Source organism: Eubalaena glacialis, chromosome 6 (assembly GCF_028564815.1).
Source record: "Eubalaena glacialis isolate mEubGla1 chromosome 6, mEubGla1.1.hap2.+ XY, whole genome shotgun sequence".
In the NCBI taxonomy this organism is placed as follows: Eukaryota; Metazoa; Chordata; class Mammalia; order Artiodactyla; family Balaenidae; genus Eubalaena; species Eubalaena glacialis.
In genome coordinates this window covers 67,314,871-67,453,510 of record NC_083721.1, presented here as the reverse complement: position 1 = coordinate 67,453,510, position 138,640 = coordinate 67,314,871, and the positions used below count along the sequence as shown (strand labels likewise).

The following is a 138,640-nucleotide window of genomic DNA, read 5'->3' as shown; positions in this document are numbered from 1 at the left end:
CCTGGGGGAGTCTCTTACTCTAAAATTCTTGATATTTGGAACTTTAAGTTAACAAATTTAAAAGTAACGACTTGTATTATAAACTGTACCTCAAACTTGAGAAATTTTTGTACTAATTTAAAGTTAAAAGCAGTCCACACTAGTGCAGGGTAATACTGCAGATCAGTTCTACCAAACATTGTAAATACCAATTTAAACAAAAGAAGGCAAGGGAAAGGCTGATTGCTGGAGTGTTAAATGAAAGAAATCTTTAAAAACCACAAAAGGCAGGGAAAGAGAAGTCACCAGACACCCAAGGAGATCCCTGAGCCAAGAAAGTTTTTTAAAGTAATACTGAATTGTTTTGAAATTAAGTGGCCCACTAACTACCATCTGAAAGCCTGTTTATCACTAAATTTCTTCAGTTTCTGCTAGTGGGAGATTGTCCACATCCCTCCATAATGAAGGGCCAGCAAATAATAGGATTTTCTTACACCCAACCTTGCTCTTTCCAAAGGGAGAAAGTAATACCTCATTAACCTGGAATTTGTGGTACACCTTTGGTTAATGTTTACCTTTTCACTATGTAAAAGAGAAAAAATACTAAGCAAATGATTACTGCAAATTAAGTTTGATCTTATAAAGCATTTTAGCAGTAGCTGTTTATAAAAAAGTTGTTCTAAAGACCCTCTGTGGGCAGAACTTTTTATCAGTTATAATATGTATATATAGTATATAAAATTAGTTAAGCTGCATTTATTTAGAAATACCTAATTTTTACCTAAATGACTCCCTTTCTTCTCATCCAAAGTAGAGATTTTATGACAGTATAACTATCACTCCCCATTTAGTCCAAAATAGTCAGTTTTGAAGTTGTGTTGAGCATTTAACAACAGTAAAGGCTGCTGTATAGGTTTTAGGCAACGTGACCTGGAATTCATAGTTCTGATCCCCACTGTACAGAAAAGAAGTATTTGACCTTCACTGTTCCTGTATTAAGCACTATACTCTATAACATTAATCTGATGAATAGCATCCAATTTTGTATTTTTATTATAGTCATGATCTTTTTAAAGGTAGCAGTGCCTTCAGTTGTGCTTTGAAAGTATGTGCCTTAAATCTTCCTCGCTGGAGCCAAAGTTTGGGGAACTATGTCATTTAATAAGTTGTGTGTGACAGCCTCATGACCCTTTGCTTTGAGTTGAAGGAGAATGACTGTGATCCTGAAGGACTCCTACTAAAAGTAGACCTAATGTCTCTGAGTCTAGGGCTTTTGGAGAAGGAATCCCAATCATGCATACTGTCATAGAAGGATTAGAGTCCCTGAAATAAAATCAGTGAAAAAGTATATTCTCTTTCATATAAAGAAAATATATCTGCTACCACTAAGGGAGGACAAGTTCCTAACGAATTCATATTAATAGCATCTTATAAAGATATTATTGCCATGAGGCCTAGCATGTTTTGTGCTTTCTTTGTAATACCAGGTTAAAAAGGGGGTATGGTTTAATATTTTTGCATGTAAATATCCCCATTCTTTTTATGTCTCTACTTGGTTCATATTTGCTAAGAATTGATGTAGAAAATAACAGTTCACTAACAACAAACATGACATTATTGAACACTCACAGGGTAATATTGATTTGGGTGCTACTAGACTTTTACCTAGCACTTGCTTGTCAGTCTCAGTTTATCGTAAGGGACAGTATTCAATCTAGTTAATATTAAAATTTGTTAGTATAAAGAAGGTTATTTATATACCATTATACTAGAAAGCCATGGTTGGAGAGACTATCTGCATTCAACAGAAGTTACTTTCTTCCTTTTGCTCTGAATAAATTGGATAAAACTTTTATTTTCAATTCCAGTTATGGGAAGAAACTGGGGATAAGCTTGACATCACTATTGCTGGTACTAAAGCATTACTAAATTGGTTAATTCTTCTGTCTACAATTGGTGTTTTAAGAGAATCCTTTCACTAACTTAAATGGTTGACAATGATGTGTTACTGAGAAGGATTATTAACCTCAACAATCACTTTACAACAATTATGGAGCAAACTGTGTGCCTGCAATTGGTGTCTGTTGCATTTCTGAGCCCACTTTGTATTCATGAGAAACAAAAATATAATGGGAGAAATATTTTAAATAACCAGTATTTTAACTTTTTATAAAGTTTGGGACTTTAAAGTATCAACAAAGGATATCAAAAATATATATACTTTTACTTTAGTCAGATTATTTTTTATTACCTGATATCTTAATTTTCTGTATTTGCATTCTTGTGACTTTATATCTGTAGGTATATATATATTTAAAACAATGGTAACAATAAATGTAACTCAGCAATGTGACTCAATAATTACATTTTATTTTTGGAACAAGATATAGTTTATTGCATCAAATTTATGTACTACCTTGTAATGGTAAATGCTCTAAAAAGAGTGTTTAAGCTACTTCAATTCTATACCGCCTTTTTTCCCCAAGGACACACAAAAGAATGTGATCTAATATTAACCCTCTGTGTGAATTTTGCCTTATCAAACATTGTGCCTTATTTTATTAAAAGTGTTTTGTTGGAATCTAATTCTGTATTCTGGAAAAGCAAAAGTATTTTAGTTTTAATTGACAGGCATTTACTTAAAAAATCTAAAATCCTTATACTGTTGGTTTTTGCCTGATTACTTGCTATACCATTGCTCATCTATTCATTGAATTTTTTCAATACATGAATAATACATTAAGCGTGTATTAGTATTTATACTCTCTGTGCTAGATGCAAAGGATGAAAGATGAACTAGACCAGATCCTTTCTACCAGAGTTCCTTCTGCTTCCACAATCTTAACAGACTTACGGATGCATACTCTAAAAAAAAATTGGTGAGGTCATGTTGCTACTGAAGGTCAGTTACTTCTTGCATTTAGTCCAGAATCAAACAATCTTAATGCAAAATAGTATAGTATTAACTGAGCACATTGATATTGCAGTACTTATTTAGTGCCATTATTTTGGTGACCCTAGAACACCTGACATATTTCTAGATTCCAGAATTTGGAAGAATATCATGGTCGCTTATGAGTTGAGGTAAACAGAGTGGGTAGGAAAGACACACTCTGCAAAACAGCCGATGTTTCAGAATTGCTGAAATGGAAAAAGCTCAGCACTTCCCTGGTTGGTTTATAGGAAGTCCTCTTGGTGAAGATGGGCTCAGAAACTTGAGGGCACAAGAGAAGAAACATTGGGTGTAACTGATCTTTCCTGAGGATAAAACTGCTCCCTAACCTGCCCTGTTGTGGATGTTCTCCTTAGAACAAGTGTCGGAAGAAAATTTTCTTCTTTAATGGCTTGTCTAACTCTGTAGATAACTACATGGGAAGCCAGAACATTTCAGGGGCTATGTAAGACTTGGACGTGTCCCATTCATAACATCAGTCATTGCCAGCTTCGTGAGCAGTTCCATCAGCATGCCCTAGAATGTTGGAGCTTAAGGCTACCTCAAAGGTCTGAAGGTGACTCATGTTTGAGAGATGAAAAAATTTAAGCCCAGAGAGATGTGTTCAAGACTTCACGTGGACTAGAGGGGTGGGATAGGGAGGGTGGGAGGAAGACGTAAGAGGGAGGACATATGGGGATATATGTATACGTATAACTGGTTCACTTTGCCATAGAGCAGAAACTAACACACCATTGTAAAGCAATTATACTCCAATAAAGATGTTAAAAAGAAAAGACTTCACATGGTGGAATCTTGAATCCAAGCCTCTGGATTCCCAGGTCAGTGCTGTCGCCACTACAGTATGCTGCTTTCTTTAATACTCTATTGTGTGACAGGAAATCAGTAACAGCATTGGTACTGCGTTGTAATCTGCCAACGCGCATCAAAGTGAAGCTGTCCGCACCGTCTCTTCAGAACTTTACATCTAGTGGGAAACCTTAGATAAGAGTAAATATCTGGGTAGCTCATTATGTTTACAAAGCATACTCAAGAGTCTACCTTATTTAATCGTTATGACACTGTGAGGTAGGACTAGGTGAAATTTGTTGGTGTGGTTTTGTCACACCCTTTCCCCTCCTCTGAGTTTGAAATCAATTAAGAAATTGACATAGATTTGAGAAAGGGATATAAATATCAGCTTTATCAAATCCGAATTGAACTTCTATGTAAATTGAGTATAACCAACCAAAATCAGACTCCCTCTACTCCCAGATAGCATTTCACAAGACTGACCCTAACACACCACAGATCCAAAGGAGGTCAAGTCAAATCTTAAGCCCTGTAGTGCTGCCCAATTAGTATTTCTCCCACAGGGAGGAAAAAGATCTAAAAAGATTTCTTCTGGGCAGCTGTTCTCAACCCTGGTTGCACTTTAGAATCACTATGGGAGCTTTCAAAATATACAAAAGTATGGGCCCATCCCCAGACCAGTTGAAACCTGATCTCTAGAGGTGGAGTCTGGGCATCAATAATTATTGATGCCCACTGAGCTCTTCTCTGTGACTCAGTTACCCAGCAAGGATGATGATTCTTTTGTGAAAATCCCTTCATGGTAACTTGAGGTCAGTGAAGTAGGATTTTTACAGATGAAGAAATGGGCCCAAAGTGATGCAGTGACTTGCCCAGATTCTCTTAAGGTAAATCGTGACAGAGCTGGAGCTAGAATCCATTCATCTATTTAAAAAAAAAATTTTTTTTTAATTGAATGCCTACTTCAGACCAGGCGCTGATTACTAATCCAATGTTCTTTGCTTCTCCCTGTCAGTTACCTTTTCTTGAACTGAAATGTAAGATGGATGTACATTTGCTGGACATAAGATGGTATATTCAAGTGGAATACTGAATTGGCTGTATTGAAGCCAGCTTCAACTAAGTCGGAGTACCTGCCGAATCATGGAGCACAAAAGCAGCAAAACAGATCAACGTGACTAGAAACATTCGTAAAAGGATGGCTTGGTCAGATATTTCAGGACAAAGCCACAAGGCAGGAGACAGCCTTTCCATGGGCGAGGAAAACCTCATCAAGTCACTATACACTGCTTCTTTTGACCACAGGTAAACAAATGGCTAACATCCTAAGCAGCGGTGATGAACAAGTTGACATTACCACGAAAGATAAGAAAATGTAGACATCTGCCTAGAAGAAAACACTATAGTTCATCCATAAACATAGATTCTCTTGCTAAGAAGCAGTAAGAAAAGTTCAACTCAACTACACATTTTTATAAGCACTATGCATAATTTCTATCTCAGTTTCTTTTAGGTCTAGCTATAAGATGACATGATTATTTTATTGCTTAAATCTGAATAGTAATGCAATCTTAAGACCTCTGTAAATATATGGAAGACTTAAATGGAAAAGTAAACTTGCTCATGATGCCATGGAAACTCAAAGAAAAAATATTCTTAAAATGTTACTATGGGTATTTTCTTTCTATGAATAAAGACAGGATTTAATGTTGCTTTGGGGGTTTTTTAAGCTGAATTAAATAAAGATTTGTGAGATAAGTTTAACTTCTTGGAAATTAAGCTTATGTAACAGCTAGAAAGCTGCTACAATTTTAGAATTTTGTCATTATTTGTAATTTTAACCTGTTTGTAAACTCAACAATGATCTCTGAGTTTTTTCCTTACTTTGAGTCTACAGTTATCTGTGTTCAAAACTCCTTTCCATTTTTGTAGCTCTCAAATATTTGTAAGTTCTTGCTTCACTCACCCCACCCTTTTTAATCACCTCTATTTGGGTCTTTTAATCTTTCCTCTTAAACCAGTGCACAAGCAGCCAGGGGCAGTGTTAGTGGAATAATGAGAACTTTGCCCCTGAATCTGCAATTAAAATTCTACCCTTTATATTACTTCCAAGGGTTTGTTGTAGTGGATAAGTCAATAGGCAGCTTTGAAACAAACTATCTGTTTTTTTATTTCTGCTGAGGGCAGCATCTCATAAAAGAAAGACGTGTGTAAATGACCAATGGATGAAAATGAATCAGATGATTGCTAGATCCCTATGACTTAAGCTTTGGCATGACTGTAATTACATTTTTAACCCTGGCTGAAATTGAACAGTACCGCCTGCAGAGGGAGAAGGAGTTGAAGGCCAAGGAAGCTGCAGCTCTGGGATCCCACAGCAGTTGCAGCACTGAAGTGGAGAAGGACACCCAGGAGAAGATGACCATCCTTCAGACCTACTTCTGGCAGAAAAAGGATGAAGTCCTGGATAACCTCTTGGCCTTCGTCTGTGACATCCGGCCAGAAATCCATGAGAATTACCTCATAAACGGATAGGGGAACAACAAAAGCGCTGTTCCGTGGATTGGCATTTTAGATGCCTTCATGGAATATGAGGCTTTAGTAAGGCTTGGGTTATATTCTTGTGAAAAGGCATTAAATTATTTCTGTATATTATATAATAGGTCCCTTCACTTTTTGCAGAATAGCAAATGTAGCTTCTTTGTACAAATTTAGAGCCTATCCAAAGATTTTATCTTTTTACCTCATATTTCTTAGAAACTTAATGGGTATATGTTGTCTCTTTTCCTATGCCTTTTCGCTCAAGTGGCGTATTATGAACACTGACTTTTTCTTTCTTAGACATAGTTTTTAAAAAACCAATTTTCTTAAGAAAGAAAGGGATTAAATTTTTTTTTTCCCTAAATCTTTCTTGAAGGTCAGGGGCTTTATCTATGAAAAAGTAGCAAATAGTTATTTGTAACCTATGTGAACAGCCAGCCTTAAAATAGTCCTTTCCAGCTAAGAGTTAAAACAATGGGTACTAGTATTGGGCTGCTTTTGGTTTCTCTTATTCAAAATTACTAGATGATAGAATTTAAGAACTTGTTACATGTCACTACTTAGTATACTGATATTGTACTAATAGTCATTTAAAAGTCAAAAATAAAAATATAAATAAATAAATAGAACATTTAGCACAGAAAAGCTTAAAATGTACTTAAAAACCTTGCATTGGAAAGACCCCAGGATTATGTGGGTTCGTAGTTGAGCCTTAGTTGACCTTTAGTTAATTCTCGTGTTATTTTAAATGGTCAAAGCCTAGAGCAAAAAATGGGACTCTTTTCAGTTCATTTTAAGGCTTAATATCAAAGCTTGATATAGTTGACATATTTCATCTAATCTAAGATGCCGATGATGGCAAAATTCACATTTTATGTACTATGACAAAAATACATTCTTAGCACTTGGAATTTTTATTTTAAATTTACTCAGATTTAGACTTATTTTAAAAGATTGTCTTCTATCACTCTTGTGCGTCATAAAAAAAGAAGGTCTTCATACTCAGAGTCAAGCTCTTCTGAATCACTTTTCAATCCAAAGCTGCTGATGTCTGTGTTTTTCCATAAAATATTGTTCTCCACACCACCAAAGCATTGGTAATACTGCCTTTCCCAAAAGAAGGGTCCATTGCTGTCTCTGGATTGTTTTGTTTTTTTTCTCAAACCGCTGACATTGGCCAGTTTTGATGCCACATCTTTCTTACTCTTGCTGCAAGTGTCAATGGAAGGTTTCAGACAAGTTCACACAGGCACCAGCAACCACAGCTATGTCACAACTTAGGCCTGGCCTATGGCAATTGTCAGTGGCCCTTGATTTCAGAGATACTAAAGCATGAAACAATATGCATCACAAAACTGGTGAAAAATAATAGTGCAAAACCATAATCTCACACATGGAATACAGGTGCAAACATTCTAGGGTATCAGGCAACCAGAATCCTGCAATGCATCAAAGGAATAATGACCAAACACCAGACCTTCAAATCTGAGGAGCATTGGGCAATTAACAGGAAGAGAAATTGAGTGCAGACAGTCAAGCCATGACTAGAACAGTGCTGGTATCACTTTTTTAGAAAAACAGTACTTGACCAGGGGTCCAGAGACCCAAGTTATAATCTTAATTCAGTCACTAAGCTTCTGTGTGACTTGGACCAGGACATGTCACTCCCTGGTCTTAGTATCCTCAAGTAAAAGAAGGGTCTACCCGAGGCCCTTTCCAGCTCTGATATTCTGGGACCCCATGAGTCTAGGCCAGTGTCTCATCCATGAAGAATCCAGCCCAGGTTTTGTACAGGACTTTGTGTAAGTCAAACCCTTGGTTACTCAGGTAGAAAACTGGTCACGCTGCCCAGTAAATCCTCCTGCTCTTTAATTTCACACAACAGTGCAGGGTGTAACCACAACTCCAGTGAAAATAAAAAATTACCAGGCTCCCCTCCCCAACTTATTCCAGACAAATATTCATGTCCTGACTCCTTCCTGAACCACTCCCATAAAAGCCCCAGGAGGCCTCCTGTGCAATAGCCTTCAATGAGAGTCCAACACAAGGCATTGAACTTATTTTTATTGCCACCTCAGAGCTTTCTTACATACTCACTCTCTCTTCCTGCAGCTCCTTATTCTCCGCTTGATACTTCTTTTATTTAAAATGAATTTACACATATTTATTTACATTTTTATTGTGGAAAAATAGACATAACATAAAACTTACCATTTTAACCATTTTAAGTGTGCGGTTCATTAGCATTAAGTACATTCACATTGTTGTACAGCCTGTTTATTTAATTTTTACATTAAAAAAACCCACGTCCTTAGTAATAACTTCAAATAGCACCTGAAGGTATCAAATGAAAAATTAAAGTCTCTTAATCGTTTGTTCAAAAAGAAATCATTCTTACGTTTCTTGTGGATACTTCCAGAATTATTTTTAATTTATATATCAGTATATACAGTATGTACAGTACCTATTTTAAAAATATTTATATAAGCAGGTTTTTAAAATTTTTAAACATTTATACACGTTGTGCTGCCTTTGCTTTTTTATTTAACAAAATATCTTGGAGCTGTTTCTGTGTCAACACATACACCTCTACCTCAATCCTTCTGTTGTTTTTAAATGTATGATTATAAGATAACTGATTTAACCAGTATCCTATTTTTTAAATTTTATTTAATTTAGTTTTTTATACAGCAGGTTCTTATTAGTCATCCATTTTAAACACATCAGTGTATACATGTCAATCCCGATCTCCCAATTCATCACACCACCACCCACACCCCCTGCCGCTTTCCCCCCTTGGTGTCCATACATTTGTTATCTACATGTGTCTCTATTTCTGCCCTGCAAGCTGGTTCATCTGTACCATCTTTCTAGGTTCCACATATATGCGTTAATATACAATATTTGTTTTTCTCTTTCTGACTTACTTCACTTTGTATGACAGTCTCTAGATCCATCCACGTCTCTACAAATGACCCAATTTCGTTCCTTTTTATGGCTAATATTCCACTGTATATACGTACCACATCTTCTTTATCCATTCGTCTGTCGATGCGCATTTAGGTTGCTTCCATGACCTGGCTATTGCAAATAGTGCTGCAATGAACATTGGGGTGCATGTGTCTTTTTGAATTATGGTTTTCTCTGGGTATATGCCCAGTAGTGGGATTGCTGGGTCATATGGTAGTTCTGTTTTTAGTTTTTTAAGGAACCTCCATAGTGTTCTCCATAGTGGCTGTATCAATTTACATTCCCACCAACAGTGTAAGAGGGTTCCCTTTTCTCCACACCCTATCCAGCATTTGTTGTTTGTAGATTTTCTGATGATGCCCATTCTAACCGGTGTGAGGTGATACCTCATTGTAGTTTTGATTTGCATTTCTCTAATAATTAGTGATGTTAAGCAGCTTTTCATGTGCTTCTTGGCCATCTGTATGTCCTCTTTGGAGAAATGTCTATTTAGGTCTTCTGCCCATTTTTGGATTGTGTTGTTTGTTTTTTTAATATTGAGCTGCATGAACTGTTTATATATTTTGAGATTAATCCTTTGTCTGTTGATTCATTTGCAAATATTTTCTCCCATTCTGAGGGTTGTCTTTTCGTCTTGTTTCCTTTGCTTTGCAAAAGCTTTTAAGTTTCATTAGGTCCCATTTGTTTATTTTTGTTTTTATTTCCATTACTCTAGGAGGTGGATCAAAAAAGATCTTGCTGTGATTTATGTCAGAGAGTGTTCTTCCTATGTTTTCCTCTAAGAGTTTTATAGTGTCCGGTCGTACATTTAGGTCTTTAATCCATTTTGAGTTTATTTTTGTGTATGGTGTTAGGGAGTATTCTAATTTCATTCTTTTACATGTAGCTGTCCAGTTTTCCCAGCACCACTTATTGAAGAGACTGTCTTTTCTCCATTGTATATCCTTGCATCCTTTGTCATAGATTAGTTGACCATAGGTGCATCGGTTTATCTCTGGGCTTTCTATCCTGTTCCATTGATCTATATTTCTGTTTCTGTGCCAGTAGCATATTGTCTTGATTACTGTAGCTTTGTAGTATAGTCTGAAGTCAGGGAGTCTGATTCTTCCAGCTCCGTTTTTTTCCCTTAAGACTGCTTTGGCTATTCGGGGTCTTTTGTGTATCCATACAAATTTTAAGATTTTTTGTTCTACTTCTGTAAAAAGTGCCATTGGTAATTGGATAGGGATTACATTGAATCTGTAGATTGCTTTGGGTAGTATAGTCATTTTCACAGTATTGATTCTTCCAGTCCAAGAACATGGTATATCTCTCCATCTGTTGGTATCATCTTTAATTTGTTTCAACAGTGTCTTATAGTTTTCTGCATACAGGTCTTTTGTCTCCCTAGGTAGGTTTATTCCTAGGTATTTTATTCTTTTTGTTGCAATCGTCAATGGAAAGTTTCCTTAATTTCTCTTTCAGATTTTTCATCATTAGTGTATAGGAATGCAAGAGATTTCTGTGCATTAATTTTGTATCCTGCAACTTTACCAAATTCATTGATTAGCTCTAGTAGTTTTCTGGTGACATCTTTAGGATTCTCTATGTATAGTATCATGTCATCTGCAAACAGTGACAGTTTTACTTCTTCTTTTCCAATTTATATTCCATTTATTTCTTTTTCTTCTCTGATTGCCGTGGCTAGGACTTCCAAAAGCTATGTTGAATAATAGTGGTGAGAGTGGACATCCTTGTCTTGTTCTTGATCTTAGAGGAAATGCTTTCAGTTTTTCACCACTGAGAATGATGTTTGCTGTGGGTTTGTCGTGTATGGCCTTTATTATGTTGAGGTAGGTTCCCTCTATGCCCACTTTCTGGAGAGTTTTTATCATAAACGGGTGTTGAATTTTGTCAAAAGCTTTTTCTGCATCTATTGATATGATCATATGGTTTTTATTCTTCAATTTGTTAATATGGTGTATCACATTGATTGATTTGCATATATTGAAGAATCCTTGCATCCCTGGGATAAATCCCACTTGATCGTGGTGTATGATCCTTTCAATGTGTTGTTGGATTCTGTTTGCTAGTATTTTGTTGAGGATTTTTGTATCTATGTTCATCAGTGATATTGGTCTATAGTTTTCTTTTTTTGTGATATATTTTTCAGGTTTTGGTATCAGGGTGATGGTGGCCTCATAGAATGAGTTTGGGAGTGTTCCTTCCTCTGCAATTTTTTGGAAGAGTTTGAGAAGGATGGGTGTTAGCTCTTCTCTAAATGTTTGATAGAATTCACCTGTGAAGCCATCTGGTCCTGGACTTTTGTTTGTTGGAAGATTTTTAATCATAGTTTCAATTTCATTACTTGTGATTGATCTGTTCATATTTTCTATTTCTTCCTGGTTCAGTCTTGGAAGGTTATACCTTTCTAAGAATTTTTCCATTTCTTCCAAGTTGTCCATTTTATTGTCATAGAGTTGTTTGTAGTAGTCTCTTAGGATGCTTTGTATTTCTGTGGTGTCTGTTGTAACTTCTCCTTTTTCAATTCTAATTTTATTGATTTGAGTCCTCTCCTTCTTTTTATTGATCAGTCTGGCCAATGGTTTATCAATTTTGTTTATCTTCTCAAAGAACCAGCTTTTGGTTTTATTGATCTTTGCTATTGTTTTCTTTCTTTCTATTTCATTTATTTCTGCTCTGATCTTTATGATTTCTTTCCTTCTGCTAACTTTGGGTTTTGTTTGTTCTTCTTTCTCTAGTTCCTTTAGGTGTAAGGTTAGATTACTTATTTGAGATTTTTATGTTTCTTGAGGTAAGCTTGTATAGCTATAAACTTCCCTCCCAGAACTGCTTTTGCTGCATCCCATAAGTTTTGGATCGTCGTGTTTTCATTGTCATTTGTCTCCAGGTATTTTTTGATTTCCTCTTTGATTTCTTCAGTGATCTCTTGGTTATTTAGTAACGTATTGTTTAGCCTTCATGTGTTTGTGTTTTTTACGTTTTTTTCCCTGTAATTGATTTCTAATCTCATAGCGTTGTGGTCAGAAAAGATGCTTGATATGATTTCAATTTTTTTAAATTTACTGAGGCTTGATTTTTGACCCAAGATGTGATCTATCCTGGAGAATGTTCCGTGCACACTTGAGAAGAAACTGTAATCTGCTGTTTTTGGATGGAATGTCCTATAAATATCAATTAAATCTATCTGGTCTATTGTGTCATTTAAAGCTTGTGTTTCCTTATTAATTTTCTGTTTGGATGATCTGTCCATTGGTGTAAGTGAGGTGTTAAAGTCCCCCACTATTATTGTGTTACTGTCGATTTCCTCTTTTATAGCTGTTAGCAGTTGCCTTAGGTTTTGAGGTGCTCCTATGTTGGGTGCATAAATATTTATAATTGTTATATCTTCTTCTTGGATTGATCCCTTGATCATTATGGAGTGTCCTTCCTTGTCTCTTGTAACATTCTTTACTTTAAAGTCTATTTTATCTGATATGAGTATTGCTACTGCAGCTTTATTCTGATTTCCATTTGCATGGAATATCTTTTTCCATCCCCTCACTTTCAGTCTGTATGTGTCCCTAGGTCTGAAGTGGGTCTCTTGTAGACAGCATATATATGGGTCTTGTTTTTGTATCCATTCAGCAAGCCTGTGTCTTTTGGTTGGAGCATTTAATCCATTCACATTTAAGGTAATTATCAATATGTATGTTCCTATTACCATTTTCTTAATTGTTTTGGGTTTGTTTTGGTAGGTCCTTTTCTTCTCTTGTGTTTCCCACTTAGAGAAGTTCCTTTAGCATTTGTTGTAGAGGGGGTTTGGTGGTGCTGAATTCTCTTAGCTTTTGCTTGTCTGTAAAGCTTTTGATTTCTCTGTTGAATCTGAATGAGGTCCTTGCCGGGTAGAGTAATCTTGGTTGTAGGTTCTTCCCTTTCATCACTTTAAGTATATCATGCCACTCCCTTCTGGCTTGTAGAGTTTTTGCTAAGAAATCAGCTGTTAACCTTATGGGAGTTCCCTTGTATGTTATTTGTCGTTTTTCCCTTGCTGCTTTCAATAATTTTTCTTTGTCTTTAATTTTTGCCAGTTTGATTACTATGTGTCTCGGTGTGTTTCTCCTTGGGTTTATCCTGCCTGGGACTCTCTGCACTTCCTGGACTTGGGTGGCTATTTCCTTTCCCATGTTAGGGAAGTTTTCGACTATAATCTCTTCAAATATTTTCTCGGGTCCTTTCTCTCTCTCTTCTCCTTCTTGGACCCCTATAATGCGAATGTTGTTGCATTTAATGTTGTCCCAGAGGTCTCTTAGGCTGTCTTCATTTCTTTTCATTCTTTTTTCTTTATTCCGTTCTGCAGCAGTGAATTCCGCCATTCTGTCTTCCAGGTCACTTATCCCTTCTGCCTCAGTTATTCTGCTATTGATTCCTTCTAGTGTAGTTTTCATTTCAGTTATTGTGTTGTTCATCTCTGTTTGTTTGTTCTTTAATTCTTCTAGATCTTTGTTAAACATTTCTTGCAACTTCTCGACCTTTGCCTCCATTTTTTTCCAAGGTCCTGGATCATCTTCACTATCATTATTCTGAATTCTTTTTCCTGAAGGTTGCCTATCTCCACTTCATTTAGTTGTTTTTCTGGGGTTTTATCTTGTTCCTTCATCTGGTACATAGCCCTCTGCCTTTTCATCTCGTCTATCTTTCTGTGAATGTGGTTTTTGTTCCACAGGCTGCAGGATTGTAGTTCTTCTTGCTTCTGCTGTCTGTCCTCTGGTGAATGAGGCTATCTAAGAGGTTTGTGCAAGTTTCCTGATGGGAGGGACTGTTGGTGGGTAGAGCTGGCTGTTGCTTTGGTGGGCAGAGCTCAGTAAAACTTTAATCTGCTTGTCTGCTGATGGGTGGTGCTGGGTTCCCTCTCTGTTGGTTGTTTGGCCTGAGGCGACCCAACACTGGAGCCTACCCAGGCTCCCTGGTGGGGCCAATGGCAGACTCTGGGAGGGCCCACGCCAAGGAGTACCTCCCAGAACCTCTGCTGCCAGTGTCCTCGTCCCCACAGTGAGACACAGCCACCCCCCGCCTCTGCAGGAGACCCTCCAACACCAGCAGGTAGGTCTGGTTCCGTCTCCTATGGGGTCACTGCTCCTTCCCCTGGGTCCTGATGCATACTCTACTTTGTGTGTCCCCTCCAAGAATGGAGTCTCTGTTTCCCCCAGTCCTGTCGAAGTCCTGCAGTCAAATCCCACTAGCCTTCAAATTCTGATTCTCTAGGAATTCCTCCTCCCACTACCGGACCCCCAGATTGGGAAACCTGACGTGTGACTCAGAACATTCACTCCAGTGGGTGGACTTCTGTGGTATAAATGTTCTCCAGTTTGTGAGTCACCCACCCACCAGTTATGGGATTTGATTTTATTGTGATTGCACCCCTCCTACCATCTCATTGTGGCTTCTCCTTTGTCTTTGGATGTGGGGTATCTTTTCTGGTGAGTTCCAATGTCTTCCTGTCGATGATTGTTCAGCAGTTAGTTGTGATTCTGGTGTTCTCACAAGAGGAAGTGAGAGCATGTCCTTCTACTTCGCCATCTTGAACCAATCTTGGTAGGGTTTTTTTCACAAATTTGTCATTTTAATGTCTGGATGTCAGAACACCAGACCAGGTTGGCAGGGCTGGAGTCTCCGGGGGAGAGTCCATTCCCTTGCCTTTTCCTACTTCTAGAGGCTGCCTGCATTCCTTGCCTAGTGATGCCACATCACTCTGACCTCTCCTTTCATCGTCACATTTTCTTCTCTCACCAGTATCCAATTGATAGCATCATATTTTTTCTAGTTTTTTGTTGCTATTGTTTTTTTTCTTTTTGTTACTGTTGTCTTTGCTATTACAAATAATGCTGCAGTAACCATCCTTGTATATATAATGTGTCATACATTAGCTACTATATCTTTACTCTCAATTCCTAACTGTGGAATTCCAGGATCAAAGAACATATGCATGTAACTGGCTTATTTAAAAGACTGTCTTCTTTGTAGAGTCTAAATGTGAAATGGTTTTGTTTCTCAAACCATCATTTTCAACTGTGTTATTTTGAATACCCTTCAGACTTTTAAGGGCATCTTGAGCAGATTCCATAACTTTCCAGTCCATTTAAAACTTCAAAGATGATTCAAAGCTCTCCGTTTCCCTTGAGATACTTGGAAGGGCTCCTTCAATGATAGGAACAGAGGAGGAATGGTGGTGGGAAAAAAGCAAACACTTCTTGACTTTAATTGTATCTTGTTGGCTGTGCTGTTTCTCTGGCTCACCAGGCAGATAGTTGATGTTATTTGTATGGCAGGCATCAAGATTTTTGATCTTTGGAGGTGTCTTGTGAGACCTCCTTCTCTGTTGCACAGTCCCCAGTGTGGGTGACATGGCTCTAGCTCAGCTTCTTCCTGAGCTCCCACCACTGGACCACTAGGGTCCACTTCACAGCTGTTGCTCCCTGAATGGGTAACCTTCTTGGATGGAGTACTGGTAAGATAATTCAAGCCCAGAAACCTTCTGTAGGGTCCTCTCCTCTCAATCCATAGAACAATAAAGTCCCCTTGCCACCCTTGGGGTCCACATTCATTTGGATTGTGGGAGGGGAGAACATCCCTCCTTTCCTCTCGCAAAGAAGGGAAAAGACTCTCAAGGTGATTATGGTAGTCTTTTATCACAAGACCACCACTCATCATTCATCCCACTCTTTTCCAGTCTTCTTGATTCAGCATGGTTGTTGAGGTGTGTTGATGATAGTATTTCCAGTTTTGCTTCCTTCCAGAAGACCTAGGGAGGTATTTGACCCCATCTTAAGGTGATCAGTTGATGGCTGTCTTGAAAATGTGTATATATCTAGTTTTTCTTACCTAGTGTCTAATAGTGTAAGCTTTCGGTTTTAAATGCAATTTAGGAAGAGAAAAAGTCCCTCTCAATTTCTTGTTACATGCATTTAGCTACTTACAAATTACTCTCCAAAAAGGTTATATTGATGTACACTACCATCAACAGCAAATGGGAATGCCTGTTTACCAAACCCTTCCTAATACTCCCTTCAACATCTTTGAAGACCAATGCTCCTGGTAGAACCAAACTTCTCAGTTTACTTTGTCTTCTACAGGAGCAGGAAGAAAAAGAAATCAGAGTGGGAATACAGATCCCCAATTCCCCTGCTATCATATGAGTATTTGCTGTGTAGATGTTGGACTATTTTATGTGGATATACTTGACCTCTAATAATTAGCTACAGAGTAATGTCTTGCCTCTGTCAGCCCTGAGAACAGGTACTACCAGAAGACAGTGGATCTGTTGTGAATACTGAGCCTGGAGGGTAGAGGAGAAGATAGCACCCTTTGAGGCTAATGTTTAGGTGCCTAGGGAGAGACCCCAAGGGGGTTGTATTATAAAAAACTTAACTGGCCTCTTTCCCCAGGTCCTGGGAATCCACCTCCAAATCCTTGAAATTTTCAGAGTGATAAAAGTGTCTTTGTTATTTGTGGTTGGCCCCCCAGATCATACCTGATAGTTTATGCTAATGAACACCAACTTGCAGCTGGTGTTTGTAGTAAAGACAGTCTTATGGAGGACTGTGCCCTTAACCTGTGAAGTTTGCGCTAACTCTAGGTAGTTGGTGTCAGAACTCCTTACACCGAGGGAGAATCTCTAGGCAAAACTAGAACTGTGAGGTCTAATAACAGTCACCCTTGTGGAGAATCTACTTCCATGACAAAAAGAGTTAAGAAAATTAATTTCTATTTATGTTCATTACTAAAGAGTCAAACAGCCCTGTGGCCTAGCAAAGAGATTATCCGCCTAAAATGTCTTCTTTTATCTCTGCTCTAAACACTTGGCCCAGGGGGCTACTTCTACAGGCCAAGCAAAGAGAATAGTAGGTTCATCAGGGATCATAAGTTATTCAACTATGTGTCCCTCTCTGAGAACCTACAATGGTGCTTCCCTGTGATAGATGCTTAAAATAATAATAGTGTTGGTAGTAATCACAATAATAATTTAGTGAAACAGTGAAGGTCCACCTCTGGTAGCCAAAAGGCTTGAGAATCATCCATCTAATGGGTTAAAATGAAATAGACCAGGGACTTCCCTGGTGGTCCACTGGCTAGACTCCACACTTGCACTGCAGGTGGCATGGGTTCGATCCCTGGTCGGGGAACTAAGATCCCACATGCCACACAGCTTGGCCAAAATATAAAAAATAAATTAAAAAAAAAAAAGGAATAGACCAGGCCAAAACAATGAAGACTGAAAGGAGATGTGATAAAATGTTTATGAAATCATGAATGGTGTGGATGAGATAACCAGACAATGCTTACTCTCCATTACATTTCAAAATATTTAAATCTTGAAGCAGAAAAATTGAAAACATGCAATATACACAGTGGGAAATGGAATGAGAGAATCCATTACTCAGTGAAATAGTGCAAGCTAAAAACATCTATAAGGTTTAGAGGAAACTCAAGAGGGAAAAACCAAAATAGATTATTTCTTTTATTTTTTATTTTTTAACTTAATTTTTATTTTATATTGGGGTATAGTTGATTTACAATGCTGTGTTAGTTTCAGGTGTACAGCAAAGTGATTCAGTTATACATATACATATATCCATTCTTTTTCAGATTCTTTTCCCATATAGGTTATTACAGAATACTGAGTAGAGTTCCTCCCTATGCTATACAGTAGATCCTTGTTCATTATCTATTTTATTTTTTAAATTTTTTTAAAACATCTTTATTGGAGTATAATTGTTTTACTATGGTGTGTTAGTTTCTGCTTTATAACAAAGTGAATCAGCTATACATATACATATATCCCCATATCTCTTCCCTCTTGCATCTCCCTCCCTCCCACCCTCCCTATCCCACCCCTCTAGGTGGTCACAAAGCACCGAGCTGATCTCCCTGTGCTATGCGGCTGCTTCCCACTAGCTATCTGTTTTACATTTGGTAGTGTATATATGTCCGTGCCACTCTCTCACTTCATCCCAGCTTACCCTACCCACTCCCCGTGTCAAGTCCATTCTCTACATCTGCGTCTTTATTCCTGTCCCTACGTTCTTCTTAAGAAAAAATAAAAATTTAGGAGATTTATCATAACTTTCTGAGGTCACGGAGCAGAGCCAAGCATTCACACAACATGTGCTTAGAATTTACTCCAAAAGTAGAGCCCTCGGCTGAGTGGACAATGGAGATGACTCAGTCTCATCTCCCAAAAGGAGGGGACCCATTACATCAGATCCTGGTTCAGCCTGCTTAGGATTCTTGGGCTCATTCCACTGCCCAGTCCTGCTGGAACTCTTTGTCCTGCCCTCAGATGTCAGTTTATACACCCCAAAAGAAATCATTTCAGTCTTCTCTACTGGGTCCCTGACAAACTACCATTTCTACTGGCACTCTCGCATACTCTGGTGGGAAGGGATACTGGACAAGTTTCGGCAGTTTGTCATTATTTATTGAAGAGTCCAGCTCCAGGCCAAAATCGTATGTGTGATATTTTAGAACTGATCATTGAAAATTACAGGGCTTTGCCTGGCAGGCCTCATGGGGAGAAGCTGCCCTCCCCACACCAGACTTGATGCACTGCCAATCCATTGCAATTTTCTGGAGGGATTGCAGTCAAGGACTCAGCCTTCCTTCTCCCTAATCCAACCAGCCATGCTCATACACATATCTACATTCCTAACCCAGATGTCTCCATTCAGAGTCCTCCTTGTTGGGGGCCTTGGCTGAAGCACTTTTCTCTACTTCGAGTCAGTACCTTTGCACTACTAGCCCTTCTCTCTCTCTCCTTCCCCCTGGCCCACAGATCCACAAAAAGGCAGGAACCTTTTGTTCGGGGCTTCTTGACAGTGAGATGACTGCCCCTGTATGTACTGCATTCACCTGAAAAGTTTTCAAAATATGTACTTTAAGAACCTAAATGCCCAGCAATAAGGACTGTTCAAATACATTTTGGCACATTTATAAGCTAGAACACTGTGCAGATGTTAAAAGTGATAATGGAGATAAATGAAAGCATGCTTATCATAGGTAGTTCAAAGCAGCATATACTCTCTATTTGCATTTGTGTAGAGAAAACGTATGCAGACAAAATAGTTACCAATGGTTACCTCCACATCGTTACCAATGGTTACCTCTGGGTGATGAGGTTATGCATGTTTGATTTTCTTGCCTATCGATATTTTTCTAATCTAGAATGACTATGTATTATTTCTGTAATGTACATACTCCTTGAATGAGCAATTCTATATCTAGGAATTCATCTTAAGAGTATAATTTTAAGCTGCATGCAAAGATTTAGGTAAAGTAATGTTTAAAGCAAAGTTTTTTTAATCAAACAATCTAGTGAAGATCTAAAAATAATTCAATTTCTAATGTTAGGAGATTGGAAAAATAAAATTTAATATATCCGTAAATTATATTAGGCAACTAAATTAAATATTTAATGACCTGAAAAGGGGATCATAATATATTAATAGGTTTTTTTTAAAAAGCAGGTTACACAACACCGTATTTCCATAACCTTTGACTCAGAATTCCCACTTCCAGGAAACACTAGCACAAAGAAACAGTGTAAATATCTTGATTGTGTCATTTCAGTGAAAAAGTAGAAGCTACACAAATTTTATCAATGGAGAATGCTAAAACAAATAATGGCACATTCATATAATGGACTACAGTACTAAGCAACTGTTAAAAACAATGAAATAAATTCTTGGGAGCTAACATGAAAAATGTCATGATATATTCTTAAGTGAAGATATATCTGTATGGAGGAATTATGAAATACATTCTAAATTTTATATTTCCATACTGTTTCAGTAACCTTACCACAAGCATCTATCATCATTCTACTTTTGTCTCTATGAATTTGACTATTCTAGATCCTGCATATAAGTAAAATCATACAATATTTGTCATTTTGTAACTGGCTTATTTCACTTAGCATAATATTTTCATCCATGTTGTAGCATGTATCAGACTTTTATTCTTTTATAAGGCTGAATAATATTCTGTTGTATGTATATACAATATTTTGTTTATCCATTCATCTGCTGATGGACATTTAGGTTGCTTCATGTGAATAATGCTACTATGAACATGAATATACAAATATCTGTTCGAGTTCCTGCTTTCAATTCATTTGGGCAGAATTGCAATTGCTGGATCATATAGTAATTCTACATTTCATTCTCATCATCTAGGGTTTCTTTCTGAGGTAATAATATTATTCTAAAATTGACTATGATGATGGTTGTACGTATTCGTGGATATACTAAAAACTACTGAACTGCAAAGTTTAAATGGGTGAATTGTATGTTATATGAATTAATAAATTTGTTTTTTAAAAAAGCAAAAAAGACATTTGCCTAAGAGCACTAAAGATGAGCCCTTCTCAACTTCTATCCCCAAGAAGTGCTGGACAACCAGAAAGCTCCTCAACCTCAAAGGACTGGCAGCTTGCGTCAACTGTGTTGGTTTCTAGACATCTAGTATCAAGGAGTCTCATGCTCATTAAAACTCTCCCTCTGGCTATGTGGGGCCACAGTGCATTAAACATTTGGTGACAAAAGTAGTTTGCAGAATGTCCTTTTATTAATTTAATTATTCTTAATATAGTGTTTACCTCTGTTTCCCACAGGTGTTCCTCTCTGTATCTTGTTCCTGCCTGTTCCACAGAACTGACTGTCTGACAAGTAAGGCCTAGGAGACAGGTTCCCTGCTAAGACTCATAATGGCAACCCTTTCTAATGGCCTCCCATCATCCCAGCAAGCACCAACAAAAGATGTCTATTACCTTTTAAAGGTTTACTGGAGATTGAAAAGTTAACCTAAGAGTCATTTAGGGGCATGACTATAACATGAAAAAAAAAACAACTAAAAATAATCTACTAATTACTGTGACTCAGTCCCTCTGGTTCACACAAGACCAGTATCCACAAATGAAAGGACCAGAAATCTTCCCACTTGTTTTATAGGAAATTATGCAAGTTGTGTTCCTGAAACAGTTCTTACCTGTTGTGTTATTGGAATTCTGGAGAGCATCTGCCCTTCTTTTTCAATAAGGATGCTGTTGCTGCTTTTATTTCTTGGGATAGATTTCTCACAGCATCATCTTTAAGCTTTTTAGCTATGAATATTTACTTCATCTCTCTGAGCTTCTTTATTCATTTTAAAAATGAGAATGTTGAACTAGCATATTTCTAAAGTCATTGCCAGTTTTGATATTCTATAACTGTGTACCGAGTAAATTGTAGAGGAAAGTATTTATTTGGGGGACATCTTCCTCCTCTTAAGACATTTAGCTTCTATTGGGAGCCTTTTTTTCTACCTGGAGCCACTGACACTTAACCATTAGGCTCTAATGCCTCTGATTAGGCCAGAAATCAAGAAACCACACAATCTAGTTCCAATTACCTGTCTAGTTATCTTCCATTGCTTTCCTCAAAGATCCCTCCAGTTTTAACAGAAATGGACTGCTTGCCTTGATTCCTGCCTCTGAGTTCGTGCTCATGTTATTTCCTCTACCTGGAATATCTTCTCCCATCTCTGCCCTTTGAAATCTTATCCTTCTTAAATGAGGTCAAGTTCCCTTTTCTCTGTGAAGATTGCTCTGTTTGGTCTTTGAAAGCAGAAACCATAACATATCTGTATCCTTAGTACCTATCACAAAACCTTAAACCAGAAAATGATTCCAATATTTTATGATGATATTCTCATTTGAATTGTTAGTATTTGTTTATGTCTTAGATCTACAGTGCTACAAAACTACAAATTTCTTAAAGGGCAGGGACCATGTACATAATCCTTTGAATTCCTCATAGCTCCTAGCAATATATTGTACAAAATGAACACCAATAATTGGAGTGCTAGAAGGAGAATCATATCCCTTTTGCCTCTGAGTTCTGAAAAATAGAAATATAAATCCAGGAATCAGACTATAATCCAAATATCAGCTTTTTTTTGGCTGTGCTGTGCAGCTTGTGGGATCTTAGTTTCCCAGAGATCGAACCCAGGCCCTTGGCAGTGAACGTGTGGAGCCCTAACCACTGGACCGCCAGGAAATTCCCCAAATATCAGCTTTTTATGGTAATGTTAGATTGGAGAACACAGCCTGGATTAGATGTCAAAATGTGTTTCACACTCCTTCCTCCCAAACTGAACTGAACCACCCAAGCACAGGCAGAACTTGTACAAACACAGGCCTTCTAAAGAAGTAGGGTCTGTTCTAGCTAGTCTACCATATGAAGAAGAACGTATACCTCCTGTGAGCAGGATCATTCCACAGAAAGTCAAGGAAGGACTTGGCTATGTAAATGCAATGATCCTTTTTCTAAAATAACAATCACACAAATCATTGTATGTCCCATAAGAAACAAGTGGGAGGTGAAAGAACAAAGGATTGACACTTTCTCCTTAACACTTCTGAGAAAGCAGAACTATGTTTTGGACCAAGGCAAGAAATTATGGAAAGGGAGAGGCTGTTATCTCCTACACTTGATAGGTAGTTGTTGAAAAAATAATAACAAAAGTATGCATGCCATTCTGATAATAGTCCATTTTTAGAATGTACCATTCACAAACCAGACACAGCCCTCTACATGGTAGTGCAAACTGGAGCCAACCCTTGGAGGTCAATCTGAGGTCAGGCAGGGAGCATCTTAGGGAACTGAGCTGGATGCTGAGTCTTAATTCTTGATGCTGCTAGCTGGTTAAAGTGTGGGAAGCCTGGAAATTCTGGTGGCTTTCAAGTCAATTTCAAGGTAAAAATTCTGGGACCTTATTTTAAATTCCTTGTGGAACAAAATCAAAAGGAAGTCAAGATGAGGAGCCGAGAGGGTGAAGTATGGAGGGTATCTTTTTCTTAAGAAGGATTAGCATGAATGACAGGAAGGGGGACCTTTAGGGGCTTAACTTGGTCCGAGTTCCAGTGCTAACTTTAATCCATTTTGGATTTACTAGACAAAGTTTTTAAGTCAGCTATTATAAATATGTTCAAAGAATTAAAAGAAATCACACATAAAGATTTAAAAAAAAGAATGAGGATGATGTCTCACAAAATCTAGACTATCAATAAGGAGAGAGAAGTTATTAAAATAAAAGAACCAAGTTGAAATTCTGAAGTTGAAAATTACAACTGAAATAACAAATTAGAGGGGCTTAACAGCAGATTTAATAGGTAGAAGAAAGAGTCAGCACACTTGAAGATAAGTCACTGAGATAATGCGATCTGAAGAACAGAAAGAAGAAAAGAGAAAAATGAAGAAAGCCTCAAAGACTTGTGTGACACCATCAAGTGTACCAACATAAGCACAATAGGAGTCCCAGAAGGAGAGGAGAGGGAGAAAAAGGGCAAAAACAATATTTGAAGAAATGATGGCTTAAAATTTCCCAAATTTGATGAAAAGAATTAACCTACACATCCAAGAGGATCAACACACTGTAAGTACGATAAACACAAAGAGATCCATACCTGGACACATCATAGTCAAACTTTAGAAAACCAAAGATAGAATCTTTAAAGCAGAAAGAAAAATGGCTCTTCACATCCAAGGGATCCTCAATAAAATTAACAGCTGACTTTTCATCAGAAACTATGGAGACCAGAAGGAAGTGGGATAACATATTCAAAGTAATAAAAGGAAAAAACTGTCAACCAAAAATTCTATATCCAGCAAAACTGTCCTTAAAAATGAAGAAGAAATTCAATCATTCCAAGAAAACAAAAACTGAAAGAGTTTGTGGTTAGCAGACCTGCCCTCAACAAATGCTAAAGGAAGTCCTTCAAGCTATAATAAAAGGACACTAGACAGTAGCTCAAATCCACATGGAGAAATAAAGAGCACTTGTAAACATACTACACAAATAAATACAAAAGATGGTATAAATATATTTTTGTTTGTAACTCTCTTTTCCTATTTGAGTTCTAAATAAACTGCATGAAAAAGTAATTTTAAAACTGTGTTGATGAGCTTATAGTACAAAAAGGATACAAATATTTGTGTGAAAATAATATCACAAAAGTGGGAATGGAGCTATACTGGAGCAAAACTTTGTATGCTATTGAAATTAAGTTGGTCTTACTCCAAATTAGATTATTTTAAGTACAGATGTTAACTACAATGCCAGGGCACCCACTAAGAAAATAACTGAATACATACAATCGAAAGAAACAAGGCAGATCTGAGGATTTTAGTGGCTGGGATTAAGGACAGTCATTTTAAGAGAGTGTCAATCTAAAATTCAAGATTCAAATTCCTGGGACATAGAGTCTATCTGTTCTAGTGTGGGTCATGCCCACTATTATGTTCAAAAGAGTGGGGTTGCAAGATTGGCAGACCTCTAGAATTACATGGGAGGCATTTTCCCAAATAAGTAGGTTTGGACAAAAATAAATAAATAAGTGATGACCACTAAATGAGTTAACATTTTGTTGACCAGAATTTTAATGAATCAAAATGGTCTATTTAATGTGACTCTGCTAGATAATAATATATAGCAAATTTATATTATACTATAAACAGAAGTATATTTGTGAATGGGGCAATGTGATTAATAGTGCCTGAGTATGGGATTACAGAGTAGGATGGTATGTCAAATTTTTTTTTTATAACAACTTTATTGAAAAATAATTTACAAATCATGAAATTCATCTTTTTACAGTGAACAATTCAACAGTCCATAGTATATTCACAGAGTTGTGCAACAATCATCACTATCTAATTCCAGAACATTTTCATCACCCCAAAAGAAACCCATTCTTTTTGGTATGGATTTCTTGTTGTGGTTTTGATTTGCATTTCCCAGACAGCTTATGATGTTAAGCAACTTTTTATGAGTTTATGGGCCACTTGTATGTCTTCTTTGGAGATATGGCTTTTTAAATCCTTTGCCCATTTTCAATTTAGGTTATTTATGTTTTTACTGTTGCATTCTAAGAATTCTTTGTGTATTCTGGATACAAGTCCCTATCAGATACATAGTGTACAAATATTCTCTCTCATGCTGTGGGTTGGCTTTTCAATCTCTTGATGGTGACCTTTGAAGCACAAAAGTTGTTAAATTTGATGAGGTCCAATTTATTCTTTTGTCACTGGGCTTTTGGTGTCATTTTGCTATCAAGGTCACAAAGATTTACTCTCATTTTTTTCTTCTAAGAGTTCTCTAGTTAGCTCTTAAATTTAAGTCTCTGATCTATTTTGAATTATTCTGTATTTGATGTGAGGTAGGGGGGGTCCAACTTCATTCTTTTGTATGTAGAAATCCAGTTTCTGAGCACTATATGTTGAAAAGACTATTCTTTCACCATTGAATGGTCTTGGCATCCTTGTGGAAAATCAACTGACCATAAATGTTTATTTCTGTACTCTCAGTTTTATTCCACTGAATTATATATCTATCCTTATGCTTGTATTACACTGTCTTAATTACTGCAGCTGTGTTTTAAGTTTTGAAGTAAGGAAGTGTGAGTCTTCAAACTTTGCTATTCTTTTCCAAGATTTTTTTTTCCTTTGCTATTCTGGGCCTCTTGAATTTCCATATGTGTTTTAAGATCAGCTTGTCAAATCCTGCAAAAAAGCCACCTGAAATTTTGATGAGGACTGCATTGAATCTGTAGATCAATTTAGGGAATATTGTAATTTAACAATATTAAGTCATCCAATGTAGGAACATGAGATGTTTTGCCATTTATTTGTCTTTAACTTCTTTCAACGTCTTATAGTTTTCAGTTACAAGTCTTGTACTTCTTTTGTTAAATTTATTTCTAAGTATTTTATTCTTTTTGGTGCAATTACAAGTGCAGTTGTTTTCTTAATTTCACTTTTGCATTATTCATCGCTGTGTTGATTTTTTATGTTGATCTGGTATCCTGCCACCTTGCTGAGCTTAGTTAATTCTAATAGTTTTTTTTAATTATTAGTTCTAATAGTTATTATGATTCCTTAGGATTTTTTATACTAGATCATGTCATCTGCTAATAGAGACAGTTTTACTTCTTACCTTCCAGTCTGGATGCCTTATATTTCTTTCTCTTGTCTAGCTGACTTGGCTAGAACCTCCAGTACAATATTGAATAGAAGCAGTGAGAGTGAACATCCTTGACTTTTTTCTGATCTTAGGGGGAAAGCAATCAGTCTTTCACTAGGTTAGCTGTGAATTTTTCATAGATGACCTTTATCAGTTTAATTAAGTTCCTTTCTTTTCCGAGTTTCTCAGGTTTTGTTTGTTTGTTTGTTTGTTTACCATGAAAAGGTATTGGATTTTGTCAATGCTTTTTCTGGTTCATTGAGATGAACATGCGATTTTTTAAAATACTGAAATAGAAGATTGGTTTCCCAAGGAAGTTTGAAACTGCAAAATCTATTTTAGTTTCCTAAGTGCTATGTTGACTCATTATAAGGCATGTGATATTAACTTGACACCAACTGGAATTAGTTGTAGTTGGTTTTTAAATTCCAAACAAAGTTAAAAGATAAATGAGAGATTGGGGAAAGTACAATACTTGCAAAACATACAACATATTAACATACAACATATATAGGATTACTATCTATAATATACAAGAAATTCTTACACTTTGAAAAGAAAAAGACCAGTAACTCAAAAAGAAAAGTGAACTAAGTATATGATTAAGCAATTTACAGAACAGAAAATCCAAAAGCGGAAAGAAAGAGAAAACATGAACAGCTTCACTAGTAGTCAGTGAAATAAAAATTAAAGGAACAACAAATTATCACTATTCACTTAACAGAATGGCTAAATTATGCAAAGTACATTGTTACAGTCTTTAAGAAGGCAATCTATTAACATTTTAAATAGACCAATCTCATACCTGGGAATCAGTCCCTCAGAAATTAAAGTACCAGGGCATTTGGATATACACATAAGGATGTTTACTGAAATGTTGGTGGCAGTGACAATTTTTTTTAAAAGAATTTGAATGTCATGAATAGGGAAACTTGAACAAATTTTGGTACATCCATACTGTGGAACATTATGCAGCCTCTAAAATAAAAGAACGAATCAGAGCTATACCAGTTGAACTGGAAGGATTTTTACAACATTGTTTAATGAGAAAAGCAAGAAGCAGAGAAATGTTTACACTATAATTACTCACTTTGTAAAATATATATATAGATAGATATCAATATATATGGTTATATTAGCATGCTTAACTTTTTTTTTTAATTAATTAATTTATTTATTTATTTTTGGTTGTGTTGGGTCTTCGTTTCTGTGAGGGCTTTCTCTACTTGCGGCAAGTGGGGGGCCACTCATCATCGCGGTGCGTGGGCCTCTCACTATCGTGGCCTCTCTTGTTGCGGAGCACAGGCTCCAGACGTGCAGGCTCAGTAGTTGTGGCTCACGGGCCTAGTTGTTCCGTGGCATGTGGGATCTTCCCAGACCAGGCCTCGAACCCGTGTCCCCTGAATTAGCAGGCAGATTCTCAACCACTGCGCCACCAGGGAAGCCCAGCGTGCTTAACATTTTAAATAGTTGAGAATGAGGGAGAGTAGTGAGGGGAGAGTCAGGTAAGAAAGGAGAAAACTAAAACAGAGGGTGTCCTAAACATAGCATACATGAAATCATTCCATTTGTGCATATATGGTGGAGGGACATGTGCATAAAGATATTCATGAAAATAGGATCATCAAAACATTAACAGTGGTTACTTCAGTGTGTTGGGGGTTAATTTCCTTCCTTATACATTTAAGTATTTGAATTTTTACAATAAGCACAGTTTATATACAACCAAAGAATGGTTATTTATTTTAAAACGTGTGTGGCCAGTCGCCATGGGGGATGAAGTTGAGTCAGAAACACCTTCTGCCTTGCAAGCTCTGACAGTGGGGAGACAAGAAGACACGGCCAGCTGTAACATACAGACCAACTTAGTGAGTGCTGTAACAGAAGCACAGAGTGCTGGGAAAGGGACATTATTTGATCTCCCAGATCTGACTGGGAAGATCTGGAAGAACTTCGTTAAAGGAGAAGGCAGTTGGATCTTGAAGGCTTGGGAGCAATTCAACAGGTAAAGAAGGGGATACAGAGAAAGGTAACAGGTAAAGATAAGGGAACAGAGTGACCAAAACACACAGGGGCATTAAACAACCAGGATATATTCAAAGAATGGCAATTGGTGCAACTCAGTATAACTGGAACACAGGTGTTGAGTGGACCGAAGGTTGGAAAGGTAAGCTGGTTTCCAATTGTGAAAGTAGTTTGGACTGTATTCCAATTGCAGAGGGGGTTTACTGCAGGTTGTGGCAGAGGAGGGGAGGTATGTTTTGCTTATTTTGTCAGGAGAGCAACATTCTTAGTTCTGTTTTGGGAGTGGGGAGAGGCAGGAGGCAAGGAAACTTAAAATGATTCGGGCCAAGGTAATCAAAGTCTAACAAGAGCAGCAATATGGGAATGCAGAGGAGGGGAAAGGTTCCAGAAACTTTTCTGAGGTAAATAGGGCAGGCCTTGGTGGAAGATGGAAAACCTTCTGCGTCTGGCCAACTGAGGGCTTGGGGATACTTCAATTTGAGAAAAAGAACACTGGGATTGAAGGTGGGAGCCACGTTGGGAGAAAAATTCCAATATCTTGCAGAATATGGTGAGAATAATGGGCTAAAAGCAAGGAGAAATTCTGAGGAAAAATAAAAGCCCCACAGAGATGGGAAGGACAAATCCTCAATCTGAACCACAGAAGTGAAGCCCTGGTTCTGGTCTCTTAAGTCAGCTGTCCTAAGGAGAAGATAAACCCACGTGCCTTAACTAAAGCAGCCCCAAGGAGGAGGATCAAATTGGTTCCGCTCACTGTCCGCATGTTCCAAATGAAAGGGCCTGGCTGTATCGAATGAGAGATCTGGGAAGAGTCCTGGATAAAATCTCGGACATAATTCCTGCTCCTGGGAAACAGAGCCTGAGCGTCCTCCTCCCCGGTCCGCCGTGGAGTCCCCGGGGGAAGCCCAACTCACGCGGAGCGGGTCGCAGCGCACGGGTCCGCGTGGCCCCGAGTCGTACGGGGCCGTACGGGGCCATACGGGGCCGACCCGCCCTCCCGGGCAGAGCGCCGGGTCCGGCGCGGCGCGCGGGGCGGTGCCAGGGGAGGGGCAGGAGGCCCGGCCCCGCCCCAGCCGGCCAGGGGCTGCCCCGAAGGCACATCGCGCCCTGTGGAGATCTCAGAGCCTCCCGCCGCCGTCGCGCCGCCGTCGCGCCGCCGTCGCGCCGCCGTCGCGCCGCCGTCCCGCCGCCGTCCCGCCGCCTCCGCGCCCGCCTCCCGGCTCCTGGCTCGGAGATGGGCGCGGCGCCCTGCGGTGCTGCCCCCGCCCCTCCCCGTCCCTTCCGGCCCCGCGAACCCGCGAGAGACCCGGGCACCGCGGGCGTCCTGCAGCCGGCCGCGGGATTGGCGCTCCTCGGCGGTCCGGGACCTGGTGAGGTGAGCAGCGCGCCCTGGAGGATCCCAAATTCGGGAGTTTGCAGGACCTCTCTGTGGACACGATATATCCACAAAACATCAAACACTTAAATTCTAAAGTAAAAAGTGGAAAGGGGGGAAGGGCGTTCTCTCCTCTCCAGAATCTGGGCAGCTTCTTTGGAAATGGTAAAGAAACTATCTTAGAAATTGGAGGCGAGCCGGGGTCACTGACCAGGGATGCCCGTGGCAGCTTCCTAAGAAGAGGAGGGTTGCTGGTATTTGTCGGGAAGAGGGGCTGCGGCTGTTCCGTTTTGTTAAACGAGCGACGGTCTGCTGAAAAGGAGAGATCCGGGAACAGCGTGTAGACCTCCCAGAGCCTCCTCACCGAGCTTGTCCCCAAACCTGCCTGGTGGCGGAGGGGGCGGCGCGGCACGTGCACCCCAGGGTGCCGGGTGGCGGATAGGGTGGACTCCCTCCTGGGCACTGTGAGGTCCTGAACAGAGAAAGTTTTATTGCACTGCGGTCTGTCGAACTGCCTTGTTCTGGGCAGAGGAGAGTCGCCTGGGAGCTGCAGCATCCTTGTAGCTCTCTGCGAAACTAGAGGCCACTTGTTAGAACTTGAGTGGTGTATGTCTAGTTATACGTGCTACGCTGCGGAATATGAACCGTGAGGTTTTTCTTTAAAATTGAGTTTTGTTGTTAACATTTTCGAATAGGAATCTGTGGGGGAGAGACGTCATTGCTTGCTCTCTTACTCCTCCCTTTGTTGGTTTCTTAGGTACATGCGTGCATGAATAATAGGCAAATTATGTCCTAGCCTATAAGGAAATGTCTTTGCTGGTGTAGTCCTTTAACCAAGATATGGAGGGCAACATTAAATTATTGCACCCCTAAGTGAAAGATTTTCAGGTGGGGATTAAAAGCTGAAAAATTTGTTGATATAATTGTATGAGGCAGCAAAGCCTGCAAAGGAAAACTAATTTTTCTCCACCAATGGCTAAATGCAGCATAGAAGGCCTCCCTGCAGGCTGGGTAGCAGCCAGGCTTGCAAAACAGTAGCTTCTTCCCCTGCTGCAGTTGGAGCAAATGCGTAAATGGCTAAATAAATGGAGATAAATGGCTGAGGAAGTGGTTGTACATAGTGTAAGGCAGTTTGAGTCTGGAGAAGAAAATGCCTTGGCAGGCTTTGCTTGAGTTAGGGATCTCTTGGGAGGGGACTGGTGGCTCTCTGGTCCCCACTTTGCCAACCTAATTCCACTTCAGGGCCACCACTGTCTCTGGAGTGCTCCTTGTATTTCCCTTTCTCTTCGGCCTCCAGCTTTTAGCTTTTCCCTGTTCCCCAGTAAAGGCTAGCATTGAGCTTGGCAGAGGCAGAGTTATGGTGGCCTGGGGATAGAGAACTTCCAAGTCTAGTGAAAGCAGAGTTGTGGCCTAGGGGAGACTCGGGGTGGGTGGGGTGAAGCAACTTCCAGCCTAGACTTCCAGCCTAGAAGGCTCTCAAAAGAGTGGGAGGGTAATGATGGAGGGAAAGAGATTCTCTGGGGAGGACAGTAGGTGCTTAACAGTTTGTTTCCTGCTGAGGGTTTTACTATTTCCTTTTTTGTTGTTTGACCATAAGGGCATTTCCAGATGGAGTTGGGGGAGTATAGAACTTCTCTGAAAAGTCCCTCCTTTTCCCAAATTTGTATTTCTTTCAACTCCCTTGTAGGTTTTCAGAGAGTAAGTGAGGGCAGGGGGAGAGAGAAGAAAGAAGCACTGAGGCTCTGCCTTTCCACAGAGACAATGGAACGTGGACTGACTTGGGCCCAGAAGGTGGATTTGAACGTTGAAAAGAATGTTCCACATTTAGTTAAAAATCAGAGCCTTTATTTTGCAGAAGGACATTGAGAACCATAACATTTACCTTTAGTTACTGATGAGTTTTGCCTGATAAAGGATCCAAGTTCCTATCTCTCTTTTTTTTTCTCCAGCATTTTATTGTGAAAAATTTCAGACGTACAGAACTCGAATCAGAAGGTGGTTAAGAAATAGATGAGTGAAAGATATTGACATTTCGGGGTGGGGGGAGGATCTTATTCTTCTGACTCTTCCCTAAGAATCCTAGGCACATCTCTTCATTGCTTCCTTTTTCCCATTCTTAAAACATCAGTTGGATGATCTCACTCCCCTGCTTAATACCCTCCAATGGAATAAAATCCCTCACACTTGGAATAAAATCCAACTCTCTACCGGGATTTAGCAAAGCCCTATGTGATCTGGCCTCTTTGCCCTTATATTCTGTCACTCTCCCCTCACTTTATTGTCTTCCTTGCTTTTCTTTACCTGAACACTCTTCCCTCAAATACTTGCAGTGCTTCTTTCCTCAGTTCATTCAGGGCTCTTTTCAAATGTGACCTCCTCCATCAGGTCTTCCTTGACCACCTGATCCAAAACCGCACTTTGTCACTCCCTGTCCTCTGACCCTGCTTTAGCTTTCTTCACTGTACTTACCATTACCCAGCATTAAATAGTATATCTGTTTCTTTATTAATCATCCATACATCCCCCACTCAAATGTAAGCTTCAGTAAGGACAAGAAATTTTTTTTTTTATTCATGGCTATGTTCCTGTTTGGCATATTGTAGGCAATTAATAAATAATTGTTGAATTAATTAGATAGTTAAATGACACAGGCAAGACATTGCCTCCCATAGGGTTACAGAACCCTTGGTAAAATACTAGAAGTCCTTGTAAGTAATACAGGTTAATCAATATTTTATAGGTAAATGGTGATCCTAGAGATCACTGGCCACTTTTATCTCCACAGTGCTTTGAAGCTGAATCCTGTGTTAGAAGCTGGGCTAGTTTTGACAAACCCTTATCCCAAACAAGATATAAAAAATTTCAATCCTAGAAATTACCCCCTTGCCCCTTTCTAGTTACTCCCACCCCCCAGAAGCAACTTTTGTTATGATTTCTGTTACCATAGATTAGTCTTGCTGGTTCCTGAACATATAAATGCATTCACACAGTATGTACTTTTGTGTCTGGCTTCTTTTTGCTTGGCACAATGTCCGTGAGATTCAGCCATGTGGTTGAGTATAAAAGTTGTTTATTTCTTTTTATTTCAAGATAGTATTCCACAATATGAATATCTACCTTCTATTTATCCATTCTCTTATTGATGGACACTTGGGTTGTTTCCAGTTTGGAGCTATTTTGAATAAAGCTGCCATGAACATTCTTATAGAGTCTGCCTCATTTTGGCTTCTGTGTACTTCTTTGAAAACCTTTGTGCCACCAGTGCTGAGAGAAGTATGGCAAGGTTATGGTGGCTATGACCGATGTGGCAGCCTGCCTGCAGCCCAACCGTGCCCTTCCTAGACAGCCCCACTGGGCGCTGACTTCCATTGCAGAGGGAAAGCACTTGGAAAAGGAGTGCACAGGCAAACTGGGGAGCCCTCGGGTGCACTTTCAGCGTTTCCAGATCCTTAAAAGAGACTGTAGAATGCCTGCCGCCATTGCTGTTGTATTCACCTCCTCCTCTCAGCTCCCCATCCCAGTACAAGTTGACTCTAATTAGCCATCGAGCATTCTGTTCTCGAGGGGTTTAAATATTTATGAGTAAGAGTCTTGTTCAGAGCCTGATAAAATATTTATGTGTTTCCATGGGGCATTGGTTTCCATCTAGACTTCTCAGGGGGTTTTTTTGGAGACACTTGTCATAATCATGAGCTACTCGGACAGAGATAGATGATACGGCCAGAGAACATTGGTAATACTGAACCCACCTTGCTTTCTAGGGATGGGGGAGCATGAGCCTTCAGAAGAATGAGCATTAATAGTATCTGGATCGGGAGAAAGACTGACAACAATGACTTGGGAAAAGCAGGGCCTGTTAATGGAGTGCCCCTGAGGGTGTGAGTCCAGAGGGGATGGTGGAAAAGAGCTTGTCAGCGTGAGGAGGGATTAATTAAGATGGAATGCATTCGTTCCAAATAGAAGAATAAAGAAATCAGCCTTTAAAGGACACAGTTCCTTTGACAGCAATGTAGACAAGGCCTGTATAAGACAGCTGTGCTGAGTGCTATAATTATCACACCTGCTATGAAAATATGGGAGAAGGAGTGGAGGCTAGCCAGCGTTTCCAGGGGTGGGGGGGCCGGGGGAGAGAACTAGCTATTTCAGGAGGAATTGTTATTTTCATCCAAGGAAGAAGTGCCTTTTGAGTCAAGTTTTGAAGGAGGTATGGCTCTCTGACTGGCAGCTGTGGTGTGGAAGGGCATTTCCAGACAGACAGAGTAACTTAAGCAGACATTTGAGTCAGGGCCAAAGTGCTGGTGTGGCTTTGAGTGAGGTGAAGAGGGGGGTCAGGGAGGGTCAGGGCAGGTTTGCGGTAAGAGGTAAAGTAGGAGAGCTAAAGGCCAATTGTAAAGGACACAGGAGCCTGGACTTTAGTCTGTTTGTTGTAGGGAGCCATGTAACTTTTGATTGGGTCAGATTTTGAGCAATTCTTGGGCAGTGCCTCCAGCCCAAGCAAGACCTTGAGGTCTGTTTATGTCCAAGGCACTTCCAGAATATTCTTCTGTGTCCAATCCAGTCTAGAGCCTTTGTACAATCTACTCTAAAGGATGTAAACAAGAGGAGGTCAGATTCATTCAATATACTTCTGGGATTAACCAGAAACAGATCTCACCCATCACACAAATACTCAGAATGCTCCAAGTCAAACTGAATTCATAGGCTGTATGCTGCATCCTCTGATCTCTTTCGTGGCCACTTTGCCTCAGTGGGAGGGAATTGAGAGGGTCTAAGTACCCCTTTATCACCTGAACCTAAATCTGGGTGAGTATACTTCAGGCTGGGTTGCCAAGCAACAGAGGACCAAGCGATGAGGCCGGCAGACCATCTCTGCAAGATTCAGGCCTGCTTCAACCCGGTTCCTGGGCTGTGACTAGAGAGGCAACTGGCAATAGAGGGGTGAGGCCATGCAGATTGACAAGCCATAGACAGGACTGCTCGGCCACCTTCCACATGTGTTCTCCCGTCAGATCACAGATTCCCATTCAAAAGTGCCTCAGGATGTTTATTTTTAATCCATAATAAAAATAGGGAGGTCAGGAGGGGTGTGAAACCTCTCGGTCATCTCCACTTTATGCTGTTTGTGATAAGGAAGAGATAATTGTAGACGTGATGGTCTGGGGATAGTCAGTCTTCAGTGCTGTGGTGAGGAACTTTGCATATGTGTAGATTAGCCGGAGAGCTCTGGAGTTCTGATGGGGAGAAGCGATTTCTTGGTGTGAGGACAGAAAAAGGCATGGGAGGACCTCTTAGAGAAACTTCATGATTCTGCCCAGGGCCTTGCTGTTTGGAACTGCTCTCTTGCTGCTGTGGGTACCTGTTCTAGAGTGACATTGGGAACACCCAAGAAAGAATTCTCTGGGCCTTCCCATTGCCGTCTGCCTATGCTGCAATGTCAGACTATCATTCAGCACGGTCAGCTTACCATCCCGATTTTCCAGGGGTAACTGGGGAGACCTTGGGAGAGGAGGCAGAAGCGAAAGTCTTAACTAGGGAAATGGCAAGACTCCGGACCAACAACGTCCTTCTTGGTTCTAATTTAAGAAATTCCTGATTTTTTTGCATGAAGTGGAATCTTCCAAGGGCCACATTAGCTGTAGTATTTCCTCTGAACAGGTGAACAGGGTGCATCCTTAATTGAGTGCCTCTTCCAAATGGACATTTCAGTGATTCTGTGTTGTGCCCTGGCTGGTGATGGTTGCCTGCTTTTGGATGCTGTTTAGATAAACCCAGGAGATTGGAGTGAAGAGGAAGCAGGAAAGATGATGGCAGGAGACAGGAAAGGGAAGAGAGTAGTGACCTGCTGGGGTCCTAGGTACCCAGTTATCTGCAAATGAAAGACTGGATGAAAGAACATCAGATAACCACCCATGGGAATCTTTATGTGCAAATATTGCTGACTTCCAAGGCAGCTGTGAGGAGAAAAGAAGGGCGGAGACATGAGGCTGCTGTCAGTCAGTTTGAGGAATATTAATACAGGCTTGACACACCAGAACACATAGCCACACCACAACCCTGCAGATCCCAGCAGTAATACACTGTCCAAACCCCCTTCGCACTTCCATCACATTCTCTCATATTCATTCATAATATTAGTTATGTATGTGAGACAGTTCAGCTGTACTTGCAAAGATACACAAATGCAGACTGACTTTATAAAGTAAGTATAAAGATAAGAAGAAACTATTCTAAAATATTACCAGCAGTGGGATTATAAATGATTACTTCTCTTTTTTTTAAACTTATCCCTATTTTCCGTGATTGCTATTATAAGTATGGATTTCTATGATAATCAACAAAACATTAAGTAAAAAAATCTTTTAAGGGGCTAAGTAGGGAGAAAGAAGAAGAGGCATAGATGGAGGACAGTAGAATTGTACAAGAATAGAAAAAAAATTGTTGGAAGATGAATGAACAAAAAAGTTAATTCTTTTCAGGCTGCTAGCTTCTGCATATTTTTTTGTTCATTACTGAATATCATATATCTCCTGCCCCCAGCCCCAAGGATCTGGAAGCTTCTATTAGCATGAAACCAAATTGCAAATACTAAGCCAAGTGTCACACCTCCAAGGCCTTAATGCAATCCTGTGGGTGACAATTCGAAGTCCCACAACTGGCTTACAGATGTCCACCAAGGTGCTAACACAGAACACTTCAAACCTGGGTGGCAGCATCTTTCCCACAGAGTTTAATATCTATTCCTGCAGCAGCCGGGCCAGCCTTGTGCATCTCATCTCTGGAATATGGAACAGGGACCAACAAAAGCTGTGTGTAGTTGGAGTAGTGGGATTTTCCCAGACAAAAGCCTGTTCTATTCTCACCCACGCCTCTGCCTGCTGCTCACTGGCTCAGGCAACCCCTTGGGAAGCTCTGCGGCTGAGCCTTTGGAGAGGTAGATGTAGTTTTCATTTCACAACCACTGGCCTTTTCCAGAGGCACTGTCGAGTCTGTGCTTTAATTGGCTTCTACTGAGGGACACGTGGTGAGGCCTCTCTCCGGGAGCAGAAATTGCTGTCTATCTTTACCCACCAGGGTCAATTTAAAGCAAATACCAGAGAACTATACACCCCACTGAACTCTGGGGTCTGGCATTACTTGTAATAATACAGTCTCAATAAATCCTTTTTATATTTTTAATTTATTACTTTTTTAAATTATAAAAGTAATACACACTCATTATAACAAGTCTAGTAAATAGCAGTATAGAAAGAAAATGTTACTAATCTCCACCTACTTTCCTTTCCACCTTCCTGACAAAACCACTTCTTCACCCCTTTTCTACTTTCAAACAAACATAGGTAGAGCTATTTTCTATTTCATATGTAAATGGGATCATATAATACAAGTTATTCTGTTTCATTTTATTTATTATATTCCTTTATTTATTTATTTATTTATAATATTCCTTTGCAGAAAAGTTCCGTAATTTTTCCCATTATTTTTGTACTGATAGATATTCTGCATTTTCCTCCAGTGTTTTTTTGTTTTGTTTTTTTACACAACAAATTATGCCACAGTAAACGGTCTACATTTATCCTTACACTTTGGTTTTTATTTCCATAGGAAAATCCCCCAAATTGGCATTTCTGGGTCAAAGGGAACACACACAATTTTACTGCTCACTGTGGGTTTCCCCTACAGCAGTTGTTTCCCTCCCTCCTTTTGTCTTGCTCTCCCCTCTCCCACCGCCTTTCTCCAGGGGAGCCTGTGTATTTAGGCAGGAGAGCCCTGCAGTGAGAACTCATCCTTGCCAAGTGTGGATTATATCAGCTCAGTGGGGAGCAGGGTCTGCAGTGTCTTGGTTGCATTGTGTCTCTATTGCTTCTGGTTGGCCAGACTGTTTACAATTCCCCTTGCTCATTTATTCCATGATGAGGAATTATACATGGTCTTCATCTGTGGCAGGGGCAGCATGATCAGTGGGGAGGGGGCCGCTTTCAGAGAGAATAGGCTGTTACAATGCTTTCTCACAACGCCGTATCTGCTAATGTTTTTGTTATGTCCTTTCCTTAATAGTTGGATTGAGAAAAGTTCTTTGATTCCATCCCGGTCTTCTCCCTCTATTTTGAGGGATTTGGGATTTGGGGGTTTTTATGAGTATATAGTCAATCAACTACAATTGATTACTTGACATGAGGATAATTAGTTGAGAAGGTAGGGGTCTTGGAGCTTAAGGATCAGTGCCAAGCAACAGATGCGAACATTTTTAAACAAATGATTTTACTCAACCTGGTATTACTAGTGAGTTTCCCAGAACTACTTGGCTTTCATTTTTAGTTTTGCTCTTGTTTGCATGTAAAAATTCAGTCTAGCCCATAAGACTGGAGAGGAGTGGGATTCCTCACCACACTAGGGCTGGAGAAAATATCAGAGAAGCATTAAGGGAAGCTGGTGAGTATGAACAAGTGAAATATAAATGGTGAACTGACAAAGTAGCAAGAAATATATGAGATTTTTAAATCCTCAGCTGAAGGCTGCTGTGTGGGCCTGTGAGTTCATGGACACGCTATGGAAATCTGTGATCTCTAATCTATATTACAAACCCAGTTGTGATTCTGTGTTCAGAATGCAAACATAAGCTAAGTGGAGGGAACAAAATCATGAAGTCCTATGGCAGACATTTTGCTGTTGGCTTCTATAACACATGCTGCAATTTTTGCTCAGTAGCTTTGAAATGGATTTTTATGTCCTAGATTGAAAACTAAAGAAAGAAATGAAAACCAAAATAGAAGTTATTGTGATTAATTTCTAGGGAGAAATTTTAACTTTAGTTTGGATGTATATAAACCTGAAACATAAGCATCATCCTTTGTGTTAATACTTTTACATCAACTTTTATTTTCAAGTATGCACTGATGGAGAAATAATGATAGTTAAACCAATCCCTATAATAGGTTTGTCTCTTATAACTTAGGGATTCTATAATGTATCTTAATTGGTCTCATAGTTAATAGTAAGGATAGTTATGTCTTATACTGTTTGCACTGTGATTTGCATCTGTAAAGATTATCTTTAAACAGTTTAGTCTTAACAGTAAAAAAAATTTAAGGTTAAACATATTACAAGACATTAAGCGTCTGCTTCTGGCCGTAATGGTCTACCTGGTAGTAGACCATTGCTCCCAGAGGGGACATATAGAAAAGCTGGATTTCAAAAATCTATTTGAAGGTGTAAAAGACCTACCAAGGCAGCCAGTGCTTGAGAGCTAAGACCTTAGAAAGAAGAGAAATTCATTGAGTGCCCTACATTATAGGTTGCATTTTTCCTTGAGACATTTACCATTTATTAAGTAGCATGTGAGGAGAAGCTAAGAATCCAAGCAAAAAGCAGCTGCTAAGACTCAGAGAAGCTGAACAGAACATTCTGCAGCCTGATAGGGCTGGGGAGGGAAAAAAGGGCGAATTCAAGGATACTAAGTGAGCCGGGACATAAGAGGCCATGCTCATGGAAAGAAAAGAGGCACAGAGGAATCAGCCCAATAAGTTTGAACCATTTTCCTTATAAGTCATTCACCAATGTGTAGGTAGCACAGACCAAGAGGTAAGAAAGCCAAACAGAAAGCAGGTGCTAAAAAGCTAAGGTAACCAGAGCTATTACAGTATCACTGTGCTGGGGAGATTAAAATGGGAGTGTTAGGCCCACCAAAGTGGAAGGGCCTGAAAAACACTGCAGCGGTTAATTTTATGTGTCTATTTGTGTCGGCCACAGGATGCCCAGATATCTGGTTAAACATTATTTTGGGGTGTATCTGTGGGGTGTTTCTGGAAGAGATTAGCATTTGAATTAGGGAACTAAGTAAAGCAGTTGGCCTTCCTCAGTGTGGGTGGACATCACCCAGTCTGTTGAAGGCCTGCATAGAACAAAAAGGCAGAGGAAGGTTGAAATTTCTCTGCCTGACTACTGAGCTGGGACATTGATCTTCTCTTGCCCTCGGCACTCCTGGTTTTCAGGCTTTCGGACACAGACTGGCACCTACACTATCAGCTCTCTGGCTCTCAGGCCTTTGAACTATACCACTGGCTTTCCTGTGTCTCCAGCTTGTGGATGACAGATCATGGGACTTCTCAGCCTTCATAATTAATTGTGTGGGCCAGAACCTTGTAATAAATCTTTTAAATTTATAGATAAAATATTACTTCTGTTTCTCTGGAGGACCCTGACTAGTACAAATACCCTAAGCTTTTGGTTGGGACTCCTGAAGGACTATGCCTGAGGAGTTAGCCCAGAAATAGACCTGATCGTATAAACAATTGAAATCCAGTCCCCAATCAGATTAGCCACTGACTGGATTAAGATAATCAGTTTTGGCTCCAGCCAGAGCGGGAGAGGGAGAGGGAGTGGGAGCGGGCGTGGGAGGGTGGCAGCCCGGTGGCCTGCCCGGTGGCCTTTTCGCACAACCCCCGACCCCCTCGCCCAGCCTCTCAGCCAGAGCCTGCCAGGAAACCTCTGTTTTTTGCTCTGAAAGCCTTCAACTGATTAGATGTGGCCCACCCACATTGTGGAAGGCTAACCCTATCAAACCGTGTGTCCTTGCACTGCACTCATTTAATGACCTTGCCCTTTGTTGCAGCATGCAGGATCTAGTTCCCAGACCAGGGATTGAACCCGGGCCCCCTGAATTGGGAGCACAGAGTCTTAACCACTGGACCACCCTATTCTTGTTTTTAAATACAGTGCCTTTCCTCTCTGAATGGAAGATAAGCTTGGAGCAAAGGTGTCCAGTAGAAATGTTCTCAAAAATCCTGGGCATGTTCTCAAAACACTTTTTTTTTTAACAACTATTTAATTGCCACTCTACTGCCAAGGATTAAATCAGTTTTTTACTTTGCTTCTTCACAGTGTTTTCCTTATAAAAAATTAAAGTAAGAAAATGACTGCCAGGTGGAGAAAACTGTCTGCTAAAGAATTGTATAAAGGCATCATAATGGCAGTATAAAAGAGTTGATCTTGGAATCAAGGCCTTGGGTTCCTGTTATAGCATCTACTACTTTCTAGCCATATGACAGTGATTTTATCTCTCTGGTTCTACAAAGTGGCCGTACTTCATGTTACTTGTTGTAACAGCAAGAAAAATAGACCACAGGGTGTGAAGGGTTACAGTTAGTCCTCTGGTAGTGCTCTGGTTTCACAAGTCTTTTCTAAAGTTCTTAGAATGATTAGTAGGAGGTAATATTCATGTAATACCAGCACTGTGCCTGCTTAATAGAAGACACTCAATTATTTCTTGAGTGGAGTTAGTTTCAGTTGATACTATACCCTTTAAATTTGAAAAAAGCCAACTTATTTTACCATATACACAATTGTTTACTGTTAAAAGTGTTTAAATTAATTGTACCCTTGGTTACATGTTGAAAAACAGAACTGAAATGTTAAGTGGTGACCAAGTAATTATACTTCCATCATGCTAATGTTGTAGGGAAGAATAAACAAAAATCAAACAGCAAAGGCATACCCAATAATTAAGTTGCACAATTAAAGGTTAATATTTTCTCAACACAAAAATGCAGGTCTGTACTTCATCCTACTCTCTCACAGTTAATCTTTGATAACTCGAGACACACTGAAAACATTAAAGCCAACTAGGTCTTCACTGATTACATTTTCCTTAGTAAAGGTGGAAGTGTAGAGAATTATTCTTAGTACTACTGATACAAATAAAATTGGCTGGTTATTAGATGCCTTTCAGTGTAGTGGTTATGGTATATGAAGCTCTCTTGCCTATGAAAGTTTTGTCCAGATCACTTCCTAGTTGCCTCAAAATCCCCCACTTGTTAAGTTCTCCTTTCCCTATTCTTACTGGTTTTCTACCTTCATACCTTTTTATGAAATAAACATTTTCTTCCAACTAAAAAAAAAAAAAAAAAGATAATCAGTTTTATTCTAACACTCTAACAGAAGCTAAAAAACATATCCTTTGGAAAAGAGAAAATGATCCAGAACTTCTGTATTCTTAACATGTGATCTCTGATATTCAGTGAAATAAAACAAAACAAAACAAAAGGAGGCATACCAAAATATTCTTTCCAGAATACCCTCCATACTCTTCTCCATAGTGGCTGTATCAATTTACATTCCCACCAACAGTGTTAAGAGGGTTCCCTTTTCTCCACAACCTCTCCAGCATTTGTGGTTTGTAGATTTTCTGATGATGCCCATTCTAACCGGTGTGAGGTAATACCTCATTGTAGTTTTGATTTACATTTCTCTAATAATTAGTGATGTTGAGCAGCTTTTCATGTACCTCTTGGCCATCTGTATGTCTTCTTTGGAGAAATGTTTATTTAGGTCTTCTGCCCATTTTTTTTTTTTTTTAAACATCTTTATTGAAGTATAATTGCTTTACAATGGTGTGTTAGTTTCTGCTTTATAACAAAGTGAATCAGTTATACATATACATATGTTCCCATATCTTTTCCCTCTTGCGTCTCCCTCCCTCCCACCCTCCCTATCCCACCCCTCTAGGTGGTCACAAAGCACCGAGCTGATCTCCCTGTGCTATGTGGCTGCTTCCCACTAGCTATCTATTTTACATTTGGTAGTGTATATATGTCCATGACACTCTCTCACCCTGTCACATCTCACCCCTCCCCCTCCCCATATCCTCAAGTCCATTCTCTAGTAGGTCTGTGTCTTTATTCCCATCTTGCCACTAGGTTCTTCATGGCCTCTTTTTTTTTTTTCCTTAGATTCCATATATATGTGTTAGCATACTGTATTTGTTTTTCTCTTTCTGACTTACTTCACTCTGTATGACAGACTCTAACTCCATGCACCTCATTACAAATACCTCCATTTCATTTCTTTTTATGGCTGAGTAATATTCCATTGTATATATGTGCCACATCTTCTTTATCCATTCATCCGATGATGGACACTTAGGTTGCTTCCATGTCCTGGCTATTGTAAATAGAGCTGCAATGAACATTTTGGTACATGACTCTTTTTGAATTATGGTTTTCTCAGGGTATATGCCCAGTAGTGGGATTGCTGGGTCGTATGGTAGTTCTATTTTTAGTTTTTTAAGGAACCTCCATACTGTTCTCCATAGTGGCTGTATCAATTTACATTCCCACCAACAGTGCCAGAGTGTTCCCTTTTCTCCACACCCTCTCCAGCATTTATTGTTTCTAGATTTTTTGATGATGGCCATTCTGACTGGTGTGAGATGATACCTCATGGTAGTTTTGATTTGCATTTCTCTAATGATTAATGATGTTGAGCATTCTTTCATGTGTCTGTTGGCAATCTGTATATCTTCTTTGGAGAAATGTCTATTTAGGTCTTCTGCCCATTTTTGGATTGGGTTGTTTGTTTTTTTGTTATTGAGCAGCATGAGCTGCTTGTAAATCTTGGAGATTAATCCTTTGTCAGTTGCTTCATTTGCAAATATTTTCTCCCATTCTGAGGGTTGTCTTTTGGTCTTGTTTATGGTTTCCTTTGCTGTGCAAAAGCTTTTCAGTTTCATTAGGTCCCATTTGTTTATTTGTGTTTTTATTTCCATTTCTCTAGGAGCTGGGTCAAAAAGGATCTTGCTGTGATTTATGTCATAGAGTGTTCTGCCTATGTTTTCCTCTAAGAGTTTGATAGTGTCTGGCCTTACACTTAGGTCTTTAATCCATTTTGAGTTTATTTTTGTGTATGGTGTTAGGGAGTGTTCTAATTTCATACTTTTACATGTACCTGTCCAATTTTCCCAGCACCACTTATTGAAGAGGCTGTCTTTTCTCCACTGTATATGCTTGCCTCCTTTATCAAAGATAAGGTGACCATATGTGCGTGGGTTTATCTCTGCTGCCCATTTTTTAATTGGGTTGTTTGTTTTTCTGATATTGAGCTGCATGAGCTGTTTATATATTTTGGAGATTAATCCTTTGTCCATTGATTCGTTTGCAAATATTTTCTCCCATTGTGAGGGTTGTCTTAATGTGTTGTTTATAGTTTCCTTTGCTTTGCAAAAGCTTTTAAGTTTCGTTTGGTCCCATTTGTTTATTTTTGTTTTTATTTCCATTACTCTAGGAGGTGGGTGGGTCAAAAAAGATCTTGCTGTGATTTATGTCAAAGAGTGTTCTTCCCATGTTTTCTTCTAAGAGTTTTATTGTGTCTGGTCTTACATTTAGGTCTGTAATCCATTTTGAGTTTATTTTTGTGTATGGTGTTAGGGAGTGTTCTAATTTCGTTCTTTTACATGTAGCTGTCCAGTTTACCCAGCACCACTTATTGAAGAGACTGTCTTTCCTCCATTGTATATTCTAGGTGTCTAATTTCTTAGTACTTCTCTGAAATTAATTTCTAGTGAATGATTCAAGTGATTTGATCTATATGTATGTACATGAGCCTCATCACAGTAGCTTGGAGTAACAAGTTAAAAGTTATTCCAAGGATTGTGTGGTTCCACACAATCTGATGAAAGCATTATGTTTCCTTAAGCTAGACTCAGGTTCTCATGGAATGATTCTCAGATCAACAGGTGCAGCATCACCTGGGAACTTACTAGAAATGCACATTCTCAGGCCCTACTGAATCAGAAACTCTGGCAGTAAAGGGCCTGAAATCAGTAATTTTTAAGGCATTCTCCAGGTGATTTTGATGTGCACTAAGGTTTGGTAACCACTGGGTTAAACTATTCTTAGAAAAGTCTATTCCGTACCCCCTGCTTTCAGGCCAAGTTTAGGACATTTTGATAAGGAAGTGGCTGCAGAATGAACAGTCCAGTGTCAATAGCTTATATTTTCCATCTCTTTATCCTCAAAGAGCCGAATCACTGTCACAGTGTCTTGGGTTGCACAACAACACTGAACAACCGTTCAGAGAAATCCAATGTCCAGATGAAACTGGAATTTGCAGACACAGCATGTGAGTTCACTCATAAAAATTCTAACCAGAAGGCTTTTCAGGAATGAGTCCCATTAATTCCAAGGGCCTTGGATCTCTGCTGCTTTTGAGGAGTAGAACATTGTTTCCTGAACAGACTGAACCTCAGGAACGAAGTGCTATTTACCTTTTTCTAGCTGTACGGCACCCTCACAAACATCCTTTAAAGAAGTACTCAGTATCACCATGGCTCCGTTGGCAAGGTAGATTAATGAATTCACTCAGCGTATGTTCTGGGTATCCAACAGGACTGAGGTCTCAGCTATAGCAGCATAAAACTTGAGCTGTCCAAAACCAGCCTCTGAAACCTTCAAATGATCATTCTCTCTGGTCCTTCTGTTGCCTGAAGCTTGCTTTGTCGTGACACCTTACTGTTTCGCTGATGAGAAATAGCACAGAGCACTTCACAGCAGTTCTCATTAAAGGAGGGCAGCCAAGTGGAATTCATTCTTGGCTCTTAATAATTTTCAAGTGAGAATTTTACTGCATATTAATGAACACTAATTGACATTTGTGACTGGTTTTTATGGAAATCATGCATATATAATTTGCATGATAGTACCTAAGTGCAACTCTGGGAAGTTGGTGAGGGTTTTTGTATGTTGCTGGGTTTTTTTGTTTTTTTGTTTTTAGGTCCTAACTCCAGTCCCTGGCAGTAGTGTGGAATATTCACATGTCTCTAGGATCCGTCTATAAGGCAGTAGTGGCTCACAGCCCAGTTCGTGTGGTTGTGCCAGTTTATACCTGAGAGTACAGAGGGTCACAAAACACATCAGGGCAGGTCTCTGAAAGTAGGAGATGCTCCCGCAGTAGTCAGGGGGATTTTCCAGCCCTCCTTTATAAATCAAATCTCCTGTTTCTGCTGAGTTATAGGAGTATCTCACTGTCCTGAGGATTGTTCCCAGGAGTATAGGACTCCTATCCTATATAATGTTTTCTAAACATCTCTGGGTTCACTTCAACAAATATGTACTGATCACCAGGCCCTGTGCTAGGTGGTAGAGCAAGACCATGTTGTCTTGTTCCCTGCTGCATCCCTAGGTCTTAGTGACCAGCCCATAATAGTTGGTCAGTCAACATTTATTGAATTAATGATCATGGTTTCTACCATCAGTGATCTATAATTCATTATCCTTACAAAATCTGATTTTAAATACAATATAAAGACCATTACTCTTCATGTTAGAAGAAACAATGATTTAGAACTTGGGATTCTGTTAGAAACTTTAGAGAAACAAGATAGATAACCTTGGCTATATGATCCAAGTCTTTTGTATAGATGACCCTTCTCTATTGTGGAAATGAAAGAAGCCAATATTTATTGACGATCTAGTATATCAGTTCCATGTGCATGCATCCTGGACATCATATGATTTAATCATCAACAAAACCTATGAGGTGTAGATAGTATGATCCTCATTTCACTGAGGAGGCAGCTAAGAATTGGAGAAGTTAAGTGACTAACCTAAGACACCATAGATATAAAATGATGGAGCTGAGAGTTAAATTCAGCCTGGGCTTTGTCCATTGCAGTATCACTCATTATACCCAATGGTCCTAGGATGTGTGAAATGAAGCCAAACTCCATGTACTGGGATGGAGGCTGAATTGACCCAGGGACTCTGAGATGTGCCCTGCATTCAGTTGATCTACTGTTTACAGTAAACCTACTGCTTACAGCACTGTTTTTCAGATCCTGTGGGGGGCCCACTTCAATAGACAGTCTGATTGACTTTAATTCTACCAAGCAGCCAGAAATATTTAAACACTGTAAGCAAAGGGAGAAGTCAGGTTTCGTAGAAGAAAAGTTACAAGTAATATCAAATTAAAAGGCTGAGCATGGCCTTCTGTAATGTTGAACAAAAATGTCCTACAGATTGCAGAAAAAATCACTGACTGTGCGCTGGGAAGCTCTGGAGAGGAGAGGCTTTAGAACACAGGGATTAGGAAAGAATGGTGGGATAATCCAAGAATTCATACAGAGCCCAAGGATCCAAAAGGTTCGTTTTCTCTAAGACTCACATTAAAGTGGTGAATCAAGTCCACTCTCCTTCACCCCACCCTGTCCTCTTCCCACCCCTGCCAAGGGACACCCAGTGATTCCCTTCTGCTTCTAAACTCCCCTAAGAGGGATGTATTTGGAGCAGCTGTCTCTCCTCCCCTTGATCTTCCCTCCAGTGAATCAAGATTCCCTGCACGAGCCCTGCTCCAGGGTCCTGGGGATGATTATTCAGAAACCATGAAAGTATGTGGAAAACTTAACTGGAGGCACTTCAGAGGCTTTAAAAGAGAACTTTTATCATTTCTCCCTCTTTTATAAGGCAAATCTGAGGTTCTGAGAAGCAGATTAATTCAGTACACTTTACATTGTTGGGGAGAAAATGTACAAGTTCCAAAACTTATACTCTCCCAAGAGAATATTCTTTCCCCTTCCACAGTGTTCCTTTTTCCTCTTGGACCTCCTCCACAAACTTCTAACTACAGCCTTAGAGCTGTTACCCCTATGGCCCTGCTCTCTCCAGTTGCCTCCACAGGCCCTGCACACATTCTGTGTATTCACATCAAACTTGCCTTCCTGCTGGTCACCATTCCCATCCGGCACTCCCCTGTACACACACACAGTCTCCATCTTCCCTTCCCCAAGCCCAGGCCTTTGCCCCAGATGTTTCAAGTGCGTGAAAGGCCAGTCATAACTTCCTTTAAAGGACCTTTAAAGTAGTATAGAAAGAGCACTGAACTTGGGACACCAAGATTCTCTTCCTACGCTCACCATGTGATCCCTGAACCTCCCAACCTCTGTGGGGCAGTTTTTTGACCCATAAAATGGAGACTGGACTTGATTATATCTGAGCTTGCTTCCATCTCCAGTATTCTGTGACTTCACTTACTTTCCCTGACTGAACTGTCTTGTTCATAGACACGCAGTACTTTTCCACCCTAATCTCATGCTCATCCTCTCTTAGAAAGAATTTACAACTGTAAGCCATCTTCTGTGTTGAGGATCTCTGTGGTGGGTGGTCGTTAGGGGAGGTTTAATCCCCTCCGCCCTGTGTGTACTTGTCTGCTGCCTCCACAAAGAGCAGTGTATGCTTAGGCAATAGACATGAATTTTACTGTTAGTATAAGTGACCCATATGCAGCATGTTTGTAAATCTGCTACTAGGACATAACACAGTGCATTCAAAAACAATTAAAATGCATTTTACACTCCCTGCTGTTTATAATTATCCATGTATCTGCTGCCTATATTAACATAGTTAATGTGGAGGTAATACTTGAGACAATATTAGTGCCAGAAGGAATGTTAGTAAATATCTAGTCAGTGCTATTGGTGGTGGTTTGAATAGATACATTTTTTATTAATTTGCATGTGGTTCTGACTTACCTCTTCGTGGATAACCTGAGGCTGAGATACTTCAAACAATGTATCTATTTGCTCACATTGGGTAGAAACATCGGTATTACTTCAGTTGTCCCTTCTGCTTTTAATATAAAGCATGTATTGGGTTGAAAAAATGAAGGAATAAGGAAATCCAGACAAAAGGAAAATAGTCATAGGATAATAAAACGAGCCAGAAATACCTAACACTGCACAGTTCCTATAAGTGAACCACATATTTGATTCCAAGCTTCCCAGCAGCCAAAAGAGAAAGAAACGTACTACTCATGACATGAAAATGTTCCAGAAAAAGACAACTTTTCCTGGTATTTGAAAGGAAGAGAAATTTCCACCATCTGTCCTCATGGAGGAGCCACTAAGTCAGTGTTATAGTCCACACCTTCGACAGTATTTTACTAATACCTACAATGCTAATTTCATTCATTTATTCAATAATCATTTATTGCATGCCTACTATGTGCCATATATGTTTCAGTGCATTACAGTTATTGTTCTTTTTGATGCTCAAATTATCCTGTCATTGACCAGTGGAAGCCTGTTGACTCCTGCATCCCTTTGACATGATTCTGTACTCTCTGTAGTCTGATCATTTTTCATGCTCTAGTATGACAAAATGTCCCAGTTTCATCTCATATATTTCCAGCTCCATAACTTAAATTGACTATTTCACTAAAGAAACCTGATTCCTTTTAGTGAAAAATGGTTTTAGAGACTACAGTCTGGGCACTTGGAGTGCTTATTGTTGCTATGTTGTACTTACTTCCAAACTTCAGTTAACAGACTAGGAAATATGAATATTTTAGAAAAAGAAAAATTTTGAGTCCATACTGATATTTCCCATTTAAATAAAAGAGTGAGAGATTTTTAACTTACTTTATATGCATATTTTTTTTCTCTTACTTTGAAATTCTTAGTTCCCATTGACATGAACATAATTACTTATTTGCTTTATCTAATAGGTAGATGCGTGTATGTGTATATGTATGTATATCCATCTATATAAAATAGGAACAATACCCACTTAATGCCATTTAAGATTTCTTTGTGGTTATTTTTTGTCTTTCGGGTGTATAATCAAATTACTTTTACTTAAAATAATTCTCTATGTGGTTATGTCATCAACTTGATGATAATTTGTTTCAGCTTGCTTTCTAATTTTTAGACATTTATTTTCTTTTTGATTTAATTTTGTTTTTATTTGAATTTTTGAATTTTATTTTATTTATTTTTTATACAGCAGGTTCTTATTAGTTATCCATTTTATACATATTAGTGTATACATGGCAATCCCAATCTCCCAATTCATCACACCACCACCACCCCCCCTGCCACTTTCCCCCCTTGGTGTCCATACTTTGTTCTCTACATCTGTGTCTCTGTTTCTGCCCTGCAAACTGGTTCATCTGTACTATTTTTCTAGGTTCCACATATATGCATTAATATACGATGTTTGTTTTTCTCTTTCTGACTTACTTCACTCTGTATGACAATCTCTAGATCCATCCACGTCTCTACAAATGACCCAATTTCGTTCCTTTCTATGGCTGAGTAACATTCCATTGTATATATGTACCACATATTCTTTATCCATTAGTCTGTCAATGGACATTTAGGTTACTTCCATGACCTGGCTATTGTAAATAGTGCTGCAATGAACATCGGGGTGCATGTGTCTTTTTGAATTATGGTTTTCTATGGGTATATGCCCAGTAGTGGGATTGCTGGGTCATATGGTAATTCTATTTTTAGTTTTTTAAGGACCTTCCATACTGTTCTCCATAATGGCTGTATCAATTTACATTCCCACCAACAGTGTAAGAGGGTTCCCTTTTCTCCACACCCTCTCCAGCATTTGTTGATTGTAGACTTTCTGATGATGCCCATTCTAACTGGTGTGAGGTGATATCTCATTGTAGTTTTGATTTGCATTTCTCTAATAATTAGTGATGTTGAGCAGCTTTTCATGTGCCTCTTGGCCATCTGTATGTCTTCTTTGGAGAAATGTCTGTTTAGGTCTTCTGCCCATTTTTTGATTGGGTTGTTTGTTTTTTTAATATTGAGCTGTATGAGCTGTTTATATATTTTGGAGATTAATCCTTTGTCCATTGATTTGTTTGCAAATATTTTCTCCCATTCTAAGGGTTGTCTTTTCGTCTTGTTTGTAGTTTCGTTTGCTTTGCAAAAGCTTTTAAGTTTCATTAGGTCCCATTTGTTTATTTTTGTTTTTATTTCCATTACTCTAGGAGGTGGATCAAAAAAGATCTTGCTGTGATTTATGTCAAAGGGTGTTCTTCCTGTGTTTTCCTCAAAGAGTTTTACTGTGTCCAGTCTTACATTTAGGTCTCTAATCCATTTTGAGTTTATTTTTGTGTATGGTGTTAGGGAGTGTTCTAATTTCATTCTTTTACATGTAGCTATCCAGTTTGCCCAGCACCACTTATTGAAGAGACTGTCTTTTCTCCATTGTATATCCTTGCCTCCTTTGTCATAGATTAGTTGACCATAGGTGCGTGGGTTTATCTCTGGGCTTTCTATCCTGTCCCATTGATCTATATTTCTGTTTTTGTGCCAGTACCATACTGTCTTGATTACTGTAGCCTTGTAGTATAGTCTGAAGTCCGGGAGCCTGATTCCTCCAGCTCCGTTTTTTTCCCTCAAGACCGCTTTGGCTATTCGGGGTCTTTTGTGTCTCCATACAAATTTTAAGATTTTTATTCTAGTTCTGTAAAAAATGCCATTGGTAATTTGATAGGGATTGCATTGAATCTGTAGATTGCTTTGGGTAGTATAGTCATTTTCACAATATTGATTCTTCCAATCCAAGAACATGGTATATCTCTCCATCTGTTTCTATCACCTTTAATTTTTTTCATCAGTGTCTTATAGTTTTCTGCATACAGGTCTTTTGTCTCCCTAGGTAGGTTTATTCCTAGGTATTTTATTCTTTTTGTTGCAGTGGTAAGTGGTAGTGTTTCCTTAATTTCTCTTTCAGATTTTTCATCATTAGTGTATAGGAATGCAAGAGATTTCTGTGTATTAATTTTGTATCCTGCAACTTTACCAAATTCATTGATTAGCTCTAGTAGTTTTCTGGTGGCATCTTTAGGATTCTCTATGTATAGTATCATGTCATCTGCAAACAGTGACAGTTTTACTTCTTCTTTTCCAATGTGTATTCCTTTTATTTCCTTTTCTTCTCTGATTGCCGTGGCTAAGACTTCCAGAACTATGTTGAATAATAGTGGCGAGAGTGGACATCCTTGTCTTGTTCCTGATCTTAGAGGAAATGCTTTCAGTTTTTCACCATTGAGAATGATGTTTGCTGTGGGTTTGTCATATATGGCCTTTATTATGTTGAGGTAGGTTCCCTCTATGCCCACTTTCTGGAGAGTTTTTATCATAAACGGGTGCTGAATTTTGTCAAAAGCTTTTTCTGCATCTATTGATATGATCATATGGTTTTTATTCTTCACTTTGTTAGTATGGTGTATCACATTGATTGATTTGCATATATTGAAGAAACCTTGCATCCCTGGGATAAATCCCACTTGATCGTGGTGTATGATCCTTTTAATGTGTTGTCGGATTCTGTTTGCTAGTATTTTGTTGAGGATTTTTGCATCTATCTTCATCAGTGATATTGGTCTGTCATTTTCTTTTTTGTAGTATCTTTGTCTGGTTTTGGCATCAGGGTGATGGTGGCCTCATAGAATGAGTTTGGGGGTTCCTTCCTCTGCAGTTTTTGAAAGAGTTTGAGAAGGATGGGTGTTAGCTGTTCTCTATATGTTTGATAGAATTCATCTGTGAAGCCATCTGGTCCTGGACTTTTGTTTGTTGGAAGATTTTTAATCACACTTTCAATTTCATTACTTGTGATTGGTCTGTTCATATTTTCTATTTCTTCCTGGTTCAGTCTTGGAAGGTTATACCTTTCTAAGAATTTGTCCACTTCTTCCAGGTTATCCATTTTATTGGCATAGGTTTGCTTGTAGTAGTCTCTTAGGATGCTTTGTATTTCTGCGGTGTCTGTTGTAACTTCTCGTTTTTCATTTCTTATTTTATTGATTTGAGTCCTCTCCTCTTTTTCTTGATCAGTCTGGCTAATGGTTTATCAATTTTGTTTATCTTCTCAAAGAACCAGCTTTTGGTTTTATTGATCTTTGCTATTTGTTTCTATTTCATTTATTTCTGCTCTCATCTTTATGATTTCTTTCCTTCTACTAACTTTGGGTTTTGTTTGTTCTTCTTTCTCTAGTTCCTTTAGGTGTGAAGTTAGATAGTTTATTTGAGATTTTTCTTGTTTGTTGAGGTAGGCTTGTATTGCTATGAACTTCCCTCTTAGAACTGCTTTTGCTGCATCCCATAGGTTTTGGATCGTCGTGTTTTCGTGGTCATTTGTCTCTAGGTATTTTTTGATTTCCTCTTTGACTTCTTCAGTGATCTCTTGGTTATTTACTAATGTATTGTTTAGCCCCCATGTGTTTGTGTTCTTTACGTTTTTTCCCCTGTAATTGATCTCTAATCTCATAGCGTTGTGGTCAGAAAGATGCTTTATATGATTTCAATTTTCTTAAATTTACTGAGGCTTGATTTGTGACCCAAGATGTGATCTATCCTGGAGAATGTTCCGTGTGCACTTGAGAAGAAAGTGTAATCTGCTGTTTTTGGATGGAATGTCCTATAAATATCAATTAAATCTGTGTGCTCTATTGTGTCATTTAAAGCTTGTGTTTCCTTATTAATTTTCTGTTTGGATGATCTGTCCATTGGTGTAAGTGAGGTGTTAAAGTCCCCCACTATTTTTGTGTTACTGTCTATTTCCTCTTTTATAGCTGTTAGCAGTTGCCTTATGTATTGAGGTGCTCCTATGTTGGGTGCATATATATTTATAATTGTTATATCTTCTTCTTGGATTGATCCCTTGATCATTATGGAGTGTCCTTCCTTGTCTCTTGTAACATTCTTTATTTTAAAGTCTGTTTTATCTGATATGAGTATTGCTACTGCAGCTTTCTTTTGATTTCCATTTGCATAGAATATCTTTTTCCATCCCCTCACTTTCTGTATGTGTCCCTAGGTCTGAAGTGGGTCTCCTGTAGACAGCATATATATGGGTCTTGTTTTTGTATCCATTCAGCATGCCTGTGTCTTTTGGTTGGAGCATTTAATCCATTCACGTTTAAGGTAATTATCAATATGTATGTTCCTATTACCATTTTCTTAATTATTATGGGTTTGTTTTTGTAGGTCCTTTTCTTCTCTTGTGTTTCCTGCCTAGAGAAGTTCCTTTAGCATTTGTTGTAGAGCTGGTTTGGTGGTACTGAATTCTCTTAGCTTTTGCTTGTCTGTAAAGCTTTTGATTTCTCCGTTGAATCTGAATGAGATCCTTGCCGGGTAGAGTAATCTTGGTTGTAGATTCTTCCCTTTCATCACTTTAAATATATCATGTCACTCCCTTCTGGCTTGTAGAGTTTCTGCTGAGAAATCAGTTGTTAACCTTATGGGAGTTCCCTTATATGTTATTTGTCGATTTTCCCTTGCTGCTTTCAGTAATTTTTCTTTGTCTTTAATTTTTGCCAATTTGATTACTATGCGTCTCTGTGTGTTTCTCCTTGGGTTTATCCTTCCTGGGACTCTCTGTGCTTCCTGGATTTGGCTGGCTATTTCCTTTCCCATGTCAGGGAAGTTTTTGACTATAATCTCTTCAGATATTTTCTCGGGTCCTTTCTCTCTCTCTTCTCCTTCTGGGACCCCTATAATGCGAATGTTGGTGCATTTAATGTTGTCCCAGAGGTCTCTTAGGCTGTCTTCATTTCTTTTCATTCTTTTTTTCTTTATTCTGTTCTGCAGCTGTGAATTCCACCATTCTGTCTTCCAGGTCACTTATCTGTTCTTCTTCTTTTTTTTTTTTTTAATTTTTTTTTTTATCTGTTCTTCTGCCTCAGTTATTCTGCTATTGATTCCTTCTAGTATAGTTTTCATTTCAGTTATTGTATTGTTCATCTCTGTTTGTTTGTTCTTTAATTCTTCTAGGTGTGTGTTTGTTTGTTTTTTAATTCTTCTAGGTCTTTGCTAAACATTTCTTGCATCTTCTCGATCTTTGCCTCCATTCTTTTTCCGAGGTCCTGGATCATCTTCACTATCATTATTCTGAATTCTTTTTCTGGAAGGTTGCCTATTTCCTCTTCATTTAGGTATTTTTCTGGGGTTTTATCTTGTTCCTTCATCTGGCATATAACCCTCTGCCTTTTCATCTTGTCTGTCTTTCTGTGTATGTGGTTTTTGTTCCACAGGCTGCAGGATTGTAGTTCTTCTTTTTTTTTTTTTTTTTTTTTACAGAATTTTTTTTTTTTTTTTTTTTTTTTTGGCTGTGTTGGGTCTTCGTTTCTGTGCGAGGGCTTTCTCTAGTTGCGGCAAGCAGGGGCCACTCTTCATTGCGGTGCGCGGGCCTGTCACTATCGTGGCCTCTCGTTGCGGAGCACAGGCTCCAGACGCGCAGGCTCAGTAGCTGTGGCTCACGGGCCCAGTTGCTCCGCGGCATGTGGGATCTTCCCAGACCAGGGCTCGAACCCGTGTCCCCTGCATTAGCAGGCAGACTCTCAACCACTGCGCCACCAGGGAAGCCCTGTAGTTCTTCTTGCTTCTGCTGTCTGCCCTCTGGTGGATCACCAATATTTTATTTTTGGAGTGTCTAATCTACTATATTTTAAATTTTATAATTGCATTTTAATCTCTAGAATTCTATTTGGGTTTTTTAAATATATTCTCCATTTCTCCTTTCATTTTGTTTATGTTCTGTTTTATATCTTTGAGCATATTTATAATAGTTGTTTTAAAGTCCTCATGTGCCAATTATATTATTTCTGTTATTTCTGTATTTTTTTTCTATTTTTTGGCTATGCTGCACAGGATGCAGGATCCTAATTCCCTGACCAGGGATCAAACCTGTGCCCCCTCCAGTGGATGTGTGGTGTCCTAACCTCTGCACCGCCAGGGAAGTCCTGCTGTATGTTTTTATTGAATTTTTAAAGTGTATTGTTATAAGTCTTATTTCTTGCTTCTTTGCATGCCTGGTAATTTTTTATTGATGATGGACATATTGAATTTTATGTAGTTGAGTGCTGGCTCTTGTTGTATTCCTTTAACAAACATTGTGTTTTGTTCTGGAATGCAGTTAAGTTTTTTGTGGATCAATCTGATCCTTTTAAGGCTTACTTTTAAGCATTATTAGGGAAAGTCCAGAGTAGTTTCTAGTCTAGGGTTTATTTAGTCCCATTTTTAAATGAGAATTGTATCCAATGTCCTGTATATTATGAGGTCTCTCCACTCTGGCTGGTGGGAACACAAAGTATTCCCAACCTTGTGTGAACTCCAGGAAATGTTCAGCTACTGCCTACCAGTGGTTATTTCTTTCACTTCAAGTAGTTTCCTCTCACTCATGCCTAGATCAATACTCAGAAAAAGACTGAGAGGATCCCCTGCAGATTTCCAAAGCACTCTCTTTCTTGGTATCTCCATCTTCTTCATTACTCTGCCTCACAAATTTGTTTGCCTGATGTCCCTAAACTCCAATCTATTCTCCTTACCTTAGCAAGACTTCTAGGCTCTCTTTGGATTTCCCTCCTTGTGGTGTGGCCTGGGAACTGCCTTCAGGCAGTAACTTGGGATCAATTATTGTCACTGAAAGGATATATTTATTTATTTATATTTCACTTTATGTCTGTCAGTCAATTGTAGGTTCACCTCATTTGTTTTCCAAAGTCCTGTGAAATCTGTTATCCAATATCTGGTAAGAGTTGTTTTGTATATTTTGTCTGGTTTTCGAGGTGTTTACAGCAGGAGGGCAATTCCAATAGCAGTTAATTCTTCATGAACAGAAGCAGAAGTTGTACCAACTACAAAACAAATTTTTTAAAGACAGTAATTGTAGGACTAGTTTTCCAATAGCCAGAAATAATGTGTAGAAGAATAGGGTAGATTTTTGTGGAAAGATATGGGGGCTGTTGAGAGTTGTGAACCTGTAAAGGATCATCTTGCTCTTTGGAACAGTGTAGTTGATGCAGTGCCTGTTTTGCTGATCCTAATCACCGGGCAGGATTCTGTCAAATAAATTGTAAGCCCTACCATTTCATCTTCTTGGGCCTGCTACTGTCTGTGGACTAGACAGTTTACCTCTATAGACTTTGGTGGGGGCAGGAATTGCTCTTGGAGGAGGCTGGCAGGCCTTTCTCTTTGTGCCTTGGATTCTGTATCTATCTTATGGTCAAATGCCTCACTATTATCCCCTCTGACACACTACTTCCCAACCACTTTCCCAATCACTCAATACTTTTTGAAATCATTCAACTCTGTCCTCTCAATGACTAAGCCATTCATGGTTTCACCACTTCTTCATGTGTGAATCTCTGTAAATGTGTGCTAATGTTGGAATTGAATGCCTGCCCCGTGGAGGAGCCTAGTATCATGGTTTATAAAGTTCCTACACTGTATATCCATGGACTGGAGGGGTGCCTAGCATTCAAAGTTCCATGCCAGTGAGTTCAGTCTGTCCAAGATGACCTTTAGAATGTACTCAGAAATTTATGTTCAGCTGGACAGTTCTATCATGTTCACAGAATCTCCCAAAGATGATTTGGGCTTAAGGTTGTTAGCCCTTCTGAGATCCACAGTGTTGACCAGGGTTTCTCTACCTTAGCATTACTGACATTTGGGGCTGGATAAGTCTTTGTTATTTGGACCAGTCTGTGAATTGTAGGATGTTTAACAGCATCCCTGGCCTCTACCTACCACATGTCAGTAGCACCTTCCTCTCAGTTTTGACAACCACAATGTCTCCAGACACTGCCAAATGTCCTCTGGAGGTGCAAAATTGCCCCAGTTGAGAGTTACTGATATAGACATACTGTTGTGGGCCACACTCCAGAGAACCCATAGATGTGAAGCTCTGGGAACTAAACATGAAGAAACCTAACAGGCCATTGGTGTCTTCTTGGGGTGAGGTCAGTCCAGGGTGTCTGCCCCATGCAGGGTATTAACTGGGAGGACATTGACCTTGCAGGTTAAACTCCTGAATTTGAGTCCCGCCTCTGCATATTTGGAGCAAGATTCTCCACTTTTCTGCTCTTCAGTTTTCTTATGTGAAAACGAGGAGATGTCTTGTTTACCTCACATGACACAGTTGTGAGAACAAAATGAGGTTTTATGTATATACACACACGTATATGATGTAAGGATACACAAACAGGGACTTAATAGTGGTTTAAATGTAACTGTACTTATTTGCGAGTATGATTAAAAGGGCAATATAGGGAAAATATATTTTTCAATCCATCATAGAGTATAGTCCTCCCTGTGGCTTCCAATATTGCTCTATGCTAGAAAGCACAATAGGGGATGTCTAACTTGTAAGAAAAAGAAAAAAATTATCTTTTTAGCAATTAAATTTTCAACTAAATTAAGATGCAAATAGTCAGATTTTTATATTTACATCTTAATTTTGCATTCACTAATCTGATCAGACTTCACAAGGTAAACTGTCAAGCAGTCTTGACAGGAGGTAGTGGCTTTTAGTTCTCTTGGGATTTCATTGTAATGAGCCTGGTAAATAATTCAGGAAGATATGAGAGGCCAATATATGGGCAGCACCTGGTGCTATATTGTTCATGTCTAAGCATGCAGTATCCAAAGATGGCATTCTACACCAGTCACTATTGTTCTGGCTTAAACACAAGTCCTGTATTCAGTGGCTATTGGAATAATAATAATTGATTTTTTTCCTCTTCCAAGTTTCCTCCACAATAAAAGAAAAGAGTGCTAAGCTGTTTCAGAAACACGAAGCAGAAGTGGCATCCTTTTTTAAATTCCCACTGGTAAAATTTCAAATCTGTTTCTCTGTTACAGGATAGATTGCTTTAAAGTATTGGGGACATGTCTGCCTTTTCTGCTGGAGTTAATTTAAGCCTCTCTACTTTTGAGCATTTCTACTTTTGTTCTGCAAGGTAGAGCTTTTTTTTAGATCACAGTATTCATATTGCAATCATCTTCTGAGAGAAATAACACCATGCTCTGGCCACTGGCTCACTCTGTGGGAATTCTTAGAACCCTCAGTTTCTCTCCCTATTACCTGAGTAGCCTATCCCACTTCTAGTAGTCTAACAGTTTAAAAATAAACAAACAGAAAACTCTTGGCAAAGGGCTTGCATATCCTTTTGAGATCCCAGCTGACTGGGCATAGAATGTTCCTCCCCTCACTGAGCTAACAGGAGAGAACAGGACCAACCAACAGACAATGTATGCAGACAGCATGGGGCACCTGAGCCTACCACCGCCCAGGATCAGACAGAGCTTACTCCCTAAGTTGCATAGAGAGATCTTGGAAGGGCAGGGGGGTTTCCACTAGGGAAAAAAGGAAGATGTGTTCACATATCGAAACTAAAATTTTTTTTTTTTTAATAAATTTATTTATTTATTTTTGTCTGTGTTGGGTCTTCGTTTCTGTGCGAGGGCTTTCTCTAGTTGCGGCAAGCGGGAGCCACTCTTCATCGCGGTGCGCGGGCCTTTCACTGTCGCGGCCTCTCTTGTTGCGGAGCACAGGCTCCAGACGCGCAGGCTCAGTAGTTGTGGCTCACGGGCCTAGTTGCTCCGCGGCATGTGGGATCTTCCCAGACCAGGGCTCGAACCCGCGTCCCCTGCATTGGCAGGCAGATTCTCAACCACTGCGCCACCAGGGAAGCCCAAAACTAAAATTTTTGTGGTGCTGGACCATAAAGGGGATCAGAAGAGGGACTGTAGAGCTGTATATCTATAAATTGTTAGGTGTGCTTTGTCTTTGTTTTTAAAGTGTTGTTTATTAAAGAGATTTTGAAATATATTTATTTAAATATATACTATATTTTAAACCTTGGTTATATATAATAATGTATATAACTACATACAATAAAAATATATAGTTAAAATGTGTAAAATATTTTAAAACTTCTGTAATAAGCCATTTACATATATGTGTGTGTTTGTGTTTATTTGTATGTGTTATATATAAATAACATTTGTTTGTTAACAGGTTTAATTGCTTTCTTCTCCTTTGAGACCTGTGTGAGAGTACTTGGAGCAGTGACTGCCATCTGGTGGCAAGCCAGAATCATCACAATGTGTGACTTAATGGTTACTAAGATGCCCACTCTTGACTCACATGGTCTGCACTGGCAGCAGGGGACCCGGAGAGCCTGGAGGGTGTCTGATGAAGGAGCTTTAGTGAAATAACTCTCCGCTTCCACCTGAATGGATTGTTCGTCCCAGATTCTGCCCCAGGAGCCAGCTTCAAAATGGCACCTCTGAAGAAAAGATTAGAGTTGCTCTTCTGTTTTACTCAAAGATCTTCTGGTTATCTACTGGTGGGTGACCAAGACTGTGAATAAGCACATACCAAGAGAGGCATATGATGACATGGAGCCTGAAATAAACTGCTCTGAATTGTGTGACGGTTTTCCTGGCCAGGAGCTGGAGCGGAGACCCCTTCATGGTCTCTGCAGGACAACAATTGTAAGTGAGCAGCCATGGGGTGTCAGGGCTGCTTAGATGTACACGTTGTTGTTATTATTGTTGATGATGGTAGTGGTGGTGGAGGGGGGAGAAGTACGAGGAGGAAATGCTTATGCAGGACATGTATGTCCCAGCTCTGGAGGTGATGGGGGCAGTTCATGTTTGATCTATAGAAGAGCCTTCGTTCCTAACAGCTTCTCTTCATTCTGTTCTCAGACCTCTTCCCACCACAGCAGTAAGACCATTTCTTCATTATCTCCTGCCCTCTTGGGTGTTGTTTGGACTTTCCTCAGCTGTGGACTTCTGCTGATAGCCTTCTTTCTTGGCTTCACAATTCGCTGCAGGAAGAACAGGTAAGCAGCCCCATGCCTAGTTTCTCATATCTCGTTGCCTGAAACATGAAACCCAGAGTGTTAGTGTCATTTTGGCACCACGATCTGCTGGCTGGTATCAGCAAAGCTTGTGTCCTACTGTGGCATTAAACTATGTGAGAAGCTGTCCCTGAAGGAGGCCTGGCCTCGCAGAACAATTCCCTCTTGAGAAGGAGAAAGGTCTGGCCCACTCTTGTGCTAACTACTACAAGGATCTCCAAAGAAGAGAATGAAGAGTCTCTCCTCATAAAGGATGGTGAGATCTTTCCAAGAAGATGAGGTATTTGTATTAAAAATAGAGATCACGTAGAGAAATATTCCAAAGCAACATTAAAGTTTATGGCAACACAATTGGAACCAGTCCCGGTAAGCTAAGGTTTCCGTAAAAACAGTGAAGCCCCACTCCCTGGCTATTCTGCTACACAATTGTGACTGGTTGGAAAGTCACTGGCTCATCCAGGTAAGGGCGTATGGCACCCAGGACTGACAAAAGAAACAAAGTGATGGCTTTTTTCTGAAGGGACTTGCAGAATCTTTCCTTCACTGGTATCCAGTCCTTCCCTCAAGGCCCACCCCATCTCTCCCACTCTGTGCCATCCTCCTGCCCCAGGTATCCCAGGCTCCCTCCTGAGAAGCCCTGCTCCAGCCTTCTCTCCCTGGTCTACAGGTGATTTCTGGATGGAGCCCATGTCAGATTTCAACAACCCCCTCAGAGATGCCAAACTCGCCTGTCCCCACAGCAGCCTGACACTTTGTGGTGATTAAGTGTATTATGCTCCATTTCCTGGGTTTGGCACTCAGATGAGGGTCAGTCAGTTGGATTTATCTGCAGGCATTTTGGGGTGCCACTGGCCATCTGAGGCTTGGAGGACATGGAACTGTTAGGCAGCAGTGGCTTGATCTGCTGGGTCAACCTCAGCATGGCAGTGAGGCGTGGCACTTGGCCCTGGGTGCACCCCTGAAGCTTCCCCAGCCACTTTTCATTCTGTTCTTCAAATACACTAAGCCCACTCCCATCTTAAGGCCTTTGATTTACTGTCACTTTACTGTTCCCACTGCCTGACAGTCTTCTCCAGATCGTCCCATGACTAGTTCCTTCTCATCTGATAGGTCTTGGCTCAAATGTCATCTCTTCAGGGAGGATTTCCCTGATCATCCTATCTAAGGTAGCCTCTCTACAGAATGGCCACCCAGCCCTCTACGTCTCATGCCATATCCCATCACCCTGTTTTATTTTCTTCATAGCAAGTATCACTCTCTGATAGTACCATATTTATTGATTTACCTATTTATTGTCTGCATCCCCCACCAGAATGTAAAGTCTGTGAACACAAGGACCTTGTCTGTCATGCGCGCCACTGTCTCCAGCATTTAGAACAGACTGGAACGTAGTAAGTGCTCAGTAAATATGTTTTCAGTGATCCTGAGAGTAAGGAGATTTAAATCCCAACAGTAGCTGCTGCCAAGAAAATGACTAGGAAAATCACATATTTCAAGGTTAGAAAACTATGGAGTATACTGTTTTCAGTTACAACACATTTCTGTAATGCAAGTTAGTACCCAATTGGCAAATAAGAAAATAACATCATTGGTTCATATGTAATTTTTTCCCCAGCTAATCAATAGTTTAAAGTATCCAGGGGCAAGCTTTCTTACAGTTAAAGAAGGAAGCCTTAAGCTAAGAATACTATGATAGCAGTGCAAGCAGTAGCTGGTTTAATGGCTTCAAGAACTGGTATTCTACCTACGATGTGATGCTATCTGATGAAGTTGCAGAAGTAGATGAAGACATGAAGAAGACATTTCCCTCGTATTTAAAAACAATTGATCGCTGAAGAAAACACAGATCCAAATTAGATTTTGATGACAGTGTTATCTATTGGAGGTGAATGCCCTTAAGGACCTATGTCTTGCAGATTTAAGGCTGTAAAAATCAGCTGTGATCCTGGGTACAAGTGGTAGTGGACATTTACTGAGTACTAGTATTTTAATTGAGATAATTATTATTTTTTATTAGTATTCTGGTTACAAAGTTAAATGTGTTTCATATGTTATGGCCCCACATTATTTTTCCCATAACCCATTATTTTTATCCACAATTTTGTAGAATGCAAGGTTTTTTTAAAAGCATTTATATGTCTGAACACTTGTAAACAGTGTTATAGTAGAAGCACCTATATTTGTTTCATTCTACTAAAGATTTTGTTGCCTGTCTTGCTTTCAGCGGGAGCATGACTTGGCATAAAAAATAACATATTAAGAGGCACTGTGAATAAAAACACATTTTGCAGTTAAGTAGCTTACAAGGTCAGACAAGGAAACATAAAATAACCCAGTTTCAAAAGTGCTTTCTTAAATAGTAAAATTTGTTCAAAGGTGCAGCATCAGAGTTAGATGCCTCATTTCACTCCAGTTTTGTGGTCTCTAAATTTGTGACTGTGACTCTGTGTGTGCACACACATGCATGTGTGTGCCAGAGTAAGAAAAACATTTTAATAAAATAAAAATAATGTTCAAGTTCAGTCACCAATACTGCATTTTTGATAACATTTTAAAATGTAGTCTACAAGAGAAAATCAGTAAAGATACAGAAGACTTGAACAACTCCATCAACCAACTTGACCTAATTGACATTTGTATAATCCTACACCCAACAACAGCAGAATACACATTCTTTTCAAGTACACACAGAACATTTACCAAGATAGATCATCTTCTGGGCCATAGAGAAGATCTTATTAAATTTAAAAGGATTCAAATTATACAAAGTATGTTCTCTGACTAGAATGGAATTAAATTAGAAATCCATAACAGAGAGATCTCTGGAAAATTCTGAAATATTTGGAAACTAAATAGAACACTTTAAAATAACCCATGGTCAAAGAAGAAATCAGAAGGGAAACTAGAAAGTATTTTCAACTGAATGAAGGTGAAAACACAATATATCAAAAATTTTTGGATGCCATTAAAGCAGTACTTCAGGGGAAATTAGAGCACTACACTCCATATTATAAAGAAGAAAGATCCACCTTACAAAACAGAAAACAAGGGCAGATGAGTCCCCAAATAAGCAGAAGAAAGGAATAATAAAAATCAGAGTGGAAACTGATAAAATGAAAAACAGAAAAGCAACAGAAAAAAACAGCAAAACCAAAAACTTTATGAAGATCAATAAGACTGACCAACTTCTAGACCAAGTGACCAGGAAAAAAAAAGAGAATATATAACTACCCAAGTAAGGAAGAGAGAGCTGTCATCACTAAAGATTCTATAAATATTAGAAGGAAAATAAGTTAATATCATGAACAACTTTGGTAGGCAGTCTCTAAAATGTTCTCCAATAAGTCCTACCTCCTGGTAGTCAGAATATTGTGAAATCTCTTCTCCTTGAGTATGGGCTGGACTGACTGATTTGCTTATTAGTCACTTGGGATAAGGTTACAAAAAGACTATGGCTTCCAACTTGGATCCCTCTCACTCTTTCACTCACTCACTCTGAGGGATGCCACCTTCCATTTTGTGAGCTGCCCTGCGGAGAGGCCCACATGGCCAGGAGATGATGTTTCCAGTCTGTGGCCATCAAGGACCTGAGGCTTATTAACAGCCATGTCAGTGAGCTTCAAAATAGATCTTGAGTCCTGCTAAGAGCAGTGTGAATACACTTGGAAGCAGATTTTCCCCCAGTCGAGCCTTGGAGGACTGCAGCCATGGCTCACCAAGGGGTATACTTGTGAGAGACCCTGAGCCAGAGGCACCCTGCTAAACTGTGCCTGTATTGTAGAAATATTACTAGTTCTACACAAACCCTTCTAAGAAACTGAAAATAAGGAAGCATTTCCTAACTTATTCTAATGACTTAGGAAACAAAGAATTTAGAAGGGAAAAAAACTATAGGCTCATGAACATAGATCCGAAATTCTAAACAAAATTTTAACAAATTGAGTACAACCAATATCAAAAGGATGATTCATCATGACAATGTGAAGTTTATTCCAGGAATGCAAAGTTGTTTTAACATCCATATATCAATCAATATAATACACCATGTTTACCAACTAAAAAAGAAAACCATATGATCATCTTAATAAGGATAGAAAGAGCATTTGACAACATCAAGGTTCAACATCCATTTCTGATAAAATCTCAACAAAGTAAAATAGAAAAGAACTCCCTCAACTTAACTCCCTACCATTTTTAATGGTAGAAGACTAAATGCTTTCCCATTGTGACCAGAAGCAAGATGTCTGCTCTCACCAGTTCTATTCAACAGTGAAGGTTTTAGCCAATGCAAAGAGAAATAAAAGTCACCTAACTTAGAGAGGAAGAACTAAAATGGCTTACCTTCAGGTTACCTGATCATCTATATAGAAAATTCAATGGAATCTATTTTTTTTTAAAACAATTAGAACTAATAAGTTAGTTTAACAAGATTGCAGGGTACAAGATCAATGTGCAAAACTCAACTGTATTTCTATATAGTAAAAACAACTGAAAAGTGAAATTAAAAGTAATGCCATTTACAGTAGCATAAAAAATATGAAATATTTAGGGATAAATCTAACAATGTGAAATACTTGTGCACTGAAAACTACAAAACATTGCAGAAAGATATTAAAGAAATTCTAAATAAATGGAGACATATTGTGTTCATGGGTTAGAAGACTCAATATTGTTAATTCTCCCCTTATTGATCTATAGGCTAAACCCAATCACAATCACAATTCAGCTGGCCTTTTTTTGTATAAATTGACAAGCTGGTTCTACGATTCACATGGAAATATGAAGCACCTAGAAGAGCCAAAACAACTTTAAAGAAGAATAAAGTTGGAGGACTAGGACCACCTGATTTCAAGATGTTACAAAGCTACAGTAATGAAGACAGTTTGGTATTGGGTAAAGATAGACATATACATCAACAGAACAGATAGAATCCAGAAATAAACTTATGCATATATGGGAAACTGCTTTTCAACAAAGGTGCAAAGGCAATTCAGTGGAGAAGGGACAGTCAGTCTTTTCAACAAATGGTGCTGGAACAATTGGATACCCATATGCAGAAATGAACTTTGATTTACATCTTGCGCCATATTTAGAAATTAACTGAAAATGGATCATAGACCTATCTATTAAATCTAAAAAAATCTGAAACTGTAAAATTTCTCAAAGAAAACATAGGATAACAATTTTTTGACCTTAAAATAAGCAAAGATTTATTAGGTACAACAATAAAAGTAAAATCCATAAAACAAAGCATTGGTGAGTTGAACTTCATCAAAATTAGAAGCAGCTTCTCTTCTAAAGAGAAACTTAAGAAAATGAAAAGAAGGCCACATACTGGAAGAAAATATCTGCAAGTCATGTATCTGATAAACAACTTGTATCCAGAATATATAAATAATACTAAAAATTGATAATAAAAGAAGCAATCCAACAACAACAAAAAAATGAGTGAAAGGTTTGAACAGACACTTCACCAGAGAAGATATATGGATGGCAAATAAACATGTGAAGAGATAGTCAACACCATTCGTCATAGGGAAATTCATATTAAAACCACAATGAAATACCACTACACACCTATTAGAATGGTTGAAATTTTAAAAGACTGGCTAAATTGGCATATACGGCTGGTGGGAATGTAATATGGTACAACCACTTTGGAAAACAGTCTGAACATTTCTTTAAAAGTTCAACATATGGCTACAATATGATCCAGTCATTCTGCTCTTAGGTTTTTACCCAGAGAAATTAAACTATATGTATACCATACTTGTATACCATGTTCGTAACAACTTTATTTGTAATAGCCAAAAACTGGAAATAACAAATATCCATCAACAAGTGAATGGATGAACGAATTTTGGTATATCCATACAATGAAATACTACTCAACATTAAAATAATTGTTAATATTTGGAACAACATGGATGGATATCAAAATAATTACGCTGAGTGAAGGAAGACAGGCAAAAAAGATTGTATACTATATAATACCAATTATACAAATTCTAGAAAATTAATCTATTGTTAACTAATCTGTAGTGATAGAGATCAGATGAATGGTTGCCTGCAGGTGGGGGGTAACACAGAAGAGCAGGAAGGAGGGATGACCAAGGGGCATGTGGAAACTTTTGGGGGTGATGGTTCATTACGTTGATTGTGGTGAATATTTCACAGGTATATACATATATCAAAACTTAATAAATCATATAATCTTCAAAAATCATACAGTTTATTGTATGTCAGTTACACTCAATAAAGCTATTGAAAATGTAGTCCATAAACATTCTTATTTTTCTGAGAAGGTTCTCATGAGTGAAAAAGTGTATCATATTTGGTGTCCTTTTCCAAAGGGCCCTGCTAGGTGACCTAAAACCCATCTGTTAAGTGTGCTAGGTATTATTGACTGATACGGGGGAATGCACTCTTTTTTCCTAGATTCCTCATGCAGTTTAATAAGGACCAAATTAACTCTTGGAGCAAAGTAGAACTTTCATGTCGAAAGGGAGGCTCTCCTGGTGCCTCCTCTGAAATGCACAAAACAAGGGCAATGTCATAAGTTTTGCATGAAGCTAAACTTGTTCAATTAAAGGACTATCTTTTATTCTAAGACCTTATCTCACTGTCATTTGTGATAATGATTTAGATGGTAGTTATTTACATATCGTTACTTCTCAGAATTGAAAGTAGCATTCCCACAATAATCCCCAGTATCTGGGGTTTTACTACCTGGGAAATCAAAAAGTTTGAGTAATAAGAATTGTGTAGGGGGGCTTCCCTGGTGGCACAGTGGTTAAGAATCTGCCTGCCAATGCAGGGGACACGGGTTCGAGCCCTGGTCCGGGAAGATCCCACATGCCGCGGAGCAACTAAGCCTGTGCACCACAACTACTGAGCCTGTGCTCTAGAGCCTGTGAACCACAACTACCAATCCCGTGTGCCGCAGCTACTGAAGCCTGCACGCCTAGAGCCTGTGCTTCACAGCAAGAGAAGCCACCACAATGAGAAGCCCACGCACCGCAACGAAGAGTAGCCCCCACTCACCACCACAGAGGAAGCCTGCACGCAGCAACGAAGACCCAATGCAGCCAAAAATAAATTAATTAATTAAATAATTAATTTAAAAAAAAAAGAATTGTGTAGGGTATGAGATTTTGCCCTACTTATAAGTTAACAACTTAGCCTGTTACTATTTTATGCTGGCAAAAGACACAAGACTCTTGGGTCAGAAACAAAGTACTTCATTACTCATGGTAGAAAGCAGTAGTCAGAGCTTCATGTTGGGTTTGTGCTGGTTCCCATGCCATCAGTCCCATGGGGATGATGCAGGGCCCATGACGGATGATACTTGCACACACAGGGGGTTACCATTAAAGGAAAGGAACCTAAGCCTGGGGAATTCATCACTTTTATAGTGAGTCGTAACAAGCCTATTCTTTGTCTGGGGGGTGGGGTATGTTACCTCATCCCTCAAGGTTGCTCACTGCAAACATAGCCCTGAGAAATGGTCTAGTTAAGGAGCAGTCAGGGCCTTGCCTGTGGCCATACCCAGCAAGAATGTATTTCTGTGGTGCCAGTTGTAACTTCTCATTTTTCATTTCTGATTTTATTGATTTGGGCCCTCTCTCCTTTTTTCTTGATGAGTCTGGCTGAAGGTTTATCAATTTTGTTTGTCTTTTCAAAGAACGAGCTGTTAGTTTCATTGATCTTTTCTATTGTTTTTCAGTCCGTATTTCATTTATTTCTGCTATGATCTTTATGATTATTTTTCCTTCTACTAACTTTGGGTTTTGTTTGTTCTTCTTTAAGTATGAGGTTAGGTTGTTTATTGGAGATTTTTTGTTGTTTCCTAAAGTAGCTTGCTTGCATCACTATAAACTTCCCTCTTAGAACTGCTTTTTCTGCATCCCATAGTTTTTGGATTGTTGTGCTTTTATTTTCTTTTGTCTTCAGGTTTTTAAAAAATTTCTTCTTTGATTTCTTCAGTGATTCTTTGGTTGTTTAGTAGCATATTGTTTAGACTCCACATGTTTATGTTTTTTGCAGTTATTTTCTTGTAATTGATTTCTAGTCTCATAGTATTGTGGTCAGAAAAGATGCTTGATATGATTTCAGTTTTCTTAAATTTCCTGAGACTTGTTTTGTGGCCTAGCAAATGATCTATCCTGGAAAATATTCCATGTGCACTTGAAAAGAATGTGTATTCTGCTGCTTTGGGATGGAATGTTTTATTATATATATAAATATAAAGTTTTTTATATGTGCTCCTATGTTGAGCACATACGTATTTATAATTGCTATATCTTCTTGGATCAATCCCTTAATTATTATGTAATGACCTCCTTTGTTCTTGCTACAGTTTTTGTTTTAAAGTCTATTTTGTCTCATATGAGTATTGCTGCCCCAGCTTTTGTTTGATTTCCATTTGCATGGAATATTCTTTTTTCCATCCCCTTGCTTTTAGTTTTGTGTGTCTTTAGATCTGAAGTGAGTCTCTTGTAGGCAGCATATATATGGGTGGTGTTTTTGTATCCGTTCAGCCAGTCTGTGTCTTTTGATTGGATCATTTTTTTTTAACATCTTTATTGGAGTATAATTGCTTTACAATATTGTATTAGTTTCTGCTTTATAACAAAGTGAATCAGCTACACATATACATATATCCCCATATCTCCTCCCTCTTGCATCTCCCTCCCACCCTCCCTATCCTACCCCTCTAGGTGGACGCAAAGCACCAAGCTGATCTCCCTGTGCTGTGCAGCTTGATTGGATCATTTAGTCCATTTTCCTTTAAAGTATTGATAGGTATGTACTTATTGCCATTTTGTTAACTGTTTTGGGTTTTTTTTTAGTTCTTTTTTGTTCCTTTTTTCTTTTCTCTTCCCTTTTGATTTGAAGACTATCTTTAGTGTTATGTTTGGATTTCTTTCTCTTTTTGAGAAGACCATATATATTATGATTCCATTTATTAAAATGCTTAGAATAGGCAAATCTGTATAGACAAAGTATATTAGTGGTTACCTATGGCTGGGGAAAAGCAAATTAATACTATGAGATATACACCAAATGACTTAAATTTTTAAAGATAAGATAAAGATGCGAAGCTGTGAAATTCTTATCTGCTCATGGTGAGAGTGCAAATTGGTACAACCACTTTGGAAAGTGATTTGGTATATCTTCTTTTTTTTTCCTGAGAAAATTTTTTTTCTCCCAGGTTTATTGAGATATAATTGACATATAACACTATATAAGTTTAAGGTGTACAGCATTATGACTTGTTACGTACATCATGAAATGATTATCACAGTAAGTTTAGTGACCATCCATCATCTTGTAGAGATACAAAATTAAAGAAATAGAAAAAAACTTTTTCCTTGTGATGAGAACTCTTAGGAGTCACTCTATTAACAACTTTCATATGTAACATACAGCAGTGTTAATTATATTTACCATGTTGTACATTACATCCCTAGTACTTATTTTTCTTATATGGCATATTTTCTAAAATTAACAATTCATATACCTTGTGATCCAGCAAATCCACTTCTGAATTATTGCCATGAGAAATGTATGCACATTTATACCAAAAGTTGTATAAAGAATATTCACACTAGCATTATTTGTAGTCACCCCAACTGTCCTTTAATAGTAAAAGGAATAAATAAGTTATGGTACATTCTTGCAATGAAATACTATTCAACAATGAAAATGAACAAGTTATAGTTAACACCCAGAAACATGGCCAAATCTCACAAACAAATTTTAAAAGCTAGCCACAAAAGAACATGTACTATATGCTTCCCCTTAAATACAGTTTAAAAGCAGGCATAACTAAAGTATAGTGTTAAAAGTCAAGCTAGTGAAAAAAAAAAAGTCAAGATAGTGGTGCACCTTTAGGGAGGAAGGAAAGGGTAATAATTATGAGTGGAGGTTTTGAGGTATTGAAATGTTCTTTTACTTGATTTGGATGATAGTTACATAGATGTTTTCTTTGTAATAATTCACTGAGCTAAACATTTATAATTTGTGCACTTAAAAAATACCTTTCCTTGTCCAAGATTATTTTTTAAAAAAGTCAACCTGTCAGGGATCTATAAGTGTAGAAGTCATGAATAGGAAGTGGCAATGTCTTCAGGAGACTGCTGAACATGAGGACAAAGAGTCAGCTTCTAAATTCTTTCCTTACATAATGCCAGATGTCCACGTGTTCAACTGCTTCACCATAATAGCCTTTCTTACTTTGATCAAATTCCTGCATCAGGATTTGTTCTTAAATTTCCTGTTCCCTTTGCTTTCGTAAATGTAGCTGAGCATCAAATTTTCACTTAATTTGGATGTTAACAAGGTTAGACAGTAATCTGACATTAATCAGTTGCTGATCCTATTCTATTCCTTCTTCCATCTCTGTCCCACTAAAGAGCTTGGTTTCTGGGGGGAGGGAAGTTTTCAGACAGTAGACATACTTCAGGCATTTTGAACTTTGCCATGATCAATGGAGGAAGATGCTATTCCCGTGTGCGTGTGTGTGTGTGTGTGTGTGTGTGTGTGTGTGTTAGGAGGAGGTGGTGATCAGGATGCTAACCTATGCACAGTGACCTTTGTTTCTATCTGACTGAGCAGATGTAGGAATTAATCATTGTCACTCCTGGATGCTGCGGCTGCAGCTGTCCCCCACTGCCTTCCTGTCCCTGATAGATTTATTAGTGCATTTTGTTTGATGGAAAACATGCCTCAGCAGAGAAGAACTGGCAAATTAGAGAAGCTTATCTGTGAATATAATTTTCTAGAAACATGTTTTTCCTGCACATTGTACTTATATACTCTAAACTCTTTAAAAGAAGAAGAAAGAGAGAAAAGAAAAACAAGCTGGTAATATTGTTTATGTAATATCTGAACAGTTATGTCTCATCCTGAGAAATTTCACAGTGGACCAGTAACATTACTGTATAGCCTAGGATTGCAAAGAACTGATTGTCTTCTAACCTCTATACCCTTCTTCTTTTTGTATCTGCCCCCCCACCCATTAACTTTCAACTATCAGTTTGGTCCCATCCCTGGAATCTGGGCATAGTTTGGCTGTAGGCACAAGAAAATAAGTGGTCTAAATTAGTACTAAATTCATATTATAGCAGGCCCCACTAACAACTTTCAGACTATAACACTCTCTGGACCCCAGGCATCCCCGCTGTGTAGATATCCCTGCAGCCTCACCAAATCCAACCCATGCCAATATTGACACCAGTCTGGATGGAAATCAAAGTAGCCACACCGTTTTGGATGTTGGGAGTCAGCTCCAGAATGCAGTATAAATTTCCTAGATCTGGCCTATCTATTTACTTTTTTTAAAAAAATTTTTATTGGGGTATAATTGATTTACAAAGTTGTGTTAGTTTCAGGTTACAGCAAAGTGAATCTGTTATGCAAATACATATATACACTCTATTTTAGATTCTTTTCCCATATAGGCCATTACAGAGTATTGAGTAGAGTTCCTTGTGCTATACAGTAGGTCCTTATTGGTTATCTATTTTATATATGGTAGTGTGTACATGTCAATCCCAGTCTTCCAATTTATCCCTCCCCTTCCCACTCCCTGGTAACCATAAGTTTCTTTTCTTTTTTTTTTTAATTAATTAATTTATTTTATTTTTGGCTGCGTTGGGTCTTCATTGTTGCTCACGGGCTTTCTCTAGTTGCAGCGAGCAGGGGCTACTCTTGTTGCAGTGCGCAGGCTTCTCATGGTGGTGGCTTCGCTTGTTGCGGAGCACGGGCTCTAGGCACGCGGGCTTCAGTAGTTGTGGCATGCGGGCTCAGTAGTTGTGGCTCGCGAGCTCTAGAGCGCGGCTCAGTAGTTGTGGCGCATGGGCTTAGTTGCTCCACGGCATGTGGGATCTTCCCGGACCAGGGCTTGAACCCGTGTCCCCTGCACTGGCAGGCAGATTCTTAACCACTGTGCCACCAGGGAAGCCCCCATAAGTTTATTTTCTATATCTGTAAATCTATTTTGGTTTTGTAGATAAGTTCATTTGTAGTCTTTTTTTAGATTCCACATATAAGTGCTATCATATATTTGTCTTTCTCTGTCGACTTACTTCACTCAGTATGAGAATCTCTGGGTCCATCCATGTTGCTGCAAATGGCATTATTTTGTTCTTTTTTATGGCTGAGTAATATTCCATTGTGTATATGTACCACATCTTCTTTATCCATTCCTCTGTTGATGGACATTTAGGTTGCGTCCATGTCCTGGCTATTGTGAATAGCACTGCAATGAACACTGGGGTGCATGTATATTTTTGAATTACGGTTTTCTCTGGATGGCCTATCTATTTTCATTTTCCCCCTCTCTCTTATCAAATCAACATGCCCTAGGGCAGAGGCCAGAGGGGAGCAGCCAGTGTCTATTTAGAGTCTGTTCATTCCTTTCCTGGTGGCATACTGCCTGCTAGAATCCTAGACCTCTCCCTTAGATACCTACACTAGCCTGTAGTATACCTTCCCTTTCTGGTACAACCCCTCATTCACTGGGTCCTCTGCTAATTTTCTGTACTTCCTGACCCTGCTTGGCAGACTTTGATTCTCACTCATAGTTCACTATTTTGTTGACTCTTTCTTTTTTTTTTAAATTTTTTTTGAAGTCTTTATTGAATTTGTTACAATATTGCTTCTGTTTTATATTTTGGTTTTTTGTCCGTGAGGCATGTGGGATCTTAGCTCCCCGACCAGGGATTGAACCCACACCCCCTGCATTGGAAGGCGAAGTCTTAACCACTGGACTCCCAGGGAAGTCCCTTGTTGACTCTTTCTTCTGTATTTCTCTTCCTCAAAGTGATGTCCTGGTTTTACTTTTTTTTTTAAATTTTTTTAATTGAAATATAGTTGATTCACAATGTTGTACCAAGATCTCCTGGTTTTAGACATCCTTGCATGTTCAATCCCTAAATTACCACTGCTTCTTCTTCCTTTCATGCTCCCAGTATCTGGTTTGTGTGTGTTAATCCTATGAGTCTGCCTAGACTCCTGAATTCTGGTCTAACCTCTTTGGCCACCATTTGAGCCCCAATTCTGACCATCTTTCTGTCTCTGATAGTGATACCAAGCACCTTATTAGGAGAAGACAGGTTAATCCTCTGGATATCAACTTTAGTATTTGGTCCCATCTACCCCCCTGCCCCCAGAAATAAGCTATCCAAGTGTCCACTGACAGATGAATGGATAAACAAAATGTGAGATATACATGCAATGGAATATTATTCAGCCTTAAAAGGGAAGGAAATTGACATATGTTACAACACGGATGTATCTTGAGGACATTAAGTGAAATAAGCCACTCACAAAAAGACAAATACTGTATGCATCTACTTATATGAGATATCAAGGGTAGTCAAACTCATAGAAATAGAAAATAAAATGGTTTTTGCTAGGGGCTGAGGGGAGGGAGGGAGAAATGGGAAATTATTGTTTAATGGATATAGAGTTTCAGTTTTGCAAATTGAAAAAGATCTGGAGATTGGTTACACAACAATGTCAATATAATTAATACTACTGAACTGTACACTTAAACAGGGTAAAGATGGTAAATTTTATGTTGTTTTATTGTATGTAATTTTATTTTTATTTTACCACAATTAAAATCTTTTTAAATTTTAAAGAAAAAAATTAAAACTCCTATTAGTAGTAACTTATTTTGATAAAATAATCTACTATAGGGCCATTTCCTTAAAACTGTATTTTATTGCCTGTATTATCTTTCAGGGGAATAATGATAATGATAATCCTTAGATCATTACCTGTATTGTGAAGTTGTTACTTTATTTTTCATGTCCTAACTTTGCATTTCTGAACCTTTAAATGGTATCATCTCTTTCAAGTATTCCAGGATTTCCTTCTAGTATATACAAGATCTCTTTGTGATTTAATAGTTTTCTATGACATCCCCATTGGTCTTCTCCTTTCCAGGCTGCAGAGTGGTCTGTCCCCATTCTTTAGAGACTCTGCCACTCAGCTTTTCTTCTCCAGAATTTATTTATTTTCCTCATATCCTTCTTTAGTAAAGGTGACGAAAGCCAGATGTTTCATTCTGGCACATTGTGAGACTTTACCCTGGGCTTTAGATTCTTACCAGAAAGGGAAGGAGGTGGCCTAGTTTTGTGAGAGATATACAGCAAACAGTAGTAAAATAGAAATGTTATTGGCAAGGAGAGTCTTTCTCAAATCTCCATGGGTAAGAATTCCTCAGACACATAAGATAACAATAAGAATATACTTATTCTTTTGAGATATAATTCACACACCATGAAATTCTTTTTTTTTTAATTAATTAATTAATTAATTTTTGGCTGCATTGGGTCGTCGTTGCTGCGTGCAGGCTTTCTCTAGTTGCGGCGAGCGGGGACTATTCGTTGCGGTGCGCGGGCTTCTCGTTGTGGTGGCTTCTTTTGCTGTGGAGCACGGGCTCTAGGCCTGCAGACTTCAGTAGTTGTGGCACACGGGCTCAGTAGTTGTGGCTCACGGACTCTAGAGCGCAGGCTCAGTAGTTGTGGCTCATGGGCTTAGTTGCTCTGAGGCATGTGGGATCTTCCCGGAGCAGGGCTTGAACCTGTGTCCCCTGCATTGGCAGGCAGATTCTTAACCACTGCGCCACCAGGGAAGCCGGAAATTCATCTTTTTAAAGTGTACAATTCAGAAGGTTGGACAATTATCATCACTATCTAATTCCAGAATAATTTCATTACTCTGAAAAGAAACCTCATACCTGTTATCAGTCCCTCCCTATTTCTTCCCTCCCCCAGCCTCTAGCAACTACTAATCTACCTTCTATCTCTATAAATTTGCCTAATCTGGACAATACATATAAATGGAGTCATACAACATGTGGCCCTTTGTATCTGGCTTCTTTCACTTAGCGTAATCTTAGCATAATGATTACAAGGTTCATCCATGTTGTAGTATGAAGCAACACTTGATTCCTTTTTATGACTGAATAACGTTCTGTTGCATGAATATTCCACATTTTGTTTATCCAATTATCAGCTGATACATATTTGGTTATTTCCCCTTTTTTGTCTATTATGAATAATATGCTGCTATGAACATTCATGTATAAGTTTTTGTGTGGACATTATGTTTTCCTTTATCTTGGGTGTATGTCTAGGAGTGGAATTTCTGCGTCATGTGGTGGCTCTGTGTTTACATAAATGCTGAGCTCTTTTCCAAAGTAGCTCTAGCATTTTACAGTCTCACTAGCAATGTTTGAGGGTTCCAGTTCCCTCCACATCATTGCTGACACTTGTTATTATCTGTCTTCTTTATTCTAGCCATCCTAGTGTATATAAAGTGGTTTTGTGGTTTTGATTTGCACTTCTCTGATGGCTAATAACGTTGAGCATTTTTTCACGTACTTATGGATCATTTGTGCATCTTCTTTGGAGAAATGTCTATTCAAATCCTTTCACAATTTTTAAAATTAGATTATTTATCTTAGGAATATAAACCAGTGATATCTCAAACTTGGTTTATATTAGAATCTCCTAGGGAGCTTTTAAAAATCCTGATATCCAGGCTTCAGCCTAGACCAGTTAAATCAGAATGTCTGGGAGTGGGACAGTAGCAGCAGTTTTTTCCAACTTTCCAGATGATTCCAGTGTTTGAGAACCAGTGCCTTAGACTAGATGACCAAGCTGATGATACCAATACAGAAATGTTAAAGATTTAGAAACTTAGAAATTATGCCAGGTATTAAAAATTGAACTAAATGTGAATTGTAAAAAGTCTAATCAGGTCAAGAGGTAGAAGCGAGCTTTTTAACAGAGATTTTTGATAGAATCAACTTTGCTATAACAGGAGGTTTCAAACCACCTACAGTTAGAAAAATGTCCTGGCTGTGGTTCTTGCCTTGTGACTAGGCATTGGTCTTAGGAGGTAACCATGGGTGAGCCAATTAAGGTGAGTTATCATGACACATTCAATCCATAAGCCCAGAAAATTTATCTCAATCATTCAGTGTTCAAAGGGAAACTATGACAAAATATGAGTATTAGCTAAGAGAAAATTGAAACGTAGGCTTTGAAAGTCATAAGAAGATTGGAGACTGTTTTAAGAGATTTTATTGGAAGTGTAAGGAAAGAGTAACTGAGAATTAAAAAAAAGAAAAAAATCCAAGCACTTAAAAATGTGATAGTCACAATGGTTATTGTGGAGGGAAAAAGACATCTCTCAAAGACTGTAAAAAGCTACCCAGAAGAGATCAGGGAGCCCACAGAGTATGTCAGGTTAGGTACAAAATAGGAAAAAAGACTTTGAGAAGCACCTTTGAAGAGAGTCCAAAACACATAAAGGGATTATTTAAATCTATTAAAAAGAAGAAGCTTAGAATAACAGTGGGATCTTTTGCTGTTAATCATGGGGCACAGGGAGTGCTCAGAGACCAAAAGACAATAAGTCTAAACTAATTATGTGCCTCTGAATTTATTGAGAAAGATACCAGAGTGATTACCACATTCAAATTGCCTCCTATGAATGAATCAGTAGTAGTTGATCAAATAGTTTTCTCTGTTTTGCATATTTCAAGTCAGGTAGACAAATAAATATTGATTAGCCACTGGAAACTGTTGACATTCGTCTTGAGACTTTTGAAGGCCTCCAGAAGAAATTTTTCTCTTGGCCATGCCTTTCTCCGAAGCTCTTGCCCTAGCCCTCTCCTTCCTATTACCACCAAGCTTCTTAGAAGAGTGGTATTCACCAGCCACCTCCACTTCCTCACCTCCAGCTCATTCTTCAACCCATGCCCTGATTCCAGTGAAATGGCCTTTGACAACGTCGTTAAATCAACTCATCTCTTTTTAGATGCCATCCTGTTTAGCCTCAAGCCATGTTAACACTTAACCATCTCCTCTGTTCCTCCTTTCTGAAAACTTCTCTGTTCTTAACTTTACCATACATGATTGTCCTGGTTTTAGCTGTTTGCTTCTTACCAGCTGCTTTCACTGGCTCCTGTATTCCACCTACCCATTTAATGTTGATATCATCTTCGGTTCCAGTCTTAATTCACTTCTTAGACTATACCCATCACCTGGTCTTAATCCCTCCTGTGACATATCCCCAAGCCCTGCCTTTTTCAAATCCCACATTCAAACTTCATAGTTGATATTGTCAGATGGATGTTCCTCAGTCAGTTCAGATTTGGTGACCAAAAACCAGACTCATACCTTACCACTAATCTCTCTCTACCTCCGTGTATTTCCTGTCTCCATTAATAGCACTACCATCCACATTTCTCATTTTGGATTTCCTTGTCTCCCTATGCATCCAGTTAGTCACCAAGTCTTAGACATTTAATCTCTGAAATGTCTCTAAAATTGTTCTCCTATTATCCACCTCTGTTGCCCAAGTGTAGTCCTGATCTACTTTTCATCTGAATTCTTACAGGAGCCCCCTAACTGCTCTTGTCCATTTCCAGTTCAGCTTCTACCCTCTTGCCAGCATTTTTTTCTTCAAACATAGACTTCTATTGCCTACCCAACTCCTAAGGTAAGCACTTAAGATCTTTTGTAGTCTGACCTTAATCTACAATTTCTGTTTATTCCCTTTAAATTAAGTTGTACTTCCTTTTTTTTTTTTTTAAAGCAAGGAACATGACTTTTTTTTTTTTTTAAATGGGAATTATTTATTTATTTATTTATGGCTGTGTTGGGTCTTCGTTTCTGTGCGAGGGCTTTCTCTAGTTGCGGCGAGCGGGAGCCACTCTTCATTGCGGTGCGCGGGCCTCTCACTATCGCGGCCTCTCTTGTTGCGGAGCACAGGCTCCAGACGCGCAGGCTCAGTAGTAGTGGCTCACAGGCCTAGTTGCTCCGTGGCATGTGGGATCTTCCCAGACCAGGGCTCGAACCCGTGTCCCCTGCATTGGCAGGCAGATTCTCAACCACTGCGCCACCAGGGAAGCCCTTAAGTTGTACTTTCATCATACAAGATAATGACCATTCCTAGAGCATACCATGCACTTTCATCACCCAGCCTTTCCTCATGCTCTTCCTTGTTTCATGACTCTTCTCATTTTTCACCTGATAAGCTCCTATTCATCCTTTAAGACAAACTCTTGTCCATCAAAATGTGGGCCCTGGACCACCAGCATCAGTAGCATCTGGGAACTTGTTAGAAATACAAATTCTTGGCGCCCTACAGTAGACCCTACTGAATCTGACACTTTGGAGGATGATGACCAGATCTGTACTTTAACAAGCTCTTTAGGTGATTCTTACCAATTCTAAAATTTAAGAACCACTGTTCTAAGGCACAATTCCTTTATCAATGTCCACAGCACTTTGCATATACCCATAGTCCTTGCTACATTGTTTCATAATCATATTTACCCATCCACTTATCTATTTCCTCTGCCTCATATTGAGTCCTCAAATTCAAATACAATATTTTTGTTTATTTCCTAGCACCTGCCACAGTGTCTGGCATACAGGAGACGCTTGATAAGAATTCGGAACCTTAAGCACACTCTACTCCCCTCCAGGATTCGGTCCAGTCAGAGGGCATACAAACACACAGCGCTGATAATCAGAAGGTGTCCAAGGTTTCTACTCTTAAAGGCTGACATGTGCCACACTAGCCAAAAGCACACATACTGACAAGACCAAGTGTCAGCAAGGATGCAAAGAAACTAGATCTCTCATACATTGCTGGTGGGTAAAATGGTACCACTACTCTGGAAAACAGTTTGGCAGATTTGTACAAAGTCAAACATACACTTACTGTGTAATTCAGCAATCACACTCCTGGGTATTTACCCTAGAGAAATCAAAACTTATCTTCACCAAAAAAAAAAAACTGTACACAGATGTTTATAGAAGCTTTCTTTGTAATAATCAAAACCTAGAAACAACCCAAACATCCTTCAACAGGTGAATGGATAAACAAACTGTGGTACCTCCATATAGTGGAACACTACCCAGCAATAAAAGGGAACAAGCTGTTAACACATGCAACAACGTGGATGAACCTCAAGGGCATTATGCCGAGGGAAAAAAGCCAGTCTCAAGAGGTTACATACTGTATGATTCTATTTATATGGCATTCTCAAGAGATGAATTTATAGTGATGAAGAACAGATCAGAGGTTGCCAGGGCTTATGGTTGGAGGGAAGGGTGTGACTTGGAGTGGGTAGTTGGAGGGAGGTTTTGTTTGTTCGCATAATGGAAGAGTTTAGTATCCTGATTATGGTGGTAGTTATCAATGCATTAATCTATACATGTGGTAAATTTCATAGATCTACACACACACAAAGAGTGCACGTAAAAACTGGTGAAACTCGAATAGGGTCTATAGTTTAGTTGATAGTATTGCACCAGTGTCGATTTCCTGGTTTTGATAATGTACTCTAGTTATGTAATATGTTATCTTTGGAGAAAGCTGGGCGAAGGGTACACAGAAACTCTCTGTTCTGTTTTGCAATTCCCTGTGAGTCAAATAATTTCAAAAGAAAAAGTCTTTTGAGAAAAAGAAAGCACAGGGATTTCTGGTGAAAGCTAAATTAGAAAGCGCTGCTTGACACAACTCTAAAATGGGCCCCAGGAAGGGAGATGAGTTCGTTGCCCGGTGGAGATGGGAAAGGAGGAAAGTGGAGTGGAAATTCCTGCCTTGGAGACTGTTTGGTAGAACGTGGCCCAGGCCTGTTACCTCTCTTCAGTCTGACTGTGGACTCCTGCTCGCGCGGGGAAGAGTGAGTACTGGGGTGGAGAGGGAGGTGAAAGCTTCCTCCTCAGCAGTTTCCCACATGGGGAGAGTGGGAGGAAAACCTTTCCTCAATAGGCCTAGGTGGGAAAATGGAAAGAGGGGTTAAGAGATGTTGACATCCTGGACTTCCCTGGTGGTCCAGTGGTTAAGACATTCTGCTTCCACTGCAGGGGACATGGGTTCCAACCCTGGTCGGGGAAGTTCTGCATGCCGCGCGGTGTGGCCAAAAAAAAAAAAAGTTAACATCCCTTAACAAGGTTAAAGGTGTGCCCGGTGAAAGATTAAATGGCATAAGAACTCAGGCTCTGGAATCAAACTCCACCTCAGATCCCAGCTCCATCACTTATTAGGCATGTGACTTGATCACTTTAATGAACTTTGCTAAATCCCACTTCTCTATTTAAAAATAGGAGTAATGGGACTTCGCTGGCAGTCCAGTGGTTAAGACTTTGCACTTCCACTGCAGGGAACATGGGTTCGATCCCTCGTTGGGGAACTAAGATCCCGCATGCCAGGTGACACAGCCAAAAAATAAAAATAAAAATAAGTAAAAAAAAATGTTTTTTTTGAATAGGAGTAATGATACTGTGTATCTCAGAATGCTGTGAAGATTGCATTACGTAGTATATGTAGAGCACAGCCTAGCACATATTAAATATATAATTGATGTTGCCTACTCTTTTTAATATTCTGTATAATTATCAATATTCTAAGTAGTAGAGAAAATATGTATTCATATGATTCTGACTATAATGTAATTTTTGATGATCCAGAGGTACTTCAGGGTCCTTCACTACTTCAAACATCATGAAATCAGCACTTAGTCCCTGTATGTGTACACACAGACAATTTAACTTAAAGGTACTAGTTGTTACTTTCTGTCACAGGCTTCTTATCTGCTTTTTACTTCAGGTACATTATCTCTAACCCATATAGCACTCAGGAGGATAAACATTATTTTCCCCAACTGAGATGAAGAAACCACCTCAGCGTGGTTAGACAGATCACCCATCACACACAGTTAGTCAATCTAGTCCATCTGATTTCAAAGCCACGCCTTTTCCACAACTTTATGTTACCTCAGTATTAACCTCAGTGTTAATCCATGAAAGCTGCTTAAACATACACACAGACTAACAGTTGTTCCTTTCACATCAGATTACAGGACAGAATATGCAACTCCTGTCACAGCCTAGGGCAGACACTTCCAGGCCATTGCTGGGGCCAAGACTTGGACACTAGACAATGATGGAAACCAAGAGCCCAAAGCCAGCTGTAGCAAGAATTCAGTCTAGGGTTTCAGCCAATAGGTTGAGCCAGGACTCGTAGGGAACCCTGCCAAGGTCTGAGGTCCAGGCCAGCGATCAGAATTGGAAGAGGCAGGCAGTGCCCAGCAGAAGGCACTCCAGGGGACTCAGACTTCCTCTCTGTCTCCTCTCGATGGTAAATTCCAGCTAAAGGTGAGAAGGCAGAGGTGAAAACCCTGAGCCTGGGATTTCCCTGGTGGTCCAGTGGTTAAGACTCTGCACTCCCAATGCAGGGGGCCTGGGTTCGATCCCTGGTCAGGGAACTAGATCCTGCATGTGGCAATGAAGAGCCCACATGCCGCAACTAAGACCCAGTGCAGCCAAATAAATAAACAAATAAATATTTAAAAAAAGAAAGAAAGAAAGAAAAGAAAACCCTGGGCCTGCCAGAGCTACTGCAGGATGTTAGAAACCAGGGTCAGGAAAGCCCTAGCAGAAGTTCGTTGATCAGTAGGATGGACACAGGTCCCAGGTGGCTGGGGTGGACTGGGGGGAAGTGAGAGAACACCAGAAGGAACCAGGAGTCAGGACATCTAGATTAGCTGTCCCCACGTGGTCCCTATCTGGCTGTAAAACTGCGTACAGGTCCCTTCATCTTAAAATAAGGGAATCAGGTTCACTCAGTGGTTAAAGCCATGTTCCTTAGAACCCTAAGACTCAAAGCCTGTCCTAGGCAATTTGTGGGGGGCAGAGTGGTGGGGAGCAAGCAGGTCCTGCCTTTCTAGAAGTTTCCCTTTTTCTCTTTGGAGTACCCTTCCAAGACTCATGATTTATCCAGGATAAGAGACATTTAATAGGTTTCCACCAGGTTCAGGGCTCTGTAGATGGTGCTGATAGAGACAAAGCTGAGTAAAACCCAGTCCCAACATCATGAATTCCCAGATTCTGGCCCAGTAGGGAATGATTCCAGCAGTTGTAGCTGTTTGGGATTCCACTCAGATTCCCTAAGGCCCAAAGTTCTAATACCACCAACCTGAGGATGAGAAAGAAGGGGAAGAGGGAGAGGAAACCTCCCCAAGATGGCAGGCCAGTCTTTCGTGCCTCAGAGAGATCAATTTACATGTCACCTGGTAAATGGTAATATTCTGGTTCACAGCAGACGCCCTGTGATTGGGTGTTTCACGTGGCCAGTTGTGCTCGTGCTTTATGCTCTACTTAAAATCAGGGCATCTGCTCTGTCCTTTGGGAAGTGCTACAAGTCTCCTGCTAGGAATTGCTCAAGGCCTTTCCCACAGCTGAAGGGAGAAAGGAAGTTGAAATCACTGCTTCGTAAATTACAGCACATGCCTACCCCCTAGGGTCTGAGGTTATATGACAGAAGAGGACTTTTTGTGTTTCTAGTGTTTCCCCCTCACCAGCATTTAAAAACACATTTAAAATATATTACAAGTGCGTGAGACATAGAAACTAATTTTTAAAAAATCTATGTGGAATGTGACCATAATACTCCTAATTAAAACCATACAAGCTCCTTTCTAGTAAGGGTACCCTTTGGTACCCTTTTTTCCTTCTCATCACCAGCTTATCTTGACTCTATCAGTATGCTTTTTCACCCCTGTCCTAAACTTGAGCTGGTATAATGAAGTAATTAATGGGCATTGGGTCTTATATCTAAATATTCACATTTCAGCTTTAAAAATATTTGCAAGGCTGCATTTTAAAATTGATCCTTAGGCCTGTTTATAGTCCATGAGAGCTATGCATTCTGAAATTTGTATACTGGAAATTGATATTCATAGTCACATAAAAATATCCATATTAAACATACATTCATATACATAGATTTTGTTAAATTGCTCAGTGTATACTGAGAAAATAACTGGTAATATTAAATTAAATTTTTATTCTATTTTAAAAGATGACAGAATAAGAAAATTGTCTTTGCCATGAAAACATTAGAAACCAGAGAGGTGGAGTCCTAATGAGCTGAGGACAGAAATTATATCTCATTTGCTTTCCTGTCTCCAGTTCTTCTTAATACCTTGACAAGTAGATATTTAAGAATTGTTGAATTAATGTCTGACGCAGAAAGTTTATTAAAAAGATAATAATGAATAAAACATGGAGACACGAAGATCATCTGTTAAAGGGAAATTTAGGGGCAGGATGTATACCAAGTTTTCTTTTGCACTTAATAGCTAAATATTTTGATTGATTGATTGAGACATAAATTCTAATGCATCTCTGGTAACCAGGTCAGCCTATTGTTCCTGCTTAAGTTAGAGAAGCAGAAATGCAAAGGGTCCAAGGGGGGCAAGCGGGGGATGGTGGTGGGATGAATTGGGAGACTGGGATTGACATATATACACTAATATGTATAAAATAGACAACTAATAAGAACCTGCTCTATAGCACAGGGAACGCCACTGCACAGTAGAAACTAACACAACATTGTAAAACAACTATACCCCCCCAAAAAAAAAATCTTTTGAAAAAACAAAAAAAAGAAATGCAAAGTGTGACTGGCTTATTAATAAGCCAGAGCAGGGAAAAGAAATTTGCTTCTGGAATAAGTTGAGAAGGGAAGAGCTGGAAGGGGCCCTAGATTTCATCAAGTCAAACCACTGCTAACCATTTGGCTCTTCTGCAGGCAGAATGTCCCTATTGATCTAGTTCTTCCCCAGCTTCAGTGCTATAGGCCTGAATTGACAGAATAGTTGGTAGGGACCTCGGTCTCTCCGTGTAAAACAAGGCTCTGCAAGCACTTACGGCTACAGGAAAGCAGGCAAATTTAAAGAGGCCAGCCTCACTCAGGACAAGAAGCAGGGCTGAGTGTTTTAGCTCATGACAAAACATCATTTACTGCCTGCAAGGATGTAAAGAGAAGGCACGCATTGCAGCCTAGCTGCAAGCAGCAAATCAAGATTAGCAGATTTTCTGCAGTCAGAATGGGATGCCTGTTAACCTTTGAGCAGATGTCACCTGAGACCCTGTAGCCTATGTGGTCATGAGGATGAGGTTTCATCCATCAATTGCTCAACAACAATCATATCACTGGGCCTACATGGCCCTCGACACATGATGTAAGAGACATATGCGACAAAGGCATTTCCTGGGGGGATTCTCCAAGATGAATTCAGCCAATGGAAAGGAATCTTTCAAGTGGCCTGATTTCACTGGAGACAAGTGAACACATATGCATGTGTGCCTGTGTGAGTATACACATCCCCAAGATGCTGCGCTTTCCTAGAAACAAAGAATGGGAGAGCAAAAAGCTTCACAAGCATCCCATTAGGATCCTTTCTCTCATTTATTTTTAGACTCCCTTGGCACCATGCTGAGAGAGGAAGCAGAGGAGGGGCTCACCCAGATGACGCAGCTTTTCAGTGAGGGTTTGGGGGCTGGGGATTTGCCAAGTGGTTAAAACCCTGTGTCTGTGGAAGTCCACGGCACCTAAAATATCTTGGCCCTTTGGTGTTCAGTAATGCCAGGGACTTCCCAGCCATTCTAGGAGGGACCAAGGGGGTCCTCCTAAAGCTCCTACCATTACCCAGAATGTACCCCTCTTGTCTTAGCACACATTGAACCGGCTCTTGACTCTCCCTCTGACTGTCAAGGATCTCTGCCACTTTATGGCCATTTGGCACACTTTGAGAAGGATGAGAGCCTCCTTCCTCCACCTAACAGAGGAGAGCATTGCCAGGGAAAAATGAGATTAGGGAAGACAACAAAGAAAGGAAGAAACAATGGGCCTTCCATGTCCATTAATGAATTCATTCATTCATTCATCCATCTAACAAATGGTTATGGAACACTTGCCATTTTCCAAAGCCTGTGCTAGGGGCTGAAATACAGACAAATAAGAAACAGCCTGGCTTTTGAGGGGTAGAAATTGTCTAGTGGGACAACAAAATCAATACAATTGTCATGTAATATAACACAACAATTGTATTGATGCACATATACCCTGGGGTAGTATAAGGACGTGGAGGAGGGCACCAAGCCTAGACTGAGGGCATCATCCAGACAGACACGTGCTCTTATTTCTTTGAATCCAGTGAAGTGAGTCACTCACAAAGGAAATATGAACAAATAACTCATAGAGCAAATAAAAAGATTGACTGGTAGTACAGTAAGCTTGGCTGATTGATTTTGGTGGCAACGGTCTACAAGGTTTTACAGTTTTCCCCCCCAGCAGTCAGCGGCCTGGATGTAAAAGCAGACAGTGAACTGTAATTTTTTTTTTTTATTTAACTATAGTTGATTTACAGTTTGTGTTAGTTTCCGGTGTACAGCTTCAGATTCTTCTGCATTACAGGTAATTACAAGATACTGAACACAGTTCCCTATGCTGTACAGTAAATCCTTGTTTATCTGTTTTGTATATAGTGGTGTGTATCTGTTAATCCCATACTCCTAATTTATCCCTCCCCCGCTTCCCCTTTAGTAACCATAAGTTTTCTATGTCTGTGAGTCTGTTTCTGTTTTGTAAATATGTTGATTTGTATTATTTTTCAGATTCCACATATAAGTGATATCATATGATATTTGTCTTTCTCTGTCTGAGTTACTTCACTTAGTATGATAATCTCTAGGTCCACCCACGTTGCTGCAAATGGCAATATTTCATTCTTTTTATGGCTGAGTAACATCAATGGATTGAACTTTTTTTTTTTTTTTTTTTTTTTAAACATCTTTATTGAAGTATAATTGCTTTACAATGGTGTGCTAGCTTCTGCTTTACAACAAAGTGAATCAGTTACACATATACATATGTTGCCATATCTCTTCCCTCTTGCATCTCCCTCCCTCCCACCCTCCCTATCCCACCCCTCTAGGTGGTCACAAAGCACCGAGCTGATCTCCCTGTGCTATGCGGCTGCTTCCCACTAGTTATCTATTTTACATTTGGTAGTGTATATATGTCCATGACACTCTCTCACCCTGTCACATCTCACCCCTCCCCCTCCCCATATCCTCAAGTCCATTCTCTAGTAGGTCTGTGTCTTTATTCCCATCTTGCCACTACGTTCTTCATGACCTCTTTTTTTTTTTTCCCTTAGATTCCATATATATGTGTTAGCATACTGTATTTGTTTTTCTCTTTCTGACTTACTTCACTCTGTATGACAGACTCTAACTCCATCCACCTCATTACAAACACCTCCATTTCATTTCTTTTTATGGCTGAGTAATATTCCATTGTATATATGTGCCACATCTTCTTTATCCATTCATCCGATGATGGACACCTAGGTTGCTTCCATGTCCTGGCTATTGTAAACAGAGCTGCAATGAATATTTTGGTACATGACTCTTTCTGAATTATGGTTTTCTCAGGGTATATGCCCAGTAGTGGGATTGCTGGGTCATATGGTAGTTCTATTTTTAGTTTTTTAAGGAACCTCCATACTGTTCTCCATAGTGGCTGTATCAATTTACATTCCCACCAACAGTGCCAGAGTGTTCCCTTTTCTCCACACCCTCTCCAGCATTTATTGTTTCTAGATTTTTTGATGATGGCCATTCTGACCGGTGTGAGATGATACCTCATTGTAGTTTTGATTTGCATTTCTCTAATGATTAAAGATGTTGAGCATTCTTTCATGTGTCTGTTGGCAATCTGTATCTCTTCTTTGGAGAAATGTCTATTTAGGTCTTCTGCCCATTTTTGGATTGGGTTGTTTGTTTTTTTGTTATTGAGCTGCATGAGCTGCTTGTAAATCTTGGAGATTAATCCTTTGTCCGTTGCTTCATTTGCAAATATTTTCTCCCATTCTGAGGGTTGTCTTTTGGTCTTGTTTATGGTTTCCTTTGCTGTGCAAAAGCTTTTAAGTTTCATTAGGTCCCATTTGTTTATTTGTGTTTTTATTTCCATTTCTCTAGGACCTGGGTCAAAAAGGATCTTGCTGTGACTTATGTCATACAGTGTTCTGCCTATGTTTTCCTCTAAGAGTTTGATAGTGTCTGGCCTTACACTTAGGTCTTTAATCCATTTTGAGTTTATTTTTGTGTATGGTGTTAGGGAGTGTTCTAATTTCATACTTTTACATGTACCTGTCCAATTTTCCCAGCACCACTTATTGAAGAGGCTGTCTTTTCTCCACTGTATATGCTTGCCTCCTTTATCAAAGATAAGGTGACCATATGTGCGTGGGCTTATCTCTGGGCTTTCTATCCTGTTCCATTGATCTATATTTCTGTTTTTGTGCCAGTACCAAACTGTCTTGATTACTGTAGCTTTGTAATATAGTCTGAAGTCAGGGAGCCTGATTCCTCCAGCTCCATTTTTCGTTCTCAAGATTGCTTTGGCTATTCGGGGTCTTTTGTGTTTCCATACAAATTGTGAAATTTTTTGTTCTAGTTCTGTGAAAAATGCCAGTGGTAGTTTGATAGGGATTGCATTGAATCTGTAGATTGCTTTGGGTAGCAGAGTCATTTTCACAATGTTTATTCTTCCAATCCAAGAACATGGTATATCTCTCCATCTATTTGTATCATCTTTAATTTCTTTCATCAGTGTCCTATAATTTTCTGCATACAGGTCTTTTGTCTCCTTAGGTAGGTTTATTCCTAGGTATTTTATTCTTTTTGTTGCAATGGTAAACGGGAGTGTTTTCTTAATTTCACTTTCAGATTTTTCATCATTAGTATACAGGAATGCAAGAGATTTCTGTGCATTAATTTTGTATCCTGCTACTTTACCAAATTCATTGATTAGCTCTAGTAGTTTTCTGGTAGCATCTTTTGGATTCTCTATGTATAGTATCATGTCATCTGCAAACAGTGACAGCTTTACTTCTTCTTTTCCGATTTGGATTCCTTTTATTTCTTTTTCGTCTCTGATTGCTGTGGCTAACACTTCCAAAACTATGTTGAATAATAGTGGTGAGAGTGGGCAACCTTGTCTTGTTCCTGATCTTAGTGGAAATGGTTTCAGTTTTTCACCATTGAGGACAATGTTGGCTGTGGGTTTGTCATATACGGCCTTTATTATGTTGAGGAAAGTTCCCTCTATGCCTACTTTCTGCAGGACTTTTATCATAAATGGGTGTTGAATTTTGTCGAAGGCTTTCTCTGCATCTATTGAGATGATCATATGGTTTTTCTCCTTCAATTTGTTAATATGATGTATCACGTTGATTGATTTGCGTATATTGAAGAATCCTTGCATTCCTGGAATAAACCCCACTTGATCATGGTGTATGATCCTTTTAATGTGCTGTTGGATTCTGTTTGCTAGTATTTTGTTGAGGATTTTTGCATCTATGTTCATCAGTGATATTGGCCTGTAGTTTTCTTTCTTTGTGACATCTTTGCCTGGTTTTGGTATCAGGGTGATGGTGGCCTCGTAGAATGAGTTGGGGAGTGTTCCTCCCTCTGCAATATTTTGGAAGAGTTTGAGAAGGATAGGTGTTAGCTCTTCTCTAAATGTTTGATAGAATTCGCCTGTGAAGCCATCTGGTCCTGGGCTTTTGTGTGTTGGAAGATTTTTAATCACAGTTTCAATTTCAGTGCTTGTGATTGGTCTGTTCATATTTTCTATTTCTTCCTGGTTCAGTCTCGGCAGGTTGTGCATTTCTAAGAATCTGTCCATTTCTTCCAGGTTGTCCATTTTATTAGCATAGAGTTGCTTGTAGTAATCTCTTATGATCGTTTGTATTTCTGCAGTGTCAGTGGTTACTTCTCCTTTTTCATTTCTAATTCTATTAATTTGAGTCTTCTCCTTTTTTCTCTTGATGAGTCTGGCTAATGGTTTATCAATTTTGTTTATCTTCTCAAAGAACCAGCTTTTAGTTTCATTGATTTTTGCTATTGTTTCCTTCATTTCTTTTTCATTTATTTCTGATCTGATCTTTATGATTTCTTTCCTTCTGCTAGCTTTGGGGTTTTTTTGTTCTTCTTTCTCTAATTGCTTTAGGTGCAAGGTTAGGTTGTTTATTCGAGATGTTTCCTGTTTCTTGATGTAGGCTTGTATTGCTATAAACTTCCCTCTTAGAACTGCTTTTGCTGCATCCCATAGGTTTTGGATCGTCGTGTCTCCATTGTCATTTGTTTCTAGGTATTTTTTGATTTCCCCTTTGATTTCTTCAGTGATCACTTCGTTATTAAGTAGTGTATTGTGTAGCCTCCATGTGTTTGTATTTTTTACAGATCTTTTCCTGTAATTGATATCTAGTCTCATAGCGTTGTGGTCGGAAAAGATACTTGATACGATTTCAATTTTTTTAAATTTACCAAGGCTTGATTTGTGACCCAAGATATGATCTATCCTGGAGAATGTTCCATGAGCACTTGAGAAAAATGTGTATTCTGTTGTTTTTGGGTGGAATGTCCTATAAATATCAATTAAGTCCATCTTGTTTAATGTATCATTTAAAGCTTGTGTTTCCTTATTTATTTTCATTTTGGATGATCTGTCCATTGGTGAAAGTGGGGTGTTAAAGTCCCCTACTATGATTGTGTTACTGTCGATTTCCCCTTTTATGGCTGTTAGTATTTGCCTTATGTATTGAGGTGCTCCTATGTTGGGTGCATAAATATTTACAATTGTTATACCTTCCTCTTGGATGGATCCCTTGATCATTATATAGTGTCCGTCTTTGTCTCTTGTAATTGTCTTTATTTTAAAGTCTATTTTGTCTGATATGAGAATTGCTACTCCAGCTTTCTTTTGATTTCCATTTGCATGGAATATCTTTTTCCATCCCCTCACTTTCAGTCTGTATGTGTCTCTAGGTCTGAAGTGGGTCTCTTGTAGACAGCATATATATGGGTCTTGTTTTTGTATCCATTCAGCCAGTCTGTGTCTTTTGGTGGGAGCATTTAATCCATTTACATTTAAGGTAATTATCGATATGTATGTTCCTATTCCCATTTTCTTAAATGTTTTGGGTTTGTTATTGTAGGTGTTTTCCTTCTCTTGTGTTTCTTGCCTAGAGAAGTTCCTTTAGCATTTGTTGTAAAGCTGGTTTGGTGGTGCTGAACTCTCTCAGCTTTTGCTTGTCTGTAAAGGTTTTAATTTCTCCATCAAATCTGAATGAGATCCTTGCTGGGTAGAGTAATCTTGGTTGTAGGTTTTTCTCCTTCATCACTTTAAGTATATCCTGCCACTCCCTTCTGGCTTGCAGCGTTTCTGCTGAAAGATCAGCTGTTAACCTTATGGGGATGCCCTTGTGTGTTATCTGTTGTTTTTCCCTTGCTGCTTTTAATATGTTTTCTTTATATTTAATTTTTGATAGTTTGATTAATATGTGTCTTGGTGTGTTTCTCCTTGGATTTATCCTGTATGGGACTCTCTGTGCTTCCAGGACTTGATTAACTATTTCCTTTCCCATATTAGGGAAGTTTTCAACTATAATCTCTTCAAATATTTTCTCAGTCCCTTTCTTTTTCTCTTCTTCTTCTGGGACCCCTATAATTCGAATGTTGGTGCGTTTAATGTTGTCCCAGAGGTCTCTGAGACTGTCCTCAGTTCTTTTCATTCTTTTTTCTTTATTCTGGTCTGCAGTAGTTATTTCCACCATTTTATCTTCCAGGTCACTTATCCGTTCTTCTGCCTCAGTTATTCTGCTATTGATCCCATCTAGAGTATTTTTAATTTCATTTATTGTGCTTGTCATCGTTTCTTGGTTCCTCTTTAGTTCTTCTACGTCCTTGTTAAATGTTTCTTGCATTTTGTCTATTCTATTTCCAAGACTTTGGATCATCCTTACTATCATTATTCTGAATTCTTTTTCAGGTAGACTACCTATTTCCTCTTCATTTGTTAGGTCTGGTGTGTTTTGACCCTGCTCCTTCATCTGCTGTGTGTTTTTCTGTCTTCTCATTTTGCTTATCTTACTGTGTTTGGGGTCTCCTTTTCACAGGCTGCAGGTTCGTAGTTCCCGTTGTTTTTGGTATCTGTCGCCAGTGGCTAAGGTTGGTTCAGTGGGTTGTGTAGGTTTCCTGGTGGAGGGAACTAGTGCCTGTGTTCTGGTGGATGAGGCTGGATGTTGTCTTTCTGGTGGGTTCGTCCACGTCTGGTGGTGTGTTTTGGGGTGTCTGTGGCCTTATTATGATTTTAGGCAGCCTCTCTGTTAATGGATGGGGCTGTGTTCCTCTCTTGCTAGTTGTTTGGCATAGGGTGTCCAGCACTGTAGCTTGCTGGTCGTTGAGTGAAGCTGGGTCTTGATGTTGAGATGGAGATCTGTGAGAGATTTTCGCTGTTTAGTATTACGTGGAGCTGGGAGGTCTCTTGTGGACCAGTGTCCTGAAGTTGGCTCTCCCACCTCAGAGGCACAGCCCTGATGCCTGGCTGGAGCACCAAGAGCCTTTCATCCACACGGCTCAGAATAAAAGGGAGAAAAAATGGAAAGAAAGAAAAAAAGAGGATAAAATAAAATAAAATAAAGCAATTATAATAAAAAATAAGAAAAAAAATTATTAAGAGTAAATTTATTAAGAAAGAAAATTTTTTTTTAATTTTTAAAAATAGATTTATTAATTTTTTATACTAAAAATAAGAAAAAAATTATTTAGAAAAAATTTATTAAGAAAAAAAATTTTTTAATTTTTTAAAATAAAAAATGGGAAAAAACTTATTAAAAATTTTTTTAAAAATAGAAAATAAGGAAAAAATTATTAAGAAAACATTTATTAGGGAAAAAAAAATTTTTTAGGCCAAAAAAAAAAAACAAAAAAAAAAAACCAAAAAAAACGGACGGACCTAACCCTAGGACTAACGGTGAGAGCAAAGCTATACAGACAAAATCTCACCCAGAAGCATACACATCTACACTCACAAAAAAAAGGAAAAGGGGAAAAGTTAATATATCCTGCTCCCAAAGTCCATCTCCTAAATTTGGGATGATTCATTGTCTATTCAGGTATTCAACAGATGCAGGCACATCAAGTTGTTTGTGGAGCTTTAATCCGCTGCTTCTGAGGCTGCTGGGAGAGATTTCCCTTTCTCTTCTTTGTTCGTACAGCTCCCGGGGTTCAGCTTTGGATTTGGACCCGCCTCTGCATGTAGGTCCCCTGAGGGCGTCTGTTCCCCGCCCAGACAGAACGGGGTTAAAGGAGCAGCTGATTCGGGGGCTCTGGCTCAGTCAGGCCGGGGGGAGGGAGCGGTACGGAGGAGGCGGGGCGAGCCTGCGGCGGTAGAGGCGTCGTGACGTTGCAGCAGCCTGAGGCGCGCCGTGCGCTCTCCCGGGGAAGTTGTCCCAGGATTACGGGAGCCTGGCCGTGGCGGGCTGCACAGGCTCCCGGGAGGGGCGGTGTGGAGAATGACCTGTGCTCGCCCACAGGCTGTTTGGTGGCGGCAGCAGCAGCCTCAGCGTCTCATGCCCGTCTCTGGGGTCCGCGCTGATAGCCGCGGCTCGCGCCCGTCTCTGGAGTTCGTTTAAGTGGCGCTCTGAATCCCCTCTCCTTGCACGCCGCGAAACAAAGAGGCAAGAAAAAGTCTCCTGCCTCTTCGGCAGCTGCAGACTTTTTCTCGTGCACCCTCCCGGCTAGTTGTGGTGCGCTAGACCCTTCAGGCTGTGTTCACGCAGCCAACCCCAGTCCTCTCCCTGGGATCCGACCGAAGCCCGCGCCTCAGCTCCCAGCCCCCGCCCGCCCCGGCGGGTGAGCAGACAAGCCTCTCGGGCTGGTGAGTGCTGCTCGGCGCTGAGCCTCTGTGCGGGAATCTCTCCGTTTTTCCCTCTGCGTCCCTGTTGCTGTGGGATCCGCGCTGATAGCCGCGGCTCGCGCCCGTCTCTGGAGCTCGTTTAGGCGGCGCTCTGAATCCCCTCTCCTTGCGCGCCGCGAAACAAAGAGGCAAGAAAAATTCTCTTGCCTCTTTGGCAGCCGCAGTCTTTTTCCCGGACTCCCTCCCGGCCAGCACCGAAGCCCGAGCCCCAGCTCCCAGGCCCCGCCCGCCCCGGCGGCTGAGCAGACAAGCCTCTCGGGCTGGTGAGTGCTGGTCGGCACCGCTCCTCTGTGCGGGAATCTCCGCTTTGCCCTCCGCACCAATGTGGCTGCGCTCTCCTCCGTGGCTCCGAAGCTTCCCCCCTCTGCTACCCGCAGTCTCTGCCCACGAAGGGGCTTCCTAGTGTGTGGAAACCTTTCCTCCTTCACAGCTCCCTCCCACTGGTGCAGGTCCCGTCCCTATTCTTTTGTCTCTGTTATTTCTTTTTTCTTTTGCCCTACCCAAGTACGTGGGGATTTTCTTGCCTTTTGGGAGGTCTGACGTCTTCTGCCAGCGTTCAGTGGGTGTTCTGTAGGAGCAGTTCCACGTGTAGATATATTTCTCATGTATCTGTGGGGAGGAAGGTGATCTCCGCGTCTTACTCTTCCGCCATCTTGCCCCCTATCTGGATTGAACTTTTGATGCGAGTTTTGTCGAGCAAGTGCAGCAAAAGGGCCTGTTTGGAAAGGGAATTGGGTGTTGTTGAGAGAACAGTTCAGATAACCAACTGAGTAGAGGAAGGAAGAGAGACCGTGAGAAAGCTAAAGAACCAAGGAACTGGAGGTCTGGAAGTTGTCAGTGGGCAAGTGTATTAGATGTAAGCCTATGAGAGTAGAGGGCTGAGGATAGGAGACTCATTCATTCATTCATCAAGTATTTATTGGGTGATTTTTAAAATTAATTTTTATTGGAGTATAGTTGCTTTACAATGTTGTGTTAGTTTCTGCTGTACAGCAAAATTTACCGAGTGATTTTAATATGTGAGGTAGTGTTATAGTGCTGGGAGTACATCATGAACAATTCTAATTGGCAGGAGAAGACAGTAAACAACAAGAATAATAAATATGTAAATTATGTAACATGTTAGAAGGTAATAAGTACTATGGTGGGATGGGGATGGAGAGAATAGTGTGGGGTAATAAGGATTTAGTATGTAGTGGAAGAGTGTGATTTTAAGTGGGATTGTCATCATAGCCCTGGTTGAGAGGGTAACATTTGAATAAAGATATGAAGGGAGAGAGGGAATGAACCATGCACATATGTGAATTAAAATATTCCAGGCAGGGAGCACAGCCACTTGAAAGCCTTGCAGTGTGAGAGCACCTGGTGTTTTCATGAAATAGCAAGGAGGTGTGTGGAGTGGAGTGGGCAAGGGGAAGAAGTAGGAAATGAGGTAGAGAGATAACGGGGACCAAATGTGTAAGCACTGTAGACCCTGGTAAAGACTTTGGCTTTTCCTTCGAGTGAGATAGAAAGCCATTGCAGGGTTCTGAGCAGAGAAGTGACATGATCACTGTGGCTGCTATGTTGAAAATAGAAGTCGGGAGGGTCCAGAGTAGAAGCAGGGAGACCAGTTAGGAGGCTAGTGTAATAATCCAAATGAGAAATTCAAAGTCAGACTTTGATCAGGGTGATGGCAGCAGAGGTGGTGAGAAGTAGTTGGATTCTGGATGTGTTTTAAGGATAGAGCCAATAGGATTCATGACAGATTGGATGTGGGAGGTGAGCTAGAGTCAAGTATGACTCCACGATTTTTGGTCCAAGCAAATATAAAGATGAAGTTGCCATTATCTGAACTGAGGAAGAATGTAAGAACAGGTTGAGGGGGAAGACTAGGAGTTAAATTTTGGGTGCATTGAAATCAGAGATATTGGTGTTTAAATTTTCTGAAGTGGAACCATTCTGAATGATCATAAGACCCAGGGTGTGACCCAGGGTGTCTGAAAGTGGAATAAAGTGAAGTTGTTATGATTAGAGAATTTAAACTCTGGAGGCTGAAAGGTTAATGAAATCTCCTAGGACGGTCTCCTAGGATGGTGTCCCAGGCAGGAGAGGAAGAAGCAGCGCCAGGCTGCTCTCACCCTTAAAATACAAAGTTTGAATATAAATAGCTACAGGTCACACAAATATTAGTTTGAGGTGTTCAGAATTTGAATTGAACTTAATACATTAGAAATAAGCAAAATGATCACATTTGCTGAAACACACCAGGCAAAATTATGATAAAGCTGTTTGGAACATATCCAGATGAGTTAGATTTATAATACCATTGTAGCGTGGATCAAAAACAGTGGACTGAAAAAGAAATTCAATAAATTTCACAATTTAATATTAATTGTTTTATTAAAAAGCTTTTTGGATATGTTTTTAGATATGTTTAAAGCTCAGTGATACCATTTATATCGACTTATGTAGCATTTTAGAAAGCATGGCCCTGTGACATTTTAGGAAAGTTTTCTGATAGTAACAGCAAGCTAAGAAGTAACCTCAGCCCTATTCACAGGCTATGTTTCCAAACTCTGTCCTTAGCATCATTAAGAAGAAACAACAGGATACCAGTGTCTCTATAACTCCAAGTATAATGAAAGACCAAGTTCAGAAACTGATATTTGATAAAGATTTTTAAAACTTTATACTGGTAGATGTCATTTATGCATCTAAATTCATTAAAGACTTTGAAATGATAATCCAGGTTTATACAGGTTCTGCAGATATAGATGGATATTTATCTCTATGGACTGAAACCTTACTTGAGAAGAGAGAAATCAAGAAAACTCTTGCCTTATATTGCCAATCAGTGAATGAAGAAAGAAAGATAATGAGGTAGCTATAAAATCCTTTTTTTAAAAAAATGCCACCTTGTTTCTGACTGTCAGTAACCCAGTCTGGGCTTCTTGTCTCTTCATAAATGAAACACAAGTAATCTAGATGGGCCTGGCTGTTTATAAGTAGATAATATTTAAATCTTCTTCCCTTGTAGAAATTATGTTTGTGGTTATTAAAATATTCAGCATATGCAGTCTTCATCTTTTAGTTCAATAGAAAAATATAAATGATATAGGTGGTTGAATTCCTATCAAAGTAGCAAAGACATTCTCCAGACTTACATAATTCACCTGCTGAATTGGAGATGATTCACCTTTCAGTGACTTCACAGGTGTTAACTTGGCCAAACACAATAGGTAAATCATCTTCTATTCATTTTTTTTCTGAGGCAAGTTTTCAGTATCATTGTTTAGGAAAAATATCAAAACATACATATATAAACATGTCCATTTGAAAATTAACTTGCATCAACTTCTGAGATGTGAAGACTATGTAATGTATATTTTGTTTTTTAAAAAGACTAAATTGAGTTCCTCCTAACTAAATCAGGAGGGGGAGGAATTCTAAATCAGTATTCATGCAGTACTGAATTACACAAAGGAGACCTGATTGTATAGTGGTGTTCAAATAAAATGGTCCAGAGAGGAGTTGAGAAAGAAACCTACCCATCAGTGATCTAGACAACACAGACGTGTGGCTGTGAAACCTGGGCATTTGCTTGGTGAGAACCTCATGATCAGATATTCATGGCTGATGCCTAGGAGCTTATGAGAGGCCATGGGGAAGAACAGCCTCAGTTCTTGGTCCTGCAGGATCCCACCCAGTGGTTTTACCCAAGCTTCTGGCTGCACTGAGTGGCCAGTCCCGGTCAGCGGTGCCCTCTTTTCTAAATCAGTGTCAGCACTGGTCTCTCTAATGTATACTTTTCTTAACAAATGCTTTGCGAAGCTGCTGATAATCATTGTTATTTTGGTAGTCAATATTCAGCACATATTCCCCCTTCTTATGGGAAGAGACAAAGAAACTAGGGAAGATTACTCTAAGCCCACAGTTTGAAGACATGATGACTGAGGAAGCAAGCCTGAAGGAATAAGTGGATAGGTAGGATAGGGCTAAATCTTAAATGGGGATACAGGAGACTTAAGGTAAACAATAGAAAATTGTTCTTTATACATATAGCTCTCTTGCTAAGTGATGAAGGTGGTATTTTAAGAAAATAAATGTGAAAGTAATGCTCAAGATGTATTAGGACAGGGAAAAACTGGTGTTACAGAGAGCTGAAGCTTACACCAAAAAATCTAAAGATTAACATTTTTGCATCGCCTTAGAGTATTCAAAGAGTTTTAGCACACACCTCATTTGGTCCTCACAGTACCCTGTGGGTGGATACAAAAGAAGATATTATCTTCATTTCACAAATGAGGAAGCAGGAACCTAGACTAGTTAAATGAGGTGATGAAAGTCACACAGCTGTGATTGGCTGAGCCAGGATTCCCATCTCATACCCGACTCCAGTTCCATTTCTCCTAACATGACTGTATCCTGGATAAATGTGGTAGTAGGAATGGAGAGTGAGGGATAGCTCAGAGAGATTTTGAAATAACAAGTGAAAGAAATTGGCAATTGATTGGGTAGAGGTGATAAAGAAAGAGGTGGAGAAGGAAAAGGAAGAGGGAAAAGGTGATTCCCAGGTTTCTAAAGCCTGGAAGATGATGAGGTTAACAGTATCATCAGCTATGTTGGCAGCATGCTTACTACATGCTGGGCCCTGTGCCACACACTTGGCTACATTGCCTCTTTGAATCCTCACAACTCTTTGGTTTGGGGAGGAAGGGAACGGGTATTATTATTATCCCCATTTTACAAGACGAATACATGAAAGTTGTTCTCACTTTTAGAGGAAGAGAAAAAAATCAAAGATTTTTGCTCCAGGACTAGGTAAGGCTCAACTGGACTTATTGGCCTACGGTGACCGTACTTGGGGCCTGAGTCGCAGGCAGAGGTTTGGTGTTCTTGTATGTGTGGACGTAATTATGTTGCCGGCTATGAAGTAATCAAGCTGGGCCGATGGTGGTTGTGATGGTTCTAAGTCCAGCACTGCCAAACTGTTTGTTTAATGCCTCCTAGGTACGTTGCCTGTCTTTAAACTAGGCTGTACTAAGTAGCTGGTTTTGCCTTTGCTCTGGCCTTTAAGGTGGTCAGCCAGGTAATCCAGGTACATAGATAAGAATGCTTTCCCCCTTTGTTACTATTTAAAAATAAACATATAGGGAACTTCCCTGGTGGCACAGTGGTTAAGAATCCGCCTGCCAGTGCGGGGGACACGGGTTCGAGCTCTGGTCCAGGAAGATCCCACATCTTCCCTTAGATCCCATGGAGCAACTAAGCTCGTGCGCCACAACTACTGAGCCTGCGCTCTAGAGCCCGCGAGCCACAACTACTGAGCTCGTGTGCCACAACTACTGAAGCCCACACGCCTAGAGCCCGTGCTCTGCAACAAGAGAAGCCACCGCGATGAGAAGCCCACACACCACAATGAAGAGTGGCCCCCACTCGCCGCAACTAGAGAAAGCCCGCACGTAGCAACAAAGACCCAATGCAGCCATAATTAATTAATTAATTAATTAATTAATTAATTAATTAATTAAAGAAAATTTAGGTGAGTTTAAGAAAAAAATAAACGTATAAGTACAATTACCAAATGACTAGTTGTATAAATATTGCATTTATGCAGAATACACTATTTAGACTAAAACTCTTAAGTACAGTTACATTACTTCTTAACTGTTACTAGTTATTTTTATTTCTTAATTGTTATCAATCACAGTCCAATGTAAACCTGCTTTTCCCCTTAGGTTAACCAATTCACACATTTCTACCTTGTCCCAAGCCTCTACTGGTGCCCAGGATTTGTGTCAGACCGTGATTGTCCACATTTCCCTATAATCTTCAAAGTGCTCTATAACCTCATTTAAAAATCACTCAAGAAACAACCCTTCCCAAATTTCCTGCTTTCAATCCCTGCTTTCTCTTCCTCTCTTGGTCAAACAGAGAGAGGAAAACAATTTACATGTCAAATAAAGTAAATAGTGGATGAAAAATTCCCCAAACTTTTGTCAAAAAGTAGTTTACCTTACAGCTCATTTTATTTTATTTTTTTATTTTATTTTTTTTGAAGTATAGTTGATTTACAATGTTGTGTTAGTTTCAGGTGTACAGCAAAGTGATTCAGTTATACATACATGTATATATTAATATATGTATTATGTATATTCTTTTTCAGATTCTTTTCCCTTATAGGTTATCACAAAATATTGAGTATAGATCTCTATGCTATACAGTAGGTCCTTGTTGGTTATCTGTTTTATATATAGTAGTGTGTATATGCTAATCCCAAACTCCTAATTCATCCCTCCCCACCTTTCCCTTTTGGTAACCATAAGTTTGTTTTCTATGTCTGTGGGTCTATTTCTGTTTTGTGTATAAGTTCGTTTACATCATTTTTAATTGGATTCAACATATAAGTGATATCATATGATATTTGTCTTTCTCTGTCTGGTTTACTTCACTTAGTATGATAATCTAGGTCCAGCCATGTTGCTGCAAATGGCATTATTTCATTCTTTTTTATGGCTGACTAACATTCCATCGTGTATACATACCATATCTTCTTTATCCATTCACCTGCCAATGGAAATTTAGGTTGCTTCCATGTCCTGGCTATTGTAAATAGTGCTGCAGTGAGCACTGGGGTGCATGTATCTTTTCAAATTATGGTTTTCTCCAGATATATGTCCAGGAGTGGGATTGCAGGATCATATGGTAGCTCTATTTTTAGTTTTTTAAGGAACCTCCATACTGTTCTCCATAGTGGCTGTATCAACTTACATTCTCACCAACTGTAGGAGGGTTCCTTTTTCTCCATACCCTCTCCAGCATTTATTATTTGTAGACTTTTTGATGATAGCCATTCTGACTGGTGTGAAGGGGTACCTCATTGTAGTTTTGATTTGCATTTCTCTAATGATTAGCGATGTTAAGCATCTTTTCATGTGCCTTTTGGCCATCTGTATGTCTTCTCTGGAGAAATGTCTATTTAGATCTTCTGCCCATTTTTTGATTGGGTTGTTTGTTTTTTTGTTGTTGTTGTTGTTATTGAGCTGTATGAGGTATTTGTATAGTTTGGAGATTAATCCCTTGTTGGTCTCATCATTTGCAGATATTTCCTTCCATTCTGTAGGTTGTCTTTTTTGTTTTGTTTGTGGTTTCCTTTGTTGTGAAAAACCATTTAAGTTTAATTAGATCCCATTTGTTTATTTTTCTTTTTATTTCCATTACTCTAGGAGATGGATGCAAAAAGATATTGCTGTGATTTAAGTCAAAGAGTGTTCTATGTTTTTCTTGAGGAGTTTTATGGTATTCAGTTTTACATTTAGGTCTTTAATCCATTTTGAGTTTATTTTGTGTATGGTTTTAGAGAATGTTCTAATTTCATTCTTTTACATGTAGCTGTCCAGTTTTCCTAGCATCACCCATTGAAGAGACTGTCTTTTCTCCATTGTATATTCTTGCCTCCTCTGTCATGTCATTAATTGACCATATGTGTGTGAGTTTATTTCTGGGCTTTCTATCCTGTCCCATTGATCTATATTTCTGTTTTTGTGCCAGTATGATACTGTTTTGAGGACCATAGCTTTGTAGTATGGTCTAAAGTCAGGGAGCCTGATTCCTGCAGCTCCATTTTTCTTTCTCGAGATTGCTTTGGCTATTCAGGGTCTTTCATGTTTCCATACAAATTTAAAAAAATTTTTTCTAGTTCTGTGAAAAATGCCATTGGTAATTTGATAGGGATTGCATTAAATCTGTAGATTGCCTTGAGTAGTATAGTCATTCTGACAATATTGATTCTGCCAGTCCAAGAACACGGTACATCTTTCTATCTGTTTGTGTCATCTTTGATTTCTTTCATCAGTGTCTTATAGTTTTTGGAGTACATGTCTTTTGCCTCCTTAGGTAAGTTTATTCCTAGATATTTTATTCTTTTTGATGCATTGGTAAATGGGATTGTTTCCTTAATTTTTCTTTCTTATCTTTCATTGTTAGTGTATAGAAATGTAATAGATTTCTGTGTATTAATTCTGTATCCTGCAACTTTACCAAAATCATTGATGAGCTCTAGTAGTTTTCTGGTAGTATCTTTAGGATTTTCTATGTAGAGTAACATGTCATCTGCAAACAGTGACAGTTTTATTTCTTCTTTTCCAACTTGGATTCCTTTTATTTGTTTTTCTTCTCTGATTGATGTGGCTAGGACTTGCAAAAGTATGTTGAATAAAAGTGGTGAGAGTGGCCATCCTTGTCTGATCTTAGAGGAAATGCTTTCAGCTTTTCACCCTTGAGTATGATGTTAGCTGTGGGTTTGTCATATATGGCCTTTATTATGTTGAGGTAGGTTCCCGCTATGCCCACTTTCCGGAGAGTTTTTATCATAAATGGCTGTTGAATTTTATCAAAAGTTTTTTCTGCATCTATTAAGTTGATCATATGGTTTTTATTCTTCAGTTTGTTGGTGTGGTGTATCACACTGATGGATTTGCGGATATTGAAAAATCCTTGCATCCCTGGGATAAATCCCCCTTGATCATGGTGTATGATCCTTTTAAAGTATTGATGGATTCGATTTGTTAGTGTTTTGTTGAGGATTTTTGCTTCTATGTTTATTAGTGATATTGGCCTGTAATTTTCTTTTTTTGTGGTATCTTTGTCTGGTTTTTTCAAATAGTAGTTTACCTTACAGCTCATTTTTAAAGGCTCCAAACTGTATCTCTTTAGGTATCTACCTGCTAGTTATTTATTCACTAGGCTGCATAGAGCAGACTCTTAGCAACCATAAACTTCATGGAAAAATCCTAACTCTTCTCTGATACCACCTGTTTTTAGGAAGTGACCTTCTTTCAAAGGACTTGGAGTTATACAAGCAAGAAATACCAGAATTTAGTTCTTTTTGAAAATAAATTTAAATAAGTCATATTTATTTAATTTTTTAAAAATTTTATTTAAATTTTTCACAGATTTGTAAAGTGGTTTCTTCCCTATGGCCTTTTACTCTGAGGCTGCATTGGAGATTATTCTGGTCCACTCCCAGGGCAAATGTCATGACTGTAAGTGTCTTTCTTCCTGGTTTCCTATAGGATTGTGAAGATGTCCAGTCCCAATCTGAACATTGTGACCTTATTGGGCAGTTGTCTGACTTACAGTAGTGCTTACCTCTTCGGGATTCACCATCAAGGTGCTTTAGCAGGAAGTTCAATGGAAACTCTCATTCAGGTAGGTGAAGTCTTCAATTTTGTTTTGAATATGATGTGGGTGGTGGGTACATTTATCCTTGCTGTGGGCACTTTCAGAGGCAATCCCTGGAACGCTGAGTCAGTGAGGTCCACTTTCTGCCCCAGGTCCTCTGTGGACTGAGGCTTTACAGATCAGAATGTGTGGAGAACCACAAAGGTCTGTCTCATGCCTCTTGCTTCTGTCCCTTTCCACCTGTAGGTAAGACTGTCCATGTTGTGCATTGGGACCTCCCTTGTGTTTGGCCCCATTCTGGGAAAGAGCTGGCGACTCTACAAGGTGTTTACCCAGAGGGTTCCAGACAAGAGAGTGGTGAGTAGGCAACAAGTACACAGTGCTTGATCACAGACAGCAGCTCTACTATTGATTGAAAGCTAGAGAAACTTGTGCCAGATTACTGGGTCTGGCCCTTTTATGATGATCGGGAAGTTCCTGCTCCTTACTTCAAACCTTGGACTCACATGGCCTGTGTCAGTGCTATTGGGATATAGGTCTTTAAACAAAGGTTTTGCTTCATATGCACGCCAGGCCCTGGTACTGCTCTGGGGGATGTGTGAGCTGGCCCATACCTGGCACCAGTTTGAGGGAGAGCAAGATGCCCAGAGAGGCTGTTGCTTGGCACAGGTGTGAGCTGAAAGTGGACAGAGGGAGAGTGATTACAGAGAAGCTATAGCAGATAAGCAGTTATTTCCCTCTTTGGAGCCCGATTCTTTTCCATTTAAGAAGGCCATTCTCTGCACTAAGAAGGATGAGCCTGGAGCAGTGAGCAAGGAAGAGCATACCCATTTCAGCAGACAGAATCAACCCTAGAAGCTATGTGGCAGCCAGACCACCTACATGTGCCTGACATCAGGTGTCATCCTAACTACATTCCCCCATTTTATCAGGTTTCCTGATAGAGCTGCCCACACCTCAAAGCCTGATCATTCAAACCCTTTGTCTATGTAGGCCCTGCCCAGACCCAACATATTACTCAGTTGGAGTTTACTTCTCTGGACTGACAAGACTTTTTTTTTTTAGCAAACATTATTAAATTGTGGTGAATATTTATCAAAAGCTCCACTGTGAGTAGCTAAACATATGAAAAAGTTTGCCTAAAGGACAGTAAGTTCATTCTTCCCTCTAGAACACTAATTCCTTTTTTTAAAAATAGCTTTATTGAGGTATAATTGACATCCAATGAACTGCACATATTTACTGTTTGATATGTTTTGACATATGTATACACTGTGAAATGTGGGATATAATCTACAAGTTTCCTCATGCACCCTTGTCATCTCCCTCTCCTGTCCAATTCTTACATCCCCTGTCCCTGTCCCCAGGCAACCATTGACCTGCTTTCTGTTACTATAGATTAGTTTGCATTTTCCAGAATTTTATATAAATGGAATTATATAGTATGTATTTTTTTATCTTTCTTTTACTTGGCATAATTATTTTGAGATTCATCTATGTTGTTACTTGCATCAATGGTTCTTTTCTTATTATTGCTAAGTAATTTTCCAATGTGTAGATGTAACTACAGTTGGTTTATACATTCACCTATTAATGGATGTTTGGGTTTGTTTCCAGTTTGGGGCTATTAAAAATAAAACTGCTGTGAATGTTTGTGTACGAGTCTTTGTGTAGACACATGCTTTCATTTCTCTTGGTTAAAAACCTAAGTGTAGAATGATTGGATCATATAGTAGGTATATGTTTAACTTCTAAAGAAATTGCATGACTGTTTTCCAAAGTGGTTGTACCATTTTACATTCCCACCAACAGTGTTTGAGTCCCTTTCCTCCACATCCTTCCCAACATTAGACTTGGTTGGTCGTTTTCACGTTGGTCATTCTAATAGGTGTGTATGGTAGATTCTCATTGTGTTTTAATTTGCATTTCCCTGATGCAGTGTTGAGCATCTTTTTATATGCTTATTTGCCATCCATATACCTTCTTTGGTGAAGTATCTGCTCAAATCTCTCACCTATTTTTTAATTTAGTTGTTTGTTTTCTTATTATTGCGTTTTGAGGGTTCTTTTTATATTCCAGATACAGTCCTTTATCAAATAAAGATTTTCTTCCAGTTTGTGACTTTTCATTCACTTAAGAATGTCTTTCAAAAAGAAGATGTTTCTAATTCTGTTGAAGTCCAATTTACTACTTTGTTCTTTAATGGATCATGTTTTTGGTATCAGATCTAAGAAACTTTTGCCTAACCCAAGGCCCCAAAAGTTTTTCTCCTATGTTTACTTCTAGATGTTTTAAGAGTTTTTGTTTTTACATTTAGGTCTATGATTTATTTTGAGTTAATTTTGAAATATGATGTGATCTGTGGATTGAAGTTCATTTTTTATATATGGATATCCAATTGTTCTGGCACCATTTGTTGAAAAGAGTGTCCTTTCTTCACTGAATTACCTTTGCACCTTTGTTGAATCTGTTTCATTGATGTCATTGTTTATTTTGACACCAATACCATATTACTGTAGCTTTATGTTAAATCTTTTTTTTTTTTTTAATTTATTTTTGGCTGTGTTGGGTCTTCATTGCTGCACACGGGCTTTCTGTAGTTGTGGCAAGCGGGGTATCTCTTCATTGTGGTGCGTGGGCTTCTCATTGCAGTGGGTTCTTTTGTTGCGGAGCACAGGATCTAGGTGCATGGGCTTCAGTAGTTGTGGCACGTGGGCTCAGTAGTTGTGGCGCACGGGCTTTGTTGCTCTGTGGCACGTGGGATCTTCCTAGACCAGGGCTCAAACCTGTGTCCCCTGCATTGGCAGGCGGATTCTTAACCACTGTGCCACCAGGGAAGTCCTATGTTAAATCTTGAGTCAAAGAGTATTAGTTCTTCTCTTTCAGTGTTGTTTTGGCTAATCTAGGTCCTTTGAATTTCCATATGAATTTTTTAATCAGTTTACCAATTTCTGCGAATTTTTTGCTGAGATTTTGATTGAGGTTGTGTTGAATCTGTAGATCAAATTGTGGAGAACTGATTTCTTAACAATGTTCTGTCTTTTAACCCATGAACACAGTATAATTCTTCATATATTTAGGTCTTTTCTAATTTCTCTCAGCAATTTTTTTGTAGTTTTCAGTGGAGGTCTTTCATATCTTTTATCAAATTTATTCCTAAGTATTTTATTTTTTATGCTATTATACATGTTACTGTTTTTTATTTCACTTTCCAATTTTTTGTTGCTAATATATAGAAATACAATTGATTTTTGTAAGCTGATCTTACATGCTGCAATCTTGCAAAACTACTTATTAGTTCTAGTAGCTTTTGTGCAGATTCCATCAGATTTTCTATATAGATTCATATCTTCTGTAAAAGAAATTTTCTTTTCAATCTTGTATGATGGCACTGGCTAGAAACACCAGTACAGTGTTCAATAGAAGTGCTGAGAGCAGACATCCTTGAGTTGTTCTTGATCATATGGGGAAAACATCCTATCTTAGTCAAAACTAAGAATGATGTTAGCTGTAGTTTTATCATAGATGCCCTTTATCTAATTGGGGAAGTTCCCTTCTATTCGTATTTTACTGAGTTTCTATAAAGAATTAATGTTGGGTTTTGTCAAATGTGTTTTCTGTATCTGTTAATCATATGATTTTTCATTTTTAGCTTGCTCATATGGTGAATTACATTAAATGATTTTAGGATCTCAAACCAACCTTGCATTCCTGAAACAAACTCCACTTGGTCATTATATATTACCCTCTTACATTGTTGGATTCATTTTCATAAAATTTTGTTTATAATGTTTGTGTTCATGTTCTTAAGGTATGTTGCTCTGCAGCTTTCTTTTCTTATAAAATCTTTTACTGGTTTTCTAACAGGGTAATGGCAGCCTTGTAGAATGAATTGGGAAGTATTCCCTCCAATTCAATTTCTGGAAGAGTTTGTGTATAATTATATAATTGGCATTTACTTATGGCATAAGTGTTTCATTTACAATAGTGTGCTTCCAGTTCCCCACTCTCCAATCTTTGTGTTGTTTTTACTTTTACATATGTTACAAGCCCCACACAATTGTTATTAATTTTTGTTTAAACAATCAGTTATGTTTTAAAGATATTTAAATAGTAAATGTCAATCATATATTTTTCTATGAAGTTAACATTTCCAGAGCTCTTAATTTTCTCGTATAGATCCCTATATTCATCTGGTATTATTTTCCTTTTACTTCAAGGATATCTAACATTCTCATGCAAGTGTGCTAATGCTGAATTCTTTTGGCTTTTGTTTATCTGAAAAAGTCCTTATTTCACCTTTATTTTTGAAAGATATTTTTTCTGGATATAAGATTCTAGGTTGATATTTTATTTTCTTTAGTTGAAGATTTCCTCTACTGTTTTCTCACTTGTCCTTGTATCTCATGAGAAATCTGATGTCTTCCTTATCTTTGTTCCTCTGTACATGCTGTGTCATTTTTTGCTGGTTGATTTGAAGATTTTCTCCTTATCACTGGTTTGGAGCATTTTGGTTCAGCAACTGACTTGTTTTTATCTTACAAACACCATGAATCATGTAACTAGTTGTGCTTCCTTCTTTTCATTGGTTGTCAAAAATGCAGACCCATGTTTCTGCCCCAATTCTTGAATGGTATGTGCTCTCCTCACCTGAGCATTCATCATAATTCTCCTTATTGTCTCTTTCCTTAATATTTTTCATCCTGTTGCTGCATACATTTTTTAAATTTTATTTTTGTAACCACAAAAATAACACATTCTCTTTGTATTAAGTCAAATGCTTCACATATGTTTAAAGAAAATGCTAGTAATCTCTCCTCCACCACCATCATCTCTCAATCTGACCCTCCAGGTTAATGGTTGTTAATAGTTTTATGTAAAAATTTCCACGTCTCTCTATGTGCTATATAAACATATAGAAATAATAGTGTATTTATTTTATAATATCCCTTGAATCCTTTGTGGGAAAAGGCAGGATATGGAAAGGACAAACAAATGAAAATGTTGAATGGTGCTCATGATGATATGGACATAGAAATCACTGCATGTGTTTAGTGTCTGTTTCATCTTTGATGGCTGGATTTGAAGCCCCTTTGGAAGGTTAACCCTGGAGCCTTTATCTCAGAGCACATAGGACACTCTAGCCCCCGTGTTGTATAGCCAGAAAGCAAAGGAAAGTTATGACCTTGACTCTTTTGCAGATAATCAAAGACCTGCAGCTACTGGGGTTGGTGGCAGCCCTGGTGATAGCAGATGTGATCCTGCTCATGACGTGGGTGCTGACTGATCCCATCCAGTGCCTCCAGATTCTCAGTGTCAGTATGACGGTGAGGGGCCCAATCCCTGGAGAATCTAGTTCCTGAACCGGAGGGACTGGCTTCTGTGGGTACACGGGGATCATTCTCCCAGTAGCATTCACTGTGTGGACATCCTCCCAACGAGAAGATAAATGACCCGAAGAGGATGGCAAGTCAGGAGCTGTGGGCAGCATGAACACCTGCCCCTTGTCTGCAGGGTCTGCTCCACTCCCACTGCTCCTCTCGCCCCAAGTGTTTTCCAGCAGCAACCGCTGCGATGTCAGCAAACAGAGATCTGCCTGGCAGTTATCTCTGCTTCCACCTGATCAATAATGAGAGTTTTCAGCTACAGAGAGCTTCTTTACCCTAATTGTTGAAAGGTAAAGGTAGTATTTTGATGTGTTCTTTGGAGTCAGTCAACCCCAATTCAAATCCCAGCTCTACCACTTACCAGCCTTGGGAAAGTTATTTAACCTATCTAAGTCTCTATTTCCTCATAGGTAAAATGGAGATAATAATACTACCTATTTCATAGGGCTGTGGTGAAGATTAAGGGAAACAATGCAGGTAAAGGACTCAACTGTGCCCAGTATATAGTGTTCAATTAATAGGAAGCATTATATCTCCAGCCTAACAAAGGAGCTGAGGAATACAGCGGAATCTTGACAGTGCAGATTCAATATTGAAGGTTTCAACTGTTAACAAATAGCAGAAAGAGGATGTGAAATAATTTGTAATTTTGCTGATGCACTAATTTGAATCACTGTGGTAGCAAAGCACATAACAGGGGTAAGCCCTGCTGGCACTAAGAATCCACATGTCAGCCCAACTTTGTCGTTTTTTCCTCCAACTCATGGTTACTCTCATTTAGATTCTAATGGAGTCACCTAAATGTTACAGTTTTTACATATTAAGGGAGAAATTATATGCTAGAGAGGATTTCACAATCTAGAATGTTTACAAAGATCTGCTGTGTATGTGTGTTCCTGGTAACTGTGGGTGCCCTCAGTCCTGACTCTGTGTCCCTTCTAGGTGACAGGGAGAGACGTGTCCTGCTCTCTGACTAGCACACACTTCTGTGCTTCCCGGTACTCTGATGTCTGGATTGCTCTCGTTTTGGGATGCAAGGTTGGTAACTTCATCTCCTGGGGATACTATCTCTCTGTTACCAACAAAATGGATATAAAGAGGAATTATAGGAATTAATGAGGTGATTTCTGCAAAGAGTATTGAAATCAGAAGAGACCTCTATTGATGCATACATCTCAAAGCCATGACCCTTATTATTTCTGTGCTCTTTATTTGTTTTGAGGGTCACGTTTCCAAATCTTTGGACTCCCTCATTGAGTCCTCCCCCAAATCATGTGGAATTCACCCACTGTTTCTCCCATTTCTTGGCCTGGTTTTTTCATTGATTTGGCAATACCAGTTTTCTCCCCAACTACCTTCAAGGGGAATTTATAAGGAGACATTCTAGCCAGCTTAACCTATTCTCTTAAGTGCCCTTATTACTCCTCTTGGGTCTTTCTTCAAGATTTGTGTCAAGGTAACCTGCTGCCTTCCACTTGCCTAACTTTCTTGCTCTGATTGGAAGCATGGCTGGCCCTAAGACAAATGGCAACATCCACAGTGTCCTTTGAGTGGTTCCAGCTGCCTCAAAGTGTCTCCCATACTGCCCTGAATCTCCCATCATTCGACTCATTTATCTCTGTTAGATGGCAAAAGGAGGATATTATTTCCAGAGGGTACAGGATACTATACAGGGCACTAAAGGAGAACCAACTATCCTGTTAGCTGGTTTTCAGCTTGGAGGGACAGAGAATCTGGCTTGGGGCAGGGGGAGGGGGGGAGTGGCATAGGGCAGGTCTGTTTCAATGAACAGGCGAGCCCTGCATGGCAGGAGGCTGCCTGTTGAGTATTAGGAGAGAGGGGCCTGGTTGATTGATTGCTGGCAGAGGAAAAGGAGGTCTTGTAGAAATAGATGGCCTCTAAAGGTAAACTTTACTCACTTCACCACTAGGAAAGTGTTCAATTGGTTGCTTCTGAGAAATAGGCCTGAGGATGGGCAGGGCTGGGACAGGGAAATGTTGCTTTTTAACCATGTGCATGTATTACTTTGATAGAAATATTTTTAAGAGAAAATGGTAGGAAGTGAATAGCTTTTTATCTCTAGTTTCTTACTAGTGGTTAAGAAAATGAGTTTCAAAACATGACAGAACAAGGTTTGAATAATGACTCAGCCGCTTCCTAGCTGACCCTGAACCTCATTTGACCTCCCTGAGCTTCGATTCCCTCATACGTGAAATGGGGATGATGATAACATCCTCTCAGAAGGGTTCTGAGTTTTGAAAGGATTAATGCATGTTGAGTTTTCATTCACTCCTGACCCATAGTAAGAGCTAAATACATGTTAGATGCTTTTATTATTAATCTTCCACTGCCCACCCCTGCCCCCAGACTGTTCTGAAAGCACAGTGCCTTTCCCATTCTTCGAGCCCCTGTAGAAGAGCACGTCCTTCCCGGCACAGAAACTCAGCACTTCCCCCATAGCAACTCCCTCTGCAAGTCAACTTGATTTATTTTCTCCATTGCCTTTTATATAATCCCATTTCCATTTTATTTCACTACAATATCTTTCTATAGGACAAAGAAAGAAAAAGGGGAAAGAGTGCTGAGCATCAGGAAGGTGACTGAGCCAGGCCCCCATGGGCTCCCTGTTCGACGGGCAGCTCCTGAGGAGGACCCCAAATCTGCGCATTAAGTCCCTGGACCGCCACCCCACGCTTCTCAGCAGTGAGGGCGAATGACACACAAATATCAGATGTGATTCACTCAGACATGAATCATGCATGTATAGATGCTTTATTCATACCTGATTCCCTTTTGGAAAGAATTTTAATGGAGTTAAAGCATTTTAATAGAATCAGATTTGAACATTTCAGAATCATAGAATTAATTTTATTCGCCTTTGATTAAATTAATGATCTAACTCTGCCAAATGCCACCTGGTGGCATCAGTTATCCAAAAGTCAGGCCCCACTCCCACTGGCCTGCTGACTTGTATGTCCTCTAGTCATTGAAGATCTCAGGGCGGCCACATTTGGCCCCCTTTGGGACACTGAGCATTCGGGCCACCCAGACAACATCTCTGCTGGGCTTACTCCTTCACTGTAGGCACAGCCAGTCCTCCAAACAGTTGTCTTAAGGGCCATCCCTGCAGATGGAGTTGGTCGGATTGTGTGATTTCAGGGTCACTGGCAGGTACCCTGCTGATACCTGACCTTACTTTTATTATTAGTTCTCCCTATGAATCCCTGTAGTTCCCACCCCACCTCATCCCCCGTGGCAGCTTCATATTCTGTGTCATAAAACATTGATATTTATGTGCTTGCCTTAAATCTCCCAACCAGATTGAGCTTCTTAAAAGCCAGAACCATGACTTCCAGTTGGCAACACCGCTTCCTGCCCTACACCTACCCCAGCACAGAGCTTTGCCCCGAATCAAGCGAACATACGTTGAATCTATATATTATGTATTATTGATTAAAGCTTTGATTTCTGTTTAAATGTAGCTCCTTCTAGGAGAGGCAGCACTTTAAGAAGCTGTGAGCCCTTTTCTGTGTAGTACAAATGAGAAATCTGAGAGCGGGTTTACATTCATGACAAAGAGGAAAGAATAGGGCCCTGGGTTCTGGGGGGCGGGGCAGGGAATGTCACAAAGAGGGTGAAGGGTATAGATGAGGCCTTTGCTGCCTGTGCCTGTCCCACGGTCCTGTCCAGGTCCCGGCCTGCCTTTGTTCTCTTCTTTTTTCACTCTTCGTCTCCCATAAACACCCACTGGCACAGAGCTGCTGCTAGCCTATAGAGATCCTTTGTGTGAATTAGAAAAAGGCATCCCTTGTGGGCAGATGCAGTCTTGCAGGTGCAGGGCTTGGCAAGCAGATGGTGCCTTTGGGAACATTAGAAAAAAGAGCCCCTTCCTCCGGTGCTTCCCCTGCCGTGGCGCATGGCTTGACAAGGGGACCACAGGGCTATTTCGGCTTCTGCATGCCCCTCAGCTGCATGCATTGCAGAAGCACACAGTGGATGCGGAAGCCCTCACCACCAGCAGCGTGGTGCGCCCCTTGCCCTCCCAGTGCCTGGCAGCCCTTTCTGTCGGGCTCCTACCTGCATGTATCATCCCATCCTGTGCCTCATCCTGGCAGAGTCCTCTCTGATGGCTGACTTGCTGACCTCCGATAAACTAATTCTCAGAGGAGAGGAAGATGAAATTTATTACGCATACATGAGGTGTAAGGGGACCACCCTAAGGGTAGTCCCAAGTGCTATCTTAGTAAATCCTCCTCATAGCAACCCTTTAAGGTAGGTATTATTATCCCTATTTTACAGGTGAGGAACTTGGTCCCAACCCTACTGCTCTTTGACCCCAAGCCTGCTATTTCACTTCTCTGAGCCTCCGGTTCTTCTCCTCTTTGTCTCCAGGGCCTGCTGCTGCTCTATGGGGCCTACCTGGCTGGCTTGACTGACCATGTCAGCTCTCCTCCTGTGAATCAGTCTTTAACCATCATGGTTGGGGTCAACCTCGTGGTACTGGCTGCTGGGCTTCTTTTTGTGGTCACCAGATACTTGCACTCCTGGCCCAACCTGGTCTTTGGACTCACGTCTGGAGGTATCTTTGTTTGCACAACCACAGTCAACTGCTTCATCTTCATTCCCCAGGTACGCTCTAGGGAGAACTTGGAGGACCAATCCACCCCATCATCCCAGAGACTTTGCTGGGCGTGATAAACTGTTCACTTTGTTTCCTACTGAGACTTTTGGGTGCCATTGATTAGAGAGTCAGAAGGAAGCGGGGGTTCCTAGTGAGCTGGCTCCCTCTGTTCTTCCCTCCTCGCTGTCCTGAAGGAGCCACTCTGCTCCCGGTCGGCAAGGAGGGCTGACCAGAGTAGCCAAGTAGTGGCACCGCTTCCGCCCAGGTGGCTGCCTCACAGACCTGCTTTTCTACCCACCCTCCAGTCCGCTTCATGCATCCCCAGTTCCTCCTTCATCCTGATAATGTCATTTCTTGTACTAGCCTGGCAGTGAGGAACCTTTCCTTCTTTCCTGTTTGCAATTGCACATTCAGAGAAAAGTGCATTTGGGTCTTTATGAAATTTAAAATGCCTTTTCTTTCTTATGAATAAAAAGAGGAAAATGTAGAACATTCCTTTTCTTTTTACAATAAGGAAAAAGTAAAAACTAAATTTAAAATGTATTTCTTAACCATAATTCAAGAAGAGTCATGTACCACAATGTTCATTGCAGCACTATCTACAGTAGCCGGGACATGGAAGCAACCTAAGTGTCCATTGACAGAGGCATGGATAAAGGAGATGTGGCACATATATACAATGGGATAGTACTCAGCCATAAGAAGAAACGAAATTGAGTTATTTGTAGTGAGGTGGATGGACCTAGAGTCTGTCATACAGAGTGAAGTAAGTCAGAAAGAGAAAAACAAATACCATATGCTAACACATATATATAGAATCTAAAAAAAAAAAAAAGGTTCTGAAGAACCTAGGGGCAGGACAGGAATAAAGACGCCGACGTACAGAATGGACTTGAGGATACGGGGAGGGGGAAGGGTAAGCTGAGACGAAGTGAGAGAGTGGCATGGACATACATACACTACCAAATGTAAAATAGATAGCTAGTGGGAAGCAGCTGCATAGCACAGGGAGATCAGCTCCGTGCTTTGTGACCACCTAGAGGGGTGGGATAGGAAGGGTGGGAGGGCGACTCAAGAAGGAGGGGATGTGGGGATATATGTATACATACAGCTGATTCACTTTGTTATAAAGCAGAAACTAACACAACAATGTAAAGCAATTATACTCCAATAAAGATGTTAAAAAAATAAAATAAAATAAAATGTATTTCTTATTATGAGGATTAAGAAAAAATCAAACAAGGGAGGAAGATAGAAGGAGAAATATCCAGACAGCAAACAGAAAGAAAGGGAGTCAGAGAGAAAGGTGGAGGAATCCATAAGCTCTGAAAGGAAAGTGATGTTAAATTATTCACGTTATGCCCCAGGGTACCACTGAGCCACATACATCCAAGTTAATGAGCTTGGCATTAAGCACTAGTTTTGTGTCCCTTCTAGTTCTCTTTTTCTTCCTCCGGAGGCTTCCCTCATCCCACGACACCCTCACTACCCTATCCTTATTCCCAGTGCAGTTACCAGTTGACCATGTATGACTTCTCCATGAGGGAGCTAACCGGTAATTAAAGTGTTGCCTGATGGAGGGTGGCAGTGTATTTATAAAAGTGAAGAGTGCACTTTGGAGCATGATAGTATGACACAGGCAGAGGCCCTTTACTCTTTTTCCCTTTCATAAATTCTCATTAAAATACTCAAGAGGATGAACAAATATGAAAAAACCTGTAGCAGCAGCACTAAAAATCAAGGATGGGCATTGCCTCTGAGCCAAAAACTAGAGGAATTTTTGCTGAATCTTAATGCTATAAGAACTGGATTGAAGGAAGCCTTTGAGAGCTGAGTCTTATTTGTCTGGGATGTAGCAGAAAAGGGCTATGAAATGCCAGGGCTGTTCCTCCCTGGGAGATGGGTGAAAGAGAGTGGAGAGGAGACTTTTGGGAAGCCCACTCCTTAGGCCCTGGGACCAACATTGTTGATTGGTAACCCATCCACCCATTGCCAAACCCTTTGTTCCTTGATCATTTCTACTATATAGTCTGAAAGAGCTAAACACTTGCTTTGCCAGCCTCCCTTATAGCTAGGTGTACCCATGTAACACAGTTTTGAACACCAAAGGTTTTCTGGGAGGCTTCTGAGAAAGCTTTTGCTTTCCTAAAAAAAGCTATGGGGGTGGCTGGCATCGCCTCTTCTACTTTCTTCCTACCTTGAATGTTTTTGATGCTTGATGTTATGGCAGCCATCTTGTGATGATGAGGGAAAAGCCAAGAGAATGTATTTACTGTACCAGGAAACTATAACTCTCCCCACGTAAGACTATGAATTCAGGGGGAAAGGATCTATGAAGAGATTCTGCAGTTCACAATAAAAGGACCACAGATTTCTGAAGATTTAGAGAAGCTACCTTCCTCTGAAGTAAAATAGAAGGTTTTTAGAAGGTATCTGATTAGTCTTATCAATAGGATTCAAAGGTTATTGCCCCTCTTTGACTAAAGCAAACCATCATGAAAAGGACATAATCTTAGATCATGAAATATTGAATAAGGATGAAAAAGATTGTGTTAAATTTAAAACGCCAATAGAAACATTGAATAGGCAGCTGGACATGGCAAAATACTATTAGTATTTTAAATTAGTGGGTTAATTTAAGGAAACAGAAAACAAGGACACAGGAAAAAAATGAGAGACTAGAAAATATGGAGAGCAGGTCTAGGGATATGATTTAAAGCTAATAGGAGTCTCTGAAAGAGAACAAGATAATTTAGAGCAGAAGTAATCACCAAGGAACTATTAGAAGAAAGCTTTCCTGATCTAACACAAGGCCTCCATCTGAAAATTAAGTGAATCAGTAAACTGCCTGATGTGGCCCTACTTAGGTTTCCTCTCTCCACACTCGCCTCTGTCCCTCTTGTATCCTAAGCCTCAGACACAAGATTTCCACTTTCCTCCGTGTTTAAATCCTCAGGACCTGGGACCATAGTGATATTTAGGTGCACTTCCATCTTATACACAGACATAAAAATGCAAGATGAAGTTCATCTTGGAATCTGTCTTCCGGGTTTGAACTAAGAACAGGCACTTGGTTTGTTGAAGTGGGAGTGGAAATGGAATTATTGGGGCTGGGGTACCAGAACTGGTCAGATGGACTCTTTTGGCCTTTCTCTTTCCTTCTCTCTATCTCAGTCTTCCTAGCTGTCTTGAGCTTCCTTTCTCATACTGTATCTTTTCTATTTTCTCTCTTATGCTTTTCCTCCTCTTGAACTGACCATGATCTGAAACAAAAAAATATATTTTATAGTCAATTGTATTTTAGGTGTAGGAGGTAAATTGTTTTTCAAAATATAAAAGTAACTGAGGTTTTTCAGGTTTTTTGTGTGCCCGTGAATTGATTTTCCCCTCTGACTGTGGCCTTTGGTTGAAGAAAGATTCTCCCTGTGAGACCAGAGACTGGTAGGACAGCTAAGCAAATTTGGAGAAGTGTGTGAGGAGAGCCACAAGGAGAGGGAAGGGAGCAGGGAGGCAGGCTTCTTTCTTGCTACTGAGCCTTCAGACTGGACGGTGATGGGAGGGATTTATGAAAGCAAAGGCACAGACACCTCAAGGGCAGGTAGGCGGTGCCAGAAAGCTGGGTGAAATGGACGATGTGACTGAAGAGCTAAGTGGACTAAGTAGCATTCTCCACAGGCCCTCAGGAAATGCCTAAGTGTTTAGGCCAGATGCTGAGGTCATCACCAGTAGTGAGCCAGCCTCTGCTTTTGTGACTTAGATGTGACCCATCCTCCCACACACCCCCTTCCCTCCCTCCACCTCTGAGAGGCAGGTGGGTCCTGAGGTAGGACGTTATTTTATCCTCTAAACCCGCAGTGTTTCATCTGCTCCTCCAGGAAGGTACTCACGACTTTCTACTCTGCCTTATAGTCCTCTGTAAATGTCTCAGCACCCTTACCAGACAGATGAGCTCTTTAAAGGAAAGCGTCCTTCATTTGTCCGTGTATCTGTCCATGCAAATATAAACTGTTGGGAACAGGCAGTTAAACACACGGCCTCACCCGAGGTCTAGTTGGGAGCTCACGTGAAAGGATTTATAACCCTTGTGTTAAGTGTTTGAGGATGTTACACGATGTCAAGGAAGGGGTACCCCAGCCTGTCTGGGAACTCGGTGACACCGTCTCAGAAAATGAGGTGCTTGGGCCCACCTTGAATGAGGAGTAAGAAATGTTCACAGCGCAGACTGGGGAAGGGCAGTGGGTGGCATTTCTGACGGGGGAAGCCCTCTGACAGAGGCAGAGAGGTATGAGAGAGAAGAGAAGGTGTTTGGAACACCACGAGTCTTTGCTCTTTTTGAAGCACAAACTGAAACAAGGGGAGAGTGGCAGGAGGTGAGAGAGGCACATGGGGTGAACTTCTGAAGGCCCCGGTGCACCCCATTAAAGACCCGAGACTTAATCCCACCGTTTGGTTTCCTATTGCTGCTGTAACAAATTCCCACAAACAGAGTGCCTTAAAACAATACACATTTAATGTCTTATAGTTCTGGAGGTCAGAGATCTAACATGGGTCTTATTTGGCTGAAATCAAGTTGTTAGTAGGTCTGCGTTGCTTCCGGAGGCTTTGGGGCAGAATCTGTTTCCGTGCATTTTCCTGCATTTTCTTCGATCCACGGCTCCTTCTTCCATGTTCAGGGCCAGCAGCACAGCATCTTCAAGTCTCTCTTTCTGACCTCTCTTTCCATTGTCACATCTCCCGTCCTGCCTCCCTCTTATAGGGACTCTTGTGATTACATTGGGCCCACCTGGGTGATCCAGAATACTCTCCCCATCTCACAGTTTTAAACTTAATAACATATGCAGAATTCCTTCTGCCATGTAAGGTAACATATTTACAAGTTCTTGGATTGGGAGGGAAGCGTCTTTGGGGGTCCATTTTCTGCCTGCTACATGCACATACCCAGATGCTGAGAAAACAAGACTCCCTGTCCTTCTGAAGGAAGGGCCGAGGGGAGGTCCTGAAATTATGACCTAAGGGTCATTTCTAACCATATTCCAGAAATCCTGAAGAGTCAAGTCTTAAGGACCAGGACCTTCACAAATGGGGAATTAAGGGGGAGGGGGTTGGAGGGGCAGGGGGCTTTAGTCAAGGGCCACCCTGGCTCCACCCAGCCAGCTTAGGGTGAGACAGACCAAAAGCCTTGGAAGTGCCCTTACACCAATGTTGAGCAGTTCCTCCAGCAGCTCTGCAGGGAGGGCTTGGTCTGGAGGTGCTGGGGGGAGAGAAAGGAAAAGCTGTGCTGCTAGGGAAATGAGGGGGCCCTGAGGAGGCACAGAGATAGTGCAACACTGCTAGGGCCAGTGCTAGGAGAGCAGCGCTGGCAGTCAGCGCCATCCACCCATGGCCGTACAGTGACCCCGTAGTGCTGGGCTCCAGTAGCTCCTGAGCAGGGTGTTGAGAGGACAGCACCCTGGGGAGGGGGCCTTCAAGAAGGGCATCTGACAGGGCAGGTTCCTGGCCCGACCCAGCACAGGTCACACAGACTCCTGGTACCATGAAGGACTCATGCTGAGTTAACAGAGGACCCAAGAGGACTTGGGCAGAATGTGGTATTGAAATTGATGGCAGGATTTAGCATCCTGAGATTTACCAAATTTAGGTTACCTTCCATAGTCAGAGCTCAGTAAATGTTTGATGAGCGAGCACAGACATCCCAGGATCCCTGTGAGGTTCGCCACAGATATCTCAGCATCATTTCTAGCGCTAAGGTCCCAGAGTGCCCAGTGTCCATCACTAGGGCTCTTAATTATGAGAATCCCTAAGGGAACAGGAGATGCCTCCAGCACTGTGGCCTCCCCTGGCATCACGTCCCTGGCATTCGCCAGGAGGAGACAGTGTCCCCCAGGCCCAGGAGCGTGCCCCTGTTTCTGAATGTTCTCTGTTCAGTCCCATCCCTGTTAAACTAAACCAGCCCGTGCATCCATAGACTGGTTCTCAAAACCAGTATCTCCTGAAAAACGTTCCCTAGGACCCTCACCGTTGACAGTCTCTCTTCATCAGCTGTGTTGAGGACGTGCAGTGTGGCACAGTGCCCTCGTTACAGCTGTGACTCTGCTGCTAAGTAGCCATGTGGACCTAGACAAATCATTCTCCTTCTGAGTCTTTCCTCATTTGTCAAGGAAAAAAGACAGATCGCAGGCCTGATGTTCTATCATTTTTATTGATTTTTATTGACATTTGTGGTTTTCTGTTTCTCTGAGCCTTGATCACTGACTTGGGTTAGAAGTCCTCTAGAAGGAACAAACGTATGGACACCAAGCGGGGAAGGCAGGGGTTGGGGGGGGGATGGTGGTGGGGGGATGAATTGGGAGATTGGGATTGACATGTTTACACCAATTTGTATAAAATAGATAACTAATAGGACCCTGCTGTATAAAAAAAATAAATTAAATTTTTTTTAAAAAGTCCTCTAGAAGGAACTGGGTTTTCAATAGCAGTAAGCACCCCGTCGCTCAACACATGAGAATAATTAAGAACTGCTGCATACAACTAAAACCAGCTTCATTTGAAACATACAGTGTTTAGATTGCTTAACCCTTTTATAGCTCCTAAACTCTGGCTTGAGAATGTGGCTCTAGAAGTCCACCTCAGCTCTGGTTTTCTTTGACCAGTCCAGCAGTGGGTTGGTAGATGGGTCCAGCCGATTGTTCTGTTTCATCAACCTGTCATCTTCCTTTGGCATTTTTTAAATGATATAACCTTTACATTCTCTAAACCTTCTGTCATTGCTGTCTGAACTTTCCAGAGTAAAGTACATTTTGAGGAGAGAATAGTTTGTGCATTTATCTATGACACTGTCATTCCTTGGTGTTTTTGAGAAAGAGTGAGAGAATGTGTTTCTGGGTGTGTAATTAAATAAATAACATGTGTTCTTTTATCCAACAGCTGAAGCAATGGAAGGCATTTGAAGAGGAAAACCAAACAATCAGACGCATGGCCAAATATTTCAGCACTCCTAGCAAAAGCTTGCACACCCAGTATGGTGAGGAACAGAGTTGCCACGTTAGAGGAGAGAAAAACTCCATGGAGAGACTCCTCACAGAAGTAAGCGAGACCCTGCCTGCTGGATTCTCTATAAAGAACTCCAGTCATGCATTGGTGGGCCCCATATGCCTCATTGCTAACATTCTTTCTCCTCCTCCCATTTCCCCAATTCCTAGCCATTCTGGTCTCCCTTAGCAGCAAGCAAAACCTCAACGTTTCCCCAGTGCCCCTCCCATTGCTGACCCTCACCCACCCACTTCATTCATTCATTGGACAGATGTGTGCCAGGCATTGTGCTAAGTGCTGACAAACAAAACAGAGTCCCTACCTTCATGGAGCTCACAGTGTAGTGGAGGAAATAGATACTGATCAAGTAGCCACATAGTTATAAATGGTGATAAGAATTATGAAGGGAAAAATCAGAGTGGGAAGAAAGAGTGGTGAGGACAAGGGAACCTAATTTAGAGTGGTCGGAAAAGACCCTCTGAGCTGAGAGCTGAAGGTTAAGTACAAATTAGCCAGCAAAGAGTACAGGGAAAAGCATTCCAAGTACGGGGAACAGCATTGTAAAGGCCCTGAGGAGTAGTGGATGCTAGCTTCTGCTGTATGATACATTCTTTCTTTACATAGAGTAGTGCCCTTGTTTCCAGGATCCTATGGGGCTCTTTACTGTCTTTTCCAGGTGCTAACTAGAAACCTCAATCATCCTACCAACCCAGAAAATTAAGAGGTGTCTAAAGATGGGGAGGAAGGATGAATAGAGCCTCTGAATATCACAGTAGCGCCAAGGCAGGGACAAGGGAGCCCGCAGTCCTCTTTCTTCTGTTCTTCAGCCAGATTTGGCACCTCTCCCAGAACTGGGCAGAGTGATGTGGGCTTGAAGAAAGCACATGGGAAAGCTTGAGGCTGCACTGCCTCAGAGAGGAGGCATGGGGCCCAGAGGAATTAGCCAGTTTTTTCACACTAAATTATATTCCATATTTTTTTTTAGTAGAGAACATACCTGAGTAGGTGCTATATGGGAAATTATGCTTTTTCGTATTGGACTGACACGGGGTACCAATAGTCCCTGTGACGGGGTACCAATAGTCCCTGTGCGAAAGGATGGTGTGATGGGGACCTAAGAAACGTAACCAATGAAGGGATTCAGCTCCCCAGGCACCCTCAGTCCCTCGCACCATTCCCTTGGTTCTGGACTTTTTTTATCCACCAGAGTAATACTTGTCCATTTCTTTACTATTTATCAAGCATTCAGGACCTTTTTTCAGAGCCAGATTTCTTCCCACCTGGCAAGGGAGTAGCATTGCCACTGATACTCTCTGAAGTCTTCAAAGAAACATTTTTTTTTCAGCTAAACAGAAGGCCAGAAACTTGGCGAGAACACCCAGGATGGTTTTCATTCACAATCAGCTAATGTTGGAACAGCCAAGTGGCCTGACTCTTTAGCCTTATGGTAATTTGTGACGTTCTTTTTGTACTCCTGCCATGCTACCCTGTTTCCCACGCAGTGACTGAATCCACTCTACCAAAAAGATGCCTTGAGTCTGCAGAGGCAGGGCCCTAATAGGGAGCAGATGCTTAGGTAGTAAAATGCTGGACTCCTGTCCCCGACACCCCACACCTGGAACACCTTTCCCAGAGCAGGCCTGAGAACCAGCAGCCCATCCCAGAGCCCTGCGGCAGGCCTAGAGAGTTTCTGGTATCTGAATCCCCAGCTCCACCACTGCCCAGTGGATGAACACAAGAATCTCCGTAACCCCAGCTTCTCGGCTGCATTTCCCTCCTCTGCAGCCCCTCTGCCGCCCTGGTGTCCTCCTCCTACTTTCGCACCATATGGGCAGTCCATCTTCTCATTCTTGCCTCCATTTCCCCATGGCAGTGGTCCCCAAAGGCTGTTTGGGGCAGCATCCGTCCCTGACATCCCAGGCTGTGTGGAGGCCAGCAGGTAGAACCTTCCCAGAGCTTGAAGAACCTCCCTTCTACGCTCTGCAGCAGAGGAAACGCACCTATTACTTTTCTTCCTTGAAACACAGAAAGAAGGGGAGATTCCATTTCTCCCTGTGGCCTGCACCTTATGAAACATGCCTGTGGATGTTTTGCTTCCCTGGGTGTGCCAAAAGTGATCGTTAATAAGCTCGTTTCAATGCAGCTGCCATGGTCAGTCAGATTTTGGTCTCACAGTGGCAAACCACGCTTCTGATTAGTATGCAGCCATGGTGAAAACAGAGTCCCACTTCCTTTTCTTTAAGAAGGGAGATTTACTGATTAGGCTGATGTTTCTAAATCTGTCAGCAGCCAGCTTCAGATGTTTGGTTTGCTAGAGAAGAGTATTCTTCCCAGCTCAAGGTTTATACTGTTTTCCTATACTCTAAGGAATTTGTGGATAAGGCACAAAAAGGCAGCACTCAGAGTTCATTTGCTGGCGTAGCTGTCATCAGCTGATGGCTCCCTCCCAACTCTGTGAGGCGGTAGGGCCTCCTGAAGCCAGCATGAGAATGTGCCGGGTGGGCTTCACGAGGAAGGGCTGGTGAGGAGGAAGAGAGCTGGGGTCCCTGCAGTGCAGCCAGCGCAGTCACCCCTGTGAGATGCTCAAACAGATACCTGGCACCACCCAGATATCACGAAGAGCCTGAGTGAATGTCTTCCTGTTACTCACCCGCTCCGCTCCTGGCGAGTCCTTGAGTCACCTACACTTCCGCGACAACGCCCAGCCCTTACCGCTCCGTGGCTGAGGGAAAGGGCGAATGATCAGGCAGGTGCTCAGCTGCAAACCCTTCCGCTTATTCACCAGTTGCTCACTGGTCCGGGTCTCTCTCCTGAGGCTGAGAAGTCTAAACCAGGATGAAACTGGGAGTACCAATAATCAGAAAAATCACCTTCCTGCTTATAAGTAGGGAGCAATAGATTTGCCTTGGAGTTGCTGCCAGAAGACTCTTGCTGGACTAGTTTACTTAATTTACTGTTCCCTCAAAGGTTCACTTCTGGGCAACTCTTCCATATCTACTTGAGAAGAAACCACAAATTCAATTCATAAGCGAGTTGTGTCAGGAATCCTAAAGAAGGGAAACATCCTTTTACTTCTAGGGCATAATAAATGGACGTCCAAATGCTCATCCTCAGCTTCTAAAGAGGATGACAGCAGAGATGCAGCATTTTGGTATTTGGACAAGCACTTCTTATTATCTTCTCCAAACTCTCGACCCCGTGTCATCTGCCCCAAGACCCGTCAGTTCCCCACGATGATCTCTTTCCTGCTCCACTGCCTTTGAACATCAGAAATTTCAGAAGGTGGACATCAGGTCTGAACCAGACGATCAGCTGCTGTAGCACCGAAGGATGCTCAGGGCACACCCCCTGCTGTTACTCTTCCTCCCACTTCATGCCCCACGGTCCTGCAGTTAGAATAGGCACATCTCTGCGGCTGTCACCTGCCAGCATCCCCGGCACAGCCTGTTTATCAACTAACAGCCGTGCTGCAGGTAGGCAGCTCACTAGGAGAACTGCCCAACTTCATTTATCTTCTGGGCTCCCTTCTAGTTCTACTGAATCAAGCTATCAGGGACTTAGGCCCAATAATCCTTTTTTTTTTTTTTTGAGCTTCTCCAGTAATTCTGATGCCTGCACTCCTTTGGGAGATACCGACAGCTGATAGTGCCACATGGTAGCTTTGGCCTCCCACCCGCACGTTCCAGCCGAGGGAGGTGATAACACCAACCTGAGATTCTCATTCCCCCCTAAACTCCCCCCGACCCCTGGCTCCAGTCTTGTCACTTTGGCCCAGGAATCTCCATCCTTCTTGTTCTTCCCATTTTCTAGGCTGTTTAGCAAGTGGCAAAATTCTTGTTTCCCTATTCCTTCATCCCCTTCAGAGATACCTCAAGGTCATCTGTATTTTGCAGAAGTATGATATACCCAGAGTTGGGCCATCCCAAACACTGTTCTGACTGGTGTCCTGCAGCGTGACCTGACCCCCTGTGTTCTGAGCAAAGTTGAGAGGGTGCTGCAGCAGCCAGCAGGCAGCTAGACTGTGCCTCCCCTGACCGCCCTTCTCGCAGACAGTGCCACAGTCTGGGGATGTATGGGGAGACTAAGATCATACAACAATAAATCATAGTAAACTGTTATTGAGCACACGTGGCAGTTATTGTGCTAAATGCTTTGTATGCATCATCTCATTTCACCTCAAGGAGGGACCTCCTCAGAGCCTAAGATCACCAGCTAATACGTGGAGAAACTGGGAGTTAAACCAATGTCTTCTGATGCCACCCTTTCTCCACCATGGGAGACAGTGTGAAAGCCCTCAGCAGCATCTTTTGTTGATGGTTTTGCTTTTGTTTTACAGAAAAATGCTGTGATTGAAAGCCTGCAAGAACAAGTAAACAACGCCAAAGAGAAGCTGGTGAGGCTGATGTCAGCTGAGTGCACCTATGACCCCCCCGAGGGGGCTGTCCCGCCTGCCTCTTCCCACAGCAAGGACATCCTGGCTGCAGCCCCTCCCCATAGCCTAGCAGCTCAGGGGTCTTTGAAATGTCTCTCTGACTCTCTGAATGATACCAGCCCGGCCACCCAGGACTCCCAGAGCACCTCAGCACCCGCCTCAAGTGTACAAGGCCTCAAGGGGCCTCTGAAGGACACCAGCCCCTCCCCGGGGCAGAAGGAGAAAATTTCTGCCTCTCAAGACTTTTCTGATCATTTAAATTTGGGCTGCAGCCAGAAGCCACGGGCTGAGCAAAGCCGGGGTGCGGAGAGAAGAGACCAGGTACCCATGGCCCTCCAGCAGGGTCTCATGCCAGGTGGAGAAGGCTCTGTTCCCCAGAGACAAGGGCAGCTGGAGAACTCAGAAGGGCCCCAGGCGCGACTGTCAAGGGTGAATTCAGTGATCAGGGAGAAGCTTCAGGAAGTCCTCCAAGATCTGGGCCTGGGCCCTGAGGCTCCCGTCCCCTCTCCCCCGTCCTGTCCCCAGCAGCCCTGGAAGAGCAGTGCCTGCCACAGCCCCCAGAAGATGCCCCTCTCCAAGGAGCTGGGCTTCAGCCCGTACATGGTGAGGAGAAGGGGCGCGGCACAGCGGGCTCGCTCGCACTTGCCAGGTTCTGTGCCCTCCTCTGTGGGGCGTCGGGTAAACAGGGCTGATTCTGGGGCACGCACTGGGCGAAATGTGCAGGACAGGGACAGCCCCTGCCTGGACCCCCAAACTGCGGATTCCAGGGTAGCAAGACCCTCTTCCGGGAAGCCTTTACTACTCCCAGCTCCTCAAGGCAAGCCAGATGCCCTGGAGGGCAGCAAACAGTGCCAGACAGAGCCCCAGAGAGCCGAAGGGAGCCGCGCAGCCCTTTCTCACCAGCCTTCTGGTCCTGGCCGGGCGCTGTGCCCCGCTGCCCCACGCCGAGCCAGAGCCTCGCCAGACCTGCCTGAGCAGCGGCTGCAGCGGTCCCCGGCGCCCCCAGGCTGCCCTTCCCTGTCTCCTCCACGCAGCTACCTCGACACAGAATCCAGCAGCTCGGATGAGTTCTGCCGCTGCCACAGGCCCTGCTGTGAAATCTGCTTCCAGAGCTCCTCTGATTCCAGTGACAGTGACTCGTCAGACAGCGACCCTGAGCCTACTGGGAGGCTGGCTTCCTGGGAAAAGCTGTGGGCCCGCTCGAAGCCTATCGTGAACTTCAAAGATGACTTGAAACCCACACTGGTGTGAACAGCAGAGCAAGTCAGGACATAGAGCTCTGTCCGGGACAAGCCATACCATGGCCTGTTGTGGCCTTCGGGGAATAGACCAGTGCCCTGCATTGGACCAGCCCTTACCATGTTTCAGCTATGCTCACTTGAGCACTGTGGTACCTGGAGCACTTCTCGATCTATACAAAGAGGGGTATTGCCTGTCTTGTTCCTACCTCACCGCATTCCTGTAAAAGACTCCAGCCGAGTGCCCATAAAGGATACCCTTGGATAAAAGGTGCTAAATGAGCACAGAGGGTCTTCTGTCCTGGTCAGCCTATAATGTACAGAACTCTTCATATATACCAGATGGATGGCTGGGTGGACAGAGAGATGGAGAAATGGAAGGAAAATTTCTGCAGAACCAGAGTTGTGAACTGTGGTCCATCAAACTGGCTTTTTGGTGGCAGACCTGCTAGGAAGACATCTCCTGCGTCCTTGGGTGGCCCAGGCTCGGCAGGGGGTGGCTTTGTTTCTGCTCAACTTTGTCAACAGCACCACCCCTAGGTCCCAGCTTCCAGGCAGACTCAGCTCAGAGCCAACTGTACACCTCTGTTTGGTGTTCATGTCTTTATACCATTGTGGCACCTCAGTATCATCCCTGAGACAGTCAGGTGTCCATGGGGCCACAGGTGACCCAGATCTCTCTCCTGGGCTCAGATGGCACCAGAGGCCCACCGCATTGACTTTGCCAGTGGTGCAGTTTTGCAATAGCAGGAAGCACACACTGGCAATCTCTGTTGAGGTTGGGGAGGCCCTATTGGTCAAGAAGATGCCAACTAGGGCTACATGACCACCGATGGCTACATAAACCTAAAAACAGAAAATGGGAAAATAGAAAGGAAGAAATGGGGGAGAAGGTAGGAAAGAAAACAGGTTTTGAACATTTACCTTGAGTCTAGCATGGTACTTGGAAATATCCAATATCAGTAATTCCTTATGATAACCCCATGAAGTAGATACTCTCGTTCCCATTTTTACAGATGGAGATTATGAGGCTTAGAGAACTGAGGTAGCTTCCCCAGTGTCACATTGCTGGAGAGGGGCCCATGTAGGGGCCCATGTGAGACTTGGCCACAGCTCACAGGACTCCAAGTGGGTGGACTTCCCTGGGGCACATCTCTTCACTTGTTCTCCTGGGAGTGGCGGGCAGAGCGTGGCAGGCCAGACAGCAAAGCAGGGGTAGTGTAGGAAGCTGCAGTGCACTCACCCTGCAGTCCAGGATGACAAAACTGGGCTCCTCACCTCGGGAAGCAGCCCTCCACTGCCTCACTGCCTCAGGGGCCCACTCACACCTCCCAAGGCAGCCGGGGAGTTGGTGAAAGATAAGTGCCAGGATCTCATCTGCTGCCAGAGCCACACGGAGAACACAGCTGGGTCCACTTCACTTGTTGCTGAGCTATTTGTTGTTTACAGGCTGTTCCCTGCCCCCACTTGTGTGTGCATCTGTGTGTGTACTTATGCTTGTGTGCAGGAGTTTGGGCCTCATTAGGTAAGTCTGGAGGGGAGCACGTGGCTTTAAATGTCTCACAGAAGATGTATCACAGACTCTTGGCGGCTGCCGACACCTTGTGAATCTCCAGACACTGGACCAGGAGGCCCTCCTGGTAACACAGCTTCTTCTGTTGTCTACTTTTAAATACAAATATCATAATTTATTCTGCGTGTGGGCTTGTAGTTTCTGCCTGTGCTGTTTGTATGCTGTCCAAGTGAGACCTTAATAAAAGAAATGGCTCTCAAGGCAAGTCTCTTCAGAAATTGTAGTTTGGGGCTGGGGAGGAGGGACACAGACAAGACTGAACCACCCAAAGGAGTGGAAATGCAGCAGCCATGAGAGTTGCTGCTGGCTTACCCTGGGTTCCAGGTGTATCTTCTCCCACACTTCCATTTGTAACAGATTCTTCTGTGGTCTCCCCCGTGCAGCTTCCTATCCCAGAAACACCTGCCTCAGTGGGTAGAGGATACTCTGGAGACCCTCAGTTCTTCCCACCCACTGGGGATCCTGTGGTTGGGCTTCACCTCTTCAGCTCCTTTCCTCCCAGTATGCCACCGCTAGCAGCCTGCTGTTCAGTAGTGTGCAATACGCAGGCTCTAAACCTGGCAGGGCTTCTCTCACTGTCTCTGCCCCTACACCCTCAGTTCCCTCATCCCAGCCCTTGCACATCTCCATCTCTCTTCCATCTAGAACTTCTTTCCCCTCTTTGTGCATCTTGTGAATGACTCATCCCTCAAGGCTCAGGTAGAGCATTCCCAGGTAAAAATGACATCCCCTGGTTAAATGAAGAAAGATGTTTTGGGGACCATGCTTCACACTTAGTTGTATAGAAGCTTCTAGCATCCATTTTTCCTAGAATGACTTTGTAACGCTTGCTAGACTTTGTTGACAAGATGGAGAATCTACCCTATATTTTCTTTATTTATCATTTGGTTTGAAAACTGTATGCCAAGCACCACAACTTCCTGCCCCAGAATACTGTCTCCAAATCTATTGCTTACTGTGTACTACCTCCACACCCACTCCTCACCAGCTTCTTCCCTAGATCTTTTACTCAAGACCAGCTAATCCAGTGATGAAATTCTTGAAAGGATGAGTATGCCATGGCTTCTGGCCCGCTCTTGACTGTTATGCTCTTGAAGAAAGGGCAGAAACTTGGTGCAAAGAAATCCTAGAGAAGTAAACATTGCCTCTGCTGTCGTCATCGGGGCTATGCCTGCCTCTGTTGGTCGTAAGGTCTGGCATGGAGCCCAGCCTGCTTCTTACCCAAGTATATGTTGCTTTGCTGATTGAAATCTTAGGGTTGGAGGTGTCCATCCTGATCCCAAAGTCTGCCCCTGTCTCTGGCCCGGGTCAAACTCTCTTTCCTTAAAGGATCAACTTGGCCTCCCCGGAGGCCAAGAGAGGAGAAAAGAGCATCAGACGTAGGAGGCATGTTTTTAACGAACCATTTCACTTCGAAAACGGTAAAGAGAAAAGTCAATGCACGTTCCACAAAAATCTCTTCTGTGTCTATATTTATTTTATTATATTTAGATGTGTCTCCTTCACAGATTGCAAGTTCCTGAAAGCACTGAGTGTGTCTTCTGCATCTTTGTATCCTCAAGAGTAGCCGTCAGAGAGATTTGCACAGAGTATGAGCCCAGTAAATGTTTGATGGATGGATTTCTGGGTAGGTAAGTGGATGCAACAGAGGAAAACAAACAAAGGAAGGCAGAGAACCTGTGATGCAGCAAAAAGGGAGGCAGAGCCATCTGGCTTCACTGCCTTTCGATGAGGTAAGAGCAAGAAACAACATCACTGAAGGACCCAGAAGTAACTGAATTCTGAAAAAGACAGTACTTTAAGTCTCTTAGAGGGAGGTGAGGTAGAGTGACAGAGTTAATGGAAGGGAAACAAAGTTACTGTGTTAAAGGTGTTCTCTTAAAGATGCTTTCCTCACAGGCTTGTAACTAAGTAGCAAGCAGTACTAGCAGGAGGACAGTCTGTTCATCTTTCTCACCATCATCTTCCTGAGTCCCTTTTCCCAGAGCCCCAAACAAAACAGTTGTCTCTGTTCCCTCTGGCTGCTGCACTTCTCCCAGTGACAGCCTCTGGGCTTTGTTAAGGGAGGTCTAATGCAGAGATGGCAGCTTTGGGACTGAAAGCAGGAGAGAGGTTACTTGTCCTCAAACTTTGCTCTTCCTCACTTCTGGTACCCACTCTGATCTCTTTCTCCATGAATTGTTTCTGATGTTAGCATCCCCAGCCAAACTGCATTTGAATAAGGGAACATCTTGGAATGTTCAGTTCACTATCAAGGTCACAAAGAGAAAAGAAATGCCAGTGTCACGAGGCAAAATAACCTGTTACGAGTTTGACAAGATCTGGGTCAATGCTTCCCAACCCTTTTCATTCTTTGACTTACCTTTGGATGTCTAAATATACTAGCACGACACGTAGGTTCAGAGAATAAGTGCTTGGGAAGGGCCCTGGAAAGGTCTGTGGGTGACTAAGAGAAAAGCAAGGGGGCAGGGAAAAAGAAGGGAAGGAGGACAAGAAGTCCAGAAAACAGAGAGAGAGATGAGGGAGATGTGGTGAAGGAGGAAGGCAGAGAACCAAAGGCACCCTGCTTAGCTTTGTCCGTGGACATCACCTCTCTTGTAAATGAATGTGCTGGCTCCGGTCTGAGCTGAGAGAAAGTGGGGCTCACTTCTATGAAGAAGGGCAGGGGAACCCTTGCAGAGCCCTTTCTTTAGTGTATACGTAACCATTGGTTCATTTCTCTACTTTGCCGCTAGACTGTGAGCTTCTTGAGCCTGCAACTTGTTATAATTATCTGGGTGTCCCCAGCACCCAGCACTGTGCCTGGTGATTGGGTTGATGCTCAGCAGATGTTTATCAAAAGAAATCAAGAAAAGAGTGGCCTCACCAGAACTGTCTCAAGGGGGACCCCAGGGAGGCCACTCATAAGAGCTGAGGTCACCTGGGAAGCAGTGCTTAGATGTCTCATCGCGGACTGAATTGCAGTGCTGTTGATTCACTGAAGTTTAAATGCTTTGTGATAGTGCCCGGACCCTTTCTCAAAAGAAGGCATTTTAGGGCTTCCCTGGTGGCGCAGTGGTTGAGAATCTGCCTGCCAATGCAGGGGAAACGGGTTCGAGCCCTGGTCTGGGAAGATCCCACATGCCGCGGAGCAACTAGGCCCGTGAGCCACAACTACTGAGCCTGCGCGTCTGGAGCCTGTGCTCCCAACAAGAGGGGCCGTGATAGTGAGAGGCCTGCGCACTGCCATGAAGAGTGGTCCCCGCTTGCCGCAACTAGAGGAAGCCCTTGCACAGAAATGAAGACCCAACACAGTCAAAAATAAATTAATTAATTAATTTAAAAAAGAAGGCATTTTAGATGGGCTCTCTTCTCCACTAATTTTTGTACAGTAATTTTCCCCATGAACTGCCAGGGCTTAGAGTCACCCATGTGACTGTGTGACTTTCAGCAAGTTGCATAACCTCTTTGTGGCTCAGTTTCCCCAACTGTAAACTGGGATAATAACACCTACCTCATACAGATATGAGGGTTAAATAAGTTAATATTAATTATTGATTTGAACTATGCCTGGCACATAGTAAACATTATATAAGTGTCTTAGAAAGTTGTTTGGGAAACACAGCTTTTTTTTTTTTTTTTTTTAAACTTTGGGTTTATTTATTTATTTATGGCTGTGTTGGGTCTTCGTTTCTGTGCGAGGGCTTTCTCTAGTTGCGGCAAGTGGGGGCCACTCTTCATCGTGGTGCGCAGACCTCTTATTATCGCGGCCTTTCTTGTTGCGGAGCACAGGCTCCAGACGCGCAGGCTCAGTAATTGTGGTTCACGGGCCTAGTTGCTCCGCGGCATGTGGGATCCTCCCAGACCAGGGCTCGAACCCGTGTTCCCTGCATTGGCAGGCAGACCCTCAACCACTGCGCCACCAGGGAAGCCCGGAAACACAGCTTTATATTTTAAAAGCCTCTTTATGTTTTCTTGCTTTATACCAAAATTCCCATTCCTGTGTTCAATTTGTTCCTGATGGAAGGGTCTTCTAAACAGATCTGGTAACCTGAGGATGGCCCTTTGCTTCAGCCCACTTCTAGGACAGCAGAAATTTCTCCCTGAACCCGTTCTAGGTCAGGTTCACTTACTGTGGGGTGAACATCCACCTGCAGGACTCAAATATTAGGGCAGGCCTAGGGAAAAGTACAGTTGAAAGTCAGGAAATCGGATTTTTTAGGGTGGAGCCAAAGACGACTATTTTCCTTTACAGAAATATTATGCACTTTATAATAGACAAAAATATATAGGGTACCTACTATGTGCCACTTAATACTTGTCTCATTCAAAACTTAAAACAACCCCACAAAGTAGTTATTTCTGTTTTACAGATGAGGAAACTGTAACTGGGAGAGGTTGGGTAACTTGCCCAAAGTCACACAACTCGTTAGAGGCAGAGCCAAAGTTTAAATGAAATCTGACTTGATTCCAAAGCCCTTTTAGGACACCCCAGTGCTGGTTCCAGAGCATGTGCTACAGGCATGCTACCAGAAGACAGAAGGAATTTCAACCTGGCAGGGCAGGGACCCAGACTGAGGTTTTCTCAGGACACCAAGGTTTCCTTAGGAAAAGCAAGCTGGTCTGGTTCTGTAAGCCTATTGCAAAACCCTCCATTGCTGAGTCATTGAACAGCATATTCATGGCTGGAAGGGAGCTTTCTTTTTTTTTTTTTAACATCTTTATTGGAGTATAATTGCTTTACAATGGTGTGTTAGTTTCTGCTTTATAACAAAGTGAATCAGCTATACGTATACATATATCCCCATATCTCCTTCCTCTTGCATCTCTCTCCCACCTTCCCTATCCCACCCCTCTAAGTGGTCACAAAACACCGAGCTGATCTCCCTGTGCTATGCGGCTGCTTTCCACTAGCTATCTGTTTTACATTTGGTAGTGTATATATGTCCATGACACTCTCTCACTTCATCCCAGCTTACCCTTCCCCCTCCTCATGTCCTCAAGTCCATTCTCTAGTAGGTCTGTATCTTTATTCCCGTCCTGCCCCTAGGTTCTTCATGACCTTTTTTTTTAAGATTCCATATATATGTGTTAGCATACGGTATTTGTTTTTCTCTTTCTGACTTACTTCACTGTGTATGACAGACTCTAGGTCCACCCACCTCACTACAAATAACTCAATTTCATTTCTTTTCATGGCTGAGTAATATTCCATTGTATATATGTGCCACATCTTCTTTATCCATTCATCTGTCGATGGACGCTTAGGTTGCTTCTATGTCCTGGCTATTGTAAATAGTGCTGCAATGACCGTTGTGGTACATGACTCTTTTTGAATTATGGTTTTCTTAAGGTATATGCCCAGTAGTGGGATTGCTGGCTCGTATGGTAGTTCTATTTTTAGTTTTTTAAGGAACCTCCATACTGTTCTCCATAGTGGTTCTATCAATTTACATTCCCACCAACAGTGCAAGAGAGCTCTCTTTTCTCTACACCCTCTCCAGCATTTGTCTGTAGGTTTTTTGATGATGGCCATTCTGACTGGTGTGAGGTGATACCTCATTGTAGTTTTGATTTGCATTTCTCTAATGATTAGTGATGTTGAGCATCCTTTCATGTGTTTGTTGGCAATCTGTATATCTTCTTTGGAGAAATGTCTGTTTAGGTCTTCTGCCCATTTTTGGATTGGGTTGTTTGTTTCTTTGATATTGAGCTGCATGAGCTGCTTGTAAATTTTGGAAATTAATCCTTTGTCAGTTGCTTCATTTGCAAATATTTTCTCCCATTCTGAGGGTTGTCTTTTCGTCTTGTTTATGGTTCCCTTTGCTGTGCAGAAGCTTTTAAGTTTCATTAGGTCCCATTTGTTTATTTTTGTTTTTATTTCCATTTCTCTAGGAGCTGGGTCAAAAAGGATCTTGCTGTGATTTATGTCATAGAGTGTTCTGTCTATGTTTTCCTCTAAGAGTTTTATAGTGTCTGGCCTTACATTTAGGTCTTTAATCCATTTTGAGTTTATTTTTGTGTATGGTGTTAGGGGGCGTTCTAATTTCATTCTTTTACATGTAGCTGTCCAGTTTTCCCAGCACCACTTATTGAAGAGACTGTCTTTTCTCCATTGTATATTCTTGCCTCCTTTATCAAAAATGAAGTGACCATAGGTGCGTGGGTTTATCTCTGGGCTTTCTATCCTGTTCCACTGATCTATATTTCTGTTTTTGTGCCAGTAACATACTGTCTTGATTATTGTAGCTTTGTAGTATAATCTGAAGTCTGGGAGCCTGATTCCTCCAGCTCTGTTTTTCTTTCTCAAGATTGCTTGGCTATTCGGGGTCTTTTGTGTTTCCATACAAATTGTGAAATTTTTTGTTCTAATTCTGTGGAAAATGCCATCGGTAGTTTGATAGGGATTGCACTGAATCTGTAGATTGCTTTGGGTAGTATAGTCATTTTCACAATGTTGATTCTTCCAATCCAAGAACATGATATATCTCTCCATCTATTTGTATCATCTTTAATTTCTTTCATCAGTGTCTTATAGTTTTCTGCATATAGGTCTTTTGGCTCCTCAGGTAGGTTTATTCCTAGGTATTTTATTCTTTTTGTTGCAATGGTGAATGGGAGTGTTTCCTTAATTTTTCTTTCAGATTTTTCATCATTAGTGTATAAGAATGCCAGAGATTTCTGTGCATTAATTTTGTATCCTGCTACTTTACCAAATTCATTGATTAGCTCTAGTAGTTTTCTGGTAGCATCTTTAGGATTCTCTGTGTATAGTATCATGTCATCTGCAAACAGTGACAGCTTTACTTCTTCTTTTCCAATTTGGATTCCTTTTATTTCCTTTTCTTCTCTGATTGCTGTGGCTAAAACTATGTTGAATAATAGTGGTGAGAGTGGACAACCTTGTCTTGTTCCTGATCTTAGAGGAAATGGTTTCAGTTTTTCACCATTGAGAATGATACTGGCTGTGGGTTTGTCATATATGGCCTTTATTATGTTGAGGTAAGTTCCCTCTATGCCTACTTTCTGGAGAGTTTTTATCATAAATGGGTGTTGAATTTTGTCGAAAGCTTTTTCTGCATCTATTGAGATGATCATATGGTTTTTATTCCTTAATTTGTTAATGTGGTGTATCACATTGATTGATTTGTATATATTGAAGAATCCTTGCATCCCTGGGATAAATCCCACTTGATCATGGTGTATGATCCTTTTAATGTGCTGTTGGATTCTGTTTGCTAGTATTTTGTTGACGATTTTTGTATCTATGTTCATCAGTGATACTGGCCTGCAGTTTTCTTTCTTTGTGACATCTTCGTCTGGTTTTGGTTTCAGGGTGATGGTGGCCTCGTAGAATGAATTTGGGAGTGTTCCTCCCTCTGCTATATTTTGGAAGAGTTTGAGAAGGATAGGTGTTAGCTCTTCTCTAAATTTTGATAAAATTCTCCTGTGAAGCCATCTGGTCCTGGGCTTTTGTTTGTTGGAAGATATATTTTTAATCACAGTCTCAATTTCAGTGCTTGTGATTGGTCTGTTTCTATTTTCTATTTCTTCCTGGTTCAGTCTTGGAAGGTTGTGCTTTTTTAAGAAGTTGTCCATTTCTTCCAGGTTGTCCATTTTATTGGCATAGAGTTGCTTGTAGTAATCTCTCATGATCCTTTGTATTTCTGCAGTGTCAGTTGTTACTTCTCCTTTTTCATTTCTAATTCTATTGATTTGAGTCTTCTCCCTTTTTTTCTTGATGAGTCTGGCTAGTGGTTTATCAATTTTGTTTATCTTCTCAAAGAAGTAGCTTTTAGTTTTATTGATCTTTGCTATTGTTTCCTTCATTTCTTTTTCATTTATTTCTGATCTAATCTTTACGATTTCTTTCCTTCTGCTAACTTTACAGGTTTTTTGTTCTTCTTTCTCTCATTGCTTTAGGTGTAAGGTTAGGTTGTTTATTTGAGATGTTTCTTGTTTCTTGAGGTAGGATTGTATTGCTATAAACTTCCCTCTTAGAACTGCTTTTGCTGCATCCCATAGGTTTTGGGTGGTCGTGTTCTCATTGTCATTTGTTTCTAGGTAATTTTGATTTCCTCTTTGATTTCTTCAGTGGTCTCTTGGTTATTTAGTACTGTATTGTTTAGCCTCCATGTATTTGTATTTTTTACAGATTTTTTTCCTGTAATTGATATCTAGTCTCATAGCATTGTGGTCGGAAAAGATACTTGATGTGATTTCAATTTTCTTAAACTTACCAGGGCTTGATTTGTGACCCAAGATGTGATGTATCCTGGAGAATGTTCCATGCGCAGTTGAGAAGAAAGTGTATTCTGCCACTTTTGGGTGGAATGTTCTATAAATATCAATTAGACCTATCTGATCTATTGTGTCACTTAAAGCTTGTGTTTCCTTATTTATTTTCTGTTTGGATGATCTGTCCATGGGTGTAAGTGGGGTGTTAAAGTCCCCTACTATTATTGTGTTGCTGTCAATTTCTCCTTTCATGGTTGTTAGCATTTGCCTTACGTATTGAGGTGCTCCTATGTTGGGTGCATAAACATTCATAATTGTTATATCTTCTTCTTGGCTTGATCCTTTGATCATTATGTAGTGTCCCTCCTTATCTCTTGTAACAGTCTTTATTTTAAAGTCTATTTTATCTGAAACGAGTATTGCTACTCCAGCTTTCTTTTGATTTCTATTTGCATGGAATGTCTTTTTCCATCCCTTCACTTTCAGTCTGTATGTGTCCCTAGGTCTGAAGTGGGTCTCTTGTAGACAGCATATATATGCGTCTGTTTTTGTATCCATTCAGCCAGTCTATGTCTTTTGGTTGGAGCATTTAATCCATTTACATTTAAGTTGGTTATCGATATGTATGTTCCTATTACCATTTCTTAATTGTTTTGGGTTTGTTACTGTAGTTCTTTTCCTTTTCTTATGTTTCCTGCCTAGAGAAGTTCCTTTAGCATTTGTTGTAAAGCTGGTTTGGTGGTGCTGAATTCTCTTAGCTTTTGCTTGTCTGTAAAGGTTTTAATTTCTCTGTTGAATCTGAATGAGATCCTTGCTGGGTAGATTAATCTTGGTTGTAGGTTTTTCCCTTTCATCACTTTAAATACGTCCTGCCACTCACTGGAAGGGAGCTTTCTAAACCTACCCAGTCACTCCCACCCCCTTCAGGAAGTTCAATGCCAAACACACGGGATATTGAAAACAAGCAAGTCCCTTGTTTAAAAAGACCAAACCCACTCCTCCAAGCTGAAAGTGTTTTCTCAAGTGTCATGCCCTTTAAGTGGGAGAAAAAGATGATGCTGGGCAAGGGTCCCAGAAGACTCCATGATGACTAGAAGTGGTGCAGACCACAGGGCTTCTGCGGAGACTGGGGGAGGGCCATGGAATCTCTTCCACCCAAGTCTCTACATTGCTGAAAAACTTTCATTGTTCCCACTTCCTGCAAGATGAGCTGTCACCTTGGTTTGGGATTCGAGGCCCTCCCTTATGGAGCTCAACCCTCCCCCATTCTCAACTTGCCTAAAACTCCCCTCCTGGCTCCTGCCAAATGGGTTTACAGTACGTTAAGCAGAGCATGCCGGCACCCACCTCAGGCTCTCACTTTTGTTCACACCAGCCCCTCCCTCCTTCTAACCACCCCAGCCTAAAGTGACCTTGCGTTCCTCTGACCAGTTCCAACTGGTCTCGGAATTTATTATCTTGAGCTGTTATATAAGTCCTTCATTGTTAACTTTTCACATGTTCATTTCTTGCCTCTCCTACTAGATTATTAGGGACTGGAGGTCAAAAGCCACGTCCAATTTATCATTGCATGTCCAAAATATCTTGCGCAGTGCCTGATGCCTCATAGATCTCAATCAACATTTCTAGGTTTATTTTGAAGACTGACCAACTCTCTCTTTGTTCCCACCTTTCTGTTTGTACCGAGTGGGTCTTGAGCAAACAAACAGGAGTTTGCAGTGTTTTTCTCTCAGACTGTGCTTGAAGTATAGCATTTCAGAGGATCTCTGCTGTCTCCTTTGTTAAGAGTCCGTTACATGCCAAGCATTATGATAGAGCCTTGCAGATAATGCCGGAAGAAATCAAGCTAACAGGACCCAAGTAGTAAGATCCCTAAAACTCTGGACCCAATTTCCCCAACATCCTCAAAACAAACAAATAAAAATCAGCAGCGGTGAAAGCCACTCCTCTGGATTGTTCCCATCTATGAACACCTACAGAAAGCTGAAGGATCCTTAAAAAAAGGGACACCAGGTTGTTTCTGCTGTTGTTGCTACTGCTCCCACCATAAAATATAATGGAGAGTCGGAAACAGGATACAGATCTGTCAACACATTCTTCTGATGTCACAAGCAGGCACTTTTACACTCAGGAAAAGGGGGCTGGGCCGTACCAGTGGAATGCAGCCAGATGTCTTATTTCCAACAGTTATCCCTGTCACTCTGGAACTACAGGAGTCTCACGACTGGCCCAGAGTGGCCTGGGTCTTGCATACAGAAGCCACTGCTCTCAAGCCACATGCTCAAAGAATTTCTTCCATCTGAAGTCCTGCCTATAATTTCCAGGACATCCCAGATCAAGGTAGGGTCTTGACATTAGTATTTTAAGTTCCCAAAGTGATTTTCATGTGCAGCCAGAGTTGAGAGCCCCTGGGCTTTGGCTCCTCTGATCTCCTGGGACACCAGAATGAAGCTTCTGGGTCCTGCCACCATCTCCATCCCTACGCTTTGCCCAACTCCTGGCCTGGAGCAATCCTACTCCTTCCTAAGCATAGACCGCAGTGGTTAGGAAGGTAGATGGATTATAAACATTCTATTCTCCCCTTACTCTCTCCACTTCTCTCCCTTCATCTCAAGTGTAGGTCCCTCCTCCTCTGTGACCCTTTCCCGCACACCTCAGCCCACTTCGCCCTGCCTCTGCAACAGCCATGATCCAACAGCTGCCCAGCACACACTCACCCATGTGAGGCGTACAGCCCCTCGCATGGATATTCATCTCTCTCCTGAAATCACAAACTCCTCGGAGACAAGAGCCATTCTTTTTTTTTTTTTAGTGGTTTGAGAGATGGCAATTTTTTTTAAATTAATTAATTTATTTTTGGCTGCGTTGGGTCTTTGTTGCTGTGCGCAGGCTTTCTCTAGTTGCAGTGAGCGGGGGCTACTCTTCATTGCAGTGCACGGGCTTCTCATTGCAGTGGCTTCTCTTGTTGCAGAGCATGGGCTCTAGGCGCGAGGGCTTCAGTAGTTGTGGTACTCAGGCTCAGTAGCTGTGGCACCAGGCTTAGTTGCTTCATGGCATGTGGGATCTTCCTGGACCAGGGATCGAAACTGTGTCCCCTGCATTGGCAGGCAGATTCTTAACCACTGCGCCACCAGGGAAGTCCAAGAGCCATTCTTTGAATGTCTTTGTGTTCTGACAGGGATGAGCATGGAATGCTGTGTACGCAATAGACATAAGAGGTGCTTAAATATTAATAGAGAGAGGGAGGGAAGGGAATGAGAGAGGATAAATTCTTATTCAACAAATATTTATTGCACCTCTATCATAAAGCAGGTGGAGAAACAGTGAACAAGTTAGCAAAAGATAAAATTTCCCAGATAGTGGTAAGTGTAATAAAAAATAATTAAACCAGGGTAAAGAGATAGGAAATGGATGAATAAATAAATCAATGAGTGAATTTATCAAATGTCTAGTAAATGCAAACTCCACAAACACTTAATTTACTTCCACCCAGGGTTTTCCTCACCAGCTTGTACAAAAGCAGAAGGGGGCCACTGAGTGTCTATTTTGCTGAGTGTTTATTTTGCTAGGGCTGTGGTAACAAAGTACCACATACTGGGTGCCTTAAACAACAGAAATTTATTGTCTCAGTTCTAGAGACTAGAAGTCTAAATCAAGATGTCAGCAAGATTGATTCCTTCTGAGAGCTGTGACGGTTCTGTCCCAGGCCTCTCTCCCTAGTGTGTACCCTAGTGACCTCCCTGTAACTTAATTCCCTCTGTAAAGACCCTATCTCCAGATAAGGTCACATTTGAGGTATGGGGGTTAGGACTTCAACATATAAATTTTGGAGGAACACAATTCAACCCATTACAGTGTCCAAACAAAGTTTTCACCTTTCTATCAGGATCCACAGAGTTTACCACTTAAAGATTATTTTGTTCAGTTGTAAGCTCCTTGAGGGCAGGAACTCTGTTGTTCATACCTATCTCTCAGGTCGTTAGGACCATTCCTGGCACATGCAAGATATTTCACAAATGTCAGATTGAATTTACTTTTATTCAAGAAAACCCAGAGTGAAGGCGAAGCCATTTAACTCAGGAAATCAAGAAAGGTTGATAGCCTACAGCAATTCCTGGAATTCTCTGAGTCAATGGAAATTATGTTTCCATGACACAGAATCTGTCTGGATTTCTTAATTAGGGGTATTTGCATGATGAGAGGAGACTTGTTTCTGAATAGTCGTTACTTTCTTCCTCTCACATCAATGGCCTCTGCTTCTGACATCAGCATTATCTCTACAGCAACTACATGAGTCACAGAGAGAAGGTCTGGCTCCCAGTAGGGGAATGAACAGCAGGAAAGAGGGAGAGCATCTTAAGATAGAGACCCCTTACCAAGATGTACAGGAGAAAAGGAGGGCCCACAGCTCAGCCTCTCAGTTACCAAAGGC

The 138,640-nt window shown here is 40.7% G+C and overlaps 1 protein-coding gene and 1 non-coding gene across 2 annotated transcripts; both read left to right on the top strand.

Moving 5' to 3' along the window:
- The first annotated feature begins 29,482 nt into the window (after positions 1 to 29,482).
- On the top strand, positions 29,483 to 126,146 carry GPR156 (G protein-coupled receptor 156). The gene is made up of 10 exons (XM_061193143.1): positions 29,483 to 29,669; positions 59,039 to 59,517; positions 59,734 to 59,870; positions 101,603 to 101,738; positions 101,958 to 102,068; positions 106,913 to 107,038; positions 108,041 to 108,136; positions 111,491 to 111,727; positions 118,644 to 118,802; positions 123,085 to 126,146. Exons 2-10 carry the CDS (start codon positions 59,422 to 59,424, stop codon positions 124,429 to 124,431), a joined length of 2,445 nt encoding a protein of 814 aa, XP_061049126.1. The 5' UTR covers positions 29,483 to 29,669; positions 59,039 to 59,421; the 3' UTR covers positions 124,432 to 126,146.
- Positions 81,126 to 81,198, top strand: TRNAG-CCC (transfer RNA glycine (anticodon CCC)). Its single transcript has one exon. It is a non-coding gene; the product is annotated as a tRNA-Gly (tRNA).
- Positions 126,147 to 138,640: the final 12,494 nt, after the last annotated feature.

What these genes read in the sequence shown, in the direction of transcription:
- GPR156 (XM_061193143.1), top strand. Translation starts at nt 59,422, where the DNA reads ATGGAGCCTGAAATAAACTGCTCTGAATTGTGTGACGGTTTTCCTGGC. An exon ending in GTCTCTGCAGGACAACAATT is followed by an intron (nt 59,518 to 59,733) that starts GTAAGTGAGCAG and finishes TTCTGTTCTCAG; the next exon opens with ACCTCTTCCCACCACAGCAG. An exon ending in GCTTCATCTTCATTCCCCAG is followed by an intron (nt 111,728 to 118,643) that starts GTACGCTCTAGG and finishes TTTATCCAACAG; the next exon opens with CTGAAGCAATGGAAGGCATT.